Source organism: Amphiura filiformis, chromosome 11 (assembly GCF_039555335.1).
Source record: "Amphiura filiformis chromosome 11, Afil_fr2py, whole genome shotgun sequence".
Lineage (NCBI taxonomy): Eukaryota > Metazoa > Echinodermata > Ophiuroidea > Amphilepidida > Amphiuridae > Amphiura > Amphiura filiformis.
The window spans coordinates 41,107,236-41,239,416 of NC_092638.1; the positions used below are offsets into that span (position 1 = coordinate 41,107,236).

The 132,181-nt window shown below is 36.1% G+C and overlaps 5 protein-coding genes and 1 long non-coding RNA gene across 6 annotated transcripts; 3 read left to right on the top strand and 3 right to left on the bottom strand.

Moving 5' to 3' along the window:
- Positions 1-13,238: 13,238 nt before the first annotated feature.
- On the top strand, positions 13,239-15,578 carry LOC140164010 (neuronal acetylcholine receptor subunit alpha-7-like). The gene is made up of 2 exons (XM_072187295.1): positions 13,239-13,757; positions 14,500-15,578. The coding sequence occupies exons 1-2, from the start codon at positions 13,298-13,300 to the stop codon at positions 14,994-14,996; spliced, it is 957 nt and encodes a 318-aa protein (XP_072043396.1). The 5' UTR covers positions 13,239-13,297; the 3' UTR covers positions 14,997-15,578.
- A 6,149-nt stretch (positions 15,579-21,727) lies between these two features.
- On the bottom strand, positions 21,728-22,234 carry LOC140163687 (uncharacterized). The gene has a single exon (XM_072187003.1). It carries the CDS (start codon positions 22,232-22,234, stop codon positions 21,728-21,730), a length of 507 nt encoding a protein of 168 aa, XP_072043104.1.
- Positions 22,235-24,617: 2,383 nt separating this feature from the next.
- Positions 24,618-27,224, top strand: LOC140164011 (uncharacterized). The gene is made up of 3 exons (XR_011860458.1): positions 24,618-24,681; positions 25,794-25,893; positions 27,079-27,224. It is a non-coding gene; the product is annotated as an uncharacterized lncRNA (long non-coding RNA).
- Positions 25,908-26,621, top strand: LOC140164138 (uncharacterized; the record flags this gene model as incomplete). Its single annotated transcript, XM_072187382.1, has 1 exon — positions 25,908-26,621. A coding segment is annotated over one exon (714 nt), but the record flags the coding sequence as incomplete, so codon positions are not given.
- Positions 27,225-33,177: 5,953 nt separating the features above from the next.
- Positions 33,178-50,788, bottom strand: LOC140164848 (uncharacterized). Its single transcript, XM_072188225.1, has 11 exons — positions 50,689-50,788; positions 49,236-49,352; positions 48,093-48,212; positions 46,125-46,238; positions 44,975-45,094; positions 43,773-43,889; positions 43,218-43,328; positions 42,486-42,605; positions 39,580-39,693; positions 36,641-36,754; positions 33,178-36,045 (listed from the first exon to the last, which is right to left on the bottom strand). The coding sequence occupies exons 1-11, from the start codon at positions 50,777-50,779 to the stop codon at positions 35,879-35,881; spliced, it is 1,305 nt and encodes a 434-aa protein (XP_072044326.1). The 5' UTR covers positions 50,780-50,788; the 3' UTR covers positions 33,178-35,878.
- Positions 50,789-51,605: 817 nt separating this feature from the next.
- On the bottom strand, positions 51,606-102,456 carry LOC140163688 (uncharacterized). The gene is made up of 30 exons (XM_072187004.1): positions 102,294-102,456; positions 101,319-101,600; positions 97,049-97,180; positions 86,981-87,094; positions 85,748-85,861; positions 84,298-84,411; positions 83,745-83,855; positions 82,455-82,574; positions 81,843-81,962; positions 81,279-81,392; positions 79,402-79,518; positions 78,598-78,711; positions 77,228-77,347; positions 76,507-76,620; positions 75,172-75,285; positions 74,208-74,321; positions 73,416-73,529; positions 71,585-71,698; positions 70,137-70,364; positions 65,414-65,527; positions 64,375-64,488; positions 63,496-63,609; positions 62,660-62,776; positions 61,990-62,103; positions 61,164-61,349; positions 60,715-60,828; positions 56,885-56,998; positions 56,315-56,428; positions 53,604-53,769; positions 51,606-51,690 (listed from the first exon to the last, which is right to left on the bottom strand). Exons 1-30 carry the CDS (start codon positions 102,355-102,357, stop codon positions 51,606-51,608), a joined length of 3,786 nt encoding a protein of 1,261 aa, XP_072043105.1. The 5' UTR covers positions 102,358-102,456.
- Positions 102,457-132,181: the final 29,725 nt, after the last annotated feature.

Here is a 132,181-nt window from a genome sequence, read left to right on the forward strand (position 1 = left end):
TAATTTACCGATAACTAATCATTGTCAAGGGCGAACTCAGGTACCCTCACTTCATTTATAGCTTTTGAAATATATTATTACCGCTAGTCATTTTCTGTCAACCATTCATTCAGAGTCAGGCTGTTTGCTATTACACGTGTAGGTCCAGCTGTATGCAGAAGACACAATAAAATCATAGATCGTCGTGGTTTTTTTGACGATTTATGAATGCTAAAATCGACTTCTAACGATTGAAAAGGACTAAGCAGAATTCTTACTTATATCAATCATGAGAATGTGATAGGAACGGCAAATAGAAGAGACTGCAGGACCAGTATTTTACTATTCTACAAGATGTGTCGATGTGGACAAGGATACTTGAAGTATATTTTCATCCTCCTTTATTGCAATGGTACGTATAAATTTGCTGCGCTATGTTTAAGTCAGTGCAATTGATACGTACATGTATTGACTCTCACAAGATGTGAATAATATTTTAGGCGTTTGCCGCTTTTGTTTTTTGCCTAAATGAAACTGCGCGTTTATATCTATGGCGTACATATTTTTCCTGGGCTATTTTGCATGTTTTAGGGGAAATGGAATGGTCCCGGAAGGATATCCGAACGCTGTTGTTACCAAACGATGAACGGGATGGGTGGGGCGGATCTAGACCAGTCAAAGAAGTGGGGTTTGACTACATAAGGATCACAATTATACACTATGATCGGCCATGGCGTCGCGCTTGCTACAGAGTTCGAGTTGGAAAAGGTTGACATATTTTTTTTAAAGAAGATCCCAAAGCAATTCCATTGTTTTTACACTCTTATTGCTTTAAACAACAAATAATGTGTACGGTTGTCCAGGCAAGAAAATATCCATAACAGCTTCGGACACAAGTGCACCAATTGAGATACAGGTTCTGTCTTGCTTCTATAGCAGTGACCAGCAAACCGAGTCTTTCTTTCTCTGATCTTGTCTTATAACTTTGGAAGGTCACCATACAGCTCTTTGTTTGTCATATGTTGTTTCCAGTGGACATTGCGCATTGACCTCAACAGTCTGGTATATCAGCCACCCAGCTCTTTTGACAGTTTGGAAGTGACTGTCTATGCCTCACACCCATAGAGCAGTACCGATTCACTGTTGCTGTAAATAGGCCCTGTTTGAATCTTGCTGAGAGCGATGACGTTCAGATCTTGGCCATTCTATTACAAGCTCTCGAGGTTGCTGCTTTTCGTATTTTTACATCCTTTTCTGAGCTCTTCATCCACGCCTCTAGGTACTTGAAATCTGGGACCTCATCAATCTGTGTTCCACTGTTTGTCTTAATTGTGATACCTTTGTTATGCTCTAAATTATCACAATCCGGCTTTGGGACTTTTATAAGCAAGAAGGAATCCGTGGGAAATCGGGGGTGGGCCCGCCCCTCCTTAAAATTGAATTGAAGAATTCATTTAGGTGATTTTGACCAAATTTATGCAAAATGTCTCTACTCTGAGGAGGAGGGTACCTCTCGGGTTCTCCAGAATGCCCTATAGACATGATTAAGATTTGGCGTAAAATTTGGGAGGAAAATCTTTCATGATTGGTCTTTCGGCCACTTCTCTTTCAAACCCTGGATCCGCTCCTGATTATAACATGATAACAGTGGGTCTGGTAAAGTATGTGGAAAGCGAAGAAGAAGATATATTAATGGAGTATTAAAAAGAGAAGATAATACAGCCTGGGGTAAATTGAAAAAAGAAATGGAGGAGCAAAACATCTATTTAGAGGAGATTTACATAATCTAGCTCATCAAGAGCAATTATGAGGCTGGCTATCTCCCTGTTTGGTATTAAAATTACAAGAAACGCCGATCTCAAAAAAAAAATATGCAGCAGTATACATGGTATGAAAAAGTACATCATGTACGGGCGTATGCATAAATATTTTATGCGTCTAAATATTTTATGATTGAAATGAATTAATACTGATTGCTTGATTGAAATGTGTATTCTGTATGTTAAGAGATATCTAGTACCAGTAAAGTCATGAACATATCGTAAATAATGTATTGCTGTGATTAAAACCAACATTCATTCAAGGTTATTCATTTAAGCTTATATTTTAATAAGATATATAAATCTTGATTATATCTAGGAGTATCTCATTTTTATTATGGAGAATAGACGAGATCCATTTTCTCTGTTGACAAGGCATTTCAATATCATAATGTTCACTTTTATTCATGATACTATTTTTAAATACAATATAAAATCATTCATTATATTGAGCAAAATATATAATCATAGTAGTACTTTCATTACTTTCATGATGTTAATTCAAAATAAGATTCAATCAGTCGTCAAAATAATATTAAGCGAAATATGTAAGTCTTAACAAGGTTTGATTCTTTACACGACGGTCAAGCGGAAATCCGTGCCCTCCTCTAAACAAGGGAACAATATTTGACGATTTTGACCCCCATATTGCCAAAAAACCTCTGAGAGGGTCCTTCGGGCTTCGGGCATATGCCTTCTCAATTCAACGTTTCTTACACAGCCGTGACATACTTACACATCTTTTTTCTTACAGGATCTTCTTCTTTCTTTCTTTCTTTCTTTCTTTCTTTCTTTCTGTCGACCTTTACATTTGCTCTAGCACTGACATCCGTACACCGATTTTGACATAACTTGGTCACAATGATCATTGACCATGCCCCTACATGTCACATGAAATTTGTGGGTCAAAGTTCACGTAAGGGTCACAGGGGGTCAAAACGTGATTTCAGCTCAAAATGCTACTTCTCCCACAAATTACGTAGGACAGTAACGCCACTTGCACACATGCATTGTTATTACCCAGTGTCTATAAATCATACACAGATTTGAGGTCAAAGGTCATTAAGGGGTCACTTCCGGTATAAAACCAAATTCCTTCAAAAAATTTTATAAGCTAAGAAAAGCATAGGAGAGTGACGGTATGTGCACACATGAATTATGTTTATTTAATGTATATGTGGTATTTTTTGTTTGAGGTCAAAGGTCATTAAGGGGTCACTTCAGGTATAAAACGAAATAGCTTTAAAATGCTACTTCTCCCACAAATTACGTAGGACGGTGATGCAACTTGCGCACATCATGTGCATTGCTATTACCAGAGAAGATGAGAAAAGAGGAGGTCGCTCGAACATTATAATCCGATTGCCCACAGTTAACCTCCATTCACTTTTCTTTGTTTGGAGTACTTCAAACACCACTTGAATATTCCTTTGTGGTAATCTGTTCATCCGCCACACGCTCGACTGATTCAGTAGTTCTCTTAGTGGAGAAAATATTCCACACACGGAAGTACATCGTTAAATTCCCAATTTGGCAGTCAAATCATGTTTTTTTTCTTTAAAAAAAATAATACTAACTAGGGTGACCATGATTTTTAAACGAGTGAAAAAGCATTATATATATCGCAACTCCCATTAAAAAATTCAAAAGTTTTGTTAAGTTATGGAAAGTCAAGCATAATTAAATTCCCAGTAAAAGTAATATAAGGTCAAAGAAAAAGAAATTTAAATGATAATCATTTGAATATTTGCGGCTGTTTACGGAAACTTAAAACTAGTGTAATCAGTAATTCAAACTCGTGTCAGTTTCTCCATATACTCCCGTTTTGTGTCCAAACGTGTCCAAAAATGCTATTTGGATCAAAAGTGATGGTCTTTTTCACATGGAACTCGGGTCAAACTTAGCAGCCGGTCATGCCAAATAATACAGAAATTATATTTCGCGGTCAACTGACGTAACAAATTGACATCCGAGCATGCGCCGTTTAGAGCTAGACAGTCGTGACTCGCAAAGCCACTTATCGTATTAGTTGATCAATCGGATTAGATCATTGTTTCCATCAATAGGCGGATGCACACATTATTTATTTGATGTGGGCAGCGAGCGACCTCCTCTTTTATCATCTTCTCTGCTATTACACAGTATCTATGAATCATACAGATTTGAGGTCAAAGGTCATTAAGGGGTCACTGCCGGTATAAAACCAAATTCCTTCAAAAAATTTTATTAGCTAAGAAAAGCATAGGAGAATGACGGTATGAGCACACATGAATGATGTTTATCTAATGTATATGTGGTATTTTTTGTTTGAGGTCAAAGGTCATTAAGGGGTCACTTCCGGTATAAAACCAAATTCCTTCAAAAAATTTTATTAGCTAAGAAAAACATAGGAGAGTGACGGTATGTGCACATATGAATTATGTTTACCTAATGTATATGTGGTATTTTTTGTTTGAGGTCAAAGGTCATTAAGGGGACACTTCCGGTTTAAAACCAAATTCCTTCAAAAACTTTTATTAGCTAAGAAAAACATAGGAGAGTGGCGGTATGTGCACACATGAATTATGTTTACCTAATGTATTTGTGGTATTTTTTATTTGGGGTCAAAGATCATTAATGGATCACTTCCGGTCCAAGACAAAAAACATTCAAAATGTCCCTTCTGTCACAAATAACATGGCAGAGTTATACTATGTGCACACATGCATTGACATAAGGCAATGCCTGTGGGGTTCGTGTTCGTGGTCTTAGACCACAGCTAAGTCTAGTTTTCTCTTTTTCTCATCTATTTTCTCTTCTTATCTCTCCAATCAGGGGGGATAGCACTAATTCACGGGTTTTGTATTAGCCCCGCAAACCTATGGCGAATTTTGTTGCTCTCAACAAAGTGAGGGAAGGTCGATCGGTTATGAATAATTCATATCAAATCTTACTCGGCCCATTAGTCCGGCTGCCAGTGGGTTTGACGTTGTTTTGGTGTCCACCAACTTAAGTAACAAAAATAAGTTTATCAGCATTGAGCATTTTGAGATATGGCGGGTCAAAGTTCACACAGAGGTCAAAATTCAAATTGCTCAAATGCTGTTGAAAAGTTCTTTAAATTATTCCTCTTGTCATGGCGATCCAGAAAAAGTATTCTTTTACCTATCTGAGACATTCCCTTCTGGAGTTATAAGCAAAAAGGCCATTATAAGCAAAAAGGGTCAAAACCTGAGAAATACTCCGTTTGTACACTCATAGAAATTGTTCGTTGGCATTACTCAGTAAGTTGATGTAAGTCGTTGCGTCAACTTTCCGAGTAATGCCAACGCGTACAATTTGAGTAACGCTGACTCGATATCATTATGTTGGTCGCACTCATTTGCACTTACTTTATTGAGTTGTTACAACTCAGAAAATGAAACTAGGTTAGCATAATTTTCTAGAGGTGTGCTATAGTATACAAAATTTTGCACTGATTACAAAAATAAATATTTGAATACTGCTAATTGTGCAGAAAATTATCCAATTACGTGAATTAGGTAACATAGTACCAAATTGGAATAACTCAAAACAATAAGTACCAGTAACTTAATATGAACGAGTTACATCAACTTACATGTTGAGTTACAATAACTCAACTAATTGGTTCTTTGAACCTTGTTTAATTTTCTAAGTTCCCTGAACTTGAATTCAGAAGTTGGCATTACTTAAAAAGTTGTCGCAACGACTTACATCAACTTTTTAAGTAATGCCAACAAAGTTGATTAGTTGATGGAACTTTTTGAGCTTTTTCAGCATTTTTTAAGTTCGGATAACTAAAATGAATTTTGTTTTGGCAACTTTTACACTATTTTTGAGTTGTCCAAACTTACTCCTTTTGAATTGCGCCAACAAGGCGAACAAGTCATTTCTATGAGTGTATATATTTGTATTAGTCTCAAATTGTTCGCATTCTATAAACAATTAAAAAACAGAATAGTTTGCCATAGCTAGGATGTTTCGTTACTGTGGTAACGTGGTGACAAAGGTCAATGTCCATTGAATCACATATAGACCTGGCCCTTTAGAGTGTGGATTTTGGCTCATCTTTCACACACAAGGAAGAACAGTCTACTGGCAATAAAATGCTGCGTCTAACTCATTTTTGTAAAACATTGGAGTTGGGCCCTTCTTCCACTTAGGTATTCAATTATATAAGCTTTTATGACAAGATCATTGAATCAACCTGGCAAAATAAGATTAAATCAGGTGATTGACGAGGACCCTGCTAAACGCGGAGCGTTAGGGTGCAGTGCCCTCTTAAAGCCAGTGGCGTAGCCAGGGTTTTGGAACCGGGGGCACAACTTGTAAATGTACCGACGGAAATATTAGGCGTAAATGTACCGACGGAAATATTAGGCGGTACCAACGCCGAACAACTAAGGCAAAGCAAAGAAAATTGGAACTTACTACCAGCGCCGATGTCGCCAATACGTATAACTCTTTCGGACGTGTTATGGTACGATCCTTTGATAAATCACCGTCCCGCACGCCATGTACATCGTGTATGCGGTAGACTAATAATTCCATCGTAATAAGAAAACGACGGTTCCTGCGTTTCATGCAAAATCTCGGATTTTGACTACAGCACCTAGAGTCTTAAATTTTGCAGGGTATGTTGGATTAATAAAGTACAATATAATCGTGTAAAAAAAGAATTTTGAAAAATATCGAGGGCGTCAGCAAATGTTATAATATGGCTTTAAATAGTTACCAAACAGACAGACATACATACATACATACATACAGACAGACAAAAACAAAACAGATGATCCGATTTAACACGAGAATGATAGTTAAGATAGAACGAGTGAAGTTGAATTATTAACGTTTTCCTCAATTGATTAAGACTTTTAATCTCTGCTGCGATATTTTTATAATTCCAAGCCATAAATTTTGTCATTTTTCTTTACATCTTCGTGTAGGCGTTGTATCGAATTTAGCTCCTCCCAAAGGACCTCATATGCAACTAGTGGAGCAATTAATGAGAGAATACGGACCTCCATTTTGTCGACCTGTCTCTGAATATAACAAGACAATAGTAGTTGAATTCTTCATGTTCATTAACCAGGTTCTTAGTTTCGTAAGTATCATTATTTAGGGGTTTTTTTAGTTTCTTTTTGCTGAACCATGAAATGGTATCAGCCTATATTAGTCTATCCAACTTATCTAACTCTTATAACTTTATAACTCAAGTCTGCTGCCTCCAATCATCTGATCTCCCGGCCTTATATTTAATTTATCACTTTTCCAGAACAATCCCCCACCAATTATAATGCATTACATAATTTCTATATATAGCTCATTAGATCACCACAAGCCAATCAGAATCCTTAATCTGTGTACATCATTTCTAAAAATAGTACATTACCACAACACAAACCAATCAGAATCATTCACTTATGCACTTGAGTATTGTAATAGCGTCACCGCTTACTACTTTGGAAATCATGACTATTCTAGAAGTCTCCATTGAGCAAAGTATTCTTGCATTGAGTTGCCAGAATATTCCATGTACAAACAAATGGAACTAAATATCAAAACAAGTGAAAACTAATATCTGGAGACAAAATACATAACTTTTGATAATTATTATGGAATATTTTGGGGCACATAACAAGATGCCATCAGGAACAACTTGAACCACCCGATGTACAATCTCAAAAGCTATACTGTATGTATCCACATGATTGATTTGCTTTACCAGATATGGAGAAACAACATTATCAATAATAACTGTCAAGAAGGGTTTCTTTTCAATTTAAATCAAAATAATGGAATAAAATTTAAAATAAAACTTTATCTTGGCCGATTAACTTGGAAATCTATGGGTAAAATAACACAATATAAAAGTCAATTCGTGCATGAAAGGGTTGACTAGCCATCAGCTATCTTCAGTAGATAGTAATGACATGATAGAGCCATCAGCTTGGAAATCTATGGGTATCTTAATGTTGTAATTACTAAATTAATTCAAAATTACCGTTTCGTACAAACACAACAAGCTTTGCAGATTCCATTTAGGTGTAAGTTGGGACATGTGTAAACATTACCAATAAACTAAATAACAAACATGACAAACGATATAAACAGAGGAAGAGGCTTACGCATCATACATTGGAATATTCCTTTCCCCTGATCATAAATTATGAAAATTGTCCCAGCACACAATTAACACCCACCCCTAACAACCCCCACCCCCACACACACCACTCCCGAATTGTGTATCAAGTGGGGACACTCACATACATTGTGTGTTTTCAATCGACAAACCGGGGTCAAAATGGTCGATTTCAAAAACATTTTTTGATGAAATTCGGGGTCATGACCCTACCCCTGTGTAATGTTCCCGGTTTTTATTGCATTTTAAAGCTTCTTAGTCATAGGGGATGCAGGGGTATAGTCTTTCCAACCGGAGACGTCCCCGGTTTTGCCGATGTCCCCGGTTTGTAAAGACACACTCCACGCGTACTTTAGATGTCTCACCCGTTTAAGGCAATGGCTTCCCCGGGTGGCTTCCATCTTTCATCACAGCATCTGAAGTTTCTTCGCAGTTTTTACAGTTGGCCATGGCAACTTGGTAATGTGTTTGGACCAGCAAAGATTATTTCAGTGGACTCTTTTACTCTTAAGTAATGATGGTGATCGGTTCCTTGGCAGATGAAACGTTCAATTTTGTACTGGTGGTTGACTTTCTTCAAGCATTTTGAAACATTGAAGTTCATTTGCCAAGTTGTTCCCAATTACACAATGAATGTCTTTTTGACGGATTTGTTTTTGCTTATAGAATGAACGAGATCAGATGCTAAAAGTGGCCGGTCAGCTGCATATGGTAAGGCTTATTAAACATATAGCATAGGAAATTAAGTTGTAAGGAAAATGGCACTAATAAAAACGATTACAAAGTACATACATATCAAAATTAATATAGAATATAAGATTGCCAGAGGGAAAGGTATTTGGGCAAACATTTTAAGAAATTTACATTTGACCTTAAGGAGTTATTATTATTATTAGGGAATTATTATTATTATTATTATTATTATTATTATTATTATTATTATTATTATTATTACAACATATTTTCACAGCCTAAAATGTGTAATTTTGGTGTTAAAATGCGTATATTACGCAAACATGATTCTTATAATATAACAAAAATGTGTACACTCAGCATTTTAATAAAATGCGCACATGCTGCATTTTATATATTCAGCAGCGCCGTCTGTAAGTAGAGCGGTTTCCAAAAAAATAACTGAAAACAAAAATACTTGAAACCATAGAATATGGAAACTATTATTTTTATTAGTTAAAAATCGAAGTGAGGTATGGGACTGGCTGGGTTAGCTACGGAGCGTTAAAATCACATATGCTCTGCTTGCAGCGACCATACAATAATAATAATAATTAATTAATTATACGGTATACTATTGTCCTTTCAAGGCGTGGAACGATGAGTATCTTGTATGGAATGAAACTGAATTCCCAACAGTAGAAAGTGTTAAAATACCAATATCAAAGATCTGGCATCCTGAAGTACATCTTTATGAAAGGTAAGCCATTCTAATAATCATCGCAACACAAAGCACACCTCCATCAAAACGTCTCCAAGAAGCTTTAAAAGGGCTATAAACGGTACCATGTGGCAACAGAGCCACCATCGGCGATTTTGGGGGAAACATAATAGAAGGCAGTACTGACGACATAACAACAGAAGCCATCCAAGCATGTGGAGATGTTGGAATCAAGTGGCTGACCAGAGTCTTCAATGCAGCATGGGAGGAGAGAGCAGCACCTGATGTCTGGCAAAAGGCGATAGTGATTCCTATCTGGAAAAAGAAAGGAACCAAGAGAGATAATTGTGAAAAATACAGGGGCATCTCCTTGCTGAGTCACGCCGGCAAGATGTTTGCAAAAATCATAGAGAGAAGAATTCGACCCCTAGTGGAGCTGCAACTAAGTGAAACACAGTTTGGCTTCAGGAAAAACAGGGGATATACAGATGCCATTTTTGGCATACGACAGTTATGTGAAAAGTGTATAGAGTTCAACCAGGAGCTGCACATGGTGTTCGTAGACCAAGAAAAGGCTTTTGATCGGGTGGATAGAGAACAGTTGTGGGCTGTAATGGAGGGCTAGGGTATAAGAGGTCAACTGCTAGATAATGTCAGAGCAAAGACAGCAAATGCATGGTGAGAACCAGAAGTGTGCAGTCAAAGTGGTTCCCAGTAACATCAGGGGTACGTCAAGGCTGTGTGCTGTCGCCACTGCTCTTCTTGATTTATATGGACAAGATCGCCAAGGAATCAAATCCAACTAGTGGAGAAATAAATGAGCTTCTCTTTGCAGATGACCAGAGCCTCATCCACAAGGACTCAGCAGGACTTCAAGATCATACCAACAAACTAAATGCAGCATGTGAGAAATATGGCATGAAAGTCAGCATAGCCAAAACAGAGACCATGGTGGTTAGTAGATTACCCAAGGATATTGACATCACCATTAACAACAGCAAGCTAAAACACACAAAGGAGTTTAAGCACTTGGGAAGTACCTTTTCTGAGGATGGAAGTATCACCAGAGAAATAGAGACACGATGTCAAAAGGCCAACAATATTATCTACCAACTAGGCCCGCTACTCACACATCCTGCAATACAGATGGATACAAAAGCAAAACTCATCAATGCCATATTTTTCCCAACTCTCTGCTACCAGTGCCAAACATGGACTCTCAACAAAAGAACAACCCAAAGCCTCATCACCAGTGAAATGAGATGCCTAAGAAGAGCAGCTAATAAGTCAAGGAGGGATAAAATCAGGAATGAGGATATCAGAAAGATGGTAGGCACCACACCAATCACAGAATATGTTGCAAAACAACAAGTTAGATGGTTCGGTCACCTTATGCGAATGGCCCCTAGCCAACCTGCAGCAAGAACATATAACAGCAAAACAACAGGAACTAGGGCTAGAGGAAGACCAAGGAAGAGGTGGGCAGATGGAGTAAAGGAAGTACTCTTAAAGTCACGGGATTACCATGAGTGAGGTTACCCGACTTGCCCAGGAAAGAAAGTTACATTTCCCCACGACGCTATGAAAGGCAAAAGTGGTGGATTAAAGTAAAGTAAGTAAGTATTGTGTGTCGTTTGAAATTTTCTAAGACTTTCAGCATAACAGATTCAACTTACCTTGAATTTTCGATGTGTGACTATGCAACACATCTTCATCAGAAGAAGTCCTAAGATGTTGTGATGGACCTGCCCTTTTGTTGACCATTGGCGACTTTTGGTCGAATGAGGGCGTTGCACAAGGTTGCCAATTCTAGTCCTTGATCACGATTTAGTTCTGGCAATTTCTTTTTGATCTGAATGGCCTCCCATTAAACTAAACACTAAACGAGGGTACTATCGTTTAAAGTGTATAACCTCGTTTACCCATGAGATGACCGATCACATTATGGATGCATTTGTAGATAAATAATTCAAACATTTTTGCTTGACAAATCCATTAAATGAGTAACCACGACTTTAGCTTTCGCCATCGAGGCTGAGGGCTTGATCACAAGTGACTTGGTCCAAGTCACTTGTGATCAAGCCATCAGCCCCGTTAGCGAAAGCTAAAGTCGTGAGTACTCATTAAGGGATGTATAATGGGCGGGAACCTGGTTTGAATTCCAGAGGGAGTGTGCCTGTAAGAGACACAGCCATCGGTAAAGGACCGGCTCAGATCGCGCGCCAAATAAGTTTGCAGTTCAAAAATTGCATGTTTTTCTCAGCCTTGGAAAAAAATAGGCAGAGCTAAGAAATCGAACCCAGGACCTCCCTGTTGTAAACTCAGTGCATTACCACTGAGCCAACTAATTATTAGCTGTGAGAAATTTGATAGTAATCCTTGATATTGCTGAATAGAATAAATCAACACTGATAGGCCTATTTATCTAATGTACGATGCTATTCAAAATTAATAGACGTTTCATAGGGGCCTATAAACTAGGAATATATGTGAAATGGCTATCAATCAATCAAATTTTCAAGTTATCAGCAATCAATAATAAACCGATGAATCATGGAATATTACTCATTACTCTACCAAATAAATAAATAAGTCAGTAAATAAACAAATAAATTCAAAATGCAGAATGCAGTTATTATTTTAGTTACAAAATTCCAAACATTTTATAGAGGCTGTGCATATGACGTATCATATCGTAAATATGGCGGACTACTCAAATGCATTCAACAAAAGCATGATTGCAATCTATCGCGACAGTTCCTCTCACACATATAACAACTGCACTACGATCAAATAGATTGATAACAACATTTGATTGAATGGACTACACTGCGCCATGATTACGGTGAAGGACACCGGTTCAAATCCTTTGTTTGGAGCCAATCAATAATTTCACGCACAACCTCTATTATGAGGACCTGTGCTTTTAATATCCGCGCCTAATCAATAATGGATCTTTCACGATGTTCACTCCATAGTTAAACTACTGTATCCCTGTAGGATTATCTACTGACCAGGTGCAAAACAACTCAGTCGTAAAGTGGATGTTATAACAGTACCCAATCAAGCGTACATATCAAGGTCATAGCAAGGTCAAAGTTTCCATAAAAGTATAGTATAGACGTAGACGCAAGCTTCCGTGCGGGAAACATAAAAACATACTCGCCAGTCGTGCCCTTTTTATGAGATTTGATACGGCGCCGAAGACTACAGCTGTTTCATAATTAGTCTGAAACCCTGTTTCCAGACGAAAATTTGTATGTTGTTATAAGGAATTCAAAGTAATTTTTATCATCAAGGGACCCACAAGGGACAAATATATAACATTAGTAAATTAAAAAACCCTGTCCATCAAATTGAACCAAAATTACACACAGGTTTACTTCAATACTCTACTCTTAACACATGTCAGTAACCAAGCAGTTATCCAACTGACACAACAGCAAAATGCACTGACATGGAACAGCTTCCTGGACCACATTCACAGCCCAGCCCCAAGTTTATGAAAAGCAGAAAGCAGCACCGTTTTATCATCTGTGCAAGGATCTTGTGTGCATTCTCACAGATTTTTTGTGCTGCGTGCCAAATGTTGGGCTGTGAAAGTGGAGGAATTTACAAGAAGCTGTCCTATGACAGTGCATTTTGCTGTTGTGTCAGTTGGACAACTGCTTGGTTACTGACATGTGTTTTGAATAGAGTATTAAAGTAATCCTGCGTGTAATTTTGGTTCATTTTGATTGACACTATTTTAAGATATGACCTTATGATTCACAAGTTGTAAAAAATTATAAGTTTCTTTTTGAGCTCAGTTTATGTATCTGCACTATCATTATCAGGTAATATTAATTATCATCATATTAATACTTTCATATTTTATCCTTGATTTAAAGTTCAGATTTTGAAACTCCAAAAGATGACCTTCCGTGGATATATTCTGATGGACTTGTCTTTTTGGCTGTACCAATGACATTTACTATAATGTGTCGAGTTGACGCTCGATTTTTCCCATTTGATACTCAACGATGCCAATCAAAATTTGGATCTTGGACATACAAGACACAATATATGGATCTTACCTTAGCAGAGCGAAATGCTTCGGATTCAAGAAAGGACTTTGTGGAAAATGGTGTTTGGGACTTAACTGATGTGCAGTTTCATCGCAATGATACTTTCTATGTTAAATATGGCAATTATTCAGAAATTGTTTTTACGTTATTTCTCACTCGACGTCCGACATTCTACGTATTAACCGTGACCATCCCTTGTTTTCTGTTGTCTGTAATTAATGTGATGGTTTTCATTTTGCCAACGGAATCCGGTGAAAAGGTGTCTTTGGGTATCACTAATGTATTGGCACTCGTACTTTTTCAACAATTGATTGCTGGAATTATGCCACCTACATCTGACAAGTCACCGTTGATATGTAAGTGCGAAATAGGTGTCGTATACCAAAGTATATATATGAAAACAAAATGAAACCCTGTAATATGTTCACTATTTCATGGAATGCCGACAGTAATCAACCCAATAGAGTGAAATTGCACTTCTTTGAGAGTGAATTGCACTCCCTTAGTCTTTACAGAGTGACTAATAGTGTTACTCTAAATTCACTACATTTACCGCCTTTTCCTTCACTCCATCATTTCCATTGGGGTAATCGGGGTAAATTGGGGTAAATTCCCCGAGATTCAAGTTGGCTCCCGTATGTACACATGACATGTACAAGGGTCTCGAACAAGGCAAGGGAATGCCGAAAATATTTTACTATAAAATGGTAAAAATATCGCCGCGAGTTTGTGTAGCAAGTTTTAAATGTGATAACCTTTCTGTGACCTCTCCTGATTATTGATTTTGATCATTTTTACGCTAGTCCGAATGTACCCGTGAGCTTACATTTTAAGATCTCGACAAAAACAAAACAAGAAAACAACCAGTATAATATTCAGGAAACAGATGTGTAAGGGCGTCAGGGCCTCTGTTTTATATGCATTACGGTCTTTACGACACTTTACATGGAACCCTACTGATAATTTTTAGTTTGCGTACCAACGTAGCAACCTGGTCTTCTGATTTGATATTTTTTGGCAATTGGGAATCAAAGCTACAAATGAAACTCTATCCCTTCTCACAAGCCTCTTTTACATATTTTTTTGATTAATCTACAGCTTACTACTTCACACCTATGATAATAACAGGATGTCTTGCAGTTATGACAGGTGTCATTGTGGCGTATTTACACCAGCAAGATGGCAAATCAGACGTCCCCAAGTGGATTTGTATACTAGCCAAGAAGAAACCGGCGTACAACCCCAGCCTTGACCAGAATACCAATGACAGTGATAATGAAGGACACGGAAATTTGGATCCCAAACTAAATGACAAACGTCATATTCGAAAGAACCAAAGTTTAGAAGAGATCAAAACAGAGAATAACGCAGAAATTGAGAACACTTATACAAACTTGTACAAATCAACAGATGCCGGTTCTAGAATGGGAAATACTACTAGCGTGTTTCTTACCAAATACAATGGACATTTGATTGATAATATTGTAACGTGGAAAGACATTGCCACAGCTATTAACCGCATCATGCTAGCTGTTTGTCTTTGTATCACAGTAGTTTCAGTTCTAGTTATTGTCTTTTTATATAAATTTATGTAACAGGATCATTAAACTTCTGATAAAGATCATCCCAGTGGCAATGAAGACTCGCTCGGCGGATGGTATTTCCTTCTTAGTGCCTATTTGCAACTTGCAAGAAGGGTGCTGGGGTAGAGCCAGAGGGTAGAGCAATTAGTGACAGCTCCACGTTTTTAGAACACAGTGACAGCTCCACGTTTGTAAAAAAACAAGAAAAAAACAGCGCCTTTACAATAAGGCTATAATGACTCAAAAACAATCTGATTTGGAAGAATACAAAGATTACAGGACGTTGACACAAAAGAACGCCTGTCAGAACTATTGGTCCTTCCAAAATAACATGCTCAATAATCCAGAAGAATTACAGGCTTTCTGGCGAATTATCAAATCCAAGAAGCAAGATTCTACTGGCGTTTCTTCTCTCAAGCAAGGTCATTTTCGACAGCAAGGGGAAACTAAACACCTTCAACAACCAGTTCAGGTCAGTTCTTACAACTGAGGAAACATCAAACTTGCCTAGATGACTGGCTCTGCTTACCCATCTATCAACAATATCTCCACCGAAAGGCTGTTAAAGCTGCTAAAATCCTTAAAGGCCAAGAAAGCGACTGGGCCTGATGATATCCCTGCTCGTTTCTTGCAAGAATTGGCTGTTGAAACTGCTCCAATATTAAATGCTATATTCCAACAGTCGTTACTGGTACAGTGGTAGTGTACCCAATGCTTGGATAATAGCCAACATATCTCCCATATTTTTTTTTTAAAAGGGACATGAGTACAGCTTCTAACTACCGCCCAGTATCGATCACGAGCATATGCAGCAAGCTAATTGAGCACATTATCTTCAGTCAGGTGATGAACCACTATGACACCTTCAACATCCTTACAGACGTCCAGCACGGGTTCCGCCCAGGCTGCCCCTGTGAGTCCCAGCTTCTGATAACCACCCACGATCTAGCCAGTGCCCTCGACAATAAAGGCCAAGTTGACGCCATTGTGTTGGATTTTCCAAGGCGTTCGACCGCGTTCCCCACCAGTGCCTCCTCCTGAAACTATAACATTACGGAGTTCGAGGTTCATTACTCGCTTGGGTAGACAACTTCTTAACGCAACGTTCGCAACAAGTCGTCATCGATGGCCAGGCATCGGAATGGGTCCCGTCACTTCAGGGGTGCCCCGGGGCACAGTGCTTGGTGTTCCATGACCTTTCATCAGGCATTACTTCAAATATCCGGCTCTTTGAAGATGACTGCCTCTTGTACAAACCTATCAACAATTCCGAAGATCTTGACAAGCTCCAGCAGTGGACATCTATTTGGCAAATGAAATTCAACACGGACAAATGTCATTCTATGAGATTCACCCTACGTCGCAATATTATTGACGGCCGATATCATTTAGGGAATAGTTGACGACTATCCATATCTTGGTTTGACATTCACCTCCAATCTGTCCTGGTTCAAACACATCAGCGGTGTAACAGCTCGTGTAAATAAAATCCTGGGGCTCATCCACAGAAATCTGAGAGGATGCTCTCGCAAGTTGAATGAACAAGCCTATAATCGCTCGTTCGACCTCATCTTGAATACACATGCCCAGTCTGATCCATACCACCAAAAAGACATCAATGAAATTAAAAACATACAGAGGCAGGCTGCAAGATTTGTCCTCTACAGATACAGACGGCAAGACAGTGTTTCATCAATGCTTCAAGAATTAGAGTGGGTCTCCTTCGAGCAAAGACGAAAAACATCTAGCCTCATTCTCATGTACAAGATATGTTACAACATTGTGGCAGTCAACCCAGCGCTTTACATGACTCCAATGCCTCTATCCTCTACAAGAGCGTACCATCCAAGCAAATTCAGTCCACTACCAGCCCGTATTCAGCTCTTCAAAGCGTCTTTCTTCCCGCGCACAGTCGCCTGGTGGAATTCTCTATCAGTGAGCACTTTGTCTTCTCCAACTTATGAGGTGTTCAGGGGAGCGGTAACTGGTTCTATGTAATTCCAGGTCCATTATTACTCGCACTTTGTATATATCGGTACCTTCATTACCTGCACTGCACGGGAGCAACAAGTTTTTCTTGCTTGGCACTACATCCAGACGTATGGACCTTGCCAAGTCTTAACGTAGAGGATACCACTTCGTTATCAGAAATGCTGCGTCTCTGGAATCATTCCAAACTATACAAGACATATCTTTTTCCATATTATTGTTGCCTTTGTTTTCTTTTTTTTTTATCATTTTTTCCTACATGTATTACGAGCCCGGGGTAAAATGAACTCACGAGCCCCTTTGATCAGCGATGACAGTGGACTTCAGTGGATTTCATATGTGTGTGTTTGGGGGAAGGGGGCGTAAATTTCTTTGTGGGGGGGTGTAAAATTCTTGAACACATGTTGAAGCGGAGCAAAGTATTGTCTTTAGCTGCTAATGATCAAATATGAACATTGAAAGAGACAAATGCGCGAGGAGCGCGCGCTAATTTGCAATTTGAAAATGCCACTTTCCTCCCTGATTAAGTTTCTCTGAACAACTTCAACACGAAATGCAGAAAAATTGCCAACTACGAAAATTTGCATTTCAAACGTAGCGATTTTTGCTCCAATGTTTGAACTTATCATGCTTATTGGTACAAACTCCGCGCAAAGCACGGAAAATTGCCAAATTTAAGCTTAATGATCAAATGAACATTGAATGGCACAATGCGCGCGACTTTGTGTTCCCACGATTAAGCCACGGCTGTTTGATGTGATCATTTATTAATTTTTTGAACAAAACATTATTATAATGTTCAATTCTAGACCTGAATTATATACCAACAGCTGTCACACTAATAAATTGTACATACACATATATTTTGTAGCAATTTTTAACATAGATTTTCGTTTCTATATCAAAGTATTTCATCTTTTTCTGCTTTTTCGTGGTAATTTTTATTTTATAAACTGTACGTTTGTGTGCAAATTGAGGGCGCTATTTATTATATTCTATATCTAAATTAGCCAAATAATATGAGTTATACCTTACATGTCATGATAAAAAGTTTTTTTGAAAATTCCCTTGCCATTTGTTAGTCTGTTTGCTGATGTTCTAATACCATTTAACAAGACAGTGTCTACCCCTTGTAAAGATGCAAACAAGATTTTAGATAAATAGCGCCATCATTGTTTAACTTTTCTTAAAAATGACTCAGTTTACATGCCATCAAACACTTAAGCTGCACTCCCCTGATTTCTCAAAGTCTTCGTTATATCTAGGATGATCATTGTGGCATTTGAAAGGCAGGAAGTAACATAATTCAAGTAAAATAGGCCTATTTATTTGAAAGTGTGGGTCCGCAAAGGCTGTCTTGTATTGTTAATGCACGTCTCTTTTCTTTGTTTTTACGGGCCCGCTACTTTAGTATGGGCCGTAAAAGAGCAAAAATAACATACCTTATATAATGGAGCCGTAAAGGCAAAGAAAAGATACCGAAGTGGGCCCGAAAAAAGCAAAGAAAAGATATCACGGGCCCGTAAAAGAAACAAAGAGACCTTAGTGAGCATGTAAAAAACTTAATAAGCAAAGAAAATATACCTCTATGGACCCGTAAAAATAAAAAAGTGCACGTATCCACTCCTTTCGAAAGCCGTATCTTGCTAAACAAATGTATTTAGGCCAAAATATCACAATAATATTGATTTGAATATGTTATCTTCATATTACATGCAAACAAATTTCACTGTTTCGTAGTGAACAAGGCTCGACAATGCCATTGACAATACATAGGATCATGCGTTCAGCGCTGACATGTACAGAAGGCTGTGTGCTACCATTAATACTACAGTCCATTCATAAAAATATCAAACTCACTCGATAGTATGAACCATAACGTATATTTCAGCTAAATATGTACATCATTCGGGTATTTTTCCTTTATGTACCATCGGTTAATTCGGTTAAAATCGGTTAATTGGAATAATACCAACCAGCAACGGACATTGAGTCAAAACTACGTGAGAAGTTTGGGGTAAGTAAAGCATTTCCTTGTTATAAAAGCAGTCCAAAATTCAACTTTTTATCACAACGCGATATATTAAAAAACTAAATTTTGAGAGGGCCTACGCTGACTCTTTTAATTCTAGTTTAAAATAGATAGATAGATAGATAGATAGATTTATTATTATCTTTTCACTCATTACATGATACAAGAAAAATACATAAGAATAATACATTATAAAGATAATAATAATACAAATATAATAATTATGGAAATGCATAATACAACGATGAGTGAAGGAATTACAGTAAAGGCCCAAAGGCCTGTAGCTCTGTAACCCCTTGATACAGGTATATGGCATTTATTTGACATGGCAGCAGGTTGGTAGACAACAAAATGCCGAGTCCAACCAACCAGCTGCCATGTCCATCAATGACATATCCTATGTTAACATTTAAGGAAAAAACAAAGAAAAACAAAATGCACATATCAAAAACTAATTATTGAAGTAAATTAATGAAATTAGTGAACAAAATATTGGTGAGGTACACATGATTGAAAGACTAAGAATAGCTTTGCATAAGATGTTGTTTATACTTTTTCCGGAATTGCTTCACTGATGACGAGCACTTGATATCAGAATCAATAGCATTCCAAAGCTTTATACCTGCATATTTAATAGATTTCTCACAAAAGACTTTCTTGACTCGAGGTAAGATGAGATTGTTTCTATATCTAGTGTTTATAGCGTGAATTTCAGAGTGCTTTGTAAAAAGGTCGTCAAACACATTGGGTAATAAGCAATTTGTATGTTTATACATGAATGTCCCAAGCTCTAGAGCGTACGTATCTTTGATGCTTAAAGTATTATATTTAAGTAACAGAGGATTAGTTCTAGATCTGTAATTACTGTTACTAATAATACGCAATGCTCTTTTTGAATTTTAAACAGATTATGGATATATGAAGAGCAGGCACATCCCCATGCTAAAATACTATAATTCATGTACGGCAAGACTAACGAACAATATAATGTATACAAAGCTGTATACAAATATGTTCATCACCTGCAGTCTGATATGGTTTCATCAAAGTCTTGGGAAATAATGTCCCTTAAAAAACGATACTGTTAAAAATATCGGTATTAAATGCAAGCGACATTTCTATCGTGTAAAAATGCATTGAAAATTGTCGGCTAAAGAGTGCATAAATTAAAATTGCGAACAGTATTAAATAACTATCTATATTCCAAGCGGAAACGCTTTTCAAAAACTTGCCACCTTTTTTCGAGCAATCGCTGAAACCTAAATATGCAATTCCAGGCGATCTGTAAAAACGAGCGTGAGCGTAAATGACTATGAACTTGGGTCACCGAAACAAATGTTTACATTGGTGTCAGGCCTCTCAAATTAAAGGGTCATAGTGTCCAGGTCTCATTGAAATCCATCAAAGTATTTGGGAAAAATTAATAAATGGGGTAACATTTTTAGTCAAGGGTTAACAAAACATTTTTGCACATAATAGGCCTATAGGAGGCCTACATCATACAGACATACATTAGAACTCATTTCATAGTGCCCTTCTCCAAACTTCGCTAGGAGTAGGTCAACGTCGTCTCGGAGCATTATGACATAGTGAGCCGATGAATTAATTTATCCCTGGCTTGGTCTTCGTCAGTGATTATAGGTATCGACTTCGCAACATCTAGTCATTGTCTGCTCTGTGGTGTGTAAATCATTGTCCAAAACCTTAATACTAAACTCAACCCATAAAGTATCGAAACGATTATAGATGGTCAGATATATCGGGAACTGAAATATATAGCAAAAACTTATTTAATGTATATAAAGCGCAGCTTTCTCATGCGCATTTTGATACCTCTTTTGGCGTTATGGGCTCCCTTGACATAACTGGAATTTTAGACACAAACTAAAAGTGCCCTCCCATAAAAAATCTCACCAGCAAATAAGGACACATCCCCTTAATTCTTGTTGGGCTTTTTAGAGAAGGAGCTCTCTATTTGTACATGGAATCTACCACAAGGCAAAGGAGCCCAGGTGCGCCATTAGGCGAACGTTTACGGTATAGCAATTGTCGGTAAGAGCAATGGCTGATGCTCTTGCCATGGCTAGGCGTCTTTTGATTTCATGACCGCTGCTTCCTTTGTCAACAATGAGTGATCCAAGAAGGTTAAAAGTGTTAAATATATTTATGTCCTCTCCACCAGCCTTAAATTGCTGATCTGCTTTCCCTCCACAAATCATGACCTTTGTCTTTTTGACATTAAGGAACAGTCCATACTCTTCACTAGTTTCCTTTACCCTGTTTATTAGGTCTTGAAGTTCAGTTCCTGTTCGTGCAGTGAGGGTGATGTCATCAGCGGACCCATGGTTATCTGGTCGTCTACATCTGATTGATACTATTCCGTAGTATCCATCAAATCTCATAATACTCTGCATAGATGTTATAAAGATATAATACATCACTGACGTACTCCTTGGCCAATAGAGGTTGTGCATATGACGTTTTATACCGTAATGGCGGACTTCTCAAATGAATTCAACAAAAGCATGACTGCAATCTACCGCGACAGTTCGTCTCACACACATAACAAATGCACTACGATCAAATAGGTTGATGACAACATTTGATTGAATGGACTGCACTGCGCCATGACCGTGAAGGACACCGGTTCAAATCCTTTGTTTGGAGCCAATCGATAAAAGCATGCAGAGCCTCTACTGTAAACCAGTCTGGGTCTCCACACTCAGTTCTTACTGTGGCTTTCTGTCCTTGGTACAAAATAATTATCAATTCCACCACATGTGCAGAGAATCCCATTTCCTTCACAATCAAAGGCCTTCGAGTAGTCTATGAAGCAGAGCAACAGTGCTTGATGGAACTCCGTGTTTTTCTCCATTAGAATCCTCAGGTTGCCGATCTGATTTCTCGTTTCTCTTCCTTTCCTGAAGCCTGCCTGTTCTGGTGTACATGGTAACTCTCTTTCATGATGGTTCCGAATTCGTTCAGCAATGATATGAAGCAATACCTTGCTGGTATGGGAGATGAGAGATATTGTACGATTGTTGGCACATTCTCTGGTGTCACCTTTCTTGAGTAAAGTGAGAAACACTGCCGTTTTCCAATCTTCTGGCCATTCCTTGCTTCTCCAGATCTTATTACAGTCTATAGATGATGGTAACTCCTTCCACATGAGCAATTCTGCATGTATATTATCAGTCCGAGGTGATTTGCCATTCCTGAATTTCTTCATGGCTTCCTTGGGTTGTTTGATCACATGGAGGCTGCCTTATTGAATGAAGTTTTAAATAAGGCAGGTCCAACTGAAGCCATTGGTGAATCATTTTTACACTTGCTTTCATGGTCTAGAACAGAGAATTTGTTTTTCATGTACACCAGACATGTGACACACAGCACATTATTGGGTTCATTAAGGGGGGGCTAGGTCCCCAGTCGATACAAAATGGTTGTGAGCACTGCTCCCCCCCCCCCCAGTTCTGTCGCCAATGATGTGGTGGCAGCCAGGGTTTCAATGTGATTGAAGACATCAGTTGTTTAAATAAGGAAAAATATGAATTTGCTGACCCTTCAAATCTATTCACAGACACCGAAATCATCATCAACCTGCTTAAATAGCTTAGGGGCCTATTATGTGATGGCACCCATGTTGGTAGCTATCTTAGTCATCACGAAATGCCCAATGGTGCTGAGGTGGCACCCGTCAGTTTATGAATCAGTAGGTCTTGACAATGAAAAAACAATGTGCGGATTACTTTTGGGGTTTTGGCTAGGGCACTAAAAGGGTGAACAACATACCATAAACTCTAGAAAGTAATTATATGAACACACACACCATCGCGACACCACTCTTGTTTGCTTTAATCTCATTGTAGATTTCATGCAGTAGTTTTATTGAACAATTTTTAAAAGTACTGAAGCCCGGTACTGGAGAAGTCAGTGTATTTACATTACATTATGCAACAAGTTGATTGCACGGGTGTCCAAGGCTAAATAAAAAAACTGAGCTGTTTGCACTCGACGCGGCAACACGACAAGTTTAAATCTCCCGGAATTTTTTCTTAGGCTTCAATATTTTACCGTTAAATCATTTGCTGTTTTCAAAATAATATATCATCTCTAGAGGAATAATATGTCAGAGCAGGAGAGTTTACAGGCAGAAGCGGCAAATACTGGTAGTGTACGGGGTGAGTACAGCGGAGCCGAACAAACCCGGGGAAATTCGAGAGCTGACGGACAAAGGGCTACGCCCAATCCTTCAGTCGGGTCCGGCGGCGCCAGTTCTGCACCGGCAACATTCGTTAAAGCTTTGGGGGACTTCCAAAAATACTTTGATAAGACTATCCTGCAGTTCAAAGAAGATACCGTGAGTAAGTTTGCCAAGACCAGTCAAGAGGTGAATAAGCTAAAACGAGGGGCAGACCTGACCTTTAACTATAGAGGTAACAAGCTTCAATACAGCTTTAATAGCGAAATCTTGGAAAAAGTTGTAGAAGCTAGAGAAATCTCCGAGCTTCCTAGTGATAGTGACAAGCTGTTAGGGGAGGTAGTAGACAAGATTAATCACCGTAATAAGCTGATTCGGTTCGCCGACAAGTCGGCGGCCGGTTGGGGTGCCGTAGATGAATATGAATCGGATGACCTCGCTGATGACAGCGATGACGAAAAGAAAATGCGGGCAGCGTCACTTCGCGCCTTACGCAAACGTAAAGCGACCAAGCAGCAACCCAAGAAGTTTAACAAAAGAGGCACAGGCAGGGCTGTGGCAACCTATCCTAATCCGGATAGTTCTTATTCTGGTTACAATCAGTTTTTTCGAGGCCCTCGTAACAGCTACCGATTCTCTCAATATGCCAACACGGCCAATTCCTTCAAGCCAGGCGACATATGTTTCGCGTGTGGCAAACCGGGGCACTGGCGCAGAAATTGTCCATCCACAGCCAGACCGGGGTATCTCAGAGAGAGCAGCACTAAACAGGGAACATTATAATGTTCAGGCGGTACATGCTTCTTTTAAAGCAGGTGAGCAGAATTATTATAAAGGCAGATAGTGTTATTGATACGAATGAATGAAATAAAAATAAATAAGTGTTAGCGAGCGATTCGGTTATGTATTTAAAGATTCTTTTTGTTACCCAGTAGCGTATCACACGAAATTCAATGGGTGCCTTATTTCCTTTTTTATAAATAACTTTTGGGCAAGAGTTCGTAAACCAATACGGTTTATAACATTATTGTGAATTAGCAGTGCATCACACAAAATACAATGGGCGCCTCACCTTTTTTCAAGGATATTTTGTGATGAGTTCATAGTCCGATACGGTTGATAGGTTTTGAGGGTCGCTAGACATATGCGGTAGTAATTTTTTTTTAATTCCGAGGTTGTAGCCCCGTGATTATTCAATTGAATGCATAAATGATTTTGAATGATTCGGATCAATTTATTGAATACGATTAATAAAACGAGAATGGTCTTATTAATTGAATCAGCGGGTCTTGCGTGTAACAGGTATGAGGAGGTCATTCATCCGCACTAGCTCCACGTTAATATGAGACATGTTTTGTATTTTTAGTCAATACAGAGTCAGTGGAATCGGAATGGAAGACAGACGGAGACACGAATAAAGACACTTTCTATGCGGGAAACGAAGATTTGCGAGAGACAGATAACAATGATACTCGGTACGATTGCGATTCGATTCAGAACTATATTTTGAGTACGAGCAGGGTAGCGCAGAACCTATTGTTAAAGGGAGGCTCAAAGCATCTGTTTCTTTTTGGAGAGAAATTGGGGCTAGTAGTTTCATAGTGGATACGGTCGAGCATGGGTATAAAATTCCCTTCGTTTCTACACCACCTCCGATTTATCTCAAGAACAATAAATCTGCACTTGAGAACAGTTCCTTTGTGTCAGAAGCAATTCAAGAACTTTTTAATAAAGGTCTCATTGTTCAATGAAATTCTCAACCATATATCGTAAACCCTCTTTCAGTTTCCGTTCAAAACTCTGGTAAAAAGAGGCTAATTTTAGATTTGCGCCATGTTAATGACCATGTTTGGAAACAAAGCGTCAAGTTTGACGATTGGAAGGTAGCTCTTAATTATTTCAAGAATGACTCCTTTATGTTTTCCTTCGACTTAAAGTCGGGTTATCATCACGTGGAGATGTTTGAAGATCACTGTAAGTTTCTAGGATTTTCTTGGACAGAAAAAGGGAAACTAAGTATTATTGTTTCCTCGTTTTGCCCTTCGGGTTAACCTCGTCAGGATTCATTTTTACGAAATGTCTCAGACCTTTAGTCAGAAGATGGCGAGAGCTAGGTATGTTTATTGTTGTTTTCCTAGATGACGGATGGTGTGTTTCGCAGTCAGAAGCAGTTTGCGCAGCTCAGGCTGAGAAGGTAAAGAGTGATCTATTATTAGCAGGATTTGTTCCAAATGTGGAAAAGTCCAAATGGAGTCCATCTCAGTTAATAGAGTGGTTAGGTATGCAATGGGACGGGTGTTCAGGGTCCCTTGCTATCACCAACAAGCGGATTAGCGATATTCATTCATCTATAGATGCATTTATTTATGCGTTGCCAAGTATATCTGCCAGGACGCTGGCGTCGCTCACTGGTAAAATTATTTCCATCAAACCAGTAGTAGGTAATATTGCACTCTTAAAAACGAGATTCATGCATACCGCTATTTTGTCGAGGAACCACTGGGATGCGAAGTTGGACATGAGAAAATTTCAATTTGCTATTGAAGAAGTGTTTTTCTGGAAAAACAATGTAGATTCAATTCCACAGGTATTGGTATTCACTGATGCGAGCAGCACTGGCTTCGGGGCAATTATTGCTTCAGATGGTAATTCAAGTACAAAATCATGCGTTCATTCATGGAATGAAGGTGAGAAGTTAAAAAGCTCCACTTGGAGAGAATTAAAGGCAGTACACACAGCTTTGTTGTCTTTCGCGCCAGTTATTAAAGGCAAAATGGTGAAATTGCACACAGATAATCAGGGAGTAGTTGCGATATCAGCGAAAGGTAGTATGAATTTGGAGTTACAGAACATAGCCGTAGATATATTCAATGTGTGCAAGAGGTTCTCCATTTCTCTAGAAGTTCAATGGATTCCTAGAACAGAGAATCAGGAAGCAGATTATTTGAGTAGACTCATAGATTTTGATGACTGGGGCGTTTCCCGACCTTTCTTTGATTTTATGAATAGTCTATGGGGGCCATATTCAGTCGATAGATTTGCGGATCCCATCAATGCCAAAATGGGTAAATTCAACTCTAAATTCTGGTGTCCAGGCACAGCACAAGTGGACGCTTTCTCGTTAGATTGGAGCTCAGATAACAATTGGCTAGTGCCACCCATCAGCGCCATTCCTGCAGTTCTTAGGCATATCAAAGTGTGCAAAGCACAAGGAACATTAGTTGTTCCAATGTGGCCTTCTTCCCCCTTTTGGCCGTTGTTGTTTTCACAGCAGAGTGATTTCAAAGACTTGGTTAAATTTTGCATACAGTTTACAGATACTTCGAACATTTTTGTGCAAGGAAGAAATATGAATTCCACGTTTGGTTCGAAGTTTTTCACTAGTAAAGTCATGTGTATTAGACTGCAAGGTTGATCGAGTAGGTTAAGGAGCGCTGGCTCAATATTCTCCCGTCAGTTATGGTTTATAATTATTGGGGGCGGCTGATTAGTTTCATGTTTGTTGCAATAAAGAAAACGATGAGTAGAAATAATGGAAACAGTTCTTTAATCGAGCACCGGCTTGGTTGTTTAAATTCGAGTAATACGTGCACTGGCTTAGTATTTCTCATATGGTTTCGGGAGGAAAGTTGTTAGATATATCGGTGTATGGAGCACTGACTGAGCTCGAGGTGGAGATAAAGGCATGAGCACTGGCTCAGTTATAAGACACACACAAAAATGATGTTTGGAGCACTTGCTCCGTCAACCATATGACGGTTGGAAGACAGGATTTAATGAGCAAGGCCTTAATGTGATCCTCCAGTATGAGATATACAGAATAATTTAATTATAAAATTATTCACAAATATCCTATCAACTATTTATTACAGAACCCAATATGATCATGATGTTCTCGATATAGGCCTACAGGAAGACGACTTGATTCAAGGCATTTTACAAGATTCGAGAGCTAAATCTACAGCAGACAAATACAGTGCAGGGTTCAGAAAATGGTCGGAATGGTGTCACAACAATAAGGTTAATCCTTTACCTGGCTCAGCTGTTGACATTGCGCGTTTCTTTTCACAATTATATCAGAGCGGAGTCCCGTATTCTCAAATTGAGTCAATTTTTACGGTATTAACTGGTTTCATGATCGTCAGCCCAATATCAGTAATCCCTGTGACTCTAAGTTCATTCACTTAATCTTGCAAGGCCTAAAACGGCGTTTGGCCAAACCGGTGTTGAAAAAGCTTCCGATCTCGCCGGGCATTCTTTGCTCGATAGTTGCCCGTTTTGGGGGACCTGATGCTGGGTTACAGGATCTAAGGGTGTGCGTGATGTTTTTATTATCGTATGCAGGGTTTTTTAGGCATGCTGAGTTGGTAAACATCAGGAGATGCGACATCGTGTTTTGTGATTCTACTTATTTTAAAATTCTAGTCACAGAGAGTAAAACCGATGTTTATAGACAAGGTCAATGGGTGATCATTTCAGCAACAGGTACACCCACCTGTCCTATGGCTATGCTGGTAAGATACCTTACGTTAGCAGGGTTGAATGATACAACAGATCAGGCTTTCTTAATCTCTCCATTGCAATTTTATTCAAAGAAGGGAATTCATAGACTGCGTAATCACGGTAAATTGAGTCTATCTTACACTAGGTGTAGAGAGATTTTTGAAGCGGCATTGAAGGAGATAAAGGTTGATCCAAAGCCCTATGGATTACACAGTCTTAGAGCGGGAGGCGCGACGTCAGCAGCGAATGCGGGTGTGAGCGATAGATTGTTCAAACGTCACGGCAGATGGCGATCCGAAACGGCCAAAGACGGGTATGTTGATGACTCTATAGAAAGCAGACTTTCGGTATCGCAGAGGTTAGGCATTTAAATTATAAAAATTGTAATAATTGTAGCGCAGCGAGTATCCAGTCATTAATTTAAGTAGGCCTATGCAGTAGTTGTATACTGTTTTGTTGTTTGCTTCGGATTAGCTGCTCAATATGGCAATAAACTTGCTTTGAATTTAAATAATTTTGTTTACAAATAGTATAGATGAATAAATAGCTAGTAATTGGTAAATAATTCAATATCACTTCTTCGGTGCCCGTTCTTTATTGTCTGATAGGAGAGGAGGCGTTGTTGCCTCGCAGTGCAGTACGGCCCCTCTCAGGTATTAGTGTTCTCATTTATTGCATGTTTTTGTTTCAGCTTCTTCAGGATGGCAGGATAGAAAATGATTTATTCGCGGTTAAGCTCGCGAATTAGAGAATAAATAAATTTTCTATACATTGCCAGAAGAAGAAGGTGTCGTAATATTAGGTAATACATGGATGGATTAAATAGATCCATAGGCGGGAGGTTCGCTAGAGCGAACACTGAGCTGTTTGCACTCGACGCGGCAACACGACAAGTTTAAGTGGATAAAACTTTTTGAGAGTTAATTTCAGATGGATAACGATGCAGGAATCACACAGAAGTATCACCAATTCCTAAATCAATGTGTGCAACATGTGGGATGGTTTGGAGATTGGAAATCGGTTGTGAAGGATTTCTACAGGAGCGGACATAAGATACGGAGAAACAGGAGTAGATAGTTCGCAAAGATGAATTTGGTTCGGAAAGAATTGGTTCAAGGCGACAAAAGGCGATAAAGGAGTCAGGTGAAACTTTATTCTGTGGCAAAACGTGACGTGAGTATAGCCCGAGACATAGTCTCAGGTATAACGGCTTGTCACGAAAATATAAGTTCACAGGACGGCAGAAGGTAAGAAATGCGTTTCCTTGTTTCAATCCAGCTCCAAAGTTTCTACGCCTTGATCTTCGTAGCGTTGTTGCCTCGCAGTGCAGTACGGCCCCTCTCAGGTATTAGTGTTCTCATTTTTTGCATGTTTTTGTTTCAGCTTCTTCAGGATGGCAGGATAGAAAATGATTTATTCGCGGTTAAGCTCGCGAATTAGAGAATAAAGTAATTATATGAACACACACACCATCGCGACACCACTCTTGTTTGCTTTAATCTCATTGTAGATTTCATGCAGTAGTTTTATTGAACAATTTTTAAAAGTACTGAAGCCCGGTACTGGAGAAGTCAGTGTATTTACATTACATTATGCAACAAGTTGATTGCACGGGTGTCCAAGGCTAAATAAAAAAACCCAAATTGTTGAGTAAAATTTAGCCAACATTATAGACGAGTAAATTTACGTTGAACTACACAAAATTGGTACATCAATGTTTTTTGTTGTAAGTGTCTCTAAAAGACATCCCAAACAAGATATCAACAAAGGAAATAGAGTGCAATATAATTTACATCAAACAATATTTGCAACACATGTGTAGGGCTCAAATTTCAAACCCATACCAATGTCTTCCTCTCATTAGGATTCAGAAAAAGCAAATTTAGGTCTCCATCATTGTCCACAGGGGTCAAAAATTTTGACCAAAGTGGTCTGAAATTGTTCCACTTTGAACAATATTTCAAACAAAGAATAGTTTACCATATGTCAGGTGTTTTGTTACCTGAGTAACATAACATAATTCAATGGGCTTTGAGGTTTTTGCCCTGTTACCCAGGTAACGCAACACCAGAGATATGGCAAACTATTCTTTGGTTTAAATGTTTTTCCAAGCGGACCGATTTGAGACCACTTTGATCAAAACTGGAGCATTTTTTTATTTGTTTTACTCTTATGACAATGGTGGAGACCAAAATTTATAACTCAAGAACTGAACTACAGTTTTTCTGAATCCTAAAAGTAAGATGAATACAATTAGATGGTTTTTATGTATATTAGTCCAAATCTGAGCCCTGCATTATAGTGGCCATTATTGTTTTATGCAAATTAGCATTTTTACCCCTACTCTTTTCTCCTTGTTTGATATGTTGTGAGAGGGTGCTACAAGACATTGGCAAGCAAAAAGATTTTGTCCAGGTGTACCTATTTTTCTATTAAAGGCTTTATATTAAGTGATTCCTGCGAAAGTGTAACAAAATTAAAATTGTGTATCAATTTCCTAAAAGTTACGGATAATGAACAAACAGCAGAATTGACAAAGTTGAAGCCCCCTTTAAATTAGTCTACTGTAGTAGACCATTTTAATTTATCATCCCTCTAATCCCTCCTCTGACCATGGAAAATCCACCAATCTGTTCTGATTTTGATCCATGCTATCCATGAGAAAATGCCTTTTTCCTCATTTCATTGATTTCATATGTTTTATGCATGGAATGGTATGAATTGTTTATCAAAAACGGAATGCAGAGCAGTCTACCTTTAAATGCATGTCAAGGTGTTTGGCATAACCACTAACAGGCTACGTTAGCACATTATGACACTAACAAAAGTGCCAAGTCTGAATTTTCATGATTATTACAATCACCCAGATGAGCAAATCACTGAATAGGCCTTTAAATTGACTAGTCTATTAAAAGGGCATTTCATGATCCACAGCCTCATCCCCCCACTTTTCTCAAAAAAAGTTGAGATTTTTATATTACTGGAAACCTCTGGCTACATAATGTTTATGTACAAAATATATCATGCAGATTAATTCGTTTAGCAAAGATATCGTGAAATTTGAATTTCGTTCTGGTATACCAGAACGAAATTACAACACACTGTCTATGGAGCAGTGTAATACACATATTCATGCATAACTCGCAAGCTCAAAATCGGAATCAACTGAAATTGCTTTTTTCGTAGATATGTACTGAAAAATGTCATAAAAATATGATGCTAGGATCACGAAATCCTCCTTTAAGCATTTGTACTATTATAATCAAATGCAGCAAACCTTTGACGAGCGCGACTACTGTGATGTTGCAAATTCAGAGCTAACAACGCGTATGGCGCACAGTCCATTCATAAATTTCCACTCGGCAACAGCAGATCGCCTCAGCAGACAATCAGAGACAAGTGTGTCCAACGCAGTAAATACGCAATGTATACTTAAAATATGTGCTCGTCAAAGGTTTACTGCATTTGACTATAAGCATTTGTACTGATGTTACCATCTGAATCTAAGGCAGGAATACTTTTGGTGTTTGGATCAAATGTTCAATCTACTATCTCCAATTTTACCAATGAACTACGCAGATATAATAATTTTATTATGGCATACATTAATCATAAATAATATTACATTTGACATTATACTATCTTATCTACATAATGCTGGAGTTGGTCCAGGAGTTGGAGCAAGTTACGTTTACATTATACAATATTGACATGATGAACATTTCAAAATCATCATAGGTTGAGAGATAGCAATAATTACTACAAAGAAAACTGGGGCAAATGTTAAGAAATCATACATTGACTGAAATGGAAAAAAATTTTAAAAAACCCAAAAAAAAACACATCCTGAACAAAAATCTTCATACCTCTACATTCTGATCTTTAAAAAAAAAAAAAATCAAAATTGCCAATTCTATTATCCAATGTTGCTGTTAATACGTTCCCTCACCTCTACTCATTCAATCCTTTCTCATTTTATTGATTCTTTGAAAAAATGCTCTTGTCATGACAAATTTGTATCTGGTTTCAATGAACAATCCCCAAAAGTGTAACTTTAGGGGCTGTGCAAAAATGATCTATCCCCAGGGTAGGTAATTTTAAAAATGTCCTGCCACAAAATTCTTTTCCCCCTCTCACTCAGCATGCCAAAAAAAACATTGTTGCATTCCCCCGCTCTCGGCCTGTCAAAAGATTCTCAGCCTTACAAAATATCCTTGGTACATGCCAAATTTCTGGGAATCCAATTTGCAAACTTAATGGCCTAGATATATAATGTGAGCATATTTGAATGTTTCCGAATACAAGTCTTTTTATAAAAGTTGCCCCATAAACGTGTGCCAAAAATCTCTTGCCCTCTCCCCCCCCCTCTTTTGACAAAAGAAAAATCCCTCCCTTTTTTTTACATGCTAGAAATTGGTTCCCCCTGCATTTTTTGCCCTGCCAAAATTGATCCCCCATTTTGTCCCGCAAATATTGTTCCGCACTCCTTTTATTCCCACCGGGAAAAGATAATTATTGCATAGCCCCTGAATACTTTACCCATTGTCTAAAAACGATTATTGGTACATAAGCCACAATGTAAAATATGTTCAATGAACTTATTATTTTCAAAACTAATTTTTTGGCATATTTGTAATGTTTAACTATCAGTCAAATTTGTTATGTTTGTACGACAACATAGCAATTTTGACTAAGACATTAAACCCTCATAGAGCTCCACAGAGCTCAATGGAGACCCCACAACTCAACAACTCATACATACCGTGAGTTAGAGTCTGTTCAGCATAAAGCTGCCAGGTTTGCATGTAGAAACTACCAAAGATATAATAGTGTATTTCAAATGCTGACAAAAATGGGACATGCTGCAGATGTGACACCTGGTAATCATCACCAATCAGGTTGTCATACTGGTACAAAGTTGTCACACCAGTCGCCCACCCCACTTGAAGAAACAAACACAAGGGCCATTAATCGACCACAAGCCATCAAGGACTGTTACAAGGACTTGTATATCCCAAAGACCATCAATGAATGGAAACCAAATAACCAGTCTTTTGGAATTTGCAGGAGAGCATTCAATAGCTCTTCTGGAGCCTTAAAGGGGAGCTGTTTAGCATTTACAATAGAATGTAAGGAGAGAATGGTCAACTAAGGAGAGCTAAAAATCACTCTCCTATATCAGATTTGAGGAGAGCAGTAGAGAGTGATTGCTCTCGCTCTCCTCAAAAGGCAGTCCCTGAAGTAACCAACCACCAAAGAAAACAACAAAAATTCTGCGACTAATCAACTTCTGAGCACTCAAATAGCTTCACATTTGGCTTCTGCAAAAAGGCATTGTGAAGTACCCAGTCAAAGTTAAGCAGCCAAGATAGTATGTGGGTTTCTTTACAATTTAAATTTGATAGTACTTCATGTAAGAAACTAATAAGTGGATTAGTAAATTACATATTGCATAATGAATTACAAATGACCACTAAATGACCTTTGACCCCACATCTGTTGACATCACACATCCATTATTCCCAAGAGTCATTGTGTGTAAATACTTTTGAAATTCATCAATGTGTGGGAGAAATGTTAACCTTTGGTGCCCTAAATCAACAATGACCTCTCTTGACCCTAAGGGTTGATTTATTGAAGCATGGCTAGTGGTCAGGCTTCCTGAGTCATCAGGGTTAAGCCCAATTAGTCTTATAAAGCAGTGCTTACAATTTTACATTGTACATCAACTAGAAAGATAAATCAATAAAATCGGTCTGCATTGGTAGGGCTAGCCTGCTGGCTTAGGATGCCTGACCACTAGCTAAGCTTTGGGAAATCAGACCTAATGACTCCAGATTATATACTACCCTACATTGCCCCTGACCAAAGGGTCAATCCATGCAAGTGCCTTAACAATAATTGATCAACTTATGGACATGGTGAAGCATTTTGAACATATTGTAAAATGACTTCCAATGACTACCAGATTTTGACCTCACATCTGTTGACATAACACATATCATTTTACCCAAGGCTCATTTTGTGTCCAAGTCCCATTGAAATTGATGAAATTATGTGGAAGAAATCATCAAAAGAAGCCCAGGGTTAACATTATTTGCACACACATACATCCATACACAACCCCAACACCCACATGAAACATAGCTCATTTCAAAGTCCATTTTGCAGGGACAATTAATCTTCAGTTGCAGGGACAATTAATATTCAACTGTCTTGTTCTCTCAACATATTTGACTACTTCTGTATAGCAGAAACTATTATTTTTATTTACAAGGCTGTTCACATTTAACTTCAGAACCATACCATAAATTTATTGTGCTTTTCGAATTTAACATGTGTTAAAAGTTTTGGCCCATTATGTATTTTACTGCAATACGTGGAACCTGGGTTTCTTTACCGGAAGTCAGTTTGACAGAAATTACTCTGTCATTGCGTATCCTGAAACAACCCGTAGTGTGTGTCACATACTGTACGCTCTGCTATCATGTGTGTGGGGTGCTGATAAATGCACTGTTAGCACCGTGCATATTGTATTGTGGGAAGAAATTTCAGTCAAACTGACTTCCTTCTGGTATAGGATCCATGTATAGGCCTTCTCTAGATTTGTCTCAGTGAAAAGCAATCTTTCACTTTAGTTTGTTTCTTCACATGGTTAAGACTGACTTAATTAGGACCCACTACAGAATTGTCCAACTATTAGGCAAAACAAGTGTTGTTTGTTTGTCCACTTTTCTTTCATTATCTTGACATCCTGAATTATTACACTTTTCTTCACATTTTAAAACTGTATTAAAACATAAATCAAGTGACACAATAATAAAATATCTCAATCCCAATTCTCACATATTTAGGTTTTTGTTTTTTTCAATTACATATGTTTTGCCAATGGAAAAAAAAAGATCAGATGACCAACCTTGCACCTTTTTGAGTTCGTGTGGACAAACAAAACAACTTTATTCTTGCCTCATATGTGATGCGATCAAGCAAAATCAGTCGGAACTCGAAAATATTGATTTTGCGATATAGCCAAACAAATTAAATATTTCCTTTTGTTTTGGAAACTCTTTAATTGCTCATATCTTTGGAACTAGTTGTTCAAGGTCAATGGGGTTTTCTGCCAAATGCATCATTGTAAATGCTTTTTACTATTCTATAAGAAACTGGAAATTTCGAGTTCCGACTGATTTTGCTTGATCGCATCACATATAGCAATAGATCTCCATGCAACTGCACTTCAAGTGCTTGTCAAACCAATCCCTTCCCACTGTCTTACTTTGAGTGAAAAGTCACAAATTAATATTAAGCATTCAGAAAAAATAACAAGATAATGCATATCATTAAGACATGACATTGTCCGTATTAGTGTTGCTTTAACTTGAAACTATTGCACTAATTTCCTGACATGATACAGATGTCACAATGTACAATAAAACTTATATTTGACACCTGTATCCATTGGCAATTCAGAGTTGTAAACATGCAGGCCAGGCAAGCTGTAACACGGTTGTTTGATGTATTGTAAAACTGTCATTTTTAAGAAAAGTTGAACAATGATGGCGCTATTTATCTTAAAATCTTATTTGCATCTTTACAAGGGGTAGACACTTGCATAATGGTATTAGAACAACAGAAACAATACTAACAAATGACAATGAAATTTTCAAAAATTATTATCATGAAATGTAAGGAACAAGTCATATTATTTGGCTAATTTAAATTTAAAATATATATAAATAGCGCCCTCAATTTGCACACAAATATACAGTTTATAGAATAAAAATTACCACAAATCAGAAAAAATTAATAATTTGATATAGAAACGAAAATATATCTTAAAAATAGCTTTAAAATATATGTATACTAGTGTGATAGGTGTTGGTATTGTACAGGTCTAGAATTGAACATTGTGTAATGTTTTTTGTTAGAAAATTTAATAAATGATCACATCAAACAACCGTGGTAACAAAGTGGTTACTTGCCTGGATACCTGGTATAGTAAAAATCTCATCTACTATATAGACAGTATTCCAACCATCTGAAATATTCATCAGATTTGGGAAATTGAAATGGGTTTGTAAACCAGAGCAAGTTGACACATCTTTGACATAATTATTATGATAAAACACATGTCTTTGATTTGAACCTTTTGATTTGACTGTACTATGTCTATTCACTAATTTCCTTTGAATTTCTCTTCTTTCTTCTGTGTGCAAAAAATGCAAGTAGTGCAAGCATGAATAGGGTGAGAAGAGCCAGTATTATCAAGATGAGGATCCATGGCCACTCTAATTTTTCTGTCTTGGAGCTGAGGTGCGAGATACTGCCTAAGATTGCTGGAGGAAAACAATAGAAACAGTATTTATAATAAGATTATGTCAAATATAAATGAGGAAATATGTGTACATCCATATCAATACGATGCACTTGTCGGCTGCTACATGCGTCTCATATCATATGATAGTTAGAATGAATACCAGACTTCATCTCAAGTGGAGGTCACTTTAAATCATCCCAAGTCACACGGTTTAGGATTACAGAGAACATTCCTTATAACTATGCGATTTAGGGATGATTTGAAGTGACCTCCACTTGAGATGAGTCTGGTATTTATTTCTAGCTATTATGTGAAATGAGACACATGTAGCAGCCGACAAGTGCATCGTTTTGATATGGATGTACACATATAGGAATAAATATTTTTTATGCAACAATGAGCTACAAAATATAAACAAGAGCCGTTTAGATATTGAGAGCTATTGATAGATTCACAATACTCTAGGGATGATATTTTTTCAAACAAAAGTCTAAGCTCCCCTGATTTAAGCAAGTAATTGAAAGTTAAAGTGTACATTTTCTATGGCACATTCAGTTCTATTATGGTACCGCAAAGCATAATGGGATACTCCCTTCAGCTGCTGTGGTGCTTACCTGTGCTACATAGTGAATCTGTGAAGCCTTCTGGGCATATACACTCAAAGCCATCAAACTTATCAAAGCATTCACCGCCATTCTGACATGGGTTACTAGCACATTCATTCTCTTCTGTAGAACACAAAAAGTTAAAACAGTTGTCAATCAGTTCATCAGGATTGTCAATAGATATCATTTGTAAATTTTCTTGTTATCAAATCAAAGTGAATATTGGGTAAAATGATGTTAAAACATACCTATGATGACATTTCGTACTACATCATAGAACTTTCTCAAATCGACTGACCAATTCTTCCAATCCTTGTCTGCTTCCTATTGGAGTTTGACGTTGGTGGTGCTGTTTTGGTCTTTAGGGGCTGGTCATAGATATGCGGCAGGAAGTGATTTCCTTCATCTCGGTTTAGTCTGTTGGCCCCCCCTTTTCCGTATCCAAATTGCTTCTTTTATGTGTCTTCTGTTTCTATTCTGCTGTCTGTCTTTGAACCACACCACCAACGTCAAACTCCAATAGGAAGCAGACAAGGATTGGAAGAATTGGTCAGTCAATTTGAGAAAGTGCTATGATGTAGCACGAAACATCATCATAGGTATGTTTTAACATCATTTTACCCAATATTCACTTGGATATGATAACAAGAAAATTTACAAATGATAAGTTGTCAATCATTTTTATAACACATAAATAATTATGTTTCAATGACAGTATACATGTCTAACCAATGGCTACCCATAACAGCAATGAGATAAGAAGGCTGTATTTCCTCCAAATAATTAAAGATGAAACAACAAACAAAAGCAAACATGCAGCAAGTGACATGAAGCAAAAGGTACAGTTTGTCAGCAGAATGCAAAACTAACGTAACTGAAATTTTTGGGGAAATTTTGTTTTTGGCATAAACGTATATAAATATGAACTTTTAAAGATAAAATAGAAGTTGCAATTAAAAATTTTGATAATAAGGTTTGAAAAAGTTGCTGGCCCATTCCATGTCAACTCCAGGGATGTGCACATAAAACACCTCTTCAATTTTTTTTTTTTCTGTGTGGTGGTAGATATTGATGAGAAAGTAAAATCCTGAAAATTTGAGCTTCATTCTCCATAGAGTTGTACACATTTTTGATTTTGCATGTATAATGATTTCATGTACAACTCTATGGAGAAGGCAAACCTTACTAATGTGTTGAAGCCATCAAGAACCAAAGCCAATATCTCTCAGAAATGTTGTCCAAGAACATATCTTCAACATACCTGAAATTGATGGTGGGGCAAATTGTCTGACATTGGTTTTCAGGGGGGTAAAAATGAAAAAAAAGTGATTTTGCATGGGTAATATCTCAGCTAAATGTATTCTAATATGCTCAATATTGAATAAGAGTAATGTCCTACCAAAGGGCTCTGACTGGCCAACAAATTGACGCTAAAATTATTTTTACTTTTGGAGTTCTGACCCCCAAAGTTGGTCCTGGTTGGACGGTTGCATTTTGAGGGCCCTATATCTTTTAAAGTAAAGGAGTTACAAGTTTTCTGAATGACAGCAGATTTGAATTCTACACCAAAAAGTACCCCAGGATACATACTTTTCACAGTTTTAAAGGGTTCCTTTTATACATTTATGGACCTCCAAACATCGCTTTCTATGCATACATTTTTACGCTGACCCCTAAATTTCAAATTGATGCCACGGAAAACGAAATGGAGTATGAAGCTCAAATTTTCAGGATTTTACTTTCTCATCAATATCTACCACCACACAGAAAAAGAAAAAAAATTGAAGAGGTGCTGCGTGTGCACATCCCTGAGTTGACATGGAATGGGCCTGCTTTAAGTAGATACTGGGACTTGTTTAATCAAGGGTTGCATAAGAGTGGCCAGCTTTATATGCTTATAGACCAGCTTTGGGTTGCTGGTTGCTTAGATATGGCATTTTTATCAGTTTTCCAGCTCCTGCATTGCTATGCTCTCTTTGTTAGTATTTGGTATCATTTGGTTTTTGTCTGTCACACCAGAAGGAGTTTTTTGTCCTATCACCCACCCACCCAAATATGGGTGTGAATTAAGTAATGGGAGAATATAATTATTTTGGCATGGGAAGAAAATAATATTGTGTTGATTTCAATTTGATTGGTAATTTGTTTGGAATTATTTGAAAATTGTATACTCAGCTCAGTGAGTACTTTTTCTCTTTGGTTCATAAAGACAGATAAAGTCCAACTTGCAATTTTATTACAGGCGTATATCCCAAGGGGGATGGGGATAAATAACCCCCAATATTTTGATGAGGGTGATGGTCCATACAATCACCACCCCCCCAAATGCTCATGACTGTATATGGTTTTCTGACCTAATTAACCTCATTCATGTATTTAGCCATTTTAGCCTAAAAAGTGGCAATGTTTGAGTGCTTTGCGTGCATTTATTACACTTGCACAATATTTCACCAGTCTAGCTTCAATATGCCAATACACATTTGTGGCATAAACTATTCTATAGCTAAAAGGTGCTGCATTCACTATACTTCCAAGACATTTTTCCCAACCCGATTCCCCAATGTCGAAAAGAAATCTACGCCACTGGATTTTATGCTCTTTTGTAGGAGCAGGTCACTAATTGGTAGCAAGATGGTGGCACTGTGCAATTAAAGGGTCAATGACATAACTCCCAATCATATGTGCCCATCCACCACAAACTGGTCGTAAAGTCGGCATTTTCCATTTTGAGACACAATCAAAAACAGTAATTGGATTTCTATGTTGAATATACTAGAATTTGACCTTTGGTGAACTATAACTTCACTTCCAGATGTCCGATGAAGCTGGTTGAGGCGCCATTTTGAAGCTGAAAGTGAATTCCTTCAAAATCTGCAATAAACAGAAAATGATCTAGAGCTGACTATACTACCACTTCGTGGTGGATGGTCACATATTGCTACACTTACCTAAGTGACAATACAATCCCGTCCATCCTGTCTGACATAGACATATATACTCATGTCCATTAGCCATACATATAGCGTCATTAACACAGTCATGGTTAGCACATGGATCTGGTACTGTGTAAAGAAGAAATTCAGAACAAATGTCATTACAGAAGTGATAACAATATTATAAACAGATAGATGATGAGTAAGCATTTTATCACGAGCAGCAGGTCAATCATGTGACACACAGGTTTGCAACTGCTCCATACCTAAACATCTCAAATCAACACAGAGATCAAAAGACAAAGTTGATACAATACATTCAGAGACAGAATTATAATCATCTTATAAGCTTGCATGCATTTGGAAAGGAACTGCCCACTCACCACAAAAATATTACACCCTTACATTGGCTAACACATGAGACACAATGTAAAACATGAATCATCCAAGACTTGTGTTTGCTGGACACATTATAAACAATGTCCACAGTTGGGGTGATATGTAACAATTAAAATTGGTGAATCTGTGCAATAAGAATGACATGTGTGAGCATGCAGCAAGGCAAATAAATTCAAAAGCATGCATTTTTGCATACACCAGGGGGATGTGGGTGGGGTGTGTTAGTTTTACTATACATCTGAGGACCTAAACTCTTAAAACACACTGGTTTTCTGAGGACCCATATACCTATACAGCTATAATATATAAATATATATTTTTCACAAAAAGAGGGTCCACATTTTTTTGAGTGGTCATAAGTCTTAATACTTAACCTGATTCATTAAGAATGTTATCTGAAAGAAATTTGTTAGCTCAAGTTTCCCAAATTGTCCAGATTTTAAAAATTTTGTGACAATTGGTATGATCTGAAAATGCCAGTTACTGTGTAGGAGGATGCTTTGATGGGTATCAACTACACACAATGCTCTCAAAATTGAAAACACTGTGGTCCGTCCAGGTTCTTACCAATAGATGGCAAACATTGGCGGCCACTTGCTTCAGGTGACTAAAACATCTCAGGCCTAGCAATTTTACACCATGTGATCTGATTGAATTTGCAAGTTTTCCAATCACACCAATTTTCACTAAATCATTGAAATCTGGGTGATTTGGAATTCTTATTACACAAGAAAGGTATCAAACTGTTCTTAATCAATTTGTTAAGAATTATGACCCCTCAAACAAGTGTGTACTTGTATCACACACTTGGTACTCTCCTGTTCTATTCTTCAAGGACTGAGGACCACTTTAGTATCTCTCTGAGGACATGCATTCCAAGTTTGGTGTCTTTATTAAGGCAGTGATACATGCATGTGTGGGCATGGGGTGCGCTGATTTTCACCGTGAACTGTGGACACACTCATGAATAAAAGTTCAGTATGAGTGGACACACATAAAAACTAAGTATGTCCACATTTTCCCTGCTCTGCATAGAAGCCTTAGGTATGGGTGAAATACCTGCCATTGGTCTCTTGTGAAATGTCAAACCAATGTAAATAAGTCCATAGTGTCACCATTAACATTCAAATGTGTGTTTCCTCTGTTTTTGAGGTGTAAAATCAAGGGGGCACATATGTCCTCGGATTACGATGAATGTGTGGGGGTGTGTGTGTAGGGTTGGGGTGTGTATGTAATTACCTGCAAACGTGGACCTACATTAGGATACACACATTGAGACTGTGGACACACCTACAACTGTGAATGTCCCCAGTTGCTGACTATAACCAAGACAATGCAAATAATGTAAAAATGCATTTAAAAGTTTTCCACCTTTGGAGGGTTCGGAATGGGTGAAAAATTGTACCAAAGTCCGGCGCTTTACCAACTGAGCTAATGGGGTTGAGACACACATTTGCGGGTTTACTTGTTCGTATATAACTATGTGTTTCAATTATTTGCTCAAAACCCTTTACACTTTTGTGGATGGGGCTCTTCATAGTAAGCACATTATTATGCTAACTACCGAGTTTTTACAGTATATATAGAAGAAAAAAGGATACTTGTTTGGTCGACAGACACCCCTCCCCTACCCCCTAAAAAGGGGGGTCCGGTCATGTGTGTGCTTTTGCCATGTTTGCCAGAACGATAGGAAAACTCTGTGTCATGCTCTTGGATTCCCAAACAGACATTGCTCATTCTAAAATCTTGAATCATGCTCATAATTATCAGCTTTATGTACTTACCTGTGTCACATCCTACCGCTTTGAAATTGAAAAATAAAGTGTTTTATCAAACTTTAATTTCAGACCCAAAATATCAAGAGAAGCTGAAAGTCAAATAATTTAACAACACTATTGCAGTTTGACAAGATTCCTGTCAAGTCTGGTGAAATAATGTAAGCTGATACTTAGCAGGCCTTCATGGTAAACCAGCCCAGGGCCCAATCCAGGGCCCTCCCTAGTCGCACCATTCCTCATCATCATTATTCTATTTCAAAATAGTCACATTTTCAACAACAAATGTACCCTGAAGTATGAAACAACCTTTTACAATCCTTCTAAATCTATAAAAACATACAAAATACCCTATTCGAAGATCAATTTAGATAATTTACAAATGTTACAACATGTATCGTAAAGAATGCCAAAATAATTTGGACAAGTCTTATTTATTTATTTTTTTTGGTTTTCCAAGTAAACCTGAAAATCTTTTTTCCCCACAGATTAGGATTGTGGCAAACTGTAAATTGGCTATTCCAGTTGAAATCCCTGTGGAATACTGGACCTTAATCGATGCAAAACAACCGTTCCAAGTTTATAGACCTTGATTTTAAGGTCTGCCCACACAAGGAGTGTGAATTTCAAATGGAGTTACCTGAATGGGTGATTCCATTTGAAATCTCCACTACCTATGTGGGAGATCATTTCTTTCATGGGGGTGTATGGATTTCAAGTGGAATATCCCAGTACATTGTCACTTACCTGTTTGACAGAATGAGCCAGTATAGCCGTAATCACAGCTACAATGGACACTACCTTGTTGAAGAACTATGCATCGCCCATGAAAATTACACACGGCATCATCACATTGAGATGGAACCACTGTAAGGGAACATACATGTCAACAATCATTGTAAAGCTTCTTGTTCACCCATTATTGTATATTTTCTTACTCAATTATAATCACACCCTGTTTTTCACCATAATTCCATGCATATGGTGTTGTTTTCTTGGCTTTTTGGACTGCAGATCCAGTTGGTAATCAAGTGCATGTTTTGGCCCATTTTCCCTCAAGTTGCAAAAATATCAAAATTTGACTTTTATTGTTAGTTAATACTAACTAAAGGATTAGGATTTAGCTATGTACTGTATTTTTCTGACATTATGTTTCACTACCTGGAGAGAATTGATCAAAAATTGAATTCCCTCCTGAGGTTCGTATCTATCAATGAGTTGACTAGATCACAAGGATGTTATTATAGCTAGAGGCAGTATATAACACAAATGGGTCAATGAGTTACATAAAAATGACCTTGTGTGGTATTTAGTTCCCAGGAAGTGAGTTTTGCCTGAGGCAATTTGTGGTTAAATGTTGATCCCTCACTACAAGAGTTATTACCGTCGAATTGGTTGAAAAAGGAGATGAGATATGATCAAATCTCTCCAGGTAACAAAATGTAATGAAATTGGGACAAGAATATGAATTGTACTTACATATTTCACAGAATTCTCCGATGAAGCCAGATGGACAGATACACATGTAAAAGTAGACAGTACGTTCTATGCAGGTGCCGCCATTAACACATGGATTTGTCTCACAAATGTCTGGCAAGAGCAAAATATATAATGGAATTAGTATTGACAGCGGCACATAATCTTGTGTTGCAATATTAGTTCAAGAGATTTTAGTCAAATGCACTACAATTGTGCAAATCATGTTAAAGCTGTCATATTTGGCAGAGTAATTAGTACCTATAGTGCTAATTACTCTAGGCTATGGAGGCATTTAAACAGTACCCCAATTTAGTGGAAAAAGGTTGTAAAATGAACTCAAACCTATTAAAAACCAACACCATCGTGATCGTGTTACAAAGGTTAATACACCAATTAGCACACTTAAAATTCAAAGTTTGTTGGGCATGTGAATAAATAATAAGGAAGCAGACAATTTCATGAGCAACACATAAGCATATTACCTCCTAACCTAACCTTTTTATTGCATAGAAACCACACAACATGAATGGATGTACTTTTCAAACATTTACTTACGTCTTTCACAACTAGGCCCTTGTATTTCACCAAATGGACATTGGCACAAGTACTCATTGATACCATTAATACATATACCCCCATAAAGACAAGGAGCGCTGTTACATTCATTGATATCTGAAAGTACAAACACATTATTAATATTATTTCCAGGTTGTAAATTTGAGGAGAATCATCACCTTAAAAGATAAAAGATGAAATACTGGGTCCAGAAAAGCACACATTCTTAAAGACATAATGTACAAATTTTTATTTTGTTATTCTCAAAATGCTAAAATAATATTAGTAATAAATGTTAGGCAAGGTTTCTGTCCATTTTAAGCCAAAAAATTGAAAGAAAGCCCACTGGTTATTTTGGCTGTTTAATGAGGAGTTCTATGGGGAATTTTAATTAAAATGTCTAAATACAAAATCATGCCAAAATTACTCTGTTGACATGAAAAACACAACAAATGACCGATTCCGTTTTGGTTTAAGTTGGGACATATGTAAACATTACAAATATGCTGGAAAATCAGGTTTGAAACAATTAACCAATCTCATATTATAAGATCATACATTATGGCTTTAATTTCATTAATATACAGTAGAAATTAACTTTCTGTCAGTGTATTCTTTGGACCAATTTATTGATGATGGCAGATCTATGTATTCTCTGTTTGGATCAATTTATTGATGATGATAAAGATGATGTTGAGAATTAAATTTGATTGATATTACTATGAACATCCCCTTTTAAAAGATACACTGTGCCTCGGAATACAACACCTCACCTTCTCAACAAGTGAGATACTTTTGCAAGTTTCAACGTGCAGTGGGTTTTGATGGTAAATTCCTTTAATTTTAAAGATTTTGTAATCACGAAAGTGCTAAATTGGCCATTTTAAGTGTTTAAAAACCAGTGTAATCAATCTTGAAGAAAGTAACAATCAAATGGTCATCAGTCCATTTGTGTGCTTTCTATGAAAAACAAACAAGTACCAAAATATAAGGCTTTTAGGTGCTGTTTCCTATGCCAGAGACTCAAAATGGACTACTTAACACTGGCCATCACCTTTTAAAGTGGTCTAAAAATGTGGCAAACCTGAATCAAATGTAAGATGGAGCCTTTTACAGGATGGTGGGACAAACGACAGAGTACAATAGCCTGTACATTGGTAAGCCTGCATCAATGGCAAGTCTGAAATGCTATTAATACTTACCAAATTCACAGTAACCACCTTCAAACCCAGGCTGACAAATACACATTCGAGAGTCGTCTTCTTCTATACACTGAGCTCCATTTTTACATGGATTCTCCAGACAGTATGAGGGAGCTGGACCTACCAAGAAACAATGTCAAATGGATATGTAATAAGCTACATGTTTTGATTATATATACAGGCTGTATTAAAATGATTGGTACAAATCAGTGTTGATGCTTATTGAAAAGCCTACTTCTTCCAAATGCAACATAGGGTCCTCTTGAAATAACCTGAATTTATTGTAATGACTGCATTAGTCAACATTTTTTTTTCTACAGTTTTCTTGACACCTGACAATATTTACAGTTTGGGCCTATATTGTTCCAAAGTTTGTGTATTGCTTATGATGTATAATTTTATGATACTCTTAATGTTTATACCTTAATCAGTTAATACATATCATCTTCTTTGCACCTCGGAATAGGATTTCCCAAGATAGATGGTGCATAATAATAAATAATAATAATGTCTATGACTTTAAAAACGAGTAGGTCAGCCAAGGCTGGTTTGTATAGAGTCAATTCTCATTCCCCTATCCATGTACCACTTCAATATGGCCCTGATGGCACTCGACATTAGAAGCGACACCAATTCAAAAGTAGGTCTTTTGGTGAGAGAGTTGACATCTAAAGAAGAGGTTATTAGCTGAGAAGGTCCAAAAACATTTGGATTAAAATATAAAAATTTACTACTAACTTTTGACACACAATTTTCAAAAAGTCATCAAAATATGATTTTTAAGAAAATTTGAAGAAAACCAATGAAGTTTTGTAAATTTTAGAGACAAAACAGGGTCATTCAGTAAGATTAATGAAACATTTGTTCAAAATTCTCTTGAAAAAAAAGATGTTTTTCAGTGAGTCACCCTGGGCAATATGGATCTGAGGAGGCTCCAATACTCATTTTCATCTCCAGCATGCAATGGTGAAAAACAAGAATCTCAATTACCAGTTTTGGAAGTCAGAATTTGGTGTTTATATTTGTACTTAAAGCACTTGATTGAAACAAAATTAGCATCTAACATTTGCTAAATTCTGCGACCTTGTTAATAATAATTATGATATCAACAATTAGTACCAAGATAGGTCTAATTTCTGGATCATCTTACCTTGTTCACAGTTCATGCCTGTATATGGTGGTACACATGTACAGAAGTAAGCATTGACACCATTAGAACAAACTCCACCATTCATACATGGATTGTTGTTACATTCGTTGATATCTGTAATATCAAACATAAGGCTAATGAAAACAACAAGTTGCCTCCACCACAAAGTTATAAAAAGGAAGAGCAATGACTATATCATTAATTAGTATAAGATAGCTACATTTCAAACAGGTGAAGTTGATGTAAACCCCCATATTGAAAATGTTCACTGCCCAGGAAAACAGCAGACCAGACCATGGCCAGAGAGTAACATGAGTAGGTTTATTTCACCTTGAAGGCATGCATATAGTAATAATAATAATGGAGGGTTCGTAGTAGGCGCACAATCTTCAAAAGAACTCAAGGCGCACAAACAAAAAAGACAAACAAGTTACATCTGTGAATCCGGAAAAGCAAGAAGAAAAAGATGAGTTTTAAGTTGCTTTTTGAACTGAGTAAGCGAATGTATGTTATGGAGGCTGTTTGAAGCGAATTCCAAACAGCCGGAGCAGCGAAATGAAAGGAGCGTTCACCGGCCGATTTAAGATTAACATGGGGAGATTTCAATCATCTTTCAGTAGAAGATCAAGTGATCGAGCTGGTTTGTACGCAGAGCGTAGCAGACAGGTAAGTTGGTAATGTATCTTCAAAGTAGTCTTGCAAATATGGGCTAACTTTCCACTAGGCCATCCATCCAATATGTCATAGGACTACAACTGGTATCTACTGGTATCTACTGGTTAATTATACTCTCATTTATACTCTCATTTCCACATATGTGACATGATCAAGAGGAATGAGTTGGATGTTGCTAATATTGTTTTTGAGATTGTTTTTGAGATATTGGCAAAAACAGTGTTCAAATTCTTTTCTTTTATCAGCCATTGATAAATTGCTCATAACTTGGTGATTCCAGATGTCCGATTTTGTTGAGGTTTGCATCAAAATGTAGCATTCATAAACCGGCAGAAAATAATGTAAAAAACTTCTAATTGAAAATTGCCGACATGTGACTCATTCCCTTAATCATGTCACATATATGTTTTTGCACAGGGGTGACAATTCTACACCTAAAATCTCATTTGGTACACCCATAAAATTGCCACTAAAACATGAACACACATGATGCACCTGCAAAGGTGGAAACATGCCAAACCATGGACAGTCCACAGTTAACATTCATGTGCTAAAGATTAGAAACATGGTAAAAATGCATTTGACATTAAATTCCCCATTGGTAGAACTAGGAACAGCTGTCTGCCCAGGCTTTGCCCAGACAGGGGATTATCTCACAGGTTTTTGTAAACCTGTGCACAGGAATCTACAGATATCCAAAATCAAAGCAAAGTCATTACATCCCAGTTTTGCCAGACTTGTCCAGATCATGCATGTCCAAAAAGTGGACAAGAGTCCACAACATATCAAACCAGTGCAATTAAATGGCTTCAGTGGAAATAAAGAGGTAATTGGAATGACCACAAGGCTACCTCTTTTGACATTATATATTATCAGTCCATGCATATTATAAAATATTCATCCTTCCACAATAGCTGCTTCCAATTACTTGCTCATCTCCAAGCCAATCATTCCTTTTATCCCCCACTACAATATCTTTAATGCTTCTTTGCTTTGGCATTTCAGGGTAACAATCCTTAATCATGTTCTGGACATGTCTGGGCAACCCTAGGTAAGACATGGACAATGTTGCTTGGATTTTGGATGTCTGTACATTCCTGGGCACAAACCCCAGTCTGGGCAAAGCCTGGACAGACCTGAACATTGGCTGTTCCTAGTGTAGGTGCAGTTATACCACTCATGTTACTGCATACATTTTGATTTTGTGTGTATCAATGCAAAACATAGCAAAAAGGTCCTTCGTCAGGTGATGATATTTCCTTATAGCAATGTACATTAGTGTCTTATACGTACCATAAGTACACAGAGAACCTTGCCAGCCTCCTTGACACATACATGTGAAACGTAATCCATCCACATCTTGGATACAGCTACCATTATGCTGGCATGGGTTACTCCCACATGGATCAAACTCTGATAAAACAATCAAGCAAGGAATTAAAAATATCATACAGCTGTCTATAATATCGAATTGATTAATTCGAATTAAACAATTCATCGAGTGGCCATGGGCAGCGCCATTAGACATGTTACAAGACTATCAAGTGACAGGTGATGGACCGTACAAACAAAAGAAAAGGCAATTTTTTGATAATTTTCATCAAGATTACTCAAAATTTACCTAGCTAATTTATTATACAGCTGGGGTCTCTGCCTTTTTAATATGTTATGAAAAATTTAATTTAGAAAACATCTACCGGCGGCAATAAAAATCCATTGACGGAAAGTCTTGTTATGTTCTCACAAACTAAGAAAAAATCAAAAATTTTGGTCTAAAATTGGCCAAGGTTACTGCTGTCCCATTCAAAAGCACATGAAGAACACCCATAGCGTGAAGTCACCTTTCCAAACTTCCTGTCTGCTGGCAGTAATGGATACTACCAGTGCTATCATCAATGAATTGTTTAAAATGAATTAACAAATTCGGTATAATAGACTGTACAGTGTATTTTCAAATCAGTGATAGACCAAGTAAATGATAGACTTATGAATGTCATACAACTTGATTTTGACATTTTGGTCAATAGACAAGATTTTAATGTCTTGTACATCATTGATTTAAACATGAACATTATCATACTGTAATTTTGAAGGAATGCTGAATTTATGTTATACAACAATGATACTGGATTTCAATAATAATGTTATTTATTTCAAGCATTTATATGGTGCCCTATAAAGCACAGAGCACTGCTGTCATTGTTGATCTGATCACTAACTCTAAATTGGCAGCCATTCTGTACTGTGATTATGAATATCCACACAACACTGGGATGGATTAGGTCAGTCAGGGGTTAACACCCTACTCTTTATGAAACTGACTGTGAAATACATATACAGGTATGTGACTCTCTATACACGGGACCAACAGCTTAATGTCCCCTCCAGAAGGACAGAGTACTGCTGATGCCCGATTGTTGACATATTAAATCTTACCTGTGGCCAAACACAATGGGTCGTCAATTCCTTCAGGACATATACAATACACAGCCTTGCCTATATTCATGCAGGTAGCTTCCTCAGGACACGGGTTGTCTATGCATGCATTCGGTGCTTTATAAAGGAAAACAAGGCAGAAACATTACAAAATTGGTAGCAAAATTACTTGGCTTGACAACTTCTTCAATCTGATGGCATATCCATTTTGTTGGATTCCCATCATGAATGCCTCCTACTCATTTAATTAAATAAAATAAGAAGATGGTGAAAAGATCAAATATTGTGTACAAATGTAATAATACATAATACAAATAATAATTGACATACGCTTGTGAAGATTATCATTCATTCAGGTAGTAAGTACCAATTAGATTTGGTTAACTGGACATTCTGATTACTTCTGTCAGCAATCATCTGGGTCAATGATTTTGACGCCATGATCAATGATGCTTTTGGATGTGAAAATTGGTAAAAAAAATAGGTCCAGAAGATTATAGAATTATAGTTCCAATTACTACTGTCTTCAAAAAGTTACCATAGTGTAACTACCTCCCCATGTTGATTGCATTAAATTTGGTTCTAAAATGTTCTTATAAGGTAATGAAAATGAAATTCACCAGTTTGCCTTTCAATAAAACTCCATCTGTGATATCCAATGTAACTCCTCCAGATTTATGTTATGCTAACTTTCAATGATTGATAATTTTATTAGTTCTTGCAGGCTGTCTGGGTAAAAAGGTAACAAGTCATTCTAGATATATATACTGTGCAACTATTCTTTACTATTGACATTCATTTTCTAAAATGTTCATCAACAGCAGGAAATTTTTGTGTTTTGACTCCTAACTGTTTGCTCAATAAATACTGAAACAATAGGTTGTAGATAGATCAAACTTACTCCTCCAGATTTATGTTATTTTGACATAGGCTTTAACAGGGACATTGAGCACTTTTACCTTATATTCTCAATTATTACTCAATGGTGTCAATGTTATACCCATCCAGATCTTATTATGTAATATCCAAAGTGCATTAATTAGAATAAAAGGCAAATGCACTCCTACATAAAATTTTTGTGTGTTGTACTGTGCTTAAATAAATGAATTAAAATGAGTACAAACAAACCTAGTATTTCAGTGGTTCTTAAGATAGCTCTTGATACCTTTTATACATTTCGACCTGTTCGATATTCTCACTATTACTCATATGGTGTCAATGTTTCATACCCATCAACTGGATCACGCTTTGCATTATGTTAATATCCAAAGTGCCATAAATGATCACAACAGGCAAATGCACTGCCATATCAAAATTATGTACTGTGCTTAAATATGAAGGCTAAAACAGTAAATCAATGGTTACTAACGTATTTTCACCAGTGGTTCTTACAGATATTTGAGAAATTTTGATCCAATCCATTTCGGCCTCTCATCATGAGGTGCACACTTACCTAACACTATCTCACATAGTGGTCCTGTGAATCCTTTCATACAATAGCATGCAAATTGGTCCACACCATTCAAACATGTTGCATTATTCATGCAAGGGTTGCTCTCTTACATTCATTGATTTCTGAAAGATAATGAGAATAACTACATCATAACCATAAGTAACCTGAAGGGTGGTATTAACTCTGGAATTATGGAAAGTCCCATAACTGCTAAATTGTTGGTCTAAAGTATATAAAAGTATACATATTTAGAATGCCAAAGACTTGACAAATCTATCTGTGAGGTCAAATTTGGGAAAAAATGCTCAGTTTTGGAAAAAAAATCCCCCAAAAACGTTTTTATTTACCCTAAAACTATTTTTGGGTGGTCGTAACAAAAATATTCTTAAGCAATTTTTTTTTTTTTTTTTTAAAAACAAGATATAAATATCTAGGACCTGTTTTTTATTTATTTATTTTCTTTTTTAATTTTGATTTCAATTCTGAAGTTGTCAAAAGTGTTCCAAGTACAAACCAGTGTAACCTTAATATAATTTTTACAAGTTTGGACTCATGAAAATTGATGAGAGCCATAACCCAAGGGTTGCAATTTTGGCTTGATTTTGAGCACTGCAGGTACATCCTTCGCCAGTTCCTTCCCATAGCAGGGGACATCAATATCCACTCACTAACACAGGTGTGTCTTCCATGTGTTGCATAACCAATTCAGCTGGATTTATTGAAACCTCAACTTTATATCATACTTCTTTTAAAACTTATAATTCATCACAAATACTAAATTACTTACCATCAGGTTGATCATCTACTGTGACCTGTATGTTAAAACCGGGTATAAAGCATCTTTTACTATAGTCAGAATTGAATGTGACCCACATGGCATTAGAAGGAGTCTTGAAGGGATGGGGGTTCATCCCCTGTTAGGTGTAGCAACCGTAGTGAGCTAAATAACAATCTGTGTCAAAGGCATCACTGCCTGTTCCGAAGTCTACAAAGTCATAATGCCTGTAAAGTGATTAATAAATAATGCATAGTATTATCAGTTAAATACATAGTATTATGATTAGTTTAAGGATTACCTTCATGACATGCTGCAGAGAGTTGTCATCAATCTATGCTTACTGTGACTTCTAGAGTTACCTAAGGGTCAATACTTATTCAATATATTAATTTACATAGATTTGATTTTAAATATTGTTCTCTTCAATTTTCCCAAATCTTTACTTAACCTTTCGCATATAATGGGACCTCAGAGTAGTCCCAAAGCGGAAATTAAGTACTGAGGTAGTAATTTAAGAAATAAAATTGGTGGATGGTTAGAAAATGGTAAAAAAGTCTGTTGGCCTATTATGTATAATCTCGTATCAAGTAAACCTTGATGCACAGTGTAATTTACCCATTACCAACTTCAAAGTAATGTGCCATATTGCCTTAGCTCCAAAGCTGCAGCACCCATATTTATCCAACAGTCAAATATGTTGAAAAATCACTCATGAACTTTCATGTTCATTTATTTTTCAGATTCAAATTATTGTTAAATTATTCAAATGCTTATATTTGCCCCATAACGTATTTGAGATTAAACATTGACTTTGTTGTATATTTTACACCCTGCTACGAGTGCTGCACTCAGTCAGCAGTACTAGTGTCTATGTATGCAGGTCGTTATTAACAGAATCCATGCGTGCATAGCTGACCCCCGTTCCCACACACACCCCCACACACACAGCGGCCATGCGAAAGATGGATTTTTAATGTCACAAAAACAAGAGATCCGCCAATTTGCAACGGATCCGCCTCACAAGCTTCAGCGCATTTAACGCTAGGATAATACACAATGTTAATTTGAGATAGACAGTGACATTCATACACACAAAAATTAAATATTCGCAATTAAAAACTCGTGTTTTTGAACGATTCTGAATTTTATCAATGAAAATGCAGCGATGACGTCATTGGGTTAACGATTTTCCAACTGCTGATTGGTTGATTGCGTCACTGTCTATGATCTGTGCATGCACGGTACGGTCCGTACGGAATGATTTTTACACTGTGTGATGTAACATGTACAAAAAGTATATATCAAAACAGTGATAAACATTCAGCATTACTAGCAAAATATTTCTCTGAATGTTCAAAATGTCCTGTTTGGTGAACATAGTTGACATGGGAGAGATATTTTGTTTATCAAATATCTTATTGTGATAGCCAAACTATGCATCAGGAAAATGTAACTATGGTTATCACCCCAATTATCTCTATTTTCAATGAACTTAAAATCCGTGAATGTGTCTCACTGCACTTTCGCCACATGAATTACCCTTCTCCAAAGTATTCATATCGGGATGGTCAATGCCTGCTTGATCCAGAAAATGTGTTGTCTTTTTGTTCTACTTGTTAGAATCTGTTCACTTTGTATTGGACAGTTTGTCATTTTTAAAATTACTCCTTCACCCATATAAACCGATAATAGAGGTCACGGTATATTAATATAAGTATCTATTGCAATACAAATGTATTTATTGTTTAGTGATCAACTTATGGGCTTTTTTTTCAGTGTAAGATACCTTTTATGCAGTTAATATATACACAAACTTTGGCAGCAAGTTGTATCAATAGGGCATGTACTATATAACTTATGGCCAACAAATGAAACGTATAAAAATAATGAATTTTGCTTAGACAATTATGGAAAAAAATGCATAACATAACTTTTTGCCACATTACAGGGGGAAATCAGAGTAAGTTTCCCATAATTGTACCCAGTGCTCCTACCAAATATGAAGGAAACTAGTGGCAAATCCATGGTCACTGGCATCTCTGTTTCTGAACTATCTTGAAAGTAAAGGATTTGAAAATATGGGTAATGTTACCTCAATGTAGTGACCTTTAACCCCTGCCATCCCTTGTGTATTTACCTTTCAATTGTAAATTCTGGTGTCTCAACATGTAAAACTTTGTCTTCTGGTGCTACAATCTCCCATCTGCAGTAGGCGTCACTTATATATGGATCAGGGTAGTTGGGTGAGGTTAGCTCAATAGTTTCATCTGCTTCAAGGTTAAACTCTTTGATACAGCCAGTTTCTACAAGTGTACAGAGAACAGATGAATGAAAATACATTTATAGTTGCAAAAAGGATCCAAATGAAAAGGAAAAAGAGCAAGGTACAAAAACAAGTAAAATACAGACTAGACGGTATGCGGGGGGGGCAAAACAGCAAATGTAGGTATAGAAGTAGGTAAAGTTTGATAGCCAAAAATTACCAGTTCCAAGGCCCACAGAAGTGCTAAACCTGCAAAAACAACATGGATCAATAGGAATACAAGTGCACTAGAACAAGTGATGAAAATCACGATGCACTTTAACCTAACAGACACAATTAACCAAAAAACCAATGTAGGCACAAAAACAGGCAAAGTTAGATAGCAAAAAAATGCTAATTCCAGTGCGCACAAAAGTATCACGAAAAAAATACAAAAGTACACTGGAAGTGAAGAAAATCACTGTACACATAGCAGACAAACAAAACCAAAAAGACAAACAAAAATGAAGATCAAAATGAAGATTTTTGAATACTCCTATTTGCATTATTTTTTCTCTCAAGTCATTTTAATAACAAACAAAGACTTGCATGCACTCACCCACCCACCTGTCCAATAGCTCATAAAAAGCCAGTTTGTAGTAGACAGTCACATATATAATTGTCACTTACAATTTAGGCTGATTACAATTTCAACATGAATCTGATAGTGGAAATGACTTAGCACTGAGAAGTAAAATACTGACGAAGAAGATCATACAATTTAGATCCAGTTCAAAGGTATAGATTATGTCTAGTGTGATGATACAATGGAAATTTTTTCTCTAGGTAAACAAAACTGCCAAAACTAAGAACCCTTGAACCAAAGAAACAAACTAAAACCAAAAAAGTTAAAAAGATGGGGATAGAAAAAGAAAGCACTTTTTAAATCCACATGCAAAATTGTATATGAAAAGAAACAGCAACATGTGAATTTTCATGTAAACCCTTTGAGATGGACATCATAAATATAATGTTTTTAAAAAAAGTAAAATTTGTTGTTGTGAATATCAATTAGAGTTAGAAATTACAAAAAAAAGGAAGTACAATACCAAAAGTTCAACCTGCTATATATGTCACTTTCAGAAAAAATCAGTTACACATGTCCATGGACAGTCAGAATTAATAGGTAAATTTTCACGGGAAAATTTTCTGGACACGTGACACCCATGGGCGCAGACATATTAGCATTATGGAATGTGACCCCGAGCACAGCGGGTGTTCTTCCAATGTATTTGAATAGGAAGAATTCCTTCATTGATGCAAAAAAAGTTACTTGTCGCAAGTTAATAATGTTATTGTAAGAGTTTCCGTGAGATAAATATTTTTTCTGTAGATAGATATTTTTAAAATTACGCTTTGATGATATTGTGAAAAAAATTAAGATAACATAATATTCAATAAATTTGCAATGCAATACATTTCTATCAAAATTGCGGTCAAAAATACTATTCCAATTCACAATTACTAAGACTTGAATAGCGAGGTCACCGCCGGGGTCAGAGATCAGGCTCGAGGTTACACTCACATTGATAATGCATTGGTCACGTTGTCCAGAAAATTTTCCCGTGAAAATTTACCTATTAATTCTGACTGATGGATGTAGCGTTGAAATTCTATATTTACTGAGATATAACTGTGATTTATATATTAGATACTATATGATGTTCATTGTTCAAGTTCATATCAGTGATTTTCTATAAAATAATTTTAAACCAAAAAATATTGAAATCTAATTTTAGTCTGGCAAATCAATGCAAGTCAAAAGGCACAGGAGTATAAACACAATAATTGCACTAACAATTTGCTTGCATTGTTTGATCAAATTATTACCTTGAAAAGGTTCAGAAATATGCAATTAATATGATGCAATGATCAAAAGAAAACATATGCGATGAGACTAGAGAGAAATTTTTGACGACGTTTTTCCACATTATACATACCATTGTAAGCTGATAATTCAAAGTAAATCAAAAGCAAAATATGACCATCAAAAGATAATATTGTTTAAAAGTTGGTTTATTTATGCTTTGTGATATCAATCTGCCTTAACTTTTATTATGTTTTACATGCCTAAAATCAAAAGGATGCATTGCATCTTAATGTACTGCTCAAGGCACACCCATTGCAAGCACTGTTATGATATGACATAACATGTGTTTACATGTAGTTTTGCATTAATGCAGGGGAGCACCTTATAAAAAAATCCTTAAGTATGCTACATAAGTCCATATTGATCTGCATTTTCAAAGCATCACATTGAAACACATTTGGTTTCCTATGTACAGAGCTGCAATAGAGGTTATTCCTGTGACATCACATGTCTGCCATCTTGTAGGTTCAGGCCTATGACTGTTTCTATTGAGGTTTTAGGATATTTTTACGAAAGTAGTAATCAAGTTGAAAACGTTTGATTTTCAGTATTGATAAATTAATTTCACAAACAAATAATGTTTGATGTTGAATTACTGGATGAATAATACCAAGATTTCTTTAAAATTTATAACCCAAGTTTAAATTTGCCAGTACTTCTTAATAAGATAGCTTACGTTGTTGACAGTTTGGTCCATTCCAGGTTGAAGTACAATGACACAAATACCCTCCAGGGATATCCTCACAGCGCCCACCATTTGCACATGGCTCATCCTCACACTCGCCTATATCTAATGGTTAAAACAAAATGGTTATATTAGGTGTCAACCTCCGGTCTGTATGCGGCCCTCCCTTATCAACGTCCAAGGCCACAAAGTCCTTTTGAACAACATTCACAGCAACTGCTACTTGTTACAGAATGAAATTCAATCCCAAATGGTCAGCAGGTTGGGCATTATGCCTACATACAAGAGCTGCCTATATTTAGGCTCATTTTAAAAAATCTTTTGTTTTGGCACCTTTTTTTCAAATCTTGGATACCTTCTAAAATATCATTTTCAAGATCAGAATGCACAGTCATACTGAAATTAGCCCTGTATAAATTAAGTCTTAGTTAGAGCTAGCTTATTCTAGTACACACAAATATTTCGGCGCTTACTTCCAAATATTGAACTAATGGATTGGTATTGAGTTTCATCTGGCAAAAATATGCATATTTTCTGACATTGGCAGCTAAATTGGCTTACTTGTTTGGCAGTTGATCCCGATCCATCCAGTTGGACAATCACAAACATAAGCTCCTATGCGATTCATACACACACCACCATTCATGCAAGGATCACTGTCACATGGTGCTTTAGCTGATAACAAAATAAAATGAATCAAAATGTTCAATTAATCTTCATTTGCTGCAAGCACTGCAAAACTTGAAGTGACAATTGGAGACTTACTGTACCCTATCTGCTAGCTATATTTTCTATTTTTCTATTTTCTCCAGTCCAATTAGGTCAAACAGTAAGGTACTCAACTCTGATGTGTGATTTGGATGAGTTGGTCATGAAAACTATGTTCTCATGAAAATTGAGCAACTTTTATCTAGACGCTTGTCTGACTGCTATCAGGTCACATTTTGTCTTATTAACTGCTTCCATGTTTGCCATTTTCACCATATCTTAGCATATTAATGCTACAATCTTGAATTTGAACAACTCCATTACTATGCAAACTGACACCTTTTAAGCTCAGTTGAATGATGCAATTGAAACACATTTTCCATTGGTCACTGTAAAACAGCATGAATCTGATAAACCATGGATAACTCAGAAAATTAAAATCTAATGCGTGACCGCCAAACTGCCTTCATGCAAGGTAACACAACTCAGTGGAAGTTTTTACTAATAAAATCAAGCCGCTTAATTGAGCAAACAAAAATGAATTACTATGCTGAAAGAGTTAGACATTTGCAAAAACTGACAGTAAAAAACTGGCATCGCCAGGTTAAGGTCATGACAAGGAACTGTTCAAATGAAACATGTATTCAGGTGCCAGGGGTCCAAGCTAATAGACACAACGAAATTGCAAATGTCATCAATTGTAAATTTGTGGATGTTTCTGCTAATTTAGAGCCCCTTGATAATTCTAAGGAGCTCACCACCATGTTTGCACCCATGGAATGTGTATTCAGGTTTAAAAAAGGTCAATGCATCAAAAGATACAGGTCCTGATGGGATAGCGCGTCGTCTTGTCAAAGCATTTGCATACGAGCTGAGTGTTCCTCTCACCGACATCTTGAATAGCTCAGTATACTGAGGGGACGGTTCCACACCAGTGGAAAAAAGCGATCGTGATTCCTATCCCTAAGCAGTATCCTGCATAATATTGACAAGTTGAGACCGGTGTCCCTGACGGACTGTTTTGCTAAAATCAGTGAAGGTTTTGTTGTGGACTGGATTCTTGATGACATTCAACACAAAATAGATCCCAACCAATATGGTAATGTTAAAGGAGTCTCTACCTCACATTATCTGGTTAGTCTGATACATTTTCTACACACTGGGGCTAATTTATCAAAAATGTGTGGGCACTGTTGTCGTGGACGGATTTTTCAAAAGCTTTTGACCTCATAGACCACAATTTACTCATCTCCAAGTTTGTTCATATAGGAGTGAGAGAATCACTCATTCCATGGATTTGTAGTTTCATTTCTGGTAGATAACAGTGTGTCAGATACAACCAAACTTTATCTGACTACAAAAATTTAAATGGGGGTTGCCACAAGGCACAAAATGGGCCCTTTGGGCTTCCAAATCATTATCAATGATGCAGCATCAGATGCTGATGCTAGTGTGTGGAAGTATGTAGATGACCTATCTTTGGCATCAAATGTATCCTATCCTACCAAGAGTACGCTGCAAAAAGATCTGAACAGTTTTGTTGATTGGTCAAAAAATAATAATTTGACACTAAATCCATCCAAGTGTCAAGGGCTTCAGGTTTGTTTCATGAATGACCCACCTGCACCCACTGTGTCTATTGACGATGTGCCTCTTCAGTTTGTCAAATTTGCTAAAATTCTTGGCATTTGGATACAGGATGATTTGAAGTGGACAAACAAATTAATGAAATGTTAAAAAAACAAATAGCCGCATGAATATGCTCCGTACTCTTAAAAGATTAGGTTTTACATCTGATGAACTTGCAGTTATTTACAAAGGCTATGTACGGCCATTGTTAGAATCTGGCGATGTTGTATGGGATTCGTTCTTAACATGTGAACAGGTTAATTCTCTTGAAAAAGTGCAAAAAGGGCTTGCAAAATAATACTTGGCAAGAAATACAACTCATATACTGATGCAATTGAAGAATGTGGAATTCAGACTCTTTCTGACCGTAGGAAAAATCACAGTGTTAAATTTGCTCAGTCTCTGCCAAAATGTGACCGTTGAGCAATCTCATTCCCCTACAAGGCGCCTATGCATGGCAGAGAATTACGCAATTCAAATTCCATCACTGCTTACCTTGTAGAACTGAGCGTTCAGAAAGAGTCCAATTCCACACTTCATCAACTTACTTAATGCTTAAAATTGATGTTTAGTTTCACCCATTGATGCAGTTTAACAATTTTATGCAATTTAATTTAATTATTTTGATGTGACAATTTTTATGGTATGGGTATGACAGTGAATATGAGTGCATTGAGTGACTTGGTGTGTATGCATATTTTTTGGGTGACTGTGTTTGGAAGTACATGTAAGAGGTGCGCCAAGAGTGAGTGGGGGGTGTGTTTGGAGGATAAGTGTGGAAATAGGATTAGTTAAGGGGTTTGCTTTCAATTATGTGCAATATAATTTTTGTGTTTCTTTTTTGTTCTGATGCTTTTTGATGCTATTTGATTTGGTGAGTGGCGCTGTGTATTATGTGGTCACTGTGTTTGGGAGTAAGAGGTGTGCTTAGGTGTCATGTGGGTGTGTGTGAGTGTGGTGTGATGGGGTGAGTGTGGAGATAAGCTTTTATAATTATGTGCAATAGTATTCTGAATATTATATGTTTTTCTTATGTTTATTTCTTGTAATATGTATTTTAATAACTTTTATGTGTAATAATAGTAAATAATTTATTGATGTTTTAATATTGTAAAAAAGTGACAATTTGGCAATTTGCCAATGATGTTATTTTCAATAAATATGAAATGAAATGAAATGAAATGAAGATAAAGTGCTAACAAAAAACCTTTATATCACTTTCATTTCACAGAATTTTGTGTGAGACATTGTGAAAGCAACATTGTGGGTATTTTACAATTTAGGGAGTATTCCCACAATGTAGACGCCTCCAAATGGGATTTTAGGGCCTCTAGAGTGACACACTGTGTATGCCACCACTGATCACTATGGGAGTATCATCATTAGACCTGCTGTCGATTGTCGTTGTGTCGTATTATCATCGATTTGGCCCTAAATCCGACACTTAAAAAAAAATTGTCCTTTTCGACACTTTACGACACTCATCAAAAAAGAAAACAATGAAATTTCCATGCTATTTTGTCCAAATAAGCTTACCGTACGATCATGTTTTCATCGGAAAGTCGAAAATTACCCCCCGAAGTTGACCCGAACCCGGAAGTAGAACGAACCAGGAAGTGTGTTTACACCGGAAGTCGGTGATCGTAATTCATATTGGTGTGATTTTAAGCTTATCTATCGACTTTTTCAGCATTTTTTATCTCATTACGAGTTTCGACACATGTCGATTGTCGATTTTTCCCCGGACACAGTGTTGAATTAGAAATCATGTGTCGATAACAGGTCTAATCATCACAACCCCACAATGTATGTTAACTTACCTGTACTCCCACAATGTCATGTTGTACCAACAAACATACAACATACACGCTGACTTCCCCCATAATGTACCTCTTGCAAGTAGGTATGGTTCTATAACCTTAAATAATAACATGTTTTACCTGATCTACAATGCCATTAGGTGTATTTTCCATACTTTCATGCTAATTATCAAAATTAAATCATTTACTTCCATTGGCAAAAGTCCCAAATTAATACCTTGTTACAATACTTACGTATGTGGCAGTATACCCCAGTGAATACATCTGTACATTCACATATATAACCATTGATTAAGTCCACACAAGTACCACCATTTTGACATGGACCACTGGAACATTCATGAATATCTAAAAAACAAACAAAAACATAATTATACAATAGTGAGGAAACAAAACCTGTACAATATTCATTCCATTAACTGCCCATGCCCCTATAAGTGCCCATCCACTGACTTTAAACAAGTAAAATGTAATATTAGTTAATTAACTGCCCATGCAAATCTGAATCATAGTCTGAAACATACACACTGACGATTTAGAGAATAAACGATAGGAATTTTTGTTTTTACTATCCTCTACCGTGTGATAGACGACAGGCAGGTCCAATATTTTGAGTAGTGGATGCCGGCGCATTGATCAAGGCTGGAATTTTGTAGCAGCTCTTGTCAACATTTTACTCTTACCAATTTCACAAATAGTTCCAGTGTACCCAGCAGGACAGAAACACAAGAAGTAAGTGTAGAAATTACTGCAGCGCCCATCTTGTAGACACGGATTACTGCTGCAGGGATCACGCCTCAAGACAGGTAATTCCTGTCCATCCCGGGTTAGCAGACACACAGGTGAATAGGTTGATTCCATTAAGACATCTACCACCATTATAACATGGATTGGAATCACATTCATTTATATCTGAAGAAAAATTTACAGTAATGTTAAATTCACACACAAACCAGAACCCTGTTGTACATACATAGACAACCATTCTGTTTCACAATTTGTAATTAAGGTTTAATGTGTCCCTTAGTGGACTATGTTTGTGCAGTCCAGTCCAGCAGGTCAGTTGCCTGATGAAGTCTGCTGGTTCCAAATGCAATGTTGCAAATAGTAAGTTCCATAATAATTCCAAAATTCTATTTGTATTACAAAGGTTTATACTCCCTTTAGAGCAATTCTGTGTATGCGTAACATGTCATGGATCAAAATAAATACATTTTTCTAGCTCATGGGAGAGGATCCATATTCTAGTATTCACACATAGCATAACAATTACTGACCCAAGACCACTAAATTAACTTCGTAAACAGAGGTACGGAGAGGTATAACATTTTGTAGCCTGATGTGCCAGGCATGTTTATGTGTAGTGAATGCTAGCAATTTGAAGCTTAACCCAATGAAATACCCACTGACATCACTGTAATATCAGGGGGTAGAGGATATAGCTATACCTTCAAGTTAACTGCAGTTATAAAGGGAGAGGGAGATTAGAGGGGAGATAGCCACACCTACCTACACTGCAGTCATGTCCAGTCCATCCATCTATACACAAACATGAAAACGAGTCAGCTGTGTTCATGCACAAGCCGTTATTTTGACATGGGCTGCTATAACATGGTACCATGGCTGCAATGACCAAAACACAATATACATGTAGTTTGTATGATGCAATGTTAATACCAAACTGGCCTGTGATACCATAATAAAAATGAATTTACACTGGGACCAACTGTGGTTGACCAAATTTTTAGGTTAACATACTTTGGGTTGAAATTATTACATTATTACAAGTTTTGATATGGAATATGCACACAGTGATCAACAATGAGGGCATATTCATACAGAGATTGATATTAAGGTGGGAAAGATATCACTATCTTATCATGAACAATCCCAAAAATATCATCTACATAGACTCAGGGCAGTGAATATATACTCCAAAATAATATTGCACCAACTTTTGGCAAAATTTCAACTTAAGCAGACATTTTCATATTAAGCCAATCAAGCGATTCTTTAGTGTTGAGAGCACCCTTAAATCAACATCAGCAAGCATACCTGAATTGATACAGGCAAGATTTGCATCACAGTTACAATAGTGAGGAAGTGAATTGAGAATTGATTCTGATGTTCACTATTATGTTTGTAAAAACATAATGAAATGCTGTAATGTTGTACTCACCTGACTCACACTGTATGCCATACCAATCATCTGGGCATATACATGTGAATTGCATACTGTCAACATATTCACAGGTGCCACCATGAAGACATGGATAAGAATCACAAGGCAATATGGCTGTTTAAACAAACAAATAAAAAAACATTTTCAAATCAAGTGAATTTGAAAAAATCAGTTTTTGTGATTACCATATTAGTGGAATGTATATAATTAAATGCAGCAGTATGTTATTCTTAGCTCATTGGGGATGATAGATGTGGTTTATGGTTAGAGCATAAAAGAATTTTTGAAAACTAGTTGCTTATTTATCGGCTGATAGAACACGGGAGATAAGAACAATGAGGAGAAATCTTGAATTGTTCCAGTTCTGATTAGGTTTACTTCCACGCCAATCATACTCGTATTTGGAACAAGAGGGGCACTCATGTAAATGTTTCGAGCATCTGCATGAATTGACTTTTGAAAATGATCCTTAGAAAGGAAAGGATACATAAAAATGTCAAATTAACCCTTAACATTGATTTTACACTTACAAAAACACCCTTAACAAGGACTTGGTGCCAAATCTTTCCCCTAACTCTTTCTGATTTCCTAATAAACTAAAAAGTCAGAATTGTGAAGCAAGATATGAAAACCAGGTTCCCTTTAGTAAGAAAAGCGGATCACTGCATTCAGTGTTATAATTAGCAATAAATAGCAAATCACTAATCAGGTAATTTAAAAAAAATACCCTAAGTGAAGATGGTCAAGAAAAAGAAAAGCATTTACCCAAGTTTTATGTAGTTGATGTTGTCATATATAGGATATATAGGATATGGGATGTGCAAACGACTTACGTGTATCACATGTTTCACCTATCCAACCAACAGGACATATGCAGATATAGGAATTCAAGAATCCCTGACATGTACCAAAATTTGAACATGGCTGAGAAATGCAGGCATCAACAGCTGAAATAAATAACATTATTTGTATTAGTTCATCACAAGTACACTGGTTCTGTACACTTTAAGCAACTAAACACACTCAAGATCCAAGATATATACAAGTATTTTCATCAACTGGGAATGTTCATGTTCAATTTCACAACAAATTATTCCTAACTGACTTGTCTCTAAATAACTTGTACACTACAAACTGAAGACTAAGCCTTCCTTAAAAGGCTTAAAAGTACTTTAATTACAGTAACAGTTAAGAGATTTTATTATAAGCCATGGAATCATGGGGTTTTCTTTACCATGTTCACAAATCAAAATATTAGTCAAACTTGATGGATAAAATGTTTTGTTGCTTGCATGAATCATTGATGTATAAACACTCATTATATGCTACAGGAAAACAAAAGACTCTGAAACAGGTGTGTTTTCAGGTGTTTTTTTTTAATACAGACACAGATGCTGATTCCCTGATGTCAACAGGAAGATATTTCAAAGCTGAGGTAGTATGTTATACTTCCGCATAATCTTTGTACAATGCACATTCAGCTTACACTTTCCCCTTCCCCATTTTACATTGTTGGAAGACTACATGTATAATGTAGAAATGGAGATGATGTTGTCCAAATCAACATTGCAATATGGGAGCAGAGAAGGATCTGGATGCTTTGGTGTGGCAACATTTTCCATCATGATTATAGGCCCCTGAATCCATCATAACTTTGTCTTGGATTTGGAGTTTTATATGTCTTGTGTTTTTGAGACATTAAATATCCTTACGCTCATCACAAATATCACCAGTCCACGATGATGTACAAACGCACACAGAATAGGTTTGGAAATTCTGGCACACACCGCCATTGTAACACGGATGAGCTATGCATAGATTGATGGCTACATGAAAAGAAACACAAATAAAAAACAGGTCTTATATGTTGGTTGAAGTTACTTCCTTCAGATTTTTTCTTCTGAACTCTGTGGAAAGAATACATGAGACACTTTCCAATTAAAAGCAGCATTCCAACTTAACTTTCAGCAGGCAGATGTATCAGCTAGAATGGACATGGAAAGTGACATCTACTATGGTTAAAATGTTGAAAAAGAAGTTTCACAATTTCTGCTTTGTTCCCCTGGCTTGCACTACTAATCAGTATGACAATAGCAAGTTGGAAAATCAGTATTCAGACAATAGCATTATCATATACAATCAACACAATTTGTCAAATGCTTTCCACACATGTGATTGTGTCCATTGTAAAAAAAACCCATCAAGTAGATACATACATAGTAGTAAATGGTACAACTGAGATAAACTTAGATTACTGAATATTTGTACTCACCAAGAATATTAAAAATGCATGTTTTTGGCCCGTATTTCCAAAAATTTACCCAAATATTAAAATTGTACTTTTTTGCCAGTTATATCTAACTAAAGAATTAGGATGCAGGTATGTTTCATTCAGCAAAATAGGATAAAATTTTATTGATCCCAAGAAATAGTGCTGTATTTTTCTGGAATCAGGAGTAAAGACTTCCTAAGAAACAAGTCACATTCAGAGGGGGGGGGGGCAAAATCTGAACAGTCTGGGAATATTTTGCTTTCTTCTGAAAGAGAAGAAGCGACAAGATCAAATAATTTGATGTCATCAAACAGCAAGCAGACCTCGGATATATAGCAGCTCATGCCGCCTCAGGTCAGGCTAAAATACAGGCTAAAGTACCCCTGGTGAGCTGTACAAATATTCAGTAGCAAACATATCTAAATTGCTCTCAGCATGAAAAATATAAACTTCTTCAAGATTTCTTAACAAATACATACGGATATCACATTGGTTGCCTGTCCATCCTGATGCACATTCACAACTGAATGATGTGTAGAAATTCACACAGGTAGCTCCATTTTGACATGGGTCTGACTCACAGGTGTCTATACCTACACAAAACAATATAGAAATTATACCCATTACAGATTTTTAAAAATGTATAATTCAAAATATACAAGACTCTTTTGGATTGTTTTATCAATTTTATTGGTTAAAATTACTATTAGAATAATTTTATCCTTGGGGTGAGAACACCTCCTTTCCACCTTTTTCCCAGGTCCTGTTGACTGCAATTCTAGCTGCGGACTTCTCTTTCCATGGGATCTGGTTGCAGGAGGAGTTCTCACCCCTTGGTTGATTATGTGTGCTTATGTGATATTTTTGATATTTTAACACATGTCATGCTTTTTTGTTGTTACAGATTGTTAATTCAGCTTTTAGCTGCTACTGTGTCTTTTAATAAACCATGAATGAATGAATCAATGTTTTTAAACAGGGGCATAGCCAGGGTTTGTGGTACCTGGGGACAAGGATCTGCTCGAAGGAATGTGGCAAAGTGGCTGACCTGCACCCACAATGACTCTTTCTAAACAAATTGCCATTTGCATGTTTCTAATTTGATTTGATTTGATTTGATTTGATTTGATTTGATTCGGTATCTCCATATTGCACATACAAAATAGATATAAAATGCATTAAAGGTCCGTAACCTTATTATCCCCCCGATATTTTTCATTGTTGATGAGGTTTTGGTATCACATAATAGATACTATTTTTCTCATTACTATCCTGAAATTTGACGCTCCAAGTCGATGTATTTCGAGAAATCATGAATCACAGCGGTTTTTACAGGTTACCAGTTTGTAAACAATGGTAAATACTTTGGATTTCTGGGAGGGAATTATGAACGAAATATCAGTCTCCGCAACAGCTACTTTGGTTTGGCGTTATACACATTCTGTGAAAAAAGCTAACCACACTAACTGCTGAGGAGACGGTGAGCCATACCGTGTTGTGCCAAATAGCTCAATTGATTAGCGCGCTTTGTTTTTACCCGAGAGGTACCCGTTCAAAACCCGGTATTGGAAGGGTTTTTTCCTCTCCATTTTACCCAAACTTTTTATATTCATTTGAAATGCACATATTGCAAGGGGAAATATATTTTGTTTCCTTTTTTTTCTAAACGGTTGATTTCCGATTTGGACCGGGCATTGTACAGCATTCAGCATGATTGCCTGCCCAGAATGCAATTCACGATACCAAGGTATTGGATTGCAAATTTGGCTATTTATTCAACGCTGAAAATGCTCTCGCTTTTTTCACAAAGCAGCATAAAGGGGCGATATTTGATATTATTATGTAATTTTAAAGACAATCCATATCCAAAACCAATAGGGTTACCCCCCTTTAATAAATAACATATAATACACATAAAAAAACAAAGCAAGGAGATATCACAGGATAGCCCTTTAAGCCCAAAGGCTTATTTCCGAAGGGGTCCTTTATACATAGAAGGGCAAAAGGCATAAAAACATACAAAAACATACAAGTAAATATATATATACAAGTGAATATTAAAAGTTTAAAAGTAGAAGTATTTAAACATGATTAAAATCATTAGAAACTAAATTTGGTTAAAAAGATGAGTTTTACAGACTTTTGAAACTTGGTTTATTAGAAATTGATTTGATTGCACTTGGTAAGTTGGCCCAATCCTGAATGGCATTAAAATAAAAAGAGCCAGAAGTGATGGTAGTGGATTTTGGAACACAAAAATTTTGAGCACTGTTTCTAGTACTGTATTGGTGGACGTTTGAAACTCTGGTAAAATTTGAACTAAGATAGTCTGGGCCAACTTCATTAAAAATATCAAAAACATGGTTCAACCGGAGTTGATTTGCCCTATTTTGCATGTTAAGGAAATTAAGATCTTTAAAATCATCTTCTGTAATATGATACATGCAATTTTATTTAAAATAAATCTGATAACTTTGTTTTGAGCAATTTGTAGGCTTTTACTCATCTGCTTATGTGTGCCAACATGCCAAGAAGAAATAGAATAATCGAACAAACAAAGTACAAGAGCAGAGCATAAAATTTTCTTGATATTTTGATCAAGAAACTTTGCCTGTCTGTAAAGAAATTTGAGTCTAGAATTTACTTTTTTTAAGACACCAAGACCCATTTCGTCACCATTTGATAATAATCAAGGACAATTTCGGTTTTAAACAAGCTCCCATAATAACTATTTTGTTAAATACATGTGAAGTACTCAACTATTTTGACTTTCACCATTTATAACTCTTGCTTATGTTTTTTAAATTGACTTGTCCCAAAATTAGTCGTCATGTCCCGCCGACCCGCCCTGTCTACTAGTCTTGTATTGTCCTGTATTGTTTTGTGATGTATTGTTTGGCCCACCTCCTCAATCATCCTCAAACTTCCATTTCCTCACTTTTTCCCCACACCTATCATATCCATTTTTTAAATTCCAGGTTGGGCCAAACCTAAAGTTCTTTTGAGCTTATCTGGCTCCTCCTACATATTTCTCCCATCCCTTCATGCATTCAAAATATGTACAGGAATGCCTAAAACTATTTTCTAAATTGTTAATTTTTTTTGCTCCAACCTGTATACATTCTTTTCAGCTCAGTTCATGGCTTTTTATTTGAAACTCCTTGCTGTAATCACACATATGTGGAGTACCATATTTTCTGTAAATTAAACACATTCTTTATGTGCTACTACATGGTGTAAAATTGATGTGAAGTATATATTTATATCGAAAAGGTAAAATTTAACTAGTTCTCACGACATACATTGTGAAGGTTGGTGGCCTGCGACCAGCATCCACTGGTCTTCAATGCCGACTGATGTTGGGTAGCGGAAAACTGGGTCATCTGACCGGAAATAGCAACGGATGTTTGTTTGAAATATTTTTAACTCACTCTTTATTTGTATGCAGATTTTTGTTGATAGCACCTATACTATGTTTCACTTTTGTCCCGCCCATCGTGTTTCACAATTACCTCCATTGATCCGCCCATCCTGGAAAATTATTTTAAAATAAATATTAGTAACATACAATAAAAGAAAGATACATTGTGAAAGCACTGTAATGTGCTCTAATTGAGTATGTGCAACTACATCCAAACACGCAGTACCTCCATTTTTGCCATACACGGTGAAATGAATGACATCCCAAGCCTAAAATCTGGTAGTCAGCAGCCAACTAATTTGATACGTAACATGAGTGAAGAGAGGCAGAAAATTATTTTTAAAAAATAAATATTAGTAACATACAAAAGATTTTAAAAGAAAGATACATCATGTGAAAGCACTAAATTTGAAATAATGTGCTCTAATTGAGTATGGAATGCAATTCATGATCAAAGCATGCAGTTTACACAGAGCAATAAAAATCAAATAATTAAATATTTTGCAATTCGCAAAAGAAAAGCGACATTTTGCCACAATACCCGCTTGAATTATGAAAACAGCCGGATTTTTTTTTTTTTTTTACCAACTCAACCATTTGTACATTTTTTATTGAAGGCTAAATATTAATATTAAGACCCTTCACAATTAATTTTTAGTTTACTATTTAAAGATTTTAAAAAGGCATGAGGTAACTTAATTATTAGTTATTTATAACTTATTATTTTCTTCACAATACCCGCTGAATTCATGATCAAAGTAAGAAAGTGGATATGTGCAATTCTCAATTTTTGACATGCTCAATTTGAGCATCCATGTTGTTGGGATTCAATGAGTAAGTCCTACTATCCAATTAAAGTGCTGGCTTGGGGCACAATCTTGTAAATCAACTTCAAATAAAAAAACCTTTGTTAAAAAAAATTATTAAAAAATAAATAAATTAAAAAAAAATTTTTTTGAATTTAAAAAAAAAAAAGGGCCCAGATTTTCGCGATTTTGACCCGGCCATGGAGGGCAACACAACATTTTTTTTTTTTTTTTTTTTTTTTGATGTAAACAACTTCAAATATTTTGGCAAAAAAGTGATTCTTTTCTCTTTAAAATCACACTTTTTTGTGGTAAAAGAATAGAAAAAGGGTTGTTGCCTTATCTTTTACCCCAAAGTAATGTGTCTTCGGCAGTAAAAATGTTCAAATAATGGGTTCAGCTGCGCCTCACCTATCATTTATGTTTTTAGTGCCTCTGACACATAATTTGGGTGTAAAGGACAGAACTGGATGGAGAAGATTTACTAGGCAGAGGGCAAAGAGACTTGATGTCCTCAGCATCTAAGTCTATTAAGTAAGTCAAAAATGATAGCGCATTACCCTTTATTTCTTCAGTAATGTTAGCCCTGTATGGGGCACTGCAATCTGACTTCAGCAATAGAGGCTGTCAGCTTTTTCCGTGGGATCCGCCATCTTGTGGGTACTGCCGTTCTGCATGTCATGCGTTAGTCATTACGCCTCTGATTACGCAGAAGACGCAGCACGTGACACACCTCTTAAGTCAAGCGCCAACGCGGTGATCTTAGCAACAAGGCACTCCGTACCCACAAGATGGCGGCGTTGACGTCACAATGACTATCTCTATATTTGAAATATCAAACTCAATTCAGCAAAGATTCCTTTTTTTTCACATTTCAGTTCATTGTTCTTGTTAGCTTTATGTGTTCACTGCTGTTATGAGGTACATACACTCTCAAATATGCCCTTTATAAATAGGATATGTGCAATAACTTACCAACATCACAGATACTGCCATGCCAACCAGGCATACAATCACACAAAATTACAGGTCCATAATCCTGACAGCTTCCTCCATGCATACATGGGTTAGTAGTTGCACAGTTGACAGGTATTGTACACTTAACACCTGCCCATCCATCAGTACAGATGCAGGTGTAATAGGTTAGGAATGATTGACAGGTGGCTCCATTCATGCAAGGGCCACTCTCACAAGGGTTGTTTTCTGAAATAAACAAACATACATAAATTGTTTCCAAAAACATGATTTATCCTGCCAATATTTTTGGTGCATCATAACTTATTACACTTACACTTCTAAATGATAAAAATTGCTTATTATTGTTCTAGAGTTAGACTGAACTAAGATTTCTCAAAGGGTTTGAAATTTTGCTTAATTTTAGAAATGAAACCATAATAAAAAGCCATAAACAAAATTTGAGTAAGTAGTAACTAGACATTTGTCTCTAGATAAGGTCCTTGAACTGATCAACAGCCTCATTCCCCCCATTTACCTCATTGTTGATGAGATTTTGGTGTTATATAATATATCCTATTTCCTCATTACCATCCTGAAATTTCATGTTCCAAATCAAATCCAAATTTAGTATTATATCCTTCATTAATATATTCTCGTTCGTTAATTGGTTAAACGAGTATCATGTGACCAAAAATAGTTTTGCTATTTTACAAAACAGTCAAAAAGCCGATTGATGAGGGAACAGGTACTATTCAAAGTACTATCTCCCGGAAATAGTTTTACTATCTCCTCTGAGCGCCAGTATGACCTCATATCCGTCGCAGTTCCTAGTGGTCCGTGCAACTCGCCACATACACAGGATATCACAGCCGTTCTATAGTTATGAGTAATTAAAATATCTTGTGCACCACTACAACAATTAATACACAAATTCAAGTTACAGTCAAATGAAAGTTTTAATCTTTTAAACAAGGGCAGCAAAATACAATTTCCTTTAATATTTTCAGGAAACAAAGGCACTGGACTGATAGATTTGGTATCAAAGGTCATCTGAGTGGCATTATCAAAAATTTGACCTTATTTCACATATGTTCCCATAAATCAAATTGGTATTTGCTGACATCAGCCTGATTTGCACGCATAGAGTCACATATTGCTAGCTGGTCGCTCCTGCCATGAAATTACATTACAAAGCTCTTCACTGGTATACGAATTCACATTACCTCAGAGGTTTACAGGGCTGTCAACTTTATGTAATTGGTTGGCTTTGTCAAACAAGGGGGGGGGGGGTTGATTGTTAACCCCCAAATTTCACCAGGGCACTCAAGAATCTAAACAAGTAGGGGAATTTTACTACATTTGACAATGCATGAAAGTTTACTCCCTTGGTGTGAGAGCCTGAGAAAATGCCCAAATATGTGAAAATGTGCGAGACTGAGTTGACAGCCCTGTGTTATGGTTCTTACCTATTTGACAGTGAGTACCTGAATACCCATTGGGGCACACACACTCATAGTAAGTCCTATAGTTGTTACACACTGCTCCGTTCTGACATGGGGATGAATGGCATACATTGGTAGCTGCAAACACACACATAATTATGACAACTTTTAGTAGTGTTGTTTATTGTCTACTTTAGGTAATATAGCAATATTTAGCTGACATTATATTGTAATCCCTAGCAATGACTGATCTGGCAGATTATCATTAATCACTCTGTGATTTGTCACTGTGGCTATAACACTATTCAACCATAAATGTATCACATATAACATTTAAATCTATAACATTTCGTCTAAATCCAGGCCAAAGAATGTGCACATTACAACATTTGGCCAATTGTGTCCTGGTATTTAAAGCTAGTCATTAGGCTGAATATGGTACATAATTTATTTTAGTTTACAAAAAAACACACAATATGCCTTCAGTCTATATATATATACTTATGACAAATGACCATACAGAGACTTGCCTGTCACAAACATGGGTTGCATTTCTAGACATCTGGTATATCAGTGATTCCGTTTTTGTGGTTAATTTCTTCAAAATGTTCTAAAATATTTTGGGAAAATAGCTCAATTTTGAATTACTGTAGCCAACAATTTTGATTATCTGCCAAAACTTCCTGGAAATTTCAATAACTGTGTAAATTAGATTTATACTCTAGTAGCATACTTTCTTAGTATGTGCTTACTATCGAGTGCTTTGGACTCACTTTACCAACTGAGCTAATGGGGTTGAGACACACATTTGCAGGATTACTTGTTCAAATATAACTATTTGTATCGATGATTTGCTCAAAACCGTTTACACTTTTGTGGATAGGACACTTCATGTTTGCATGTTTTAAAGATGCTCAATAGTAAGCATGTATGCTAACTATCGAGTATTTACAATATACCGATGCCCAGGTCCAATTTTCTAGCAAAGTTGGTACAGTGATTGGTGATTGATTGATTGATTGATTGATTGACAGGTGGATGGGTCCACTTTTTTTGTTAATTCTCAGAGATACTTTCCTACCAGAACCAAATGTAAAATGTATGCATTAATTCATTCATTCATTCATTCTAGGTTAATAAATGCATATCACTTGCTGGGTGGGAGTGAAATTGTTCGCAATTTTGCTATTTTTATAACAAAATTGTCAATAAAAGTGTTTGAAAATACAAGCAAATATAAATGCATCAACCAGCAAGAAAAAATGAACGCGTCCGAAAGCACTGTGTGTAGTACGCGGAGTGCGTGCCCATGCATATCTACACAATTAAAGCATGGTTTGGATTTTTCTAACGCTTGCTCTGATTGGTTCTCGCTACGTAGAAGTGTATGAAATTGATATGATGATATTACACACATAGGTAAAGCCATGATTTCTCCGTGATACGGAAAAAATTCACAGAATTCAGGGTTTGCTCACGGAAATTTGAAAATGCCACAAAATAGTGAAAAACTGTGCAAAATGTCCTAACTTTTGTGTTGATTTGCAAAAGAAAACAAAGAAAAGTGATAATTTCAATCCATTCTAGGCCTATGATGCAAGATTCTGGCTGAAACTGGTCGGAATACACACAAGATAATTGATGATGCTTAATTTTAATGGGGATGTTGAGGGCAGACTACAGTAAAAAGGTACATACAATTATATAAGACAAATTACACTTTTAAAAACATGCTTGTATTCACTTTTCAGTGCTTTATAATGTAAAACGGAAAATCACGGAATCATCCAATTTGTAACACAGAATTTAAATTTTGTAACACGAAAAAATTGTGGCTTTACACATAGGTACTCACGTATTTCACAGCTTTCACCCATCCAGCCTGGAATACACAGGCAGAGATAGCCATTTACATTGTCAAAACAAATGCCATCATTTTGACATGGGTAACCTTCACACTCATCAATATCTAAGTACAAAACAAAAAAATAATACTATGTATTATCAATATGCAGCTAATGTATGTTGAGTCATTTGTTTCTTGTGCACAGGACCTCAATCCACATTCTTGTTCACAAAAAATAATCCAAATACCTCTTTGGTCAAGATCATTTTCTCCTGTAAGTGTAAAATAATATGCTCTGAAAGCCAACATTTCCACATACACCAACCAAATGTCATGACATTTTCAGGGAAGCTAACTTTAGTTTTTAACATGGCTCCAATTGCTGTGGATTTGTGTGATTCTGAACAATTTAAAAAAAAAACATTTTCAGTTAATACCACAAATGTTTGTAACCTGTTTTTGAAAAGTTGAAAAAACATTTGTTCAAAAGTGCTTTGCAAAAAAATATATTTAACAATCACACATGTTGTCGACAATATAAAAACATTTCTATCACTTTATTATATAAAATGTTTAAAAGCTTATATTCTTATTACAACCCCAACATTTAATGTTGTTGAAACATTGTTAAAACATACTTGTTGATATATTCTTTCCTGAATATATCATATGAAACCATTATTTATCTGCCCCATTGTTTGTAATGTTTACTTTGGTGTTATATGGTGATCTAACTCTCTAAATATTTTATTGACTCCTTGTCAGAACTTAAGTGAATGGAAACTTTTTGCAGTAACTTACTAATATTGCATCTATCTCCTGTCCATCCTGGGTTACACAAGCAGTAAAATCCTCCTCCATTCTCACCACATGTTGCACCATTAAGACATGGGTTAGATGCACACAGATCAGGATCTATGCATATAGGTGATATTAGGATCAAGATCAGATCAAAGTTATGATCCTGGATTCAACAATCAGCATTTACACCATATATCAACACCATTTTTGGCATAATATAAACCAGATGTTTTGGCATAATATTTGTAATGTTTACATGTGTCACAATAAAATCCCAAATAGAACACCACAGTTAGGTGACTAAAAAAGTAAATGGATTTTTCCCAATTTATATTTTATGCACTCACTCACCCCCTTCCTATAACCAGCTCCCCTTCCTATACAGGGGGCACATCACCCCGTCCTATAACCAACTTTGAGAAATGTGCACTAAATATGGCTGAAAATGCTAAATTTTAAAAAAACTGGTTTTCGTCTAAATTTAATATATTTTTGATGCAGTTGAAAAAATAATAGATATTTTTATCTAGTTTTTAAAAATTAATAAACACATTTTTTTACTCAAGAATTTTTGTGTGGTCCGAAAAAATTTGGGCTAAAACAAAACGATTTGGGGCATTTTCGTCAAAAAATTCCCATTTTTGGCCAAATTTGACCTCACAGATGAATTCATCAAGCCTTTGCCATTCTAAATATGTATACTTTGATATACTTTAGACCAAACAAAAATTTAGCAGTTATGAGACCCAAAAGCTTCCATAAATCCAGGGTTAAGACCACCCTTAATGCTGATATTAGTATACTGTAAAGAAGCAATAACTCCATGGGCATGCATGATTATAAATAAATGTACTGTGCTCAATGAATTATTCTAATCTTAACAATACCACCAGAGCAAAACAGCTGGGGCTAGACTGGGTAAGAGTGAGATGTGCAGGGGATTTACGATAAACATACAACTTACCCTTCTCACACTGATGACCAACTATGCCATCAGGACACATGCAAAAGAATTGCCCAGCAAAGTCTATACAGGTACCACCTTGAATGCAGGGATTGGAATGGCATGCAATGAAACCTACAGAGGGATAGGAGAGATACATACATGCAATCATGCAAGGGTGGTAAAATAATAAGAATGATAAAATTGACTTTGTATACACTGTACAGTAAACATTAAGACTACAGGGGGATAGAACATGCATATATGAGAGACATAAATACGAGGGGGTATCAAAAAGTTTTAGAAAGAGCTATATCAATGAAACTTTGTCAGTGCAATCACTGGTCCTTATGTACACAAATTATTGGACAAGTGGTTTACACATGGCGTGTTCACAAGACAATACCCTATCACTCACTCAAAAGCCTATGAAATTTCATTCACAGAAATATGAACAAGTTTGATAAAATAAATTTCTCCATCTCTAGAACTTGCATGTCATTCATTCCCAATAAACCCATCTTGCACAGTTGTTGAACACAAATAATGTGCATTAATAGAATGGCATTTGAATATCTTTTGAATAAAACTTCTTTACAACTTTGATTTCACAAAATTTGACTTTGATTGCATGTGGAGGTTAGTAAACTATACCACTGGGAATGGCAACATTTATAGGTTGATAAACATGCATCACTTGTTGGGAGTGAAAATAATGCACACGTACTGAGATGTTGATGCATCAGATGCACGAGCCCCAAAGGGGGGAAAGCATTAGATGTATCAACATCTCAGTACAAGTGCATTACTTTGTACAATTTTTCGAGCAATTAATCTATTTCATATAAAAAAAAAAAACATGATTTTTTGCATTGCAGGTATTTGCTAATGTGGATGCAGATTAAGAGCCCTTACCTGAACTTTAATTAGGATAGGCGGAAATTGACTGCTGCACACCACAAATATATACACAAACACCCCCATGCCAACACACCCCAACATAGCATGCATGTCCCCTGCACCCACTCAAACATACCCTATCTACAAATAATATATAATTATCTACAAATAATATATGGACATCAGCTTCTTGCTATCCAAACATGGATGTTACACAACTCAACAGTCAAAGCTTTGCATTGTTATTTATCAACAGTGAACTATAATTTTGTTTAAATGCTTCTGCTATCCATTTCATTCAGTCTTAGAATGTGGACTGTCCACACTTAATTCTTGCTTCATCTGTGAATGGATAGCAAAGTATCAATGTGTGTCCAAGTTTAGGATTGATTACCCATGTACATGCATGCAATACATTGATATACATCCACAAACAGACATAAAAAGTCAACCTACTTATTTCACATCTAGGTCCTTGATAACCAGGAAGGCATGTGCATATGTAGTAGCTGCCATAAGTATGACACATTCCACCATTTAAACAAGGGTAAGACTCACATGGATCCACTGCTACTGAAAATAAGTATAACATAGTTTGGTGTGTTTTGTGTTTACTATATATAATGTACATGTATACATACACACCTACATATATTTTCAATTTTAATAAAGAAAAGCTTCCCTGTAAGGCAAGTAAGCTTGTTATGGTACAGAAGCACAATTGTAGGTCACAATCTCATGGATGCTTTTTAATGACGTTTATTTGACATTTAGCATGGTGATCACATGACTTCGAGCAAGAACTGCAAATATTACTATCTGATATGAGTTGGCTATATAAATAACATTTGAATTCCTAGGGGTGCATAATTGACAACAAGTGGACCTTTTTCCTACATAAATTTGCTTAGGCAAAAATTGACCTTATCATGCTAATTTGAGTTTAGCATGAAAAAGTGGTCCCTTTGTAATATTTTTGTATAATTTATACCGTTTTGAGTACAATTTTTGCAACCACTCTCCAGATTTGGTGCTGCTTACAGCGTAAACAGAATCACATCATCATCAGATCGGCACCTCACTTGCTGGACATTTGACAAGCTGTGTTGTAATGAGTGACCCAGATGTGACAATTTTCAGCCAGTGCAAAAGTTCTTTGCAAACTACTGTAGCTCACCTGTATCGCAATTAGTTCCTATGAAGCCATCCTGACAATCACATGTATAGGAATAGTTGATGAGATCACTGTAACATATACCATTGTTTTGGCATGGAAAACTGGCACAGGGTTCAAGTTCTGCAAATTCAAAGAATGTTTTAAAATACTGACGTTAGTGAAAAATAATTATTATGCGGTGTTAAGAGGAAAATAAAGTTTGCATGCAGATGATTATGCAGATCAGAAATCTAGTAAAAATGGGAATATCAGGCAGGGTGTACATGAAGCAACATCAATTAATGTTCTTAATAAGGCAGTGCTTATAACCTTAATAGCTCTTGTGAAAATATCTTGACATATTCAAACCAAGTAGAATTTTTCAATGGTTAAGCATATGTGCCCATCCACCACAAACTGGTCGTAAAGTCGGCATTTTCCATTTTGAGATACAATCAAAAACAGTAAATGGATTTCTATGTAAAACATATAGGAATTTGACCTTTGATGAACCGTAACTTTACTTCCAAATGTCCGATAAAGCTGGTTGAGGTGTCATTTTAAAGCTGCAAGTGCATTCTTTCAAAATATGCAATCAACAGAAAATGATCTAGAGCCGACTTTACTACCACTTCATGGTGGATGGTCACATATGTGCTTCTTATCAGTGTTCAAAATAAGTGGTTGTCTATTGCCAATGAAAATGGCAACAAGGATCATTGGTAATGTTGAATCCATTATCAGGAGGATGACACAGGCCCAGGGACACAGGGTTAAATGTCGGACAATTTTATAGGGCCTTTTCCAAACTCGTTTGGTGGGAGACAATTATCACTTCAACATGAAAAATGATACAAAGATTCATAAACCACAAAAGTCTGGATAATCTGGACAATGAACATTTCAAACTTTTGAGCAAGAAAAAGAGATAACAGATGTGTACTGTATAGAAGGAAGTTCAAACCTCGCAAAATTGATAGAAACATGATTAAAGGCAACTCTAGAAATGTAAGAAGACATGCTAAGGAAAAGAAGATAGAAGATAGGCATTTTGTCTTAAAGCCATAATATACAATCTTTTTTAAACTTGATATTTGGTATATTTATAATGTTTACACATGTTCTAACTTACACCAATTGAAACCAGCCAAATTTGTCATATTTGTAAGGGTGGGAAAAGCAATTTGGAATTATTACACCTAGTAAGTGTTTATTCTTTCATTTTACCTCATTATTCTAGCTTAAAATGGTAGGAAACCTATACATGACAATTAGTTCTAATATTATTTTGTCAAAGAAATAACAAAATATACAATTTGACAGAAATGGTATATATTGTGGCTTTAAAACATGACGATGTTTGAACATGAGATGCTTGTATCTGTCTCTACCTGTTTGGCAATATATGCCAATATATCTGGAGGAGCAGAAGCAAACATATGAGTTCTGCATATTAACACATGTTCCCCCATTTCTACATGGCAGGCTAGCACACTCATCTATATCTAGAAGTGAAAACATACAGGCAAATATTGATGAGCTATAATTATTCCTATGTCCAGGGATGACAAACAAACATAAAGACAAACATGTTAGAGAAGCATTAATTATGGATGGCCAAGAGTATCAAAACACACCTAAGATTATATGTCTAAACTTGAATATCCAAAAATTTCATGATAAGATTTAAATTGACAAATGAGAAGGGCCAAAAATCACAATAGCCAATCTTATCATATAACTGTAGGAAAACATCAAAGAGTGCATATTTACGCTTTATATTTAGTCAGTATTGTGTAAGCAAATTGATGACTAGATAGAGCTGCTAATAGTCACCAGTCATCAAGGTGTTTTGCAAGTTCTCAAATTGGTGATATTGTCCATCACTAAATCATAGTAAATGGTCAAAGGCATTTAAAATCTTGGTTGAGAATTGATACTGTAAGTTGATTGGCTGTTTGTGATTCTGGCCCTGTTATTTGTCAATTATTTGTCAAAATTAGGCCTATTTGATATTAGGACATTCCTCATATTCAGAATGCAATTTGGTTTGTCTGGTGTGCTCTCAGATCTCAAAAAACTATTGTGCACTAAAGGTGGATGAGCAAGTCCTTAATAGACATTTTTGTGTCAAATTTCACAAATGTCAAAATTGTCACATACCACAAATCAAATGTTGTATAATAGCAGCTTACCTATTTCACATAGATCTCCAGTCCAGCCCCTCATGCAATTACATTCAAAATGTGTGTATAGATCTATACATTGACCACCATGTAAACAAGGAAAACTGGAACATGGGTTTGTTTGAGCTTCAAAGGAAAAAACGATAAAAATATGATTGATTGTTATTGTTGTTAGTGGCTGATATGCATGGTGCACATCATTTAGTGGTATTTATGATCGCCTTGTATCACGATGCATGGTCATTTTAATGGTGTTTATGATGCCCCAAGCATCTAGGTGCAAAAGCCTTACAAAAGTTGTATTGAAATTTCCAAGCAAACTGAAACGGCGATGTGAAAATTTAAAATTAATTGCAAAATGTTTATTTTTATTTTTTACGACCATACATAGGAATGTTAATTTGCATAAATTTGAATATATTTTTTCAAAACAAAACTAACATGTCATACACTATTTCCCCAGTTTGTATTGCTAGTATATCAATGGCTTGTATGATGCTATGTTGTGCAGTTTCTATTGCAAGGAGATGGATAGCTTGGGCAACTCCTGCAACCACCTCTTCCTTTTTTTTCATAATGATAATGACACGCTGTATGACACAATATAAATAACACAGTTGATAGAGCATTATACTCTAAATGTAGAGGACCCAAGTTCAACTCCTAGGTAAGTCATAATATTGTTGCCAGAAAAAGACAACCCAGTTGAACTTGTCCACTTTCTGTGATGGAATTGTTGAGATCAAACCAATTCAACTGGGATGAACTGAAACCAGTTCAGCTGGGATCAACTGAAACCAGTTCAACTGTGGTCAACTGAAACCAGTTCAACTGGTATCAACTGAAACCAGTTCAACTGTGGTCAACTGAAGCCAGTTCAACTGGGATCAACTGAAACCAGTTCAACTGGGATCAACTGAAACCAGTTCAACTGGGATCAACTGAAACCAGTTCAACTAGGATCAACTGAAACCAGTTCAACTGGGATCAACTGAAACCAGTTCAACTGGGATCAACTGAAACCAGTTCAACTGGTATCAACTGAAACCAGTTCAACTGGTATCAACTGAAACCAGTTCAACTGGGATCAACTGAAACCAGTTCAACTGGGATCAACTGAAACTAGTTAAACTGGAATCAACTGGAATTTTGACCTGGGTGACCTTACAAATAAAATGCAAATGCACACCAAATTTCTATTCAGTTAAGCCTTGCAGATTAATATTACTGGGATCCTTAATTATACTATACCAAAAAAAGTCACAATGACAAAAATATTACAAAATCTGAAGCCATGCGGCCCTGATTTGGTAAAATGATCTAACTTGAAAATCGCTGTTTTGAGAAAAAGAGCTTTTAAGTTTAAACATGTGACGTTTTTCTTTTTGAATAAAATTAATTATCAAACACATCTAATATCTTAGAAAATATAAAAATCTTTTTATTTGCAAACATTTGGCTAATTTGGTTGAGTAATTTTGAAATAACAACCATTTTTAGGGAGTTAGATTCTTTTACGTTGTTTTACCTTGTAACAAAAATAAATATAGCGAGACTCATTTATTTGGTAAAATGATCTATCTTGAGATAGGTTGTTTTGCCGTGTTATCATTAATGTGTTAGGCTTTGTCTGGCGCTCCCTAGGGTCTTGGCTAATGCGGTAAAATGATCTATCTTTGAGATAGGTCATTTTACCATATTAAATACACGCAAAGTGACAAAAAAGTGTCAAGATAGGTTCTGCTATCTTCAAAATGAAGCATGGTGGTGATTTGAGGATATCACCAATGGAAAGAGCACCCTCACATTACCCAAGATATGGATTTATCTCAAAATGTCCAAATTTCAAGTTAGATCGTTTTACCAAATCAGTGCCGCATGCATACCTGTTTGACAATTGGTACCAGTGAAGCCATAAGCACACATGCAGACATAAGAATTATCACCTTCATAACAGGTGGCTCCATTCATACAAGGGCTACTAGCACATTCTTGTGACTCTGGAAAAGAAAATTCAAGGGGTCATTAATTTAACAAATTTTCCAAGAAGACTTTCTTGTGGAATTTAACGAGAAGACTTTTTGTGTGACAGATGCAAATGTGTATTGTATTTGAAATATCTGCCATTTGAGGGTAAATTGTAAAGCAGGAACTCCAATTTGCACCAATAATCTGTATCAAAATTGACAGGGTGATGCCTCATCTGTGAAATAAGACCTATGTTAACAAAACCTAGTTGGGAATAACACATCACAGTTTTGTCCCATCCACCCCGTAGGACACATGTATGGGTTATGAGTTTATATGACTGCCTAAATGTTTCAGTTTTATCCCATCACACATGCATGAGTAAGAGTCTATATGACTGCCTACCTGTTGCACAGTTTGTCCCATCCACCCTGTAAGACACATGCACACATGCATGAGTAAGAATTTATATGACTGCCTACCTATTTCACAACTTTGTCCCATCCATCCCGAAGAACATATGCATGAGTAAGAGTCTACATGATTGGTACAGGTACCGCCATTTTGACAAGGCTCTGCCAATGTTACACATATATCGATCACTGCAAATTAAAAGTTAACAGGAAAGTAAAGTATATCATTGATGAACAACATATCTACAGGAGACTCAAAGAACACCATTGCCATGAATGGAAACCAAACTCATGGCTCACTCCTAGATTATTATTTTTGAATGATGATTTTTACAGATTTGTTCAAAAACTCAATGTTTTTCACTTAAAATTAATATTTTATTGTAAGACTAGTCTTTTAATTGTTGTGTAACAGGTATCCAGAAGTCAAAATTGACAAATGTCCCCTAATTGAACAAGCATTATTTAATATTTGAGGGATTTTAAAAACTGAAGGTTTAAAAAAAGAAAAAAAAAGAAAAAAAAATTAATCCAACCGTCCTACCCAAATTTCCCATTTTTCCACTTGAGGGCAACACAACAATATTTTTTTTTTTTTTTTTAGAGTGGAGCTACAACCAACTCACTCATGGTGATGATTTAGATATCAAATGATATAAAGCTGAATTATCCAGTACCTACCTAGTTCACATCTGTAACCATCATATCCATAAGGACAAAGGCAGGTATATATGCCATTCTGGTCTATACAAGTACCTCCATTACTGCATGGGTAACTGTGACAGTCTTCCACTGGGGTAGCTGCATAGATAATATGTTAAGAACCAATTATTAAAGGCTTATTCAGTGCTCCCAGCAAAAGTGTAAAAATTTTAAATATTGTGCATAAATTTGTAGAAAGTCATTAAAATTATATTTTTGAAATTAAAAACAGCAGTATTGACAAAGTGAAAGCCTCATTCAAATACATGTACTGATGTAGCTTATTTCTCTATGTAAAGCCATAGTGAATTATTTCCATGAGAAATAGAATTGTATTTTTTTCCACAAAATGTTAGTTTTCTTTATCAGAAATGTCCTCTTTTAATCTTGGCCCAAACAGATGAGGCAATGTCAAAAAATAGTTGCTATTTAATAACAGCTCATGACGTCAATGTGAGCCACTCCTTTGAATGTGACTCGAATCTGTTATTTTGATGTGTTATGCCATGTACGTACTGTGTTATGAACATTGTGTATGTGTTTAACTAATACTTCCATTATAATAATTAAACATTGTTAAAAACATTTTATTCAAAATCTTGGATTTTGTCAAAACTACAGCACCTAAAGCCATGAATATTGCAGGTAATATTAGTTTTCTAAAGTACATTACAATCGTGCATAAAGCAGAATTTTGAAAAACATAAGGACATCCTCCTCAGCAAATGTTACAGTATGGCTTTAAGCAGAAAAATGACAGATTCATGTAAAATGTCTTATATTGTTTTTAATACACAGCTTTTGACTATGACATTAACAACGGTGCAAAATCTGAATTTTTATGATTTTTACAATCCTCTGGATGAGCAAATCCCTGAATAGGCATTTAGGGAAAAATATGATTTTTCTGACTGATCAAAAACATGCATGCATATCCCATCATCCATGTACAACTATTTTGATTATGAAACAACAAAGAGGAAAAGAGGGTGAAAGAGTGAGACCTTGAACTAGAAAGTCACACTTTGTTCAAGGTAATAATTCCCTTGTAATAAATGATTCTAATTGGTTCTTAACAGGCTCCTTCATAACATACTTTACATGTGAAATCAGTATACCTCACAATAATAATTTAACCAACTGAAGTATTTCAAATATAAATCATTTGTATCACACAATAATACCTTGGTGAGTGTTTTACAGTGAAAAATTTGTTGTGATAAATGCGAGTGTAAATGTGTGTGGATAGGTATCCGTCATGCATCTTACATATTTCACAGTTGAGTCCTGTATAGCCAGTAAAACACACACACAGATAGCTGTTTGAACCAGGCAAACATGCAGCACCATGTTGACACGGCTGACTTGCACAGTAATCCTCTGAAGAGTAAAAATATGAAAGATTTCAGGGTAAATCTTCATCTTGTAATTTAACCTGATTATTAAGTACATATAGATTTTGTTGATCATCTCAAATTCATTTTGAAAGGGAATACCTATTAATGCTATATCACACAGTGGCGTAGCGTGTGGCATCATATTGGGGGGGGCACCGACCATGATTGGGGGGCACCGGGTCTGATGGGGGCACAAGTCATTTTTTTGCCATTTTCCTATGGGATTTTCTTAATTTTCAGATCAATTGGGGGGCACATGCCCTGTGCCCCTATGATGCTACGCCACTGATCACACAGCAGGAAGCAGCAATCTTTTACTAAGCAAATAAATAAAGAAGATTCTCAAGAAGCTATCAAATAATATTGCATTTAGAAACTGTGTAATGTACAGTACCTACATAGCCTGCCTTACATGATGCGCTTACCCATTTCACACAGTTGGCCCATCCAACCATCAGAACATAAGCAGGAAAAGGAACCCTGCATACTGCTGCATGTGGCACTATTCAAACAGGGAGAAGGCTCACACATATCTACTTCTAAAATGATAACAAATAAAATCATTATACATGTATTATAGATTCAATGATAATGTAATAACTAATATAAACTACTTGATAAAGAACTTGATCATGAGATTCAATGTAATGACTGCTAACTTCTTGTAATAAATGCTCTAAACCTGCTAACAGGGTATCCCAGAATGATATACTAGGTTTGAAAAAAATATTTAAAATATGAAACTCAACAGTGTGTATAATTTAAATATGTGAAATACAATGGCACACATTTCATTTACTTATTCCACAAACCTTCAAAAACACGTTTTTTAAGGCATATGCTTATTCTGTAACTTTCTCTGAAATAGCTCAATTTGTTTTGGCACGACATGAATATTATTGAAAATAGATAAAAACTGGAGGTGTGTTTTAAATTAATTTAGAGTGCAAAGCCCTCATAATACAATGGTGCTTTATCAGCTGTACTGTGCACTATATAGGACATATCACACATTCTCTTATAGGAAATGCACCAAATTTGGCACAGATGTAGAACTCATGTAGCAATTCTTGATATGAGATTAAGTGCAATTATTCAATGAGTTCAGATATTTTGGTTGAAAAACATACTTTTTATGTAATTTTTACCACAATGTTAAGTGCAGTGCAAGTGACAAGCTATGCTTGCCCACACTTGTTGTTTTAACTTGTAAAAGGGTTGTTTTTATACTCCCGAAATGTTGGTTGTTTTGTCTTTTTCTACCTACATTTTGGATGTTGTTGTACATTTAACCAATCTAACTAGTTTTTAACATTTACTGTTTATTATCAGACGAATTGCCTAATATTCTCCAAAGTCTACACCTGTATGCAAGATATTCAATTAATGCTAGCACAATGAATCAAAAAAACCTCAAGACATAATGCATGAACCAAACTGCGCGAGCACTGGCTGCCGTATTTGGATTGTGCGCTACCATATTTGCACAGATTGTGATACGCACTTTTGTTATTGGTCCTGTTTTAGCCTGATCGATTCTTGGAAAGGGAAGTTGTAAAAAATCATCTATTTTGACAAACTTTTGAGCAAACTTTTGTGTTATTTTGTAAAGTGAAGAGATCAAAGTGACGGTTATGAATGAGGTTAATAACTTTGCATCTGTAATATGTCGTGCATTGTGAAAAATCTAAACATTTTCCTTTGGACCTCGGGATATTCCTCGGTTCCAAAGGCAAAATGTTTAGATTTTTCAGAATGCCCTCCAAATAACCGATGCGCAGTTATTAACCTCTAAACAGATACTTGGTAAAGAGCTGGTATCCATCCACAGATACCCAGTATTATGATCAGTGAATTGTGGCCTCAAAGGCTTACCTAGCTCACAATGTGTGCCTTCATAGCCATCCAAGCATACACAGGCATACGTATTGATGCCATCCACACATGTAGCACCATTGAAACACATTCCATTAATACAATCATCAGGATCTTGAAGGAAAAAATATTATTAAAGGACAAAGTCCATTCAGAGATTTTCTGCACATATTTTGTTATATGAAGCGCTTTGTTTCCAAACCATGTTAAGTCCACAACCACATATTTCTCATTTATTTGTATGATACAATCACAATTACTTTGACAAGTTTTACATTAACAACAATGAGTTGTACCATCAACAAGCCATTATAATGCTGCTTAACAATATGCAGACTATTGGGGGCTGATGTGGGGCCGTAGTGGTCAGCGACAACCTGTAAAGTGTGCTGATGCTTGTGGATCAACGTCTAGGCATTGTGCCTGTGCGTAGCGCACTATAAATCACTGCGCTGTTTTTTAATTTTTTTTTTTTTATTGTTCTCATTTGGGAAACAAAGGCCTCACACAGTATTGTTACTGTGCATCCATCCACTGTTTGCTTTGTAATGGTGCATCCAACTGAAATAACTATATCTATAGCATCACAACCCATTGCAATATCGCATAGGTAAATCAGAAACATGTGTTTGTGACTTAACATGGTTTGGAAACAAGCTCTTCATATATAGGCTGATTTGATCACAATTTATCATGTCTGTTGCATGAAACATGTCAATTTTGATGACACTGGGGGTGTTCTGATTACTAGTGATTTTTCAAACCCCACGCTGCGACTACCAACATGATATGCCCTTTATTCTGATGGCAGTCTACATTGCTAAAAGATCCTCCATTAACAACAAGAATATACACATGCGTATTGTCTGTACGCTGGCAATGCAACTGGTAAACACACTTATTTCAATCTGCCACTGTGAAATCCAACATGGCATTACTCTTAACAAGACACCTATAACAATTACCCGGTACAATAACTGTTAGTCAGTACCTGTATGTCTAAAGCTAGCAATAGTGAATTACTATTGGTTAGTACCTGTCTCAGGCTAATACTTTATATGAATAAGTTCTTTTTGGAGGAAAATATTGATACCCATTTAGGACCAATTATGTAAGAAAAAGTTGGCATCCGCAAAATGAATGTTAACTGATACACATCACCATACTTGTTTTACAATTCATCAAAAATGGGACCATTCATAGAGGATTTCCACAAGACATAATTGCACTTACTTGTTTCACAATTTATCCCCATATATCCCTCTGCACACAGACATTCATAACCATCGGCAGCTTCATGGCAGGTCCCACCATTTTGACATGGACTACTATCACATTCTATAGTCTCTGTAATGACAAAATACATGATATCCATGGTGGAATGAAGAGAGAGAAGGAATAATTTATTATTACAAATACTTGGAATTACAATTCCTCTAGTGTTGACTAACAACATTTAGTGATTGGTTAGTATGTGTAAAATAAGACATCATGGCTGAATCTTGTCAATGGGATGATATCCCACCTTTGTTTAAAAAACAAAAGTACAAGCTTCTTTGTTATTAACCTATCCCACATATATCAAGCCCGGATATCAAGGCAGAACAGTTTTTTTCAAATTTCATTAGAATTAGTGTAATTTGCTGAACACACACATTGCATTTTCCAAAAGGGGGTGTTTATTCGAGGTCATTTTTAGAACAATAATTCCTGTTAAAATTGTTAGGTAAGCTTAAATCTCACACTGAAATGACGAACTATGAACTTAGGAACAATGACTTCTGGTTCACTTCCGGTTTCATGATCAGACTTTCGCCAGCTATCGATGCCATTTAGCGATCGTGTATGCACCTTGGTAAGCTTATTACACAAGATAGCATGGAAATATCAGCAGTTTTGAAACATCTCCATTCTTGGTTGAAAAAAATGGTGGGAGGCATTTAATTGAAGGGGGCGACTATTTGAGGATATACGGTAAGCATACATGAATTGTGTATTTTAAAAGATTTATTTCCAAATGTTATCTTAAGAATGCCAATGGACTGCCTGCCGGCCTGCATGGGACATTATAGTATTCACTCTCAAGACCAATTTGTATGTAGTCCTAAGAGTGTTTTGATTATACAGGGTGTCTCAATAAAAATAGGCCCTGTGGATCGGGGGATATAACTTATAATATCAGCCGTAAAATTAAAAGTTTCTTGCAGATTCAAAGTCATTGAAGTGTCTTCTTGCACATTTCATTTTGAGGGAACCAATTTCTTTTGAATCAAATATTTCAGCCACTTCAATATAAAGTTCAGCCCTACTGTATGGTTATCAGATGTATGAACAGCGACATTTTCACGTATTTTTTGTGGCACCTGAGAGCACATCAGACATATGATTATCGAATCACATTTCAAAAACAAGGAATATCCTTCTTATATCAATTTCTTTTAAAATTCGCGATTTAATGCCATGGCAAATGATTAAAAATTGATATTTTTTAAATTTAACAGTCCTCGAAGTAAATTGTATAAATTTAATGATGTGTACGTATACTTAAAGTGTATGTAACTGGGACAAAAAGCTGTCTATCATATGAAAATTTTGACCCTTCATATTGAAGATAAAGATTTTTCCCCAAAACACACAAAAAATGGGTCTTTTGGGGGAAAAAACTCGATATGTTTAATATGAAAGGTGTACATATCATTAGATTTATGAAGTTTACTTCAAGGATGGTTAAATAGCAAAAATACAAAAAATATCAAATTTTAATAATTTGCGTAAAAAAATTTTATTTCGCGAATTTCAAAAAAATACAAGAATATTTAATATCATCAGGACATTCCTCACATTCAGAATTCAATTCGATATTTCTGATGTGCTCTAGGTCCCACAAAAATTACTGCGCAAACGTTGCTATCCGAGCCCTTAACCCAAAGAGAAGCGTGTGAAGAACATTCTTTGGGAGATTTATTGATTGATTTTGAACTCCTACTCAGCAACACTTGGTGTTTCCTTTAATTTCTTTTATAATAAATTAAACATTTCTGTTTATGTGTATTACCCCATTGGAATGGTCCAAAAATGTGTCCGTTTGTACAAATTTAATTAGCTCAGTGACGCGTGAACGGATTTGGATCATTTACCCTAAGACAGAGAAATTGAAAAACACTCGGACGCAAAATTTGCATGCATGTTGGCAATCAGACACGACAACCATTTATTGACTTTTGTTTAAGACCCGCACCAGTACCTACAACAAATAAACAAACAAACAAACAAATTCTCAGCCGTATTATAGCCAAATATATAATAGGAGATTAATCGAGCGAATTACCCAACCCAAGACTCTAGCGAAACAACGACCAAAGGCGCAGAAAATCTCGTTTTAGCAAAATCAAATGTGATCCAAACTTGCACTCTGGTGGCCGCCACCCGAGGCTAAATTCTGAGCGTTTGACCCCGAACCCGTGGATCATTAAATCAAATATCATGGCTAAACCAAATGTGATCCAAACTTGCACTCGGGTGGCCGCCACCCGAGGCTAAATTCTGAGCGTTTGACCCCGAACCCGTGGAACATTCATCAAATATCATGGCTGGAAACTCAACAATAAATTACGGTACTGGTGCATACAGATCCCACGCCCCAAGTGGAATTCCTGAGACTCTTCAACAGGTGGTCTACCTGAAGTTACAAAGGATCAAGTCTTAATGTTAGCATTCTATGACATATACATATATCATAATAAATAAATACAGAAAAGATAATTCAAAACCCAGCATTATTTTCTTTTGCTTACTGTGTGAAGTCTTTGACCTTATAAAAGACTACTTTACTGTTTTTGATGACACCTGTGCCTGTATGTAACAATACGATTGTCAATTCCTGTACATATATATAGTTTTGACGACTTACTTTCCCTCTTGAACTATCATTCTAAAAAGGTTGATACAGAACAATTATATAAATTTTATGTGGCAACATATTGAACACATAATCTAATTAAACAGTGTACATTGTATCTTTGAAGATCTGAGAAAGGAAATTAATTGCAAGTCACATGTAATTTTAATGATCAAGGCGTCAACTCTTTATTCCTCCTCCTTATCTACAGGGACCATAATTCTTGATTTTTCTTTTAAACTTAGACAGTTAAATGCTTTAATTAGCTATTATTTAACACACTACCATGTAGTAGATAAAATATATCTGTATTTATACAGGTCATTATCTCATTACTGTCACACATAATTATATTTTACTTCCTTCTCACATGTCCACACAGGGCGCGGTGGGTGGGAAGATTTTTGTTGTTGTCGTGTCCAATACAAAACCAACAGTGAATAAATCACTACCTAATCACGCCTCGAAACCCGCGAAGCGGCAAATCCCATTGGTTCCCGGTCGAGCCAAACAATAGAAATTTATCTGCATGACAATGATTGACATCTGACCCGTTAAACAATAACATGGATTGGCCCATTTCTTAGCAAGGGTAAATTGAGTTTAACTTGTTGCACTGTGTTAAACTTTATTACCCTAAGACAGAGAAATTGAAAAACACTCGGACGCAAAATTTGCATGCATGTTGGCAATCAGACACGACAACCATTTATTGACTTTTGTTTAAGACCCGCACCAGTACCTACAACAAATAAACAAACAAACAAACAAATTCTCAGCCGTATTATAGCCAAATATATAATAGGAGATTAATCGAAATAATTACCCAACCCAAGACTCTAGCGAAACAACGACCAAAGGCGCAGAAAATCTCGTTTTAGCAAAATCAAATGTGATCCAAACTTGCACTCTGGTGGCCGCCACCCGAGGCTAAATTCTGAGCGTTTGACCCCGAACCTGTGGATCATTAAATCAAATATCATGGCTAAACCAAATGTGATCCAAACTTGCACTCGGGTGGCCGCCACCCGAGGCTAAATTCTGAGCGTTTGACCCCGAACCCGTGGAACATTCATCAAATATCATGGCTGGAAACTCAACAATAAATTACGGTACTGGTGCATACAGATCCCACGCTCCCAAGTGGAATTCCTGAGACTCTTCAACAGGTGGTCTACCTGAAGTTACAAAGGATCAAGTCTTAATGTTAGCATTCTATGACATATACATATATCATAATAAATAAATACAGAAAAGATAATTCAAAACCCCACACAAGGGACTTATTTTATAAGGAACTTGGTTAATTCCCCCCCCCCTTAAACTTATTTGTTCACTTTGCTGCACGGATATCATTACCTAAACCTCCTCTAACGCTCCTGGATGATACACAATGGAATGAGGCACATATTTAAAAGTTGACTAGCGCATTTGAGAGCGTCTGTTTGAAAACCAGAAACTACATGGTGATATATCTGCCTATGTTGATAATGCTACTGATAACTAAATGAAACCTCAATGAAGGATTTTATTGTTGGCACATTGAAATATAAATCACAGTTTGGCTCTGTGCCACTAATTGCTGATTAGCATAAAACAGCACTATAATTTCTTTGCTGGATATTGACTGTAATCCATATAATTCTCCACAATAACACTACTAATTATGCTGGCTCTATATGCTGCGAGATACATTGTATAGTCACAATAGGATATTGAAAGAAATCAACGCGATAACTAGCCGGCTGCGCAACCTCACAAAAAACTAGAAAAATGAGGGCATAGTACTTGGCCCCAGAGTCTAGCTACCCCATGCCAACCTGGAGTTGATTCCTACTTCCCTTTAACACAGACTTAATCAAACAAATACCAGCACGATTGACTAAATGTTATTAATTTCAAATGTGCAACAGAATATATGTGTTGTTGAGATATAAACCGCACCTGACGTGATGTACTCACCACTTCTACCCTCGTATAGTCATACTATTACGTAACGCAAAGCACATCAATATAATATCAGAGGGCTCACCACTGTATAAATTGTTTCTTGTACAATTTTACTTACAATGCAATTCAATTTTTAGAAATCCAGATATTAGTGATATTCCAAGTCCCATGAGATTCATTTGTCCAATGGAAAATTCCCATGTTGTCCTCTAAAGTTTTCGTCCAACTCTGCATAATTGTATAAAATGTTTGTATATGTTGTCCACTACCAATGCGAAGTTGGATGAATTTACGACTCTTTCTTCAAATATATGAAGATGTTGATTTGAGCTTTCTGATGATCAACATCGCAATGGTTAACTTTCTTTCATACTTTTAGTTACCAATTGAAAATCTGTTGATTTCTAAGAATCGGTAATGAAGATGTTGATTTGAGCTTTTTGATGATCAACATCGCAATGGTTAACTTTCTTTCATACTTTTAGTTACCAATTGAAAAATCTTTTCGTCTATCTCGGGCAGAAATCGGGTTATTCTGTTGTGTAGTGAAAATAGACCTTGTGATCCGAGTAGGGCACCCATTGAACTGGCCAGTACACTTACGCACAACCGCACATACGGAACCCAGTGATTGGGTTGTTTAGTTCCATTTTGCGTCAGAAATATTGGACCAATGTGGCTAACAGCATTCTGCCTGATGTCTTGCTTTATTTTATTCTATTTCAGCACTCTCGATGTTCATGCGACCCTTTGTTCCTGAGTTGCCTTACCAAAGCGCCGGTCATGGCTAAATCATGCACAACCTATCTTCCAAATTTCCACTACTCGACATCGAAGGAATGCTCAAATTAATATTTCCCATGCCAAGTTCAACTGTGGTTGATCAAACGATGCTATTATATACACCAGAGAAGCCCTAAAGTATTAACTTTTTCGTTAGCTGGACTCCGAACTTCAGAACTTATTTGGTTCAATAGACTTCTGACAGTACCATATGTGTAAAAGATGCATGTTCTCCTTGTATTGCTCGTAAATGCGTAAGTTCAGTTTCAGCAGATGACACAAAATTTTCAATATGCTTCGCTGTGCATGTCAAAGTCTACTGTCGCCTCACACAAAGTCTAGTAGTCACTAGCAATTATATGGGTGTCCAGGTGTACATGTACATACAGGTCAGGCTTGTTTCTTACCACCAGCATCAAAGTGTCATTGGTATCGCCTGCAATATAAATAAAAGAAAGAAAAAAAGAAATGGGAAACAACCTGCCAGCACATCTATACTAATTACCCTGTGTAACTTGAGATTTTGTTTGTGATCCAACACAAGTAATCAGGAGACAGATGAATATTTAATTTGTATTAATTTCTTTCCCTGACCATTTTTATGAACCATCGTGTTATGTGGATAAGCATGACAAATTATTTGTGCGATCTATTCTCATACAAATTTAACCCTTTCAAAATATGACATTTACTAATTACTAATTCCAGAAACTGAAGCAATCTTTGCCTTAATTACCCTTAATCCACAATAAAAATGCTTTGACACAATATATACTTGTCATTGTATCACAAATGCAAGGGATGAGGGAACACATTTTCCTTATTTTTACACAATCCGGCTTTTACTTACTTGACCTCAGGAATTTTTTATCCCCGTTTTTCATGAAATCCTTCGCTACATTAATTAGTTCTTTGACCCTGCTTAACGATTTTTCCTAATCAGATATCTTTATATTGGTTTCATGACCATCCAATTTATTTTACTTTACTTTTAATTGACCCCCTTATGGCCAACAGGAATATTGCCAATTTATTTGCCGCACTCATAACTACTCCTCCTTAAATCACCATCCAAATATTTGATGACCTGAGAATTACCACAAGATTATTAAACTACATTTGTATCCAAGATCCTTCTTCACCAAGTTTTATGATCTAAAATCTTCCGTTGAACTTCAAATTACTAATACCATCAAGTTCTATAAAGACTCGAAGAGCTCGTCCACATTCCCGTTGAGCCTGTGATCAAAGCCTAACAAGGGATGCGTTCATATCAATTTCTCCCAATACTTGAAAAAGGTATGCAACTATGATCAAAATCCCTCACACAGACCGTAAACACACATGATAAACCCTGGTCTTTCATTAATATTATTATTATTATTATTTTTTTTTTTTTTTTTTCCTTTCATTTTCAATCCAAATCCAATTTTCAATCCAAATCCAATCCAAAGAAAAGAGCATTGCAATTATTTATTTATTTTTTTCTCCATTTTCAATCCACATCCAATTTTCAATCCAAATCCAAATTCAATCCAAAGAAAAGAGCCTTGCAATTATTTATTTATTTATTTATTTTTTCTCCATTTTCAATCCACATCCATTTTAAATCCAAATTCAATCCAAATCCAAAGAAAAGAATATTACAATTCCAGTCCAATCAAATTTCCAATCCAAAATTCAATCCAAATTCAATGCAAAGAAAAGCATTGCAATGTTATTTATTTATTTTTATTTTTATTTTTTTTTCCAATTTTCAATCCACATCCAATTTTAAATCCAAATTCAATCCAATCCAAAGAAAAGAACATTACAATTCCAGTCCAATCAAATTTCCAATCCAAATCCAAAACCAATTTTAAATCCAAATTCAATCCTAAGAAAAGAGCCTTGCATATTTTTTTTTTTTTTTTTTTTTTATTTATTTATTTTTTTTTTTCAATTTTCAATTCACATCCAATTTTTAAATCCAACTTCACTCCAAATCCAAAGAAAAGAACATTACAATTCCAGTCCAATCAAATTTCCAATCCAAATCCAAAATCCAAGTATTCAATAACCATTCTCGCCTAGGGACATATCGGGCTATCCTTGTTTATCGATACATTTTGTCTACAACCCGTGACTAAAATTAGACCTACACTATATGACCACTTTATGAATGAAACTAGGTTACCTTATAAATAAGGCATTATGCCACAATCAAACCAAATTCAACCAAACAAACAAAACTAATGCATTACCGACTCTGTCATGTAAATTATATCACGTTTTATGCAGAGTAAGCTTAGACATAATCGTCCATTATGAAGGTAAATATCCAAGGGTAAATATACTCATGATACCCTTCCTTTCAATAAGCCACAAAAACCTGGCCTGCTAATGTTATACTAACAACTATCACCCAAAATATGCTTGCATTAACATAAAAAGGTGAAATCACACCTAGAAATTGTCTAAAATTTTACCACAAACGCCTAATACGCTAAATTAGCCAGGGGTGACGGGCTGTCTTTACCCCATTTTGACTGAACGAGGGAGACGGGAAATTGCACACGGATTTTTCCAGATTTTTTATGGCTAAAATAAATTGCCTTTGTGAACTATTTTGCTACACGTGGCGTTAAATATTATCATCTGCACACCGTATCTTTTGCTACTTAAAACTATTATCATTATTAGGGATTTCCCAACCCAATCACGTAATCGTTGATCGACATTATCATCGTCTTACATCTTCCCTTTTGTTATTCTATTTTTATTCATTTTGTTATTTACAAGTAGGAACATAAAATTGACCATCTGTAAATTCTCTACTTATGACTTTCCAGCTTTTGATACGTAAATTCGTAAGCCAAATGATCCCAACATTTTTGAGTTTTAACTATAAAAGGATCCCTTGAATGATAACCACATTAATTTCAAGAAAACTGACAATATTTCTTGGCACTGCTTGAACTGAATTCGCACCAAATTAAAATACGACTGTCAACTTTACCCTAAAAACATACCCGATGCTAAAAAAAAACCCTACTTAAATGAACCGACGCAATCAAAAACGATAGTTTAATTTGCTTAAATTTTGTCATCCCGAATTCCGAGCTGCCAAACTGATTCGACAATTGCTGTAACTTTGGTAATATTTGTCCAAATTCGCCGGTAAAAACTATGGCTCAAATGTATACGATGACACGGAAAAATCGCCATTGATTTGCAATGGGAAGTCATTGTTTGCCAATCGGGATATCGATTGATTCGCCCATGTCAAATTCTCAAGGACCCTGACGTCATAATGAGCGCGCCTTTATTACGCCTTGCCTTATTTGGATAATGGCTACATGTGCATTGTAAAACCCTGCCCGTGTTGGCCATAACAATTACACCTCATGAATTATTCATAGAACCACACTTGGTAAACAAACATTAATATTAAATGCGTAAAGCCACAGGAATTGCAAAGTTTTGGAGCACTTTTCGTGTGCAAGAAAACACCATTAAATATTTTTTAGATGCATTTAAAGACAATTTCGACTCCCGCATTATACATAATTAAATAAATTTATTCTCACCCGGATATTTCTCCGTCTAATCAGAAATTACTCAACCACAAATAATGAAGTCTTGAAGACGACTGCTTTGCGTGCATGTTGAGCTGTTCAGTGGGATTCGTCTACCGTAATTTTCCACGACGATTGTATAGAATACTGACTTCGGCTAGCTCACAAAACGTGCACAAAATGTTGATATTACTACATGTATAAATATTTTTACATCCAAGTTTTAGCACTGCATGCCAGCGCCGAACTCGCCACCAATTATACATAGCGCAGCATTAAATTCGGAACCTGAATCATGATTATATTGTTGTGCAGTAAGCAGAAACAAGGTAGAAAATCAGCGTGTCCTTGTTATTGATGCAGTAAACGTGCACATTTTAAGCTTCCCAAAGCTTGATTTTTTATCATCAATCAGTCAGTTGTTTATGTCTTTATGAAGTTGCTGTTGATTTCTAAGAATCGGTAGCCAAAGATTTTTGTTGTTGTCGTGTCCAATACAAAACCAACAGTGAATAAATCACTACCTAATCACGCCTCAAACCCGCTAAGGCGGCAAATCCCATTGGTTCCCGGTCGAGCCAAACAATAGAAATTTATCTGCATGACAATGATTGACATCTGACCCGTTAAACAATAACATGGATTGGCCCATTTCTTAGCAAGGGTAAATTGAGTTTAACTTGTTGCACTGTGTTAAACTTTATTTTGAACCATTGTTAAGCAGACACTTCATGGTTTTTAAATCTTTAAGATTTTTTTTATTTTACTGCCAATATTTTAAGTTATGCACCAATTTCCATAGGGCCTATTTTTATTGAGACACCCTGTACTAGTAAAAGAAAATTTCACATCTAAAATAGCAACATAATTATTTTCACAGTAATTGTAGCCCCATGGATTAAAAAACCATAACTTTAGTGATAAAATAGCACCAAATGTACTGTATGCAACCAGGAAAGCCCTGATGCAACATATCAGCATACTGTACAATGCTGCATGTTTTGACATACTAAATTAATGAAATTTTAGTTTTCAAATCCTCATATAGCAAAAAAACCAGATCTAATGATTTGAAATTGTAAGCCACAGCATAAAGAAAATGGATATAATTACCAGTTTCACAGAGTTGACCATACCAGCCAGTTGCGCAGGCACAGTTAAATGTGCCATCCTTATTGTTAGTACATGTTGCATTGTTTTGGCATGGGGTGTCTTTGCAGTGATCAGGCTCTAGATAGTCTGGTACTGAAATATTAAAGAAAATATCACAAACAAATGGTATGGTTTTTAACACCAACAGTTCTGTAACTTCGATCAATATTATGGTACTCAGAATATATCTCAAATGTAAATATTATTTGGTGTTTACAGTACACCTAAAATAAAAACAAACATTTAGCAAAATGATGCAAGGAATCCAGCAGACTTCTGACAAAAAGAGCAATTATTGAGAAAAGTGCCAATTTTTTTTCTGTCCACCATAACAACTTACCTTAAGCTACATATTTATGTTCTAAATACACAAAACTAATTACAGTTTTCTCAAATTTTTTAATTATTTCTTCATTTTAAAAATATGGGTCAAAAAAGATAAAAATTTTGACTTTTTTTTTAAATTTTGACCAACAGTTTGGATATTTTAAGGTATAAATATAGTATAAGATCCCTTGTGACTTTAGAACATAAATATGCAGTTTTCATCAATTTTGAAATTTAAGGTAAGTCGTTATGGTGGACGAAAAATTGGAATGGAAAATCAAATTTGGTGCTTTTCTTGAAAACTGCTCATTTTGTCAGAAAGCTGCTGTGCTAGTTGCATTCCTTACATCATTTCCTTTCTGAAATGTTAAATTTGTATGTACTTTTCATCATTACTTTTAAAGATACAATATAAAAGAATATCAAAAATTTCCCGCTTAGAGTGACCCTCCCTGTCCCCTTAACATTAATTACCGAATATAAATGAAAATATGGTAAATACCAGTATCTTACGTACATTTCACAATAATCATTCCTAAACAGGAATATCATGACACAACTATTCAACTAAGACAACCACTCAAAGCTACCCTGGTTAAAAATAAGTACAAATAAAGTATACTTTATGTGTACTTTTTTATACTTTTATTGTACTTTTCGAGTGAAAAGTACAATTAAAGTATACTTTGAATGTACTTTTTCTCCCCTTTGTTAAATTTTTTTGTACTTTTATTATACTTTTCTATACTTTATTTGTACTTTTCTTTGACTCCAAAGATTTTGCCCATCAACAAGTACTTTATTTGTACTTTTCTGTACTTAATTTGTACTTTTCTTGGACTTTAACTTTTTTGGACCTCATGAAATGTACTTAAAATGTACTTTTCAGACTCAGACATTTTTCAAAAGCACCATTGTACTTAATTTGTACTTTTCTGGGACTTAAACATTTAGGAGGTCACCAACTGTACTTTTAATATACTTTTTAGTGTACTTAATTTGTACTTTTCTTGGATTAGCATTTGACCTGATATGCAAATTGTCACATGACAATATTGTTGTGGATTTGAAAAATAACTGCCATTCAGTTTGGAGCTGTTTTTGACATGGCATATTAAGATGGGAGCTCTCATTTTGTGGATTTTACATGGATATAATTATGCTATGACTTGGATTTCTGATTGCATTCAATGGACACAAAAGAAGGTACTATGTATTTGTTATTGTTTAAAATATTTTGTACACCAAGAAATGCCATATAATGCTGATAATTGGGTAAGCTTACACGCTCATTCAGCTTCATTCATGAGTGCCCATGCAGTCAACATACAACACTGCCGAATTCTCCGTACCCATATGGTCAATGGTATAATGTGCTATGTTTGGGGAATTCAATAACCTCAATGATAGACATTGGCAACTCTGTTGCATGGCATCACAAGACTCAACTGCACAGACTATACAGATAATTCGAAACATTGTATAAAGTGCTGCCAGTGGCATGCATGAACATATATGTCTACATATGAAACCACATTACACCTGTTTTTACATGACCTGCATTAGCTACTTTTGAACAAAGAAATTTGTTGTCTACAAGACTTTGTATATATCAGGTCCAGAACTGTATCACCAGCTTGTAATCTCCGTTCTGCTACACAACGACTTCTTCAAGAAACAGCTAGTTGCCAGAAACCAGTGGGGCAACAGATTATTTCATGTTTCAGCTGCACAAATTTGGAACAACCTGCTATTTTTAGTTCGCTCTACCAAGAACATAATTGTGTAATTTCAAAGCAAATAACTTGTAAACACATTTGTTCCAAAATGCCTATGCCTATGCCCGGGCTTGATGCATGAACTATTCAACATTGATCTGATTTTGTATTGATTATTATAATTTGTTGTTGAGGTGTTGCAATAATGTGCCCCAGAGGAAGGGACAATTAAGGCATTTGAACTTGACATGTGTGGTGTTACCTGGACAAGAAAGCAACCATGGTAGTTAAAAATATTCTTTTTATAATTTCTTACAACAAGAAAATTTTCAAATTTAATCATATGTTAAGTATAATTTATTAAGCCATATGTAGAGCATGGTATACTTTATTTGGCCATGTGAAAAGTATACTTTATTTGGCCATGTGAAAAGTATACTTTTCACAAGACCAAAAAAGTATACTTTTCACATGGCCAAATAAAGTATACTTTTTCTATCGCTAAATAAAGTATACTGTACTTTTTATGTACTTTTAAAATGTACTTTTTGGAACACGAAATAAGTACATTTAAAGTATTAAAAGTATACTTTTCACACAAGCCAAATAAAGTATACTTTTCCTATGGCTAAAAAGTATACTTTTATGTACTTTTGGTCTGTTTATACTTTTACTGTACTTTTCTTTTCTTATACTTTTTTATACTTTAAATGTACTTATTTCAAGCGCTCCAAAAAGTACATTTTTAAAAGTACATTCAAAGTACAGTACTTTTTGTGTACTTGTTTTTAACCAGGGTAGGAAAGCTGTTGCTTTTTACTATCAAGGTCAATAATTTTACGAAATAAATATGAAAATTAAAAATCCTACTATTGTTTTGCAGCATCCCCTTTATAGAGAGAAATGTACCCAATTAACTCACAAGGCTGTTTGTGACGTACTTAGATTCAAATATTCCACTAATACATATCATTTCCTCTGGTCAGGCCTGCAACAATGTAATTGTATACAGTGTACAAGGGGGTACAATGACCATTTAAGCTCATTATTATGTTTTGATGAATCCAAGTGTGTGAAAATATTGGATCCAACACATAATGATAAAATTGATGTCTACACCCAATATTTATTGGTCTTGTTATGAGTTTTAAAATATTGGACTCGACTACGCCTCATCCAATATTTTAAAACTCATAGCTCGCCAAGTAAATATGGGCTCAATCGATCCAATTTTATATCACACATGGGCCCCATTGCAATTCGTAACTCATTAGACTGTCATTGTATATAAGGTCTACAATTTGGTTATATCTGCAATGTGTTTGTGTCTTGTTTCTCATTAATAACACATGATATACATAGGGCCTGTCTTGCAAAACATAGAATGAGCAGAAACCATGCTTTTTCTATACAAACACAGCTCATAATGTGATGCTAATATCAATAGCCTAATTATTTGCGTCTGTGAGACATACAACATTGTGGGATGACAATAATTCTTCTCTTGGTTGGTCTATTGCCACAACCTAATTATGTTGGTATAGTCAGTGAGCCAGAGGGCTTGGGAGGTACCACTGGCAGCACAGCTACACTGCTACAAAATACTTGATTGAACCAGAGTAGCTTTTGGTGGGAAAAAGACATCAAACTTTACACAGGGTCAAAAAGGATCAAAATATCAAATGTATTCCATCAAATATCAAATGTATAGTTTGACCTATCTAGGATGTACCTTGGCAGTTATGATGCAAACTTGTGGTACAGGTCAATTATATTTCTAACAGGTTAGAAGATTATGGATTAATAGTGGAATGCTCTAAGCCTATAGGGTGTCTCTCTACCTTTTCCTGGCTTTGTTTGTTCTTTTTTTCATTCATGTATGGTAGATAAGTTTGATTATGCATTTGGCAATGCAACCCCTGTAAATTGGCATCACTAGTGAGTTGACTAAGTACCCTCACCTGGGCTTTTGGATGATTCAGGGCTTGATACATTGAACTTTTTGTCCAGCATAGGAACACTATTCTTCTTGACATTTGTTTTTATTTGATGAATATATCCATGATCATTGTTGATCCCACTTTTTCAAATGATCCCCAACAATGTCCACTATACCCCCTCCACACACACACACCCCTGTTATACCCCCGACTGCACATTGATAAGCAGAGAAATGAAGCACTTACGAATCACCACAAGAGGTGGGGGATCACTCTCCACAGGATCCATTTCTCCTACAGATGACAGCATCCTAAAATCATAATCAACATCTGGTTGGCTTACTGTCAGATTATAGCTGGTTACAGTTTTGTTGATGATCACTCGTTCTCTCATGGAGGTAGGATTAGTATCCTCTCGATAGGTGATAACATAGTTGTCAACACTGCCCTCTGGTGGTGGCATCCAGTCAAACTGATATGTCAAAGGACTAGTTTTCTTTATGGTCACATTTCGGGGAGGCAATGGCCCTGAAACAACAATGAACATGTGTTTAATATAACTAACAACTTTTTTTTTTTCAAACATTGACCAAATATTGAAATTAAACTTACATTACCACTGTAGGATTCAAGTCCAAATTTATTAATCGATTCGTTTTTAAAGGGAATTGACATGATATTGATATGTTGTTTTCAAAGACTTTTGAAATTAGGAGTGATAATTTGAGCTTTACTCTAGATAGTCAATTATTATTAAATGTATGCCACATCTATGCAATACATGATAACATTTGTAGGAAAACATGCTTCTACTAGAAACATCCATAATAATGGTTTCAAAACATTCATCAAGTATTGAATGTTGGAATTTCACTTGTTTAGGCTTATTGAAATGCTTGCCTCTTCCAAATGCAAAATTCTCGAGGGACGATTACCGTAGTTTATGTGCATTCTTTTTCATACTCACTCACCCACAGCACGCAGTAAATTTCAATACCTATAACAAAATACCTTTATGACATCACCATGCTTTCATTTGTGTAGAAAAATTACATATACCCCCTGAAGATGAGGGATTTTTAGGGGTTTTTTTAGTAACAGTGTTTTTATTAAGTTGTTCCTAAAAATAATTCTGATTAACAAACAAAACAAAAACAATCAGATGTTATTTGACAGTAATAGGTGTTTCATCATTGTGGAATAGAAATGAGTTCAACTTACGTGAAAAAGTAGTTGTGACATTTGGTGTGAGAACATCCACAAATCCATCTCTGACACCTTCCATTGCAACTGTGTAGCCAACTCCAGGAGACAAGTTGTCAAAGGTGTGTAGCTAGATACAAGGTTGGTCTGCTCAATTGTCACATTTTGGACAGATATTCCATCAAGGTTTTGTAGGAGAAGGCGAATTATGTCGTAGTAAGCCATTGCTCCTTGATTCCAACCAAGTGTGATACTGTTTATGGTAGTCTGTAAAATCTCTATCATGGATTGGACTCTCACTGAAATAAATCATGTAGATAGGACATATATAAGAGTTTGGGTGACTTAAGGGTACTTGCCCATCAATTTCATTCAGGGGCGTGTTTGAAAAACGGCACAGTGCATTAGTAAAAAGAATAAAAAATACTAAAATTTTCACCAGGGTTCGAACCACTGCCAAGGCACTATGAATGCTAAAGATGCATAGGCTACTGTGCTACGGTGACTGTGTTTAACATTCAGCGATTTTCAAAGATATACATATCAACACGTTTCTAGTGTATTGAAAATCAGATTTTGGTAGGAATACAGTCATAGAAAGACATATGACTTTACTTGTCTGTTTGTTTTTCATTTAATACAAATTAATTTTGATGAATTGAACTGGTACGACTCTTAGGACTCGTGATAAACGACGATTAATTTTGTAATAATAAAATGAAAACGCTGGGTCATTCACAACGTCATTTGTAATTCATGTCAAAACCTGGGGAGGACCACACACATCCGTGTATATGTGCGCAATCGATACTCAATGATCCAGACAATACCATTTGAATATACCGCCCTTATGTATGCACCTGCTTGACACATCTTGTCACTTGCGGGAAGATATACTATAGGCCTATACCCTAATAGCTTACAATAGATACCCCACCATAAATAGCTCTCTTCGTTACCTCGCTGTGCCAGTATATAAGCGTAGTGTACGCACTTTTGAACCATATTTTGTTCAAAAATGATAGGAAGGGACTGTTTTCAGACAAATTGTTGGTTCTCAGCAGATGCTCAATGATACCGGGAAGTGTTGCAGAAAGGTAAGCGTACTCTTTATTTATTCAAAATATCACATATCAATGAATTTAAATTGGAAATCCAAAAAGGAAATGTCAGGTCAAAATTCTCACCTTAGAATTATTGTGAAATAAAATCAAACCAAATTTAGGCTCCGCAAACAACGTCCAATTATTCCCATTGGTGTGTGCTACACGTGCATATAACAAATTATAATTTGGGGCTAATTTGAGAAGAGTTAATGCCTCGAGTTTCAAAATACACTGAGTGATGTTTTTTGATCAAAAACATCGACAATTCAAGACGCTGTAAAAACAAATAAAGAATTATCTGGGATAATTGCAACTAAGTATAATGAAAGTTATGATCTAAGCTACCAGATGATTTCACACCACCAAATAGTATTATACGGTTGTGCGCCCTGAATGCATTTCTCAGAAAAAGCCATGCATAGCCTAAAGTAAGCATTAAAATGAGCAGAAATTTGCATAACTTTGGCTAAATTTGGATTGGTCATGATTAGTAATATCAAATCCTGCAAGTGTACCACAGATGGGAGAGATCGAGTATTTTTTAATGACTTTAAGAAGTCGTTTCTGTACAGAAACACTGGCATGATTTTGGGGGTAAATTAGGTAATTCCCAGACATCATAGACTTCGAGGGCCAGTCAACCTATATTTTAATCCAGTCAGAGGGATCAGGCTAGGGCTAATTTCAACCATCATAGAAGAACTGAGTCTCTTGCGAAGAAAAAATGATGTTTTCTTGAGGCGAATTTAGTACATATCTCTATCGGGATTTATTTGGTGGTGTGATATCAGATGCATCATTAATTTCCTGACTATGCTATGATATTTAGTTGTGGGAAACGATTACTTTAATGTTTTGGCGGGAATATTTCCCGCCAAAAATGTCAACCAAAAAGAGCATGTAGCCTTAAAGGGGCATTTCGTGATCCACAGCCTCATCCCCCACTTTTCTCAAAAAAAAAGTTGAGATTTTTATATCACTGGAAACCTCTGGCTACATAATGTTTATGTACAAAATATTTCTTGCAGATTAATTCATTTTGCAAAGATATTGTGAATTTGAATTTTGTTCTGGTGCACCAGAACGAAATTACAACGCATTGTCTATGGAGCAGTGTAATACACATAATCATGCATAACTCGCAAACGCAAAATCGGAATCAACTGAAATTTTGGGAATAGGCTTTTTTCGTGGATATGTACTGAAAAATGTCATAAAAAGAGGATGCTAGGATCACGAAATACTCCTTTAATTTATAATGAATTGGTCAGCCAGAACATATGCAAATGAATAATGAATACACAATTATTGAGATGATTATAACATTTAGTTAATATAAAATATTTTTAATGATTGGCAACAGTGGGAACTTTCAATTCTGGCTGCAAACCAATTGTATGATTTTCAATAGTGTGGTGGCAATGGATGTCTTGTACAGATTCCAAATAGAATAAAATTGTTATATATGATGGATACAAACCAAATTGTTGGACTTTAAAAAAAGTTTTCATAGTACAATTCCTTGGAATTATACTATGAAAGTCTAATTATTGGGCTTTTCCATTTAAAATCTACACTACTCCTGTGGAAGATTTTGGAAATATCCATTTGAATTTTTGAAAAAACTTGTAATTGCTAACGCTACAATAAAATATTGTATAAAATATTGTAAAGAAGACTGATGTACCTGTTTTTTGTGATAGTTGTGTTTTGTGGATGGTTTTCTGAACATCTTATCATAAAGAGAAATTTACGGCACATGTTTTGGTCAAACTTGTGTGCTGTAAGATTGGTAGGACAGTCTTTGGGCTTGATTCTCACAGAATACGAAAAAGGTTGAAAACGCCCTAAACATGCATGTTTTTGGCGCTTATTTCCAAAAATTGACCAATAATTAAATCTTTACTTTCATTGCTAATTCAGACTAACTAAAGGATTAGGATTCTTCCAGGTTGTGCATTGTTTTGGTTAAAAATTAAAGGCACCTCTAATATGAACTGTCACAAAAAGTGGATCATTTTGCCAATGCAAATATCCCAGCAAACACAAAAACGTTTTAAAAACGTTTTTAATAAGTTATATTTTGGCTTTTGGTTTACATAAAAACGTTTTAATAACATTAAAATGTCGGGTTATATAAAGGTCATGGAAACGTTTTAAAACGCTTTTGTATGAAAACACACTACAACAATATTTTTAAAATGTTTTCAAAAATGTTATTGTAAACTATTTTTGCAAACATTTTTGCCAAATATTTTGTCAACACTAAAATAACATTATGTTAAAATATTTGCACTCAGCAATTACAGAAATGTTCTTAAAATGTTTTTTTCAAAACGTTTTAATAACATTTAAATGTCGGGTTATATAAAGGTAATGAAAACGCTTTTAAAACGTTATTGAAAATATTTTGGGCAAACATTTTTCGCAAAATATTTTTTCAACTCCCAAAATAACATTCTGTTTAGAATGTTTTGTATCAAGTTTTCAAGAATGTTTTTGGAATGTTATTAAAACGATTTTATACCCTTTATATAACCCGACATTTAAACGATTTCTGCAAAACATTTTTGTTTGCTGAGCAGTAGATTATCAAAAATGTTTTTTAAGGTTATGAAAACGTTTTATACTCTTAATATACCCTTTATATAACCCGACATTTAAACGCTTTTCTGACAACCTTTATAACCTTTTGCGAATCATGTTGAAAACGTTTTGTGTTTGCTGGGATGTGACATGATCAAGGGGAATGAGTCATGTGTCGACCCTGGTTGAAAATAACTTTTACATATGTTTCTAAAGAGGACATGTAGAGCTTTCAGAAACACTTTCTTTGCCAATATCTCAAAATCAATATTAGTAACATCTGACTCATTTCCCTTGATCGTGTCATATATATTGATTATACTGGAGATTGCAGCTCCTATTACTGCATAGTCTACTCATATACCCCTTTTAAAAACCATTATTTTTGTTTTCTTTCACAAACCCTGCCCAATTGAAAATGTTATCTCCCAAGAAAAAAGGGCAAAAAAAAAGTACCAAGTGCACAAAAACTTTTGCCATAATTGAAGCTATAATGGTGAAATAATGGTTTAAAAGTGGAACAAATTCTCACCACACAAATTAGCACTTTTAGGCTAAAATGACCGAATAAAAAAATGAAGTTAATTTGATCAGAAACATACATACAAACATCAACACTGGGGATAATTATATGGGCCATCCCCCCTTATCAAAATGTTGGGGGAATTCATTCCCTACCCCCAGCAGTTAATATTATATCATAAGGACGGAGCTGATCAAATTTGAAATTATATAATTTTTTAAAAACTTATTCCAATGATGTAACTTAAAGCCACTTACATATTTGACAATATACTCCTGTGTATCGAGGTCTACATAAACATGTAAACCTTGCTATTCCATTCAAACAAGTACCGCCATGTAGGCATGGATTGCTGTCACACTCATTAATATCTGAAATGAGAACATATGAGCCCTGAAATAATTGACACGTTTTTAGCTTAACTACCAAAATAAAAAGTGCAGTGAGGCAAAAAAAAAAGTTTCTTTCCTGTTCTTTCAATGTATTACATATGGATTTTTCTCATCATAGCTCAGTGGTATAAAGGCGCTGACTTGTAACCTATAGACTATTGGAGTCACAGGTTCGAATCCTTTGTTAGCTTTGTTAAAATTTATGTTTTTCCTCTCCTGATCCTTCGTATTATTGTTGGCCTAAATAGGTAAACTTCACGCTATTACGTCATCATTCAAATAATGTGTAAATTGTTTGTGTACTATCTTCTGTAGACAACATGTAATGGCGATTGAGAAGTCTTTTGACACATTTTGCATTATTTTGGCATCTTAATCATTAATAATATACATAGACCGATCCGTGTGAAAATTATGTGAAAAATGTTATTTACGGTTAGCTGTAACATTGTTAAAACGGACAGTATCCACTGAAAACCTGTTTGTAGCGGCAATGTTAGACTATGCAATAGTCGATTTTTGATAAATAAAAATATGTTATTAATCATGATGAACGCATTCAGTTGAACTCAAAATTATACTGATATTTATTACATCAAAATACTAGTATAAAATGGTTATGAAAAAGTTTATATAATTATATTTGTGACAGTAAAAGTAAAGTATACGTGAGGCTTATATTATTGAATGCAACATATCATAATGGCATAACTATAATGGCACTTCAATACTGAACAATTCTAATTTTAGAATCTGCCAGTTTATTACTTGTTAAAAATCGACTATGGACTTTCACTTTTAAGCAGAACTTTACCCCCTGTTTACCCTGGGACTTCGTTCTCTAAAACACACTGTCAATGATACTTGTTTATCAATCAAATCTAACCACAAGACTAAGCATGGTGGTACAATACGCGCTAGATGCGTACGTTCATCCATCAACTTTGGCGCCAACACAAAAGCGCCGCATTCCATAGATAGATGTGTACCATGTTTAGTTAATGGTAATGGTACGTGTCGGGAGGATTTAAACAATAACGAGATCTGGGCGACCAATCACAAGCCAGATTCATTTAAAGATGCATTACATCATGACCAATTTTAATTAGGCCTAACTCTCCATAGAGTCCCGTGTTAAAAATGTTAACCGCAAGGCAAAGTCAGTAGTCCACTTGGGAAGCTAACAAACAGAGGGCGTACGGTGACTGAAAAGATCAGATGTGAAAATCTATCAATTGTGCACAAATAATTGAATCAGAGTTTTAAGCTTAAATGTAATAGCCAGAGTATGCACAATTGGCAAGTGGACTACGGAGAAGTCTACGGCAATGTGATATTTAACAGAAAATCATGCAGTTTAGAGCCCTAATTACGAAACATGTGTAATTTAGCATAGAGGGTGTTTTCAGTGACCACTCCCTAAATAAACCAATTTCTTCAACAATTTTATTATGAATCAAAAGGATATTATCTACTCCCAAATCGTGTGCAATATGAAGCTCATACAATATTCTGTTTGTGAGTTTTTTGAGGGTTTTTTTGTTGCCACACCAGAGAGTTAATTGGCCAACATCCTTCCCTGCTCCCCTATGGCAATGTTGATTTGGACAAAATCGTCATCATTTCTATATTACAGTCTCCCAACATTGAAAGATACGGGTGGGGAAGGAGTGAGTGTAAGCTGAATGTGCATTTGCAACTATTATACAAAGATCATGCGGAACTATCACATATTTAGCTGGTGCATGGTGTGGCAACAAATTTCAGCCATGATAGTAGAATTCTCCGGCAACAGGTTGCTAACTAAAAACACACCGAATTATGACATATTTAAAGGCTAATATAGTTATATACCCCTAAATTAAACATACCAGACGGTCTATATAAATTTCGGAATATTCCTAACAAAGAAAAAGCACTTTTAATCCTTCGTTTCTGCGATTCATGGAAGCCGCCATGATAGCTCCTTTCTGCCACAAGCGGTCAGTGTAACCTTTCACACAGACCCTGGCGGCGTAGGTTGCTATGGCATTCGCAACCCCACAGCGAATTTTGGTTTTAGTGCTGTTTTTACTTTTCGTTCTCAAAAGACATTGTTGATCATAAATATTACTTAAAATACATTTTTTATGTTCTTCTGTAGTTTTATGGGTAAAAATTGTCGCGTTTTCTTTTGAACGAATGTTGAATCTGAACTTTGGTAGTATTCGCCGTGTCACCAAAGTTCACGAGGGACGAGGCTCGTGGCACGGATTTCGCTGGTTTCAAAATCGGTGTACCGTTACAGCGTAATAAAATACATCGGGTATCAATATGGCCGCCACCATGGATTACAAAACGATCGCTGATTGTCGTAAGGAATTAAGACTGGGGGTCTGGATCAATTCAGCAATGTGCGGACAAAGCCAAAAATAAAGGTTCATGGAATTTGCCTAAATCATGTGATAGGAAAGGTATTTGGGTCTTATGATTTTGTAACTTGATCAAAAATTCGAAAATCCCTTGTTGCCATGGTAACGGTTCTTTGAAGATTGCCACAGGGAAAGTACATTTTTTCAATTTTACAGCCTCGAAAAAGACACATTTTTCTAGCTAGCACTAATGAAATTGCTAGAAGTATGGAACAATTTAAATTGCTGCTGATAAATACCTATGTATTAGGCGTTACAAAAATAGTATTGCCAGTTTCTCACCCACCTAGAATATTGTGTAATATGCAATGCAAAATCCCTCTGTTTTGCAATTTTTTTCATTAGTAAAAGTGGTATAACTTTGAAATTCAATAACTCTCAAGAAGAAGTTTGCTGATTAAAGTCAGGGGTTGGATGAGAATGACTATGAATGGGGATGATCAACCAACCAATAAAAAATTGGGGTCTTTACCCCATAACTAAGTTTTACTTTGAAGAAAGTTCGCTATTTTCGATAAAAATGAGCTAATTACATAGTACTTTCACAGTATAAAAAATTCCTTTATTGGCTTGTGATTTGCAAATAACATACCCAGAATAGTTCCTTGACCCATCATAACCATTATATTTAAGTAATGTTCACTTAGTAAACTGCCAGTGACCCCTCCCCCAGCCATATGGTTTAATGCATGAAAAATGTGCAAAGTTGGGCGCAAAATGGTTACCATGGGCATTAATTTCTTGGTGGTGGTTATCTGTCTTTTACAATCTCTACTGTTCCTAAACAATGGATAAATCGATTATAACTATTAAAACCAAATAAAACACATTATATTTCAGTTGGTCACTACTCTGGAGTAGGCTAGGGGTTTTCCATGTATAATAATCATTTCTACTTCTTATTTAGGCCTATATTCACTACTGGACTCATTGATTGACTTTATCTGAAATACCTCACCAATAATCTAAATATGGTTTAAACCTAATGAGAATGTGATAATTTCGTGGATTTATAATATTAAAGTCCTTTTTACCAGTTGTTTCTACCTTATCTGGGGTTTATAGCAACAACAGCAACTCACATACCAAGTAACATTTTTCTTTGTTTTATACAATGTTATATATAAATTTAGTTCTAAGACTGCATGATACTGAAAACAAATCTCAAATGTAAGAAAGATCAAACATTGTACAAAACAATAGAAAAATGTTTATAAAAACATGGGGGACTGGACAATGCACTTGAATTATTGTTTTGAAATGCAATGTCACAGTTTTTTGCTTTTTTGAAAGTTAAATGTGGACATGGTGAAGCCATTGCCAACCCATCATAAAGTGATGCTCAAGTCTTTACTTTGTGTAGATTGTTAGAATTATAAACGGAGTCGCTCATGTGTGGGATTTTCTAATGAGATCATGAACAGTGCCTGACAGATGTCTGTGAGAGTTTTGATGCTGACACTGCTAAGTTTGTCATCTTGTACTCTAAATAATCTATTTATCCCCAAAGTAATAGGAGTAATGGGATGATAAAGTTCTGGTTTCTGCACCGCTTGCTTTAGGCACTCTTGATATACCATTGTATCTGCAGGATCTGCAAGTTCATTATTGATCTCTCGAAAAAAAACTACTTGTGTGTTGATGTAGTCAGATGTAGGCCTGCTGAACATGCTAAATGCCCTCTTGTTGCTATTTTACATCCGCAAAAAAACGCATTTGCTTAGCAATAACAGCAGAAGGGATTCCCAGTGACCTCTCCATGCTCATACCCATCAATAATAAATTATTTCTGCTTCCTGGAAATTGGGGTTGTTTGTTTCTTGCTGACTATAGGTTAAATACCACTAATTATGTATTACACAGGTTTCAATGGCAAAATGGCTAATTTCGGGTGGATGTTTCTCATATTCAGAACTCTCACAGTTAAATGCCACTAATATCAGGTGAAACTATATGATTTAGATGCCAAATGATCAAAAAACTCAACATAGGTTGACCTGAGACTTTTCTTGTTTTAACGCACTGAACCGTAAACACCTGAAAATGGCAGTGCGCCCTCGAAGCTGAAAGTTACAATATGGTAGGGCGAATATTTACTAACAACCGTAGCCGTGCGTATGAATTTTGGTACTATTACAACAAAAATGTCATAATTAATGAAAGAAAATATACCATTTTGAAGCATCAAACCCTAAAAAGTACTTTTTTGGCTATATTACTTGGTCAATTTCAGCGATTTTAAAGCAGTTTTTTCAGATGCCATGCAAACAAATAGTTACTCGTCTTATTTTCGTGCATCACCCAGGCCTATTAGTGGTATATAACCTTTAGGGCCAATTCATGACCTAATCATATCTCTGATTCAGAAAGAATGCATTGCTGTCCGTTTGTATTTCCTCTTATCTTGGCTAGAAGGCTTTTTAATTTTGATGTTTATAATTTTGTCATATTTTCCTGACTGAATGTGAGCTACTAGCGCCAATGCTTCAATGCTTTATGTATGTCGATGTACATGTTTCCTTGGGTAACTGAATAGCGTTTGCAATACCTCTTGAATCCACCGTAGCTAGTAGATTCATCTACTGAAGATAAAGCTTCACATACTTCCTATTGCTGATTGGTGTTCTCGTAGAATTGGTGAACACTGTTGATTGTACTGGGTTAGTACTAGTAGCTGCCTGCAGCCTGATGTTAAAAGCAGCACATAGTCCATGATGTTGATGATTTTCAAATGTTTCTTGGTTAACATTTTCTGATGTTGAATTCCCTGAAGATCCATCTGCTGGAGATGAAACTTTACATGCTTCCTGATGTTGAGGGCTAGGCTTAAAACTTCCAAACGGCGTGCCACAAAGAATTGCTTGCCCCTTCCGCCTGCCAACAAATCTTTGCCCCCCGCATTACATGACATATGTTTGAGTTCCCAATTTGCAAACCTTATAATAATGGTCTAGATGTACATGTATAATGCAAGCGTAGTGAGCAAAGAATTTTGCATATTTGATCATTTCTGCACTGTTTTTCTAAGCCCTTGTCGGAGCGTGTCTGTAGTATAGTCTGCCCCGTAAATGTGTTCCAATGTCCATTGCCACCACCTAGCTTGCAGTGGCAAACAAAAACCTGGGCAAATCAGATGTGTCGTTTACCGGTATATTGTCAGTACCCTATCCTTTGCGGCGGCTAGGAACCATGGTATAGGTTCATGTACTAGACCCCTCACCCCTTTGACCTGCCAAAAATTCTTGGACACCCCCCCCCCCCCAGGGGCGTAAATCCATTTTTGAAAGTGGGGGGGACACAATGAGAATTATTAGTCATTGATACTTTGGCGCGACAGTCGTGCCCTCGCGACATAGGGGGGTGTCTGAGGGGGGATGTGCCCCCCTGAGAAGTAAGAAACTTTTGCAAAATGAAGACCTAATTGAAGCCATTTGGTGGACCAATTTGGCACTACATGTATTATTGTGTAAAATTTAAGCTTGAAACAGCTGAAAAACTGTGAAATGACGTCCTAACTTGTGGACAAGTCTTCACTAAAACAGAAGCGAAAGCGACCACTTGTTTATGTATACGCAGGGGGGCGGAACATCCCCCCTCAGACGTTGGAAAATTTTGCAAAATGAAGGTCCAATTGAAGTCATTTGGTGCAAAAAATATTACACTGTTATCATAAAAACATACAAAAAAGGGACTGAACTCAATTAGCAAAATTTTACTTGAGATTTGAGATTCGGAATTATTACTAAAGCATGCATGGATTGATGTTGAAGTCAGCATTGAGTCCGTCTTAAAACTGACTTCAAGCAATTTGCACAAAATAATCACAGGCCTATATAATATTATACTTACGATCGACCCGGCTGTGCGGATTTTTAGGTATGGGCAGTGATGGGCCTACTCAATTACGTGCAATTAAACATTTTTTCTTCCCTTTTCTCCCTTTCTCTTCTCTTTTCTCCCTTTCTCTTCTCTTTTTCTCCTTTTCTCCCTTTCTCTTCTCTCCTTTCCCTTTTTTTTTTCCTACAGGGGTTATCATTATTGCACAGCCCCTGATTGGTGTTCTCGTAAAGTTGGTGAACTCTGTTGTTTGTACCGGGTAGCTAGCTGTCTGATGCTAAAAGCAACCTGCCTTCCAAGCGCTGCTCTCTATCTGTATTTGAATAGCGCTGCGATCTGTCTAATCTGCTTAACATGCTTAAAAGGCATGTATGTATATAGCTTGTTTGTACCATTTAAAACTGAGACTCAAATTTAAGAAGTCACTTAATCTTTTCATCAATAGAAATATATTCAATAATTATTTCATTACGGTTATTTAAACACAATCCTTTTTTGCGAAATTTGTCTTTTTTGCCATAAATTCCCTTAAAAATACACATTTTTTCAAAAACTTGGTACTTTTAAAAGCCAGAACTTCTTTAGAAGTTGAGACCCCAATTTTTGAAACTATATATCTGTCAGCAAGGGTTCACTCTAGCTATGCCACCATACAATTACAAAATATCAACTTCTTCTTTACAGTTACACCCCTTCAATGTTGGGGTAAAATTACATTTACAATTTTTGCCCAAAAATGTGTTTTTCTACTTAAAATTAAAGGATCTTTTAAAAGAGTGACAAGCTCTTTCTTCATTTGCAAGGACTACCAAAGCATTCCCCTATCTGAAGAAAAAAATTAAAAAATTATATCACATCTTATATATTTGTGGCATTCGACCAAACTATGCCCTTTTTCAAAAATGAAAATTGTAAATTTTGGTCATTTTCGACTAAAATTTGTTTTGTCCGTTACCATGCCAACAGGCCAAATGCAAGTTTTTAAATGTCATTTTTAAAATGTCCCCCCTAAACCCTTTCCATGCTAAAAGAATCAAGGATTTCTATTTTTTTGAGTTTGTCCACATATTTAAAATTTTGCTTGACGGTAACAGACCCCTTGTCTTAAGAATTTCTCCTTTATTTGGACGTATATAAGCTTGGGACTTTTACTGTTTGTCGTTTTTATTATTACTGCAACTATATAGCCATTGATTAGTGTATGGTACAGATTTCCTTTAAGGTATGACCACTATTATTGATAGTTAATTATAATTATCATTAAGCAGGAAATCGTGTCACAAAGAAGAAACAAATTGTGTGTTCCTGGTCTTGGTCTTTTTCATCTAAATTAGAGAGAAATGCAATAAATAGATAAAGGCCTATGATTCTGTCTCTGAAAAGGAAGGCGTATTTAATTCAGAATATATTATTTTCTTTAAGCAAACAAAATACTTTCCATTATAGGCAATTTAAACTGCACTCACCAATCTGTAAATAATTCCAATATTTTTGTGATTTACAACTGTCATATCTGTATTAATTTCTCATCTTACCTTGATCACAGTTAAGTCCTGTAAATCCTGCTGGGCAGGTGCAATTGTAGGATGTGTAGGATGTATTGTAGGATGATGTGTAGGATGAATTGTAGGATGAATTGTAGGATGAATTATAGGATGGTGTGTAGGATGAATTATAGGATGACGTGTAGTTGTTACAGGTGCCACCATTCTCACATGGACTACTTGCACATGGATCAATCTCTGCAATATTGAACATGGAGAGAGAAAGAGGCTTAAGCATTTATTAATATTGACAGACATTCTACTTTCACATATCCTCTCCCTTTGGAGTCCAACTTGAAATGTGTCATATGATTAAGGGTAAAGCAAGCAACATCACACATAAAGTGCCTGTTTTGGATCAAAATCATGGAGCCTGAGTCTGACAAAGATTTTTGTCGCAAGTATCTCCCTGTCATGCCATACCAAATATAGACAATTCTTCAATGTACTTTCAACAAAATGCAGTGCCAAATATCCAGAATCTTAGAATCTTTTACCTAATATTTAGCTAAATTTTCTTATAATTTACCTTCGGAGGACAAAATTTGGCAGTATTTTGCTTTGTTTACTGGTGTCCTTTAAATGATAAAATCAGTCTTTTGAATTAAAAATCTGCTTTAAACAAAGCTGGACTAGCTCAGCTTCTGAGCTTTGATATGGGTCCTCATTGAAAAATTGAAAACCATGACATACCCTCTCTGAGCTGTTCTAGAGATGTGCCAGTGTCTTGGCTGTCTCAGGACATGTAGTAATCAGAGTGTTTGTGCAGAGTTTGTTCCCTATTCACTAAACTGGACATGCCATATCTCGAGGGCTGTGGGATCACTAAATATTTCACGATCAGATAGAAAGGGGCAATCTCTATATACTAACAGAATTGGAATGGTCAGTGTCTCCATGAACATTTATAGTCATTTGACACAATAACTTATTATTTTTTAAACAAAAATGTCTCCTTTTAAAATCAAACAAACCATCATGATCAACTACATAACCATGGCGCCGCATCATACATGTGATACTAAATAGGCTCCAGGTAATGTACAGGTCCAAGTATATGGGGTATTGATATAACCCATTTTTAAACCATAAGTGAATGGAATCATTTTCCAAAGCAAACACAAGTACAAATTAATTAAACACTAACAAGTAATTGAAATTTATTCATCCACGCTTCACAGCATATCAGTGTTGTATGAGCAAAAAGTATATGTGACTATAAAAAAATAGAAATCTGCAAGGACATTCACACCATTTAATTAGGAAAACCCTCTGATTGAACTTTGGAGCATTCCTTCATTTGCTTCATTTATTTGACACAGTACAGTGTGGGCAATACACAGACCCGACCAAATGAGATGGTGTCGGCAAATTTGCAGTAGAAGCCCAAATACGAGGGGGTATCAAAAAGTTTTAGAAATCGCCCAGAAGTGAAAGAGCTATATCAATGAAATTTTGTCAGTGCAATCACTGGTCCTTATGTACACTATGATGCAAATATGGACTCATAAGAATGTTTACTTTTTTCACAGGCGAAAATTGAGGCATGTAGCATGATTAAGTTCCATTTTAAGGGTTACAGTGCCCAAAAAATCTGTGATGAAATAAAAATTCATTTTCCAAAAAGCAACAGTGACAATATCACAATCACCACCAAAGATAACTTTCATTTCATCATCGATTTTCTAGGCACTGCGACCCTTCAAATGCAGGATCTTAATAACGCTGATTGCCTCAATTTTCTCAATCTTGCAGTTTATGCGCAGTAACTGGGGCAACAGGTTATTGGCATCTAGTGCCACCTGTAAAAAAAGTAAACATACCTATGAGACCATTTTTGGACCATAATGTACATAAGGACCCGTGATTGCACTGACAAAATTTCATTGATATAGCTCTTTCACTTCTGGGCGATTTCTAAAACTTTTTGATACCCCCTCGTATGCATAGTGAGTATAAAATAGCATATACCTTTACATCCCCTGTGTATTTACATGAATTTGTTATACTTAATGCTCCTGAAAATATTCCAGATTGCACTGAAAATGCACATTTCACCTTTATTTTTAAATTATAAATAGCTTCAAACTCAATGTATCACAATATATCAATGTCTTTAAAAAAAGGTTTGAAAACATCACAAAACTTTATACGGTATATAGCAATATACTATCAACTCACATGTGAAGCTAAAGAGAGACCAGGGGATACTAATTTGGTAAAATTGCCAATGACATATCGTCACCCTGCTACAATAATTACCTAGTAATTTTTTGTTATATTGAGAACGAAGTAAATAATGGTTCAAGCATGCATTAGTTACGTAATCACCCTAATTATTTCTGATTATTCCCTTTAATTTGTCTCATTATTATTTGTTCTTGTCCAAAGATTGGTGAATAAATATGTTTAAATGCATCCTTGAACCATATTTTGTACTTTATTCTCAAAATTACAAAAAATGACTTAGGCAATTAGCGTAGCAGGCTGACGATATGTGAAGTTAAAGTGAGACCAGGAGATACTAATTTGGAACAATTGCCAATGACATATCGTCACCCTGCTACAATAATTTTTTGTTATATTGAGAACAAAGTAAAAAATATGGTTCAAGCATGCATCAGTTGTAATCACCCTAATCATTTCTGATAATTCCTTTTAATTTGTCTCATTATCATTTGTTCTTGTCCAAAGATTGGTGAATAAATATGTTTAAATGCATGCTTGAACCAAATTTTGTACTTCGTTCTCCAAATTACAAAAAATGACTTAGGCAATTATCAGAGCATGGTGATGATATGTGATACATTAAACCATGCCAGACACAGGTTTCACAAGTGTTGAGGCTAAATGCAAGAAACAGAATAAATAAACTAAAGAAAACATATCACGCCCAACAAATCAATGTACACAGTTTTGACAAATGATGAGATTCCTATTCAAATTATGACTAATACTGTCTAGAGATCATTATGTAAAATTAATGTTTCCGACCTGGGGGTACTCAGTACAAATGACCATACGGGGACGTGCCGCAAATATGGGTAGCATTTTCGGCATTTTGGTATATCAATGGCCCCTTTTTCAAAGCCTATTTTGGTATATGAATGGGTCCTTTTTTCAAAATTTTCAATTTTTTTTCGGAAAATAGCCCAATTTTTCCTTAATCTAGCCTTAATCTAGCCAAAATTTTCCCTAAATTTGTAAAAACTAAGACAATTTGGGTTAAATTCGGCCGAAAATTTTGACTTTTGGTATATCAATGGGTCCAAATTTCTCAGTGGCACGTCTCTACCAAAACCAAACTTGAGTACCTCCCCCCTCCCGGGTTTCCGACTTGTTCAACAATCATTCATTACACTCTTAGATATCGAGAACCAATCAGAGCAAATGTTAGTAAAATGCGAACCATGCATTAATACGTGCGCGCAGTAATAGACATGTTAAACTCACTGGGGTGGATCAAACTAAGTGACAGATGGAAAAATCATATTTATTTTATTTTATTTGATCATTTCAATCTTTATTGCAATCATTAAAAAACATACAAACTTTAAGCATAATGATTGAAAAGAAAACACATAAACCAGACTAGAGAATGGAGAAGACAAAATGCCATATCTCCGCAGGTGCATAAATACCAATACATACAAAACATTCAACACTGAACAAGAAAATATACCTTCAGTAAAATTCATTTTTTTTAAAGGAATAAAAGACATTTTAAAAGGGGATCCAGAAAGTCAAAAAGCCAAAGCATTATTCTTACATTTAAATGTTTAAGAAATCTTAGTCCTTCATATTTATCATCTCAGTTTGAATTTGTTCATAATACTCATTCTCATGTAACCAGAAATCATTCGTCTAATACATTGATTGTTCCAAAATACAACACTAATTCTGGATTACGTACATTTCACATCAGAGCTGCTCATATTTGGGACAGTTTATCACCAATGATTCGAACTGATATGGAAAATATGTCTTTGAGACAATTCAAAACAAATATTCTCATTTCATGTTAAAATGTGTATAGTCTATGAATTCATAATTGTGATTGCATTTTTTTGTATATCTTATATTGTATCACTTTTGTGTACTGTTATTATATTATGTTTTGTATTGACTGAGGGCCTGCTTGGAAAGCAGTGCTGGTCACTGAAGTTGTTCCCCTCAATAAAGAAAGAATAAACTAAACTAAACTAAACTACGTGCAGTACTGTCAGACGCATTCATTTTTCTTGCAGGTTGATGCATTTACATTTGCTTGCATTTTCTAACATTTTTAGTGACAATTTTGTTTTAAAAATAGCAAAATTATGGAATTTTTTTCAGCAAGTGATATGCATTTATTAACTTATAGCCTAATTAAAAAACAATGGTGAAGTAAAACTCTTTCATGTTATGTTGGTCAAATTATGCATAATGTATAAAGGCTAATACAAATTAGTTAAGGTCTAGTTGTTATTGTGGGAACCAGTTCAGTTCATAATAATATTGAGTTGTGGTTTTGATTTGAAGGTAACCAACCAAATCAAATGGAACTTTCACACTCTGTGACTGACTGCCGGCAGTGACTTTGTAAACAATACCATTATTCTATTCAAAGTATTAGCTTATTGCACACTAGTAATTTATAACCAAGCAAACACTGACATAAGTATAACTGTGTTGTGATCAGGATTTTTCTGTTCCATTTTAAGGGGGGAACTTAAGATAAACAAGAACTGTATTAAAAAAAGACAATGCCATGGATGAAGATTATGTTTCATAATTTTGCATTGATAAGTGCCTGATATGCTGGTAATTTGTTTTTCAAAGGGCAATTTTTTAATCAAATTAAAACATAAAATGTTAATGATTGATTTTACAACTATTTCCAATACAAATGTATTTCATTGTTAAAATTATTGGTGATAATTAAAGGAAATACAGGGTAACGGGGTTATGGTTTAGGGTAGGCCTATTTAGTACAGTATTTAGGTAATAGCAATTCGGTGTGGTATTAAATGCCATTTAGGCCCTGGGCCTATAAATAGTCTCTATCATCATGTAATCTGTTCAGCGATTCTTCCCATTTTAGTAATCGCTCCTGTTAACTCAACTCAGGCATTCCGCTAGTTGGTATGTGTTTTCAATTTTTTTTAAAGTCATTATTGCCACAAATTTCTACATTGAAGGCACACGCACCATGACAAATGCACCCCCCCATACATACATATTGAAGGCACACACACCATGACAAATGCACAGGCCCATTGAAGGCACACACACCATGACAAATGCACATGCCCATTGAAGGCACACACTCAGTGTTCGAAATATGCCTCAAAAAGTTACAGGCCAGCCGGGCTTGACCTTAAAAAGTTACCGGCCAGCCGGGCCGGCAACCAGATGCCAGTCAGAAAAGTTACCGGCCAGGCCTAAAAGTGACAGGCCAATGGCCGGCTGACCGGCCCTATTTCGAACGCTGCACACACTCCGTGACAAATGCAGGGGCCCATTGAATTCACACACTCTGTGACAAATGCACAGGCCCATTGAAGGCACACACACCGTGACAAATGCACAGGGCTCTGCATCTACCCATTTGATTTCTCTCATTCTCTGTAAGCTCTCAATTTTTCACAACTTTATTAATAAAAATATATACATAATAAGAATGTCATAATATGATATCAATTTATCAGTGACCTACCTAGCTGACACATGTCACCACCAAACCCTGGTGGGCATGTACATTCATACCCATTTACCAAGTCATTACAACTCCCTTCATTCTGACATGGGAAACTCTTACATTCATTAATTTCTGTATAAAAAACAAGAAAATTAGTGAGGAAAAACAAAGAAACATATTAGTAGTGGTGTGATTTGGGCTGATTTCAAGGGTTGGCCTTTTGGGCATGGACCTACTAACCCTTATGGCAGTGTGGCTGGATGCACCCCATCCACACCACCAGTAGAAGGAAGGGGAGGTATCCAGGTGTGGTATTTAAGTATGTAGGAGGCTTAGGGTTAGCAAAGACAACAGGATGTCAAGCCCAACCCATCTTGATTGGACAGCTTGGAACTTGTGCATGGCTAAAATATCTTGTGACGTGTGCATAATCTACGGGATGTTCATTGAGTTGATTAATGATTGATAGACTGATACAGGCACAGCGATGATATAGGCACTGGAATTAAATAGCAATTTTCTTTTGTTTTACCTACTTTTATTTGACTCAAAATTCAAAGTACACATATCCTAGATAGTGGGGAAAAATGAAAAACTTGACATTTTTGATGGAAATGTAACAATATTGCTTTAAAAACACAAAATATGGATTTAATTTTGCAATAGGGCGTATCATTGGAAGGAATGCTTTCATTATTACCCTCTGCATATTATTATCTCCTATTGCTGTATACACTCTTATTTTCAGGATCGTTTTATTTTCACAAATTTCATGAGTGGACGTGCAGGTGCGAAAATAACAACACCCAAAATATGATTTTATAAAAAAATACTTTACACTTACATAACATTCGCAAAATAAACCACTTGCACTATTTCCAAAAATGATATGCATTAAATCTATTTCATTTCATGTCTTCATTTTTAACTTTCAGTTTGACCTAACTGGGACCAATGGAATAAAAGCAGGATTTTTCAAACTTCACTATCTTTGATCACACACATGCAATTTTTACATGCAAAAGTTGTAACTTTAAACTGTAACTATATTATTATGAGCCATTCAAAGTCAATTGATTAACACACATTACACCTTCAAGCTATGTACATATGCCACTGAATTGCTTCTATAATACTTAATACTGATCTTAGCTAGTAGGGGGTCAGTGCCCCCGCCCCCTCCCCAATCAAAGACTGTTGGTACATCATAGGTCATCAGTACACGATGCCCCCGGGGCAGTGTGTATCGACTGTCCAGAGGAATAAGAACACTACATATTTTCACAAAATTGGCCAAAATCTGCGATGTGCTTCCTCCTTTTCGCCTATTTCAGGCCAAATTTTGGCACATTTAAACATCGATATTGCAAATTTTAGCAAGCTCCGCACACTTGCCCAGCCCGGTTGCCCAGTAACATAATTCTCCATTTTTGGCTGGCACGGCACCGAGTTGGTGAGGGGGCAGGGGGATCACTGATGTGACATCCTTGACACAAACACATGAACACTAGTACTCATCTGTGATATTCTGTCTTTTTCTTTTGTCAAATTATGCCCAACCCTCCCTATACCACGTATTGATCTTACCTGTACATGTATAGTTGGCATAGTCTTCTATACATTCATAACCAGGACCACATGGATTACTAGCACACTCTAAACCATCTAAGAAGAAAAGAAACAAGAAAACAGCTCAATTGCATTTTGACTTCTCAGGAAAAAACTAACAGAGTTATGGCACAAATGTTATATGCAATACAATCAGTAATATCTTGGCTAGAAGAAGACGTTTAGCTGGTGTCTTTACTAGCTTGGGTTCAAAAGTTATGTCCGATTAATTAAATCGTCCAGAAAACGTGTTGGGCCACTTTTGCCATGTTTGCGCATATCAAGTTTGAACCGCGTAGATATGCTTATCGTGCATTAAACATCAAAGAACTGATACAAAAGAATTACAAGTGGTGTTTCTTCATATAATTAATATGAACTTAATAATATGATATTTCTTTAAAATCTATAAATGAAGTCATGAAATTTCTTTCAAATTATTTTATAAATAAAGTAATTTCTCATATCTCTTAGATATCATTGGTAAAACTGAGAACAGTTTTTGCATCCATAAGTACAAAACAATAACATTTTTTTTTAAAATTAAGTTCAGCTGGGCTTCTAGCTGTTCTGGGGCGATCACTATTACCAGCATTTCTGTTAACAAATTCTAGATACTTCTCATAGGTATATGTAATTGTATGCCTTGATGGAGAAATGAGTTTGGAAAATGAGCTATAAACAATCGCATGGTTTCTGCTTGACTCCTTGTGCTACCGAATGTCACAACCATAAAAATACGCTCTTCCAACGTGAATTGGGGTTGAAGTTGTTGGGCTGCAACCACGATTTCAAGTAAATGAGGCTGTTATGTCAGTGCTTAGTTGTGACTTTCAAAAACTCAAGGAGATATTCTATTATGTAATCATTTCTACCAGTTCGAATACCCCATTGTTTAAAACTACCTATCATAAGAGCATCGTCCAAATGGTCCATGGTTCAACTCTATTCAGTCACTTTTGTAACCCTTAGACAAAAGTGGTTTTAAGACTAGGTTACATAATTGGCCATATCTTTACTTGTATACCATCGAGATTTTGTTGGCATTAAGTTTATCTGGTGGCTAAAGAAATTATCTTGATAGGCATATAAATATCAAACCAAAAATTAAGCGGCATACGTGTTTCATTTTATTTTTAAAATTGTACAAATTTTATTGTTACACCCTGTATAATGTCTTGTTGCATAATACAGATACTACCCAATTTTAGGAATTTTATTGCACAAGGATCTAAAAAAGAAAAAGCAACCACCCTCAACTATCACTTTTGATTAAAAATGCATGAACAACAACCAAACCCACACAAATGAAAATATCAAAAACCTATTAAAATACACAGGAAGACTATTTAACTGATGGTACACAATTACATGAAATTTAATTAGATTTGACATGCCCAATTTTGCCAGGCAAATATTTTGGCAAACATTAGACTTGCCACACTCTAAACCATCTTGCCACACCTAGTTTTGCCAGGCAAAATACTTCTTTAAGCCTACCCCCCCCCCCCCTCCCCAATAAACTGCCAACTGAACACCCTATGTCATTTATTTGCTGGAGATATGAATAAAAAAATGATTTTCAAAACTGAGAATAATTTTTCAACAAAAATCACAAGCTTATCAATAAAATCACAAGCCAAAATCTTGGCAAGTTTACCAGAAATTCAACAACCACCTGTGCTAAACAAGTAATTATCAAGTATAAAAGCCAGGTGGTGGTGGATGCGATATCGTCATTTTTGACGTTGCCATTGGATTAACACATAATCATGAAATCTTCACAAACAATTCTAAATTTGTTATATGGTGTCAAAACTAAATTATCTTATTCTAAAACCGTTTGGGTACGACAATGTACCACACTGTAAGTATGTTGTTTTTCAATTTATAACTGCTAACCGTGTATTTTGAATGGGGCTGTCAGCCTTGTATTTTCGCCAGCCTCGAACGTCACGTGTTGCGTGACCTATGCCGCCTGATAAAAGCTCAACAAAATGTTGTCGCCTCTATTGACCCAATTCAAATTTCCTCTAAATTTAAGAGAGGGCAGCATGACAGAAAATTTTAATGAACATCCCAGACAGTGAAAACATGAATAACTAAGAATCTAAGTCAACTTACCACTTGTGTAGTTCAATGACCATCCACTTTTCACAATATTGATATCTGTTGTCCACACTAGAAAGAACTGATTTGAATCCAAATGGATATCTGCTGGTAGCTCACTACCATCAAACATCTGGGTGTTATTCATTGTAAAATCTGCTAATGCACCTGTGTTCAACTCCAATGTGTCTTTGTGGACTTCAGTATTAAAAGTAGTGAAATGAATATCAATACTGTGAGCTGTGGGAATCTTGATGAAATAGAGGCAGTATTGCCTGTTGGAGTAAGTGTCAGGAAAACTTGGTGAGTTGACAACATCACTGCTCTCATAGAAATTGTATTGGCAAAGAGTACCTAGACAAATGGGCAAAAATACAACAAATTCAACACATGTATACAAGTTTTATGTAGATCTCCCATCCCACACTTTTAAGGGGTTCATCATATAATATGATACTGTATGCATGCCTAATAGTTGGCAAGTAAGTTGTGTTACACAGCTTTTATTATAGTTGACAGGTAATTTGTGCTAGTTTTTTTTATTATAGTTGCAAGTAAAATAGGTAACTTGTGTTACACATTTATGATTATAGCTGGCACGTAACATGTGTTACATAGATTTTATTATAGTTGGCAGGTAACTAATGTTACACAGCTTTTTAATATAGTTGCATGTAACTTGTGTTACACAGCTTTTATTATAGTTAATAAGTAACTTGTGTTACACAGCTTTTATTATAGTTAATAAGTAACTTGTGTTACACAGCTTTAATTATAGTTGGCAGGTAGCAGCATGTGTTACACAGTTTTTATTATTGTTGGCAAGTAACTTGTGTTACCCAGTTTTTATTATAGTTGCAAGTAACACAAGTAACTTGTGTAATACATCTTTTATTATAGTCAACAATTTACTTGTGTTACACAGCTTTCATTATAGTTTACAACTCAAAAAAACGTATCCACTCATGAATGATTGCAGCAGTAACAGGCGCAGCAGTCGGATCAAGAACACTGACCACCCCAACAAGGGCAGCATGACTCTCCCGTACGCGGAGGGAGTGACTGAAAGCCTCCAACGGCTGTTCAGATCTCATCATATAACAACTCATATTAAGCCACAGAACTCACTTCGTTCATTACTGGTGTCACCTAAAGATCCCACACACAAATTGGATAAATCAGGTGCAGTTGGCCTCCAATGTGCTGATTGTGAATCCACCTATGTTGGTGAGAGTGCCCGCCCTCTAAGAAATAGACTGTCCCACAGTCTCGGTTCCATCTCTGGGTAAATAATTAGAGCTAAAACCACCTTCTCCTTCACTCCAAAGATTAATACCAACACACCACTAAGCCAACAGTTACTAAGCCCTAACTACCATCAACAAAGTTATAGTGCTGATGGGAATGGTCAAGCTGAGATGGGGGATGCTGAGAACCTTGATCTTGAAAATGCATTTGGTCTGGGTGATCTTCACCTTTGAGACCCTGTAAAAGTCTATTTACTTCTTGCCGCCAGCCTGTTGTATCTTAACCAGATTCTGCAAACAAGTGCCAAATGCTGCATGATTATGAACTCTTTGACAAACTTTGTTTAATATGTAGTGACAGTTGAAGTATTGTAATGGAAATGCTTTGTTAATTTTTCAAGTTGTTTCTTTTTCTTTTTCTTTTTATTCCCTTTCTGTGTATAAGTGATCTACAGGATGCCCCCAAAAGGCCAAAACAAATACTTTCAATATGACTGAAGTTGTATTAGGGAAGCACTAGAAAAGATAAATGCTAAAGAACTGTCTATAAAAGATGCATCCAGGCAATATAATTTGCCACATTCAACATTCTGTGACAGACTTACTGGGAGAGTCATCAATGGTGTGAAAAATGGAAGTCCAACCATTTTAACAGATCAAGGAGAAAAGATCTCAGTCAGTATCTGAAATGTGCTGATTTAGGTGTGGGTAAAACTAAAAAGCAATTAGTAATGGAATGTGTATCTACCATGATCCTACTAAACAAAATGGCAGAATTATGGCTGGCAAACAGAAAAGATTGTACTATTCTTTCATGAAACGCAATAGAGAACTGAGTCTATGGAAACCCAAGAGCGTAAGTAAATGTCACGCTAAAATGACAAATGGGGCAATTTTGAGCCACTTGTACAATGTCATACAATCTATAGTTACACTAGTAGATGGGACAGATATTGAGCCCCATACCATCTTCAATTGTGATGAGGTTGGTGTGGGGCACAATTTCATTACCTCAAAAGTAGTAGCAAGCTAAAAGGCTCATAGCTTGTGGTCAGTCAACTCGGGTGATAAGACTAATACCACTGTTTTGGCTTATGGGGCTACGGATGGAATTATGTGCCCACCCATGGTAATCTACAAAGGTGTAAGGGATTGAAGGAGATGGATCCAGACGGATGGCTTGTCAAATTTAGTCCTTCAGGTTGGATTAATTCGGTCCTGTTCAAGCAATGGTTTGAGGAATTATTCATCCCCTATGTGAACACAGTGAGTGACAGCAAGGCTGTTAAAATTGTACTGCTCCTACATGTATAGATGAACACTCTACACATAAAACTTTGTATATGATAGAGAAAACGAGACAGAAGAACATTGTAATTCTGTGCCTACCACTGAATACAACACATTTGTGAATAGTTTGCGAGACAGAATCATGGAAATTCGTCACAACGGCAAATTTTGCCAGAGTGTTCCAGAAGGCTTGGGGTGAAACCAACAAGAACAAAGCAATAGTCACAAATGGATTCAGCAGGATTGGTATTTCTCCATTCAAGAGATTAAATGTTTAAGATATGCTAAAGAACAAATCTGCAAGTCCCATTAAAGGACTGAATAGACCTTGAGGTAGCACATGTGAGTTGAGTAAGGACAAGTCAACCAGATGCCTCCATACTTCAATCAAGCCTTGCTTGCAGAGTAAGAATGTTGATATTGATGTACAAGTGAACACTGACCAACTTGCAAGTGTTCCTGAGGAGTTTTTAAGTCAACCAGATGCATCCACACTTCAATCAAGCCTTGCTTGCGGATCACCTTCAGCGGCAAATTCAGAAGATGAACAGAGTAAGAATGTTGATACTTATGTACAAGTGAACTCTGATCCACACTTCAATCAAGCCTTGCTTGAATATCACCTTCAGCGACAAATTCAGAAGATATATAGAGTAAGAGTGTTGATATCGATGTACAAGTGAACTCCCATAAAGTGTCATCTCCTTGTCTTCCTCAAGGCTTGTCTGATGTCACTACAGCTAAAGATCAGGAACAAGTCCTTCTTGATATTGGTGTATGGTCAGATACCAGTTTCAACTGCATCCAAGTTGAAATGATGACATATCATCATTGCTTTGTAGCCTGAATGAGTTAGATGAAGTCCCAGTAACAAACTAGGAACAATTCAGTTCTGAAGTGTCTCCATTCTTCAACACAGGTCTTCCTGGAGTTTCTGGGTCTTCTTGTCCTAGTCATCAGCCAGTGATGACCATGATGGTGCACATGTTCCAAGATGCAGTCTTCCAGGAGAGACTCAGCAGTTCACAAAGAGCTCACAATTAGATATTTTTGTACTGCTTCAAATTGACCAAAGCGCATCAAAGACTCACAAAAGAAAATCTTCTGATGGTATTTTCAATATTAAGTCCACAAATAACATTAAGTTTGACTTTGTACAAGTTTTAAAACATAGTAGAGGATAATATTTGTACACAAAAATACTACTGATGTCTGCACATCTCTTCGATAACTAATTGAGAACATGTCCAATGTGTTCAAAATATGGGATTGGCTATGTTATGAAGGATGTGGAGGTGTTCAAATTCATTTAAAATAGCAATTGACACTGAGGAGCTTGGCCCTTAAATGGCATGAACACATGACCTTTACCAGTACATTTACAATATACCCCTGTTGTTTTGTATGCTTGCACATTGAATGAGCACATGTCTGCAGTGCAAAATCATGCCTTCTTTTATTTAATATAAAATGCATATCTGAATCATGCCACAAACATTCAAATGTTAATGATGAAGTCATGGGGGGCAGGTTGATGAGAATAAAAAATATAGAAAGATTGCTACATGATCCTAATGATTCTAATCACTATAGACACAAGATAAACCTTATACTACACCATGTGTGTCACATACCTACATATAACAAGTAATGAATGATGAAATGACAACAAAGCTAAAAACAAAGCAAATTAACATGCAATATAAAGTAGGAACAATAAACTTGATGATAACAACAAAAGACATTGTACACTACGATGAATATTCTAATGAGATATCAAGATTACCACTTATACCATTTGACAGAAACACGATGACATCACTCTCTCAGAGCACCTACCGTCACGACTTGGGTTACTACCGGGCCGATAGTCATACTTTAGTGATATGCGTTCTGGATTGGTACATCACCCAAATAAAAAATCCAACATCCCAGTTTACAGTATGTTTGCAATTTAAGAAATAAAAACACAATCTGTTCACAACAAAGCAGTTCATAAATATAGTTCTTGATACAGAAACCTTGCCATGCTATCTTTGGATTAATTCTCGCATACTCTGCATATTGTGCACCATATTTTACTACTTCCCTAAAAGTTTTGATGTATATATATACTTTATTAATCATCACATGACACTATTTTATGACAACCTATGGAAGTTCTATTTTCAGGAAAACTTCTACTGTTTCAAATTCAAATTTGTACCAAAATTATATTTTTAAATCCATATTATTTTGTCCACTATGAAGGCTGCTAAAACTGCTTACCATACCCATTGAAGGATTTTGACTTTTAAGCATGGTAAGTTGCTCTGGAACATTGAACCATAATCACTGATAACGGTGCTGTTCTAGAAAAAGGAATATCATGGGTCAAAGGATTATTTGAATTAAGTTTACAATTGACGGTAGGTTAAATTATGAAAATATTATGCTTTTTTTGTGTTTCATTATAAGGGAAATTCTATAAAATAAACTGATTTTATTTTGGCCTTACCCAAGAGAATGATGTAAACACAATGACAATGTTGATAACATACTCTAATGTTATACCTAAACCTCATTCTCTCTGAGGTACAATATGAAATACAAAGAGTGCTGAAAAATGTTGTGATTTTTGGAAGTGATGTCAATGCAGAAGAAGTAGTACATTCAATCTGAATTAAGACAATTTGAACTCCAATTTTAAGAGTTTTGACAAAAACAAAATATGAGAAAGCAGTTACACAACTCGTAATCAATTCAATGTCTATCGGGGGTTTTAACAAGTTGTACTAAGGTCCCAGGGTAAGGGGCCATATTGAATTCCTCAAATCCTGTTTAATGTGCTGTCAGGTTCTTAAATTCCTCTTCCGTGGGGTATCAAGGGGCCTTTAAGTTTTATTTTATATACAGGGCCCCTGAGTGATGTCATAAATTCTCAAGCCCATATTAATCCCATGATTTATGCTGATTGGTACGTACACAGATTTCTGTCTGTCATACTGAAACCCTCTGATCATGTTGATGTACATGGGCCACACAACCAAACTTATGCTATATGACTGAAATATTTTTAAAGCTCTAAATTCCATCCTGCAACTTTTCATCCATCAGAATTGGTGGTACTGACATTGCAACATCTGCACCAACTAAAGACCTTGTAATAATTATTGATGACGCATTCAATTAAAAGACCATATGTCAAAATCAACTGCAGTTTCTAACTTTAGGATTATCAAATACCTGTATCAACACTCTGTAAAATCACTCTAATGCACGCTTATTACATGCATTACAATACCTCTCTGCTATGACTGCAATACCTCTCTGCTATACCTTCATCCTAGCTCAAGCCACTTCAACAAATCCAAAACTCCATAGTCTGTAGGCTTTTTAATACACTCACTGAGTCAATTGAATATAATTGTGTCAACTTTACTGGTTGTTAGTCTCAAATCTTTTAACAAAATCGCATGTAAAGCTTGAAACAAGTGCATATTATTGATCTTATTGCATTAATCGTGAACTGAATGTTTGTATTCCTCCATGCCAAGGGTTCCATGAGTGTATAGAGGGCCTGCCAAGTCTACTGATGCCAAGGGGTTCCATGAGTGTACAGAGGGCCTGCCAAGTCTACTGATGCCAAGGGGTTCCATGGTCGAGTGTACAGAGGGCCTGCCAAGTCTACTGATGATGCCAAGGGGTTCCATGAGTGTACAGAGGGCCTGCCAAATCTACTGATGCCAAGAGGTTTTATGGATGCAGATACACGTTAATGCATAGCCTAGTGGGTACATGTAGGCAGGCAGCCTCCCAGCCAGGCAGGACCTCACTAGGTTCTATGAACCGGGCTATGAACAAGCTATATTGGCAAGTTTATAATTTGATAGATATCTATCAACGGATGCGCTTACCTGAGAATTCCTCACAATCTTGTCCATGATAGAGCTTTGGGCATTGGCAGATATAGTTTGGTGGCATGTAGGCATCAAGACAGTCTCCGCCATTCTGACATGGATTGGTCTCATTACAAACTCCTTCAAACAATATGAAAAAAAATGACAATTAGTTAAAGCTTATATGTTCAAGACTAGCTACATGTACACTGCTTGAAGTACTCGCCATTTGATTCATGCACAAATTTATCTATTTATTTCAATTCTCTGCCATTGCAAATAACATACAAAGAGAATAGAAAACAGCAGATGAGTAACCAAATAATAAACTAGTCATAATGGCTGCCCATAGTATAGAAACATGTACATAGATTATCATACCAATATGTGAAGAGTTGAGATGCAAAATGGCCACCAACATGGGCCCCATAATTATAGTGAGTTTATATTGACACCCTATTTTAAAAATCCCAAGCAGGGCCGTCGCTAGACCATTTTCTCAGGTGGGTGTCGAGAAATAAATTTTGCTGGTATATAACCAGATTTACCTTTTGATGACCCCTGGGCATGGCAACATGATTGCCACCTCTGGCTCTTCGAATAAAAGACACCCATTCCCACAATTGTAACCCAAGTTTTTTTTCCAAGCTGTCCCCAGAATTCCTTTACTGGGAAAGTGCATGAAAAAAATAATAAAGTGCACACGTAGCGCACACAAATTTGCTATTTCAATGCTGAAATTCAAAGGGGATGTACCAAAAGGGGGATGTAACAGGGGCAAAATGTCCACATCGTCCCACTGATCTGCTACTAAAATATCATTACTTGGACAAATGTGTGTGAAGCGCGCGAAAAAATACAATTTCAATGCTAAAATTGAGGACAACATGTGTCCTAAAATCGTGCCAAAAGAAGATGCATGCAGACACCTTTTACAACTTTTGATAAATTTAGTCCCAATATTTTGATCCAGTATACAAGTTTGATGCTTTTCCCAGGCATCAGAGGAGCTGATCTAGCGGTCATATTATTTCCCAGGCATCAGAGGAGCTGCTCTAGCGGTCAGATTATTTCCCAGGCATCAGAAGAGCTGCTCTAGCGGTCAGATTATTTCCCAGGCATCAGAGGAGCTGATCTAGCGGTCAGATTATTTATGATTTACATTATTGAAAGGATGGAATTATAACTCTCATTTTTGAGATTCGTGTTCAAGATGAAAAAAAAAGGAATTTCCAAGTCTCACAGGCAGTGTCCGAAATAAGGAAAATCTGGAGGTTATCCCGAGGATAACTAAAGCATAAATTCTGCTTGTCCTCAATACATTGTGGTTGTCCCCATAATGTGTCATACTTTGGGGGTAAAATATAGTGATTGTCCAGGGGATAAGTACATAGCTCAATATGGTTGTCCCCAGTGATTTTTGGATAAGAGGACAAGAGGATAAGTACTTATTTCGAACACTGCTCACAGATCTACTCACAGAATGGCTTTATTGAGATAAATGCGCGCAAAGCACACGGAAATTTGGTATTTTAATACTAAATGGGTCAAAATGGGGTTAATCTGGGGTCTCAAAGAAACACAGCCAAATTAAAAAGTTCTATCAAAATTTAATCAGAGTCTGATGAGTTTATGGCAAAATAATTTATATAATAATTTTCTACACACTTTTCTTCGAAGGTTGATAGCATAGGA

Bases quoted from the DNA above. Each gene is read 5' to 3' on its own strand.
- LOC140163688 (XM_072187004.1), bottom strand. From the start codon at position 102,357: ATGGAAGGTGTCAGAGATGGATTTGTGGATGTTCTCACACCAAATGTC. The intron at 79,519-81,278 runs GTATGCATGCGG...TTTCCTTTGAAG, and splicing joins TGGTACCAATTGTCAAACAG to CTCAAACAAACCCATGTTCC. The intron at 70,365-71,584 runs GTAAGAACCATA...TGTTTATTTCAG, and splicing joins AGGTACTCACTGTCAAATAG to AAAACAACCCTTGTGAGAGT.
- LOC140164848 (XM_072188225.1), bottom strand. From the start codon at position 50,779: ATGAATAATGCAACATGTTTGAATGGTGTGGACCAATTTGCATGCTAT. The intron at 46,239-48,092 runs GTACGTATAAGA...TTGATATTACAG, and splicing joins AGGTTCTCTGTGTACTTATG to ATATCAACGAATGTAACAAC. The intron at 43,890-44,974 runs GTAAGTATTAAT...TTGTACTTTCAG, and splicing joins AGGTGGTTACTGTGAATTTG to ATATCAATGAATGTAACAGC.
- LOC140163687 (XM_072187003.1), bottom strand. From the start codon at position 22,234: ATGAAGAAATTCAGGAATGGCAAATCACCTCGGACTGATAATATACAT.
- LOC140164010 (XM_072187295.1), top strand. From the start codon at position 13,298: ATGACATTTACTATAATGTGTCGAGTTGACGCTCGATTTTTCCCATTT. The intron at 13,758-14,499 runs GTAAGTGCGAAA...ATTAATCTACAG, and splicing joins TGACAAGTCACCGTTGATAT to CTTACTACTTCACACCTATG.